Source organism: Salvelinus fontinalis, chromosome 12 (genome assembly GCF_029448725.1).
Source record: "Salvelinus fontinalis isolate EN_2023a chromosome 12, ASM2944872v1, whole genome shotgun sequence".
NCBI lineage: Eukaryota > Metazoa > Chordata > Actinopteri > Salmoniformes > Salmonidae > Salvelinus > Salvelinus fontinalis.
Window position 1 is genome coordinate 8,473,736 of NC_074676.1, and position 144,179 is coordinate 8,617,914.

Consider the following 144,179-nt stretch of genomic DNA (forward strand, 5'->3'; position numbering starts at 1 on the left):
TTTGTGTTTATGGAAATGTTTTGTAGCATTTGTCTTGTCCCGTTTCAACATAAGTACATTTGATGATGTTCCATTAGCTAGAGCTAGCCAAAAGTTAATGTTAGCTAGGTAGCTAGCTCACTAACTTTGGCTATTATTTTTGTCTCAATCACACTAGACCTGAATCAAACAATGAAACCAGCAGCTAGAAGGGCCATTGGTCATATTAGATTGTGTAGAAAGTCAGGAAATTAGCTTTAGATGCCCCCAAAAATGGGAGGGCCCCAAGACCCCCCCGCCAAGTTGTCCCCCCCACTTCTGAAACCAAAGTTGCGCCCCTGTTAATAATACAGTCTGCAGTGCAGGATGATGATATGTAAGATGACAAACACATGCATCTCCTCCTATCTGCAGCTGCGCCTATTATCAGTAACCTCTAATATAAATATTTAAATCTACTGCTCGGACAATACAATCTTCACTAGAGGCAATTCGTCTCCTAAAAGATTTCATTTGCATGGGGAGAGGGACCATGCATCATCACGTCATTTCTGAAACCAAATATGAATCAATTGTGAGGAGGCCTGAATTGTCCCAAAGCTGGCAGGCTGTTGTATATACATACAGCAAGGCCATAGACTTAAACTGTGATGTACATATTCACCCCTATAGTAAGGATAAAAGTCACAAGATAATTCAGCTTTGGCATCAAAATTCATTATTAAGGGGCAAGACCTGCCCTTATCACTCTGTAGCACAGTCAGAGCCTATCTGCTGTGGACATCATGCGCCACACCGCTCCATTCAGCCAGTTGACCTTGACTGGCCATGCACCTGCTATTTAACCACAACCCTATATGGCTTCTGTGAATGGGAGCAGATAATACGTAGACTACACTAATACACTGTTAATGGTATTCATTGAACAGAAACATCAAATGTATACTATTATTAAAGATCATATATATTATTGAACTTTCCTTCATTTGACTTCATTTGTCAGTGTTCTTTTCAACGTTGCTTAGTATTGCCATTAGAGGCCTTTCGTTACTGTGCTGACATCATGACACAATTACACTGTCCAGAATAGTAGTGTTACACTGTTTGAGTCCCAAATGGCACCCTATTCCCTATATTGCGCACTACTTTTGACCAGTGCCTAGAGGATATTGAAGGGCCCATAGGGCTCTGCTCAAAAGAAGTGCACTATATAGGGAATAGGGTACCATTTGGGACTTAACCACTGACTGTACAGCAGCTAGATTGTGATGCATGCAATGGGTGCAATCACACGCGCACGCACGCACGCACGCACGCACGCACGCACGCACGCACGCACGCACGCACGCACGCACACACACACACACACACACACACACACACACACACACACACACACACACAAATTCACTTATCTGTGTATTATTGTAGTGAAAAGTTTAGTATTTGGACCCATATTCCTAGCACACAATGATTACATCAAGTTTGTGACTCTACAAATTGGATGCATTTGCTATTTGTTCTGGTTGTGTTTCAGATTATTTTGTGCCCAATAGAAATAATGTATTGTGTCATGTTGGTGTCACTTTTATTGTAAATAAAAATATAATACTAAATACTTCTACAATAATGTCAATCCTACCATGATCATGGATAGTACTGACTGAATCTGAATGAGTGACAAAATTACAGACACACAAATATCATACCCCCAAGACATGCTAACCTCTCACCATTACAATAACAGGGGAGGTTAGCATTTTTTTTATGTTGACACGTGCGTCTGTAACTTTCTCCCTCATCAATATTCACGATTCATTCAGGACTATTCATAATCAAACACAAGCAGCAAATGCATCCAACTAGTTTGAAGACTTACAAGCATGATGTAATCATTGCATACTAGGAATATAGAACCAGATACTAAACGTTTAATATTTTAATACACATATAAGTGAATTTGTCCCAATACTTTCGGTCCCCTAAAAGGGGGGAATATGTACAAAAAGTGCTGTAATTTCTAGATGGTTCACCCGATATGGATGGAAATACCCTCAAACCCTCAAACCTGCACTTTAACCCAATATTCATTGTATCATTTCAAATACAAAGTATTGGAGTACAGTGCCAAAATAATAATACAAAATGCTTCTCTGTCGCAGTAACTACAGAGGGTACTGTATACCCTCCTCTGCTCTGACTGATACTAAGCATTATATGACCATGAAATCAGCACGCTGCCCGCCTGGCACACGCTGGCACGCCATTGTTCAGAAATTATGTCTCAGGGCAGCTGGTTGATATGATAATCGAGAGTAACTGATGAACCATTGTTTGTGTTTCTGTGTGTGGTGTGTGACTCAGCACTACAAGAACAGATACACTAAATATAGATCTTACTACCACTGAACCATATTTGCATTTCATCCCCTTCAATTTCTCCTAGGGAATAGATGCTAAAATGTGTAATACTGTACTTTACAATGGTGTGCATTAGTAATCATTTCAACAAGCATACCAACCAGCATCCCACTGCTGGTGTATCTCTGAAGATAAGCAGGGTTGGTTCTGGTCAGTCCTTGGATGGGAGACCAGACACTGCAGGAAGTGGTGTCGGAGGGCCAGTCACTCTTTCCTCTGGTGTATAAACAATATCCCAATGTCCCAGGGCAGTGATTGGGGACATTGTTCTGTTTTGGGAGCCGTCTTTCGGATGGGACATTAAACAGGTGTCCTGAATCTCTGTGGTCACTAAAGATCCCATGGCACTTATCGTAAGAGTAGGGGTGTTAACCCTGGTGTCCTGGCTAAATTCCCAATCTGGTCCTCATACAATCGTGGCCACCTAATCATCCCCAGCTGCTAATTGTCCCATTCATCCCCCTGTAACTATTGCCCAGGTCTTTGTTGTAAATGAGAATGTGTTCTCAGTCAACTTACCGTGTAAAATAAATACGAGCAATGGGTCTGTGTTATTTTGTTGTTGTAAGCAGCCACTTCTATAATAGACACAACAGACAAATCTATAGGGGGAGAGATTCTGAGCACTAATTTACTTCAAGGGTGAAAATCAACATGAAAATATAAGGTTGAGAGTGTTGTCACTGTGACACACGAGCAAAGCAGCGCAAGAAAATCTAATTTTGTAGCAAGGTGGCAGGTGCGTTTTAAGTACCAAAAGTATCGGACTTGATTTGAAGAGATCGGAGGGGCTTGAGGAACATATGAAATGCTTTTATCCAATGCAGACATGGACATGGAATGATGACAATTAGTTAGAAAGAAAAATTCCACCTGAGTATAGGACGCAATAGTAGAGTGGAAGCAAAAACAGAACAATGCCATTTATCACCAGCCAATAATGTCTTAGCATCGCTCTTCAGGAAGCACAGTTAGGACCATCGACTACTCTTCTCCAACACACTCTGTTCTGGGTAGTCTTCTCCAGCTCACTTCACTCCGTGCCAGTTAATTACGGGTTAGCTGACGATGTCACGAAAAAGATGCGCTCTTCAAAGGTGTACTTCAAAAGTGCTAATTGTGCAACTTTATTTAATGTTTTCAATAAACATTGGAGACGAAATATAGTTTACATGTTGTAAACAATATAAGCCAACCCAGTCTGTTTCGCCCCATAGTTGCGCACAAGTCGGTTTTGTTGCTAAACAACCAACCCGTCTATAAGCTTCCACTTTCAGGTGTTTCTTGGGCACCCTCTTTTCCATGTCCCCTGTGTTTCAAGTTCAGTCTCGACTAGGTTTGGACATTTTGGGGAATATTCAGAGGTGGAAACTTTCTGTGGGATTTAACGGGAATATATGGGAATTAACGGGAATATATGCCAATTAATTATTAATACCATTTAAATGTAGATGTTTTTGTCAGGACCCGGTGTGAGAAACAGTCACTAATAATCGTCAGAACCCAGAAGATGAGGCAGACACAGCAGTACTAGAGCTGGTGGTTTAATTAAAGAACAAAATCTTCAGGCAAAGAATCTCAATCCACAATGTCCAAACATAAAGCCAAGAAGCACAAAATGGATATCCTCCAAAATACAAAGAAACTCCACAAAGTGGAAAAAAACAGCAGGGAAAAACAAACCTCAAAAGACTACTCAGAAATACACAAGAACTAAACCAGAGAACCTCTGGAAAATCCAATAAGAGAATAATATGTTCAGAACAAGGCTTGGGCTGGGGCTGGGTGCTAACATACAAACACTGAGCAAGGAACTGAGGAACACACAGGGTTTAAATACTAACAAGGGAACGACACACAGGTGCAAACAATAATTAGAGCAAGGAAAAAACAAAAGGTACAAAAAAGGTGCAATGGGGACATCTAGTGACCAAAACCTGAACAGTCCTGGCCAAAACCTGACAGAATCCCCCTCCTAGGAACGGCTCCTGACGTTCCTACCAGCCTTCTCAGGGTGGAGGGTCCTGAACTGACAAATGAGGTCAGGGTCCAGTATGTCCTTGGCAGGAACCCAGGAGCGCGCCTCGGGACCGTAGCCTTCCCAGTCCACCAGATACTGCCAGGACCGCTGCACCCGGCGAGAATCCAGTATCCGGTGGACGGTATAAGCCGACTGGCCACCGATGACACGGGGCGGAGGGGGAGGTCTGCCTGCCGGGATAAGGGGAGAAAAAACAACAGGTTTTAATAAAGAAATGTGAAATGTTGGATTGATCTTAAGGGATCTGGATAAGTGCAGGCGAAAAGTAACGGGATTGACTCTCCTGGCAATCTTAAAGGGACCGATGAATCTCTGGGACAGCTTGCGAGACTCCACCCGTAGCGGTAAGTTCTTTGTTGAGAGCCATACTCTCTGGCCGGGGTACAGGTTAGGACCGGGACGGCGACGTCTGTTGGCTTGTCGTTGGTACTGCTGTGAGGAACGCAGAAGATTAAGACGTGCCTTCTTCCACGTTAGCCGACAGCGTCTGATGAACCTCGAGGCTGAAGGCACTCTGACTTCTGCCTCCTGGTCCGGGAACAATAGAGGAGCATAGCCAAACTGACACTCATGCGGGGATATACCAGTGGAGGAGGAGCACAAGGTATTGTGCGCGTACTCGGCCCAAACAATGAAGGATGACCATGTGGACGGGTTGTTGGAAACCATACATCTGAGGGTGGTTTCCAGCTCCTGATTCATCCTCTCAGTTTGGCCGTTGGACTCTGGATGGTACCCTGAAGATAAACTGGCCGTGGCCCCTATGAGTTGGCAGAAGGCCTTCCAAAACCTTGAGGCGAACTGGGGACCTCTGTCGGAAACCATATCTTGCGGAATGCCAAAGACTCGGAACTCAGCTGTTTCCTTGGCAGAAGGTAATTTGGTCAAGGGAACAAACCTGGCCGCCTTAGAAAACCTGTCGATGATGACTAGGATCGTAGTATTACCATGGGACAGAGGAAGGCCAGTAATAAAGTCCAACGAGATATGAGACCAGGGTCGGTGGGGAATAGATAAAGGGTGAAGGAGTCCTTGAGGGCGGAGGTGAGAAGATTTGCCCTGGCAGGACACGGAACAGGCCTTGACGAAAGTAGCAACGTCTTCTTTTATGGTGGGCCACCAGAACTTACGCTGGATGAACTCCAAGGTGCGACCTACGCCCGGGTGACAGGTAAGGCGAGAGGAGTGCCCCCACAGAAGGACTTGGGACCTTGCTGCCTTGGGAACAAACAACCGATTGGCAGGACCTCCTCCAGGGCCCGGTTCGATGGCTTGAGCTTGTTTCACGGTATCCTCCACTTGCCACGAGATCGGAGCCACGATCTTAGCGGCAGGAAGGACAGTCATGTCAGTATCTTCTCGAATGGCAGGAGAGTAGATTCGTGACAAGGCGTCCGGTTTGAGATTCTTCGACCCGGGTCTATAGGTGAGGATAAACTGAAATCGGCTGAAGAAAAGAGACCATCGAGCTTGTCTGGAGTTCAACCGCTTCGCCTGCTGGATATACTCCAGATTTTTGTGGTCCGTAAGCACTTGAAACGGTTGAGAAGCCCCCTCGAGCCAGTGTCTCCATTCCTTCAATGCCATCTTAACCGCTAGGAGTTCACGATCCCCCACATCATAATTCCTCTCGGCCGGGGTAAGCCGGTGAGAGAAGAAGGCGCAAGGATGAAGCTTCTTGTCTTCACCCCTCTGAGACAGGACAGCTCCAACACCAACCTCTGATGCGTCTACCTCCACCACAAAAGGTTCATCCGCCGTTGGTAGTGTCAGGATGGGAGCAGAGAGGATGCGCTGCTTGAGTCCTTGGAAGGCCGTCTCAGCTTCTCTTCCCCACAGAAACCTTGTGTTGCCACCCTTGGTTACAGCTGAGAGAGGGGCTGCCACCGAGCTGAAGTTCTTGATGAACTTGCGGTAAAAGTTGGTGAAGCCCAGGAAACGCTGAACTTCCTTAACGGACTTGGGGGTGGGCCAATCCGCTACCGCCCCTACCTTCTTGGGGTCCATCTGGACTCGACCGGGTTCTACTATAAATCCCAGGAATTGTACTCGAGAGGAATGGAATTCACACTTTTCCGGCTTAACGTACAAATGGCTGTCTAGGAGGCGTTTGAGCACTTGTCTGACATGCTTAGTGTGTTCTTGAAGGGAGCTCGAAAAGATGAGGATGTCATCCAAGTAAACAAACACGAAGATGTTAAGCATATCCCTAAGCACATCGCTTATGAGCGCTTGGAACACAGCCGGGGCGTTGGTCAGGCCGAAGGGCATCACCGAGTATTCGTAGTGACCAGTAGGCGTGTTGAAAGCGGTCTTCCACTCGTCCCCGGGTTTGATCCGCACAAGATGGTATGCGTTCCGCAGGTCAAGCTTAGTGAAGACAACTGCTTCCTGGAGCAGCTCAAAGGCTGTGGCCATAAGGGGTAGCGGGTAGCGGTTACGGACGGTTATGGCATTGAGTCCCCGGTAGTCGATGCAAGGTCGTAATCCACCGTCTTTCTTGGCCACAAAGAAAAACCCTGCTCCCGCCGGCGAGGTAGATGGACGCACGAGGCCTGCTGCCAGAGCGTCCTTGATGTAAAAAGATCCGACCCCTGGGAGGGCAGGTCCCTGGAAACAGGTCGATGGTGCAATCGTAAGGTCTATGGGGTGGTAGTTTGGTGGCCCTCTGTTTGCTAAATACCGGTTTGAGGTCATGGTAACACTCGGGAACTCGGGACAGGTCGATGGATTCTAGAGACTCGGGAGGGGAACTCGGGAAGATACAAGTGGCTTGGCACGTAGGACCCCACTGCTTGATAGTGCCCACAGACCAGTCGATGTGAGGGTTATGGCTGTGAAGCCAGGGGTAACCAAGGACGAGAGGGAACTCGGAACAGGAGATCAGATGAAAGTTCATCACTTCCTGGTGTTGGGAAACTGAAAGTCGCAAGGGGGTAGTGGCACGAGTGACAAGTCCAGATCCCAAAGGGCTTCTATCCAACGTAGTAACCCTTATGGGGTCACTTAGAGGTTCAGAAGGAACGCCATTCTCCTTCGCCCAGACCCCATCCATGAAGTTACCTGCGGCTCCAGAGTCAACCAAGGCTTGAAGAGGAAACTCGTGGTCGTCCCAGGAAAGGGTAACTGGAATGAGCAGGCGGGAGTTGGATGGATGGGAGGAGGTTATGTTTCCCGTTACAGTCCTCCCAGGCCTGCACGGGAGAGTGCGTTTCCCTGGAGCCCGGGACACGTGGAGCGGAAATGGCCCGGTTTGCCGCAATATAGACAGCATCGCTCCCTCATCCGGCGGTCTCTCTCAGCCTGGGAGATGCGTCCAACTTGCATGGGTTCTGGTGGAGCCAGCGAGGATAAAGGTGGAGACTCGGAGCTGGAACCGATAGGAGCTAGGGTGAGAGGTCTACGGTTGAGTTCTCTCTCTCTCAGACGCTGGTCTATGCGCGAAGCCAACTTGATAAGGGACTCGAGGTTGTCCGGTGGTTCCCGAGTGGCCAGTTCATCTTGGATGGTGTCAGAAACCCTTCAAAAAACACACTGTGAGCGCCTCGTCGTTCCAGCCACTTGCTGCTGCCACAGTGCGGAACTGGATGGCATAGTCCGTCACGCTGCGCCGACCTTGGCGGAGAGTCAGGAGCTGTTTGGCTGAGTCAGGGCCGTTGGTAGGACCTTGAAACACTCGCTTGAATTCTTCAGCAAAGGTAGAGTAGCTGGCACAGCAGGGACTTTGGGCATCCCACACAGCAGTAGCCCAGGCTAGGGCTTTTTCCGACAGCAGGGTGATGATATATGCTATCTTGGACCGGTCGGTGGGAAATGACGATGGTTGTAGCTCAAAGGAGAGAGAACATTGGGTGAAAAACCCCTTACAAACACTCGGATCACCTGAGAACCGTTGGGGAGGCGGCAGACGAGGTTCAGCCAGGGAGTTAACTGCCAGGGGCACTTGAATCTGATGAACTGGAGCAGAAGCGGTTGCCGGGGAAAGTCGATCAGAAATCTGCTTTATGGAAGTCAGCATCTCTGACAGAAGTTGAGAATGTCTAGCCATTAAGGCCTCTTGCTGAACCAGAGCAGCTTCGTGGCGTTGGACAGTCCCCTCGTGGTGGGACAGGATGGAATAAAAATCCTGGGTACTGGCTGCCTCTGGGTTCATTATAAAGGCTCAGTGTTTCTGTCAGGACCCGGTGCGAGAAACAGTCACTAATAATCGTCAGAACCCAGAAGATGAGGCAGACACAGCAGTACTAGAGCTGGTGGTTTAATTAAAGAACAAAATCTTCAGGCAAAGAATCTCAATCCACAATGTCCAAACATAAAGCCAAGAAGCACAAAATGGATATCCTCCAAAATACAAAGAAACTCCACAAAGTGGAAAAAAAACAGCAGGGAAAAACAAACCTCAAAAGACTACTCAGAAATACACAAGAACTAAACCAGAGAACCTCTGGAAAATCCAATAAGAGAATCATATGTTCAGAACAAGGCTGGGGCTGGGTGCTAACATACAAACACTGAGCAAGGAACTGAGGAACACACAGGGTTTAAATACTAACAAGGGAACGACACACAGGTGCAAACAATAATTAGAGCAAGGAAAAACAAAAGGTACAAAAAAGGTGCAATGGGGACATCTAGTGACCAAAACCTGAACAGTCCTGGCCAAAACCTGACAGTTTTTGCATTGGATATATTTACCATATCATATGGAGACAGAAACATAAACCTTTTACCTTATCATAAGTAGACATAATTGCAAATGATTAAATCCTTCCAATAGCAATTTTAAAAACTATTTAGTTATGAATTGAACTTTAATTAAATGAGTTGACTCTTCACATGGGATGATTTCACTGAACAAAAAAAAAAAGGGAATATTGAATGATCCATCACATCTCCCAAAAACGTTTTCAACATACATTTGTAAAATGATAGTCTAGAAACTAAAGCTTTGGTTGTCTTCCTCTCAGGCTTCCATGTCTTCTCCCTGGACCTCCTCAATGTCCACTTCTTGAACATCAGACTCTAAGGCCTCATCTTCACTGTCACTTTCCACTTTCCTTGTTGAGGATGGCTCGTTGTCAGATTCAAAAAGCCTCAAATTTGCCCGGATGACCACCAATTTTTCAACCCATTTATTAGTCAGCCTTTTCGTGCTTTGGTGTGCTCTGAGGCGGCTGTTGTTGGTGGGATTTGGAGGATGATGGAGGCAACAGGGGAAAGAGCCTCAGATCCACAAAGTCCCTTCCACCAGGTGGCTGATGAGATCTGTTGGCACGACTGCCATATTGCATCTCCATCCCAAAGCCTTTGCTTGGAAGTGTACTTCGCCAGACTGCCAAGAACCTTGCCCTCATCCAGGCCAAGGTGGCGAGACACAGTAGTGATGACACCATAGGCCTTGTTGATCTCTGCACACGAGAGATGATGCTCTTGCCAGCATACTTGGGGTCCAACATGTACGCTGCGGCGTGTATGGGCTTCATGCAGAAGTCTTCACGCTCTTTGATGAACTGCATTTTCCTCTGCTTGGAGCAACAGTGAAGTGGGCAGGGCAGTACGGATTTCTTCTCTTACATCTGCAAGCAGAGACTGAACATCAGACAGGATGGCATTGTCTCCCTCAATCCGTGCAATGGCTACTGCTATAGGTTTCAGGAGTTTCAGGTTGGTTACCACTCTCTCTCCCAAAATACATCATCCAGGAGGATCCTCTTGATTGGGCTGTCCATATCGGCAGACTGTGATATGGCCATTTCTTGGAGAGACTTCCCCTCCAGGAGACTGCCAAACATGATGACAACACCACCCCAACAGGTGTTGCTGGGCTTCAATGTGGTGCTCTTATTCTTCTGACTTTGCTTGGTGAGGTAGATTGCTGCTGTAACTTGATGACACACCTAATCATTTCCTTGGCTCTCGTGTAGACTGTATCCATTGTTTTCAGTGCCATGATGTCCTTGAGGAGCAGATTCAGTGCATGAGCAGCACAGCCAAACGGTGTGATGTGAGGGTAGGACTCCTCCACTTTAGACCAAGCAGCCTTCATGTTCGCAGCACTGTTTGTCACCAGTGCAAATACCTTCTGTGGTCCAAGGTCATTGATGACTGCCTTCAGCTCATCTGCAATGTAGAGACCCGTGTGTCTGTTGTCCCTTGTGTCTGTGCTCTTGTAGAATACTGGTTGAGGGGTGGAGATGATGTAGTTAAATATTCCTTGCCCATGAACATTTGACCACCCATCAGAGATGATTGCTTTCTCTATGATTTGCTTGACCTTCACCTGAGCTCTGTTGAACTCTGCATCCAGAAAATGAGTAGATAAAGCATGTCTGGTTGGAGGGGTGTATGCTGGGCGAAGAACATTCAGAAATCTCTTCCAATACACTTTGCCTGTGAGCATCAGAGCTGAACCAGTTGCATACACAGCTCGAGCAAGACATTAATTAACATTTCTCTGTCTACGTTCCTCCATTGAGTAAAACAACTTTGAGGAGGACCATGAGCTGTTTCTATTGATGAGATGTCTGATTCATCATTTTCACCTTGAATAGAAGTAAAGGGACTTTTGTCAGAGGCTGCTTGTTGTGAGCGCTGAGGGAACTTTATGCACTTGGCCAGATGATTCTGCATCTTTGTCGCATTCTTCACATATGATTTGGCACAGTATTTGCAAATGTACACAGCTTTTCCTTCTACATTAGCTGCAGTGAAATGTCTCCACACATCAGATAGTGCCCGTGGCATTTTCCTGTAAAGATTGTAAAAAAAAAGAAATGTAAAAAAAAAAAAAAAAAAAAAAATTTCATGTACAGATAAATAGTTAAGCAGTTAGATTAAAAAACTCCTTTGTAAGATACATGTTTTAAAATGAAACATGTATGGAAACAGGTTCAAGCAAGCTAAAACCCACATGATGGCAAAAACTAACTAGCAGAAATTGTTAACAAGTTAGAAATGATTTAAACACACTTTGCTGTAGGCTACTATTTACTAGTTGACAAAAAATCATGTATGTCATATAAAATATATTCACCCCACCAAGTATTGTAATTAAAACTTACAAGAAATCATGAAGTCCTTGGCTCAGACAGTGTAGTAGTGTGGGCTCAATAGCATCTCATTAGTGTGCGAGATCTTGAGAATCAGCTGTACACGTGATTGAAGAGTGCACCGTGCATGCAGAGGGTTGTAATTCCATTGAATTGGGGATAGTTTAATTAACATATCCCACAAGACCTAGAATTTCCTTATGTGTATCCCACCAAAAAACTTCACTGTTATAAGCTAACTTTTTTGATGAATTTTAGCAAAATTGCCCAAATTACAAGGCTTAACTTTACCGGAAAGTTTCCGACCCTTTGCAACCCTAGTCTTGACAGCCTAAAGTAGAGGCAAATAAAAACAGTACTAATTTAATAAAACATTTGACATTGTTCTCAGTACATCACTGGGTTCTCAGTACATTGCGCAGATAGGAACAAATAACCTTCCTGGAAGAAGAAAGGTGGAGGTGTATGTTTCATGATTAACTACTCATGGTGTGATTGTGATAACGTACAGAAACTCAAGCTCTTTTGTTCACCCCACAATCAAATGCCGACTGCATTACCTCCTGAGAGAATTCTCTTCGGTCATTGTCACAGCCGTGTACAGTGCATTCGGAAAGTATTCAGACCCCTTGACTTTTTCCTTTTTCCCCTTGACTTTTTTTGTTAAGTTACAGCCTTTTCCTTATCAATCTACACACAATACCCCATAATAACAAAGCAAAAACAGTGAAATTTTTGCAAACAGAAATACCTTATTTATATAAGTATTCAGACCCTTTGCTGTAAGACTCAAAATTGACCTCAAGTGCATCCTGTTTCCATTGATCATCCTTGAGATGTTTCTTCAACTCCACCTGTGGTAAATTCAATTGATTGGACATGATTTGGAAAGGCACACACCTGTCTATATAAGGCCCCACAGTTGACAGTGCATGTCAGAGCAAAAACCAAGCCATGAGGTCGAAGGAATTGTCCGTAGAGCTCAGAGACAGGATTGTGTCAAAGCACAGATCTGGGAAGGGTACCAAAAAAATGTCTGCAGCATTGAAGATACCAAAGAACACAGTGGCCTCCATCATTCTTAAATGGCAGAAGTTTGGAACCACCAAGACTCTTCGGGGGAGAAAGGTCTTGGTCAGGGAGGTGACCAAAAACCTGATGGTCACTCTGACAGAGCTCCAGAGTTATTTTGCGGAGATGGGAGGACCTCCAGAAGAACAATCATCTATGCGGCACTCCAACAATCAATCATTTATGGTAGAGTGGCCAGATGGAAGCCACTCCTCAGTAAAAGGCACATGACAGCCCGCTTGGAGCTTGCCAAAAGGCACCTAAAGATTCTCAGACCATGAGAAACAATATTCTCTGGTCTGATGAAACCAAGATTGAACTCTTTGGCCTGAATGCCAAGTGTCACATCTGGAGGAAACCTGGCACCATCCCTACGGTGAAGCATGGTGATGGAAGCATCATGCTGTGGGGATGTTTTTCAGCGGCAGGGACTGGGAGACTCACTTCCAAAACTCTAGACGAATATTACTCTTCCATCTAGGATGGCTAAAAGGCCCTCCCCCACCCTACCTTCGGTAAATCAGATCACGACTCCATTCGGACCCTCCTTTCCTATAGGCAGATACTCAAACAAGAAGTACCAGTGCTAAGGTCTATTACATGGCTGGTCTGACCAATCGAAATCCAAGCTTCGAGATTGTCTTGATCATGTGGACTGGGATGTGTTCCCAGTATGTTCTGAGAATAACATTGACATATACATTGACACGGCGACTGGGTTCATCAGGACGTGTATAGGGGATGTAGGGGACGTGTAAAGGGGAAAACCAGCCACGTCATGGACACCGACGTCCTGCTCCCAGGCAAGCTAAAAACCTTCTTCGCCGCTTTGAGGATAACTCAGGCCACTCCCAAGGACTGAGAGCTTTCGTTCTCCATGGCCGACGTGAATAAGACAGTTAAGTGCGTTAATCCTTACAGGGCTGCCGGCCCAGATGGCATCCCTAGTCGCGTCCTCAGAGCGCAGACAAGCAGGCTGGAGTATTTATGGACATATTTAATATCTCCCTATCCCAGTCTACTGTTCCCCCACTTTCTTTCAGATGTCCACCATTGTTCCTGTAAACCAAGAAAGCGAAGGTAACTGAACTAAATGACTATCGCCCCGTAGCACGCACTTCTGTCATCATGAAGTGCTTAAAGAGGCTAGTTAAGGATCATATCACCTCCACCTTACCCAACACCCTAGACCCACTGCAATTGGTATACCGCCCCAATAGATCCACAGATGATGCAATTGCACTGCACACTGCCCTATCAGATCTGGACAAGAGGAATACCTATGTAAGAATGCTGTTCATTTTTACAGCTCAGTCTCAGCCCTTGGTCTGAACCCCGCCCTGTGCAACTGGGTCCTGGACTTCCTGACGGGAGGCTACCAGGTGGTGAAGGTAGGCAACAACACCTCCACTACGCTGATCCTCAACACAAGGCCCCTCAAGGGTGCATGCTCAGCCGCCTCCTGTTCACCCTGTTCACCCATGACTTTGTGGCCACGCACGCCTCAAACCCAATCATCAAGTTTGCAGATGACACAACAGTGGTAGGCCTGATTGCCAACAATGACGAGACAGCCTACAGGGAGGAGGTGAGGGCGCTGGCGGAGTGGTGCCAGGAAATTAACCACTCCCTCATCCTCAACAAAATGAAGGAGCTGATCGTGGACGTCAGGAGACAGCCGAGGAAGCACGTCCCTATCCACATCGATGGAGCTGCAAGTTCCTCGGCGTACACATCACTGACAATCTGAAATGGTTCAACCACAGGCGCCTAAGAACCTCACAAACTTTTATAGATGCACCATAGAGAGCATCCTGTCGGGCTGTATCACCGCCTGGTACGGCAACTGCACAGTCTGCAACCGCAGGACTCTTCAGAGGGTGGTACCGTCTGGCCAATGCATCACCGGGGCACACTGCCTGCCCTCCAGGACATCTACAGCACCCGGTGTCACAAGAAGGCCAAGAAGATCATCAAGGACCTCAGCCACTACCACCCGGTTACTCAACTCTGCACCTTAGAGGCTGCTGTGCTATGTACATAGACAGGGAACACTGGTCACTTTAATAATGTTCACATATGGTTTTACCCATTTCATTAGTGATTGTCATCAGGGGTGTCATACACGCCAACCATCTGAAGGGACACAAAGTACGTGAGGATGGCTCGGGGGAACAGAGGTATGCATTTCTATGCATACCTCTGTCTATTTCCTGACTTGTGGTTCTTTTTTTAAAGATTTTCAAAAATCTGGGTAAAAGACTGAAAGGAATGTTAGTTATTGCTTGCTTTTCATTTAACCTTTCCAGCAGGCATGCTAGCTAAGATAGACAAGCTAGCTACTCTAACTTGATTGATAGACTGAAATGGCTTCTTGGTGGCGAGTTATAAGGTTGGGAGATAGGTTCCCAATCTGGGCTCGCTCAAGCCAGTGGCTAGTAGTATTACAGGGGAAAATATATGTATATGTAAACAGGAAAAATCTTAGAGCGTACGTGCCCCTGTGCCCCCTATGGGCATGACGCCTCTCATTGTCATTGACTAACATAACAAGAGGAAAACTGCTGAGGCACTAACCCATTTAGAAATTTTACCTTGTATATTCTGCTAACTCTCAACAGTTAGTTGAGACCCCAACTGACTTCTAGTGGTCGGAGGCCCGACGTGAAAGCGGATAGACAGAGGCAGCACTGCGCACACACACAACAGGAAAAGCCTCTACTTCACAACTTCCCAGATCCTGCAGAGCTACACTCAATGTCAAAAGCTGGAAAATTGATAGATTTGGATCTGGATTGAGCAGCAGCATAAAGGTAGAGAAAAAAAACACAGCGCGTACTCATTTAATCAATAATTACATGGTTTATACAGTTCACCTTTTGAGTAGGGGCAATTCTCTGAAAACATTCACACTTTCTCAGGAATACATTTAATAAACCATGCGAATTAAAACATACCAAAGAAGAAGCAAAAATCACAAGCAAAAAGTGCAGCCCAGGAGACTTTAAGCTCTTTTTCCCCCCATCAAACACATCCACCACGGTGCCTCTGGACTGCATCACTTCCTATGCACAGGCATTTTCTCAAACAGAGAGAGCATTGTTAAATGCAATACAGGTGACCACTTAAATAGTCCATTATCGAATTACATTTTAATTGGAGGAAATTAGTCACACCTGTGACATCGCCTTTGTCACGTTTTTGTTGTATAAACAAAGATGGGGGATAAATGAAGATGTCTTACTCAGGCTATTTACTAGGCTGTTTACCATTGAAAAAAACAGTCACAGTTCCAGTCTGCTTAAGCCAGGGGTGGCTCTCCCATACACACCAATGCGATAGCAGCTAGGTCTAGTCTGCTTAGTTCAGGGGTGTCAAACTCATTCCATGGAAGGCCTAGTGTTTGCGGGCTTGACTTTTTCCTTTCTTTTAAGACCTAGACAACTAGGTGAGGGGAGTTCTTTACTAATTAGTGACCTTAATTCATCAAACAAGAACAAGGGAGGAGTGAAAACCCGCAGATATTCGGCCTTCCATGTAATGAGTTTGACATGTGGCTAAGGTCATTGACTGTATATGAAGCTGAAAAAACATGAGGAAATGGGATATCTCGCTCTGGTGTAAATGCCTTACAGTTGTATGTCTTCCATTTCCTAATAATTGCTCCCACAGCTGATTTCTTCAAACCAAGCTGCTTATCTATTGCAGATTCAGTCTTCCCAGCCTGGTGTAGGTCTACAATTTTGTTTCTGGTGTCCTTTGACAGCTCTTTGGTCTTGGCCATAGTGGAGTTTGGAGTGTGACTGTTTGAGGTTGTGGACAGGTGTCTTTTAGACTGATAACAAGTTCAAACAGGTGCCATTAATACAGGTAACGAGTGAAGGACAGAGGAGCCTCTTAAAGAAGAAGTTACAGGTCTGTGAGAGCCAGAAATCTTGCTTGTTTGTAGGTGACCAAATACTTATTTTCCAAATTGCAAATAAATTCATTAAAAATCCTACAATGTGATTTTCTGGATTTTTTTTTCTCATTTTGTCTGTCATAGTTGAAGTGTACCTATGATGAAAATTACAGGCCTCTCTCATCTTTCTAAGTGGGAGAACTTGCACAATTGGTGGCTAACTAAATACTTTTTTGCCCCACTGTACCTCATCCCTATATATTTGTTTTTGTTTTTCTGCTCTTTTGCACACCAGTATTTCTACTTGCACATCCTCATCTGCACATCTATCACTCCAGTGGTAATTGCTCAATTGTAATTACTTCGCCACTATGGCCTATTTATTGCCTTACCTCCTTACTTCACTTGCACACACTGTATACAGAATTTTCTATTGTGTTATTGACTGTACTTTTGTTTATCCCATGTCTAACTCTGTGTTGTTTTTGTCGCACTGCTTTGCTTTATCTTGACCAGGTCGCAGTTGTAAATGAGAACTTGTTCTCAGCTGGCCTACCTGGTTAAATAAAGGTGAACTAAAAAATAAAAACTGTACAGTCATGGCTAGATGGAATACATCTTATGTCAAAGTAATGTCAAAACTTGCATGTTCGAGTCACGGCATGGAGAATGTTTGCATTTGACTTAACCCTAGCCCTTTTCATAACTTTACCCGTATTCTCCTAACCTGCTGACCGTAGCTGTATACCATGTAGTCAAAACCCTACTGTCTCTTTTGAAATCAAATTGCAAGCTTACATCTATAAAGTTCTCAAGTTTAATTTTATGGCTGATGAAAAAAATCTGACAGTTGGTTATCTCTGTTTATATTGTTTTACTATGTTTGGGTTATCGTAACCTTGACATGCTTCCGTTCAAGAGCACAAACGGGTTGTTTTACGTTCTGTGCCATTGAAGTTAAAAGATGGTACATTGCTTATGACCTGGCCAGGGTCCTGCTGAAAGCTGCCACAACCCTGGCTATTCTTTCCAGCGGTGGTCAGAATGGCCCCCATACAAATCGAATGCTTTGTAGAGAAAATGCTTATTGCTAGGATCTGATTACAGATCATTGGCTCATGATATTGCTAGACAAAAGCAGTAGCACCATAAGACACGTAAAAACATTGGCATATGTAAATGTGGAGACTGTTGAATACCTAATTGAAAAGTAACAACAAAGACAAATTCACATAAGCACAATCCCTGTCATCCTGTATACTTCTCACACATATTAGAAGTCTACAATTACATACAATACAGTATGGCCAATTTGGCATGGGCCACTAAACTATTGTGTTGACATAGGTATTTACAAAGTACAACATCACTGTCATTCTTGCAGCACCATCTAGTGGTGAAAATATAACTTACTAAAAATCATAAACATAACTCTTCTGATGACACTTTGAGGTCCACAGAGGTTGCCTTTAAAAAGGTGAATGAAAACAATTGTATGACTCCTAAATATATATTTTTATTTCCAAGGATGTTTTTTTTTTACCAGCTAGACAAGTTAAACAAAGACATGTACATGTATAGCTTAAATGAATCGATTCAAAACAGAATCTCACAATAAAATTCAGAAACATTGTGCACGATAAAATAATATGCTTTCTTTTTTTTCCTAAGTTGGTGATTAACAAAACGATAACATACAATTGTGACTAACACAAATATCAAATAGATTGGATACTAAAATGATTACCTTAATTAATGGTAGCTACATAATTAATTAATGGTAGCTACATGAGACTGAAAATACATATTGTTGTCAGTGATTCTACTACTCGTCATTGTTAAGGGAAAGTTATAGTTGCTTGCTAACATATCTAAAGTTAAAAAAGTAGCATAAATATCTGACCGATTTCACACAAATATAAACGACAAATAAGAGCATAAAATGAAGTATATATAAAAAAAAAAATGTTTTTCTGACTTTGGAAAAGAAACCCGGGACACTTGAAGACATCATGTCATCTTCTCTGGTATTACAAAAGCTTCAAAAATACTTATTTTTGAAACAGTGTACAAAGTATTAAGAACATGGTCATTGTCAAGTGCTTTCTCTTCTGGCTCAAAAAAAAAAAAAAAAAAGCTCATTATATAAACTTCTGACATATAAAATCCAAAATACATTTCTACATAACAGACGATGTAATGATGCATTTTGTCTCCAGAATAATCTCAAAACACTGAAAGGCATTCATGCATAGTATATTGAACAGCTAAATTGCAGGCATGAGCAAGTTAGTAACATTATTTATTAGAATAGACTTTAAAATGCATGTGATTTTGAAGCATACTCCACCATATATGCACATTTGCAAAGCACCACAACACTGACAGTCCATTCTGTATTTGCTGTGTATTTAGACAAAATACATTCCCTTGACTCTGGATATGTGTAGAAATATATAGATGGGTTAGCTGATATCACGAAAATGTCTGTGTGTTGTTGTGATTCTGGAAGGCCAGATAGCAACAATGACAAGAAGCTGCCATGTGGGGAATCGTAGGTGGCTTGTATCAGCTACTTTTATTTTGTTCTTGATGTCTTGTTTTGAGGTGTTTTGACTGCTATCACATCTATGGCTAAAATTGACTAGCTAGGTAACCAACAACTAACAATGTATTTGAGAGACAACAAGTTCGCATTGTGCAAATGTATAGTTGAAGTCAGAAGTTTACATACACCTTAGCCAAATACATTTAAACCCAGTTTTTCATCATTCCTGACATTTAACCCTAAAAATGATGTCTTAGGTCAGTTAGGATCACCACTTTATTTTAAGAATGTGAAATGTCAGAATAATCGTAGAGAAAATTATTTATTTCAGCTTTTATTTCTTTCATCACATTCGCAGTTGGCCAGAAGTTTACATACACTCAATTAGTATTTGGTAGCATTGCCTTTACATTGTTTAACTTGGGTCAAAGGTTTTGGGTAGCCTTCCACAATAAGTTGGGTGAATTTTGGCCCATTCCGCCTGGAGGAGCTGGTGTAACTGAGTCAGGTTTGTAGGCCTCCTTGCTCGCACACGCTTTTTCAGTTCTGCCCACACATTTTCTATAGGATTGAGGTCAGGGCTCGGTGATGGCCACTCCAATACCTTGACTTTGTCGTTCTTAAGCCATTTTGCCTCAACTTTGGAAGTATGCTTGGGGTCATTGTCCATTTGGAAGACCCATTTGTGACCCAAGCGTTAACTTCCTGACTGATGTCTTGAGATGTTGCTTCAATATATATACATCATTTTTCTGCCTCATGATGCCATCTATTTTGTGCAAAAGCACCCCCACAGCATGATGCTGCCACCCCCGTCCTTCACGGTTGGGATGGTGATCTTTGGATTGCAAGCCTCCCCCTTTTTCCTCCAAACATAACAATGGTCATTATGGCCAAACAGTTCTATTTTTGATTCGTCAGACCAGAAGACATTTCTCCAAAAAGTATGATATTTGTTCCCATGTGCAGTTGCAAACCTTGGTCTTTTTTTTATGGCAGTTTTGGAGCAGTGGCCTCTTCCATGCTGAGCGGCCTTTCAGGTTATGTCAATATAGATCTCGTTTTACTGTGGATATAGATACTTTTGTACCTGTTTCCTCCAGCATCTTCACAAGGTCTTTTGCTGCTGTTCTGGGATTGATTTAGCACTTTTCGCACCAAAGTACATTCATCTCAAGGAGACAGAACGCGTCTCCTTCCTGAGCGGTATGACGGCTGCGTGGTCCCATGGTGTTTATACTTGCGTACTATTGTTTGTACAGATGAACGTGGTACCTTCAGGCAATTGGAAATTACTCCCAAGGATGAACCAGACTTGTAGAGGTCTACAATTTATTTTCTGAGGTCTTGGCTGATTTCTTTTGATTTTCCCATGATGTCAAGCAAAGAGGCACTGAGTTTGAAGGTAGGCCTTGAAATACATCCACAGGTACACCTCCAATTGACTCAAATGATGTCAATTAGCCTATCAGAAGCTTCTAAAGCCATGACATAATTTTCTGGAATTTTGCAAGCTGTTTAAAGGCACAGTCAACTTAGTTTATGTAAACTTCTGACTCACTGGAATTGTAATACAGTGAATTATAAGTGAAATAATCTGTCTGTAAACAATTGTTGGAAAAATGACTTGTGTCATGCACAAAGTAGATGTCCTAACCGACTTGCCAAAACTATAGTTTGTTAACAAGAAATTTGTGGAGTGGTTGAAAAACAAGTTCTAATGACTCCAACCTAATTGTATGTAAACTTCCGACTTCAACTGTATATATGTTTTCAATAAACATTGGAGACGAAATATAGTTGACATGTCAACAATTAAGCCAACCCATTCTGTTTAGCACCATAATCGCGCACGCATCGGTTTTGTTGCTAAAACAACCAGCTAGTCTTATTGCCATGGTGATAAAATAATTGAGCCGCTCATCACAATCTGGCCATGGACAGAAGTATGGTACTTTCTAGACACAAATCATAAGAACTACCAACCACCGACCATGAACACTAACAACTGAACCTTCCTCCTAACCTTACGCCTGTCCTTACCCCTAAATGAAAATCAAATATATACTCATAAATGTTGATATTTATTATATTGCCAAAATGTTCCTTTCTATCATGACCATCTAGTGTTCTGAAGGGGTTGTGTCCTGCCTCAGTGGGAGGAGCTACGGTCGTTGGCCACGTCCTGTAATCTGCGGAGCAGGGCCGTCTGGTTGTCCAGACACACCCTCTTGGGCGATGGCTCCTCCTCAAGCTGCATGCTGCGCTTCTTGGTGGGCGTCTCCCCGGTGCGGATCATACTGTTGATCTCCGCCAGGCGCTGCACAGACAGAGGTAGAAATCAGAGACACAGGTCAGGGAGGGTTCATCATCATCACACGTCAGTATGATTAAACTAATCAATGAGTCACTGGCAGGGTTTGAAAAGTACTGTGCTGAATCAACGTTAACCAGCATACATTGTGTGCATGAGTACTGTATGTGTATGTACTTGTGACTCACGTTGGATGGGCTGCTGCAGATGTAGTATAAGATCTTGTCCCGTGCGGTAATGGAGGGGGTGGGGGGGCTTCCAGTAGTCTTGTGGGGGGAGATGTAGATCGAGTGGTTGTGGGACAGGAGGACCCTGCGAGGGGAGCTGGTCCTCAGGGAGGGGTACGGGCACAGGGGAGGAGACTGCACCTGTCACAAAAACATTATAAGAGCATAGGCAGATACCTCTTCAAAACATACATTAAATTTGTTAATGTCATTTTCCTCTCCCTCCCTTACTCTCTACCTCTATCCTCTCTTGCTTTTAACCAATAGGTTTGCAGAATAGAGTTAAGTTTGTAAAGATACTAGCAAGAGCAGTCTGCGGGATTCTCTTTTCTTCTAAGTTTCTAAACAAAACTCATACTGTTTCTCCTCTTTCGATCTCTCCCTTTCCTATCTTTCTCTCTTTTCCTCCCTTGCACCCCCCACCCACTCCCTCCCTCTCTCACTCACTCACTCACCCCTGCAGAGGGCGAGCTGGGCGAGTAGCGGAGGGCAAAGTGACGCATCTGTTTGATGTAGACCCGGTTGTAGAAGTGTATGAGGTCTCCTCGCTCCTCCTCCCCCACCACTCCCCCCTCCTTATCCTGCTCCTGGGAGGGAGGGAGGGATGAGGAGGTGGAGGGGGCCAGGGTGGGGGTGGATGGGATGCTGCCAGGCTGCGGGGCAGGTAGGGTGCTGGTGGAACACATGGGCACTGGGCTGCTGTCTCCACTCCCTGAAGGGGGTAAAGAGAGAGGGAGAGGGAAAATAGACAGAGGAAGGGGAGAAGAGGTCCAGGAAATAGTTTGTGTCTCAACATGTAACCCAGATCTAACACAATGTGTGTGTGTGTGTTCTTACCCTGCTTCTGGCTGTTGTCTGTGGGAGAACTCTGTGTGTTTCCCACACTGCTTCCCGAGAGACGTTTCTTCTTCCCAGAGATCAACACACTCCTGTAGACCTGGTAAATAAAATCACACACAACCAGTGGTTCCAGGGCTACTGGAAAACGTGTGGTGAGGTGTAATTTGCACTTTTCAATCACTTTTGATTCAGTTTAATACATCGACGCAAAGCATTAAAGAAAGAGGAAAAGTGCTGTTTTTGGACCGATTTGCCTCATGATTTGTAAATTTGCACACAATTGATCTGTCCTTCACATCAGAGTGCTGCTGTAGGCTCTTTGCGTGTCTTGACCAATCAGATTCATGGAAGTCGCAGGTCACGCGGGCCGGGAACAACACTCAAGGCGATCGCTCCACTTTCCTCCGGTATTTATTTAGCAAGCATCACTCCTGACAGACACAAGCAAAAACTCTTACATAAATGTAGCAGCCTATACACCTAAACATTAGCGATCTTACACGCTGTATTACATAGAAAGGAGACAATTTTTCAGTCTAATCAACTGTAGGCTACTAACAACAGCAGCTGCATAGACCCCTTTCTGTTTTTGCAAACATTCCAGCATGAGGGCGATGTGCGCAAGATGGTGGCAGAACAAGGGGGAGTTCTAATAGAACGGCAGCAAAAGAAGCCTCTTATTTACATGTTGATTATGAGTGCATTTCACACTACTTTTGGATCATAATTGGATTTTAAGGCTTGAATGAATGTCCTGCCTAATATAATATTTGTGTCATGATTGTAAATCAACTGCATTATGCTTTAAAAAAAAAAAACACTTCAACCAGTAAAATGGCTCTTTGGCTAGCTTTTGCTTAAGCATATATCAATGAGCATTAGCATTCTAGCTAACAACTGCTGCATCCAAACTAGTCATTTTGCAAAGAGCACAACCAACTATAATCTTAGCGACTGTTCAAGCAAGAATCAAAACATCATTGTGTAAGTGTATGAGAAGTAATAAAAACTTAAATCTCGGCTATGTTGAATGGGCACAGATGGTGATGGCTTTCTTACTGCCACCAAGAGTCGCGCGCAGGAGTTTGTGACGTTAGTGTGTCGTGTACTGGAAAAGAGTCTATAGCCTAGCCTACTATGACAGACTGAGAACATTTCTTACTTGTCCTACAGTTGCATAGGGCAGGACTTTACGATGCAAACCTGCATAAAGCAAGCTCAGCACTGAGTTTTATTTTCCAATCATGTTGTTTTCACTGTGTCTGCATATAAGAACCCCTCTATTAAGGTCACATACCACCCCTACCATGTCACAACAACTGTTGGCTCAAACGCATTAAGAAGGAAAGAAATTCCACAAATTAACTTTTAACAAGGCACACCTGTTAATTGAAATGCAATCCAGGTGACTACCTCATGATGCCGGTTGAGAGAATGCCAAGAGTGTGCAAAGCTGTCATCAAGGCAAAGGGTGGCTACTTTGAAGAATCTCATATATTTAGATTTTTTTTATAACTTTTTTGGTTACTACATGATTCCATATGTGTTATTTAATAGTTTGATGTCTTCACTAAATATTAAAAATAAAGAAAAACACTTCAAATCAAATCCCATGTTATTGTCACATGCTCCAAATAAAACCTTAACGTGAAATACTTACTTGCAATCCCTTAACCAATAATACAGTTCAAGAGTTAAGAAAATATTTACTAAATAAACTAAAGTAAGAAAATATTTACTAAATAAACTAAAGTAAGAAAATATTTACTAAATAAACTAAAGTAAAAAGAAAAAGTAACACAATAAAATAACGAGGCTATATACAGGGGGTACCGGTACCGAGTCAATGTGCGGGGGAATAGGTTAGTCAAGTTATTTTGTACATGTAGGTAGGGGTAAAGAGACTATGCATAGATAATAAACAGCGAGTAGCAGCAGTGTAAAAACAAAGGGAGGGGGGCGTGTCAATGTAAATAGTCCAGGTGGCCTTTTGATTAATTGTTCAGAAGTCTAATGGCTTGGGGAAGAAGCTGTAAAGGAGCCTTTTGGTCCTATACTTGGCGCTCCGGTACCGCTTGCCGTGCGGTAGCAGAGAGAATTGGCTATGACTTAGGTGACTGGAGTCTTTGACCATTTTTTGGGCCTTCATCTGACACTGCCTAGTATAGAGGTCCTGGATTGTAGGAAGCTTGGCCCCAGTGATCTATCGGGCCATAGGCACTAGCCTCTGTAGTGCCCTATGGTCAGATGCAGAGCAGATGCCATACCAGATGGTGATGCAACCGGTCAGGATGCTCGATGGTGCAGCTGTAGAAATTTTGGAGGATCTGGGGACCCATGCCAAATCTTTTCAGTCTCCTGAAGGGTAAAAGGTGTTCTCGTGCCCTCTTCACCTTTGGACCATGATAGTTCATTGGTGATGTGGACACCAAGGAACTTGAAACTCTCGACCCGCTCCACTACAGCCCCATCGATGATAACGGGGGCTTGTTCGGCCCGCCTTTTCCTGTTTCCTTTTCCAGCTCCTTTGTCTTGATCACATTGAGGGAGAGGTTGTTGTCCTGGCAGTGTGTCTCAGACCTCCCCCTATAGGCTGTCTCATCATTGTCGGTGATCAGGTGACCACTGTTGTGTCGTCAGCAAACTTAATGATGGTGTTGGAGTCGTGTTTGGCCATGCAGTCGTGGTGGAACAGGGAGTACAGGAGGGGACTTAGTACACACCCCTGAGGGGCCCCAGTGTTGAGGATCAGCGTGGCAGATGTGTTGTTGTCTACCCTTACCACCTGTGGGCGGACCGTCAGGAAGTCAAAGATCCAGTTGCAGAGGGAGGTGATTAGTCCCATGTTCCTTAGCTTAGTGATGAGCTTTGTGGGCACTATGGTGTTGAACGCTGATCTATAGTCAATGAACAGCATTCTCACATAGGTGTTTGTTTTGTCCAGGTGGGAAAGGGCAGTGTGGAATGCGATTGAGATGGCCTTATCTGTGGATCTGTTGGGGTGATATGCGAATTGGAGTGGGTCTAGGGTTTCCAGGATGATGGTGTTGATGTGAGCCATGACCAGCCTTTCAAAGCACTTCATGGCCAACGCTTCCTTCAGCACATGGACTATAGTGATCTGCTTGAAACATGTAGGTATTACAGACTCAGTCAGGGAGAGATTGAAAATGTCAGACACTTGCTAGTTGGTCCGCGCATGTTTTGAGTACTCGTCCTATAAATCCGTCTGGCCCTGCGGCTTTGTGAATGTTGACCTATTTAAACGTCGTGCTCTCATCGACTACCGAGAGCGTGATCACACAGTTGTCCGGAACGGCTGGTGCTCTCATGCATGCTGCAGTGTTGCCTGCCTCAAAGCGAGCTAAAAAGGCATTTAGCTCATCTGGTAGACTTCTGTCACTGGGCAGCTCGTGGCTGGGTTTCCCTTTGTAGTCTATAATAGTTTTCAAGCCCTGCCACATCCGACGAGCGTCAGAGCCGGTGAAGCAGTATTGAATGTATTGACGCTTTGCCTGTTTGATAGTTCGTCTGAGGGCGTAGCGGGATTTCTTATAAGCGTCCGGATTAGTTTCCCGTTCCTTGTCTGAGGGCATAGCGGGATTAGTGTCCCGCCCTAGCCTTTAGCTCGAAGCGGATGTTGCCTGTAATCCATGGCTTCTGGTTAGGATATGTACGTACGGTCACTGTTGGGACGACGTTGTCGATGCACTTATTGATGAAGCCGGTGACATAGGTGGTATACTCCTCAATGCCAATGGATGAATCCCGGGAAGATATTCCAATCTGTGCTAGCAGTCCTGTAGCGTAGCATCCGCGTCATCTGACCACTTCCGTATTGAGAGAGTCACTGGTACTTCCTGCTTTAGTTTTTGTTTGTAAGCAGGAATCAGGAGGATAGAATTATGTTCAGATTTGCCAAAAGGAGGGCGAGGGAGAGCTTTGTATGCGTCTCTGTGTGTGGAGTAAAGGTGGTTTAGAGTTTTTTCCCCCTCTGGTTGCACGTGACATGCTGGTAGAAATTTGGTTAAATGGATAAGTTTACCTGCATTAAAGTCCCCGGCCACTAGGAGCGCATGTTTGCTTAAGGCCTTATATAGCTCGTTGAGTACAGTCTTAGTGCCAGCATCGGTTTGTGGTGATAAATAGACGGCTATGAATAATATAGATGAGAACTCTCTTGCTAGTGTGGTCTACCGCTTATCATGAGGTACTCTACTTCAGGCGTGCAATACCTTGAGACTTCTTTAATATTAGAAATCGCACACAAACTGTTATTTACAAATAGAAACACACCCCTGCCCGTCGTCTTACCAGACGTAGCTTCTCAGTTCTGCCGATGTTAAGAATACCCAGCCAGCTCTATAGTGTCCGTGTCGTCGTTCAGCCACAACTCGGTGAAACATAAGATATTACAGTTTATGTCCCGTTGGTAGGATATTCTTAAATCGTAGATCATCCATTCTATTTTCCAGTGATTGCACGTTGGCCAATAGTACAGACGGTAGTGGAAGTTTACTCACTTGCCTACAAATTCTCAGAAGGCAGCCTGACCTCCGCCCCCTTTTTCACCATCTTTTCTTCACGCAAATGTCGGGGATAAGGGTCTTGTCTCGAGAAAGCAGTATATCCTTCGCGTCGGACTCATTAAAGAAAACATCTTTGTCCAGTTCGAGGTGAGTAATCGCTGTTCTGAGATCCAGAAGCTCTTTTCGGTCATAGAAGACGGTAGCAGCAACATTATGTCCAAAATAATAAAAAATAAAAAAGTTACAAACTAGACGGAAAAAAACTACAAAATAGCACAGTTAGTTAGGAGCCCGTAAAACGGCAGCCATTCCCTCCGGCGTCATTATTTGTCGGAGGGGATGAATGAGTAGGTGTGTCCAAAATGTTGACTGGCACTGTATATACACACACATATACACACACACATACGTGTGTGTGCACTGTACATCATTGCATAAGGCCCTACTAACAGTACTCACGCTGCTGCTGGCCTGGGGCTGAGAGCGGTAGCACTTCATGATGTTCTGGAAGGACTTGTCCTCTTTGGTCACCTGCACAAGAGTAGAAACACATACTACACACACTTCCTGCGACCTTACGCACCCACAGTCTATACACACCATGCACGCACGCACATCCATATCCCCCTTCCCACAGAAACATCCCAATCCGTCCAGGATTTTGCGATTCTGCGCAATTTACCACATATTTGCGAGGGCTTGCAAATTTGACCAATCGCCACACTATTACCACATAAAACAGTCAAATCATCGCAATATTATCGCATATAACTGTCGGATCACTCCACTGAAAAAGAGGGCTCGCAATTCTAACCAATCACCACACTTTTACCGCATAAATGGTTCAATCAAGCAATACGTCAACAAATGTTTCCCTCGTCAGTGCATTTTCGTGACAAAAATGACAAAATCCTTTCAAATTGCCGCAGCAAAATCAAGTTTTTTGGCCCGCAACGATCACAAAAAAATCTCAACGAAATCCTGGAGGGACTGACACCCCCCCCCACACACACACTCTAACCCTACCTTGGTCATGACGTAGACTGCACACATGAGGAGCTGGTCTAGGTGTCGGTCCATCATGAGCTCTGTGCATTGCACCAGGGAATACTCAAAACACGTCCAGATCTTCCTCCTCAGCTCACTAGAGATGTCCAGCTTGGCACACAAGTCTCTCAGACGCACACTGGCCATGTGGTATACCTGTTGGTGGTACAGAGCAGGCACAAAATAGTACCAGGGTTTAAGTCTTTAAACTCAAGCAAAAATCCATAATTTATGGTATGAAATAATACAGTTGTCAGGTTTTTAAAAAGGTAGAGTTGAAACTGGCCACATATGGCCCAGAGGGCAGAAACAGAATACTAGGATGGATTTAAACTATACTGAACAAACATTTTAAACGCAACATGCAACAATTTCAGAGATTTTACTGAGTTACAGTTCACATAAGGAAATCAGTCAGTGGAAATAAATTAACTGGGCCCTAATATATGGATTTCACATGACTGGGAAGGGGTGCAGCTATGGGTGGGCCTGGGAGGGGATAGGCCCACCCACTTGGGAGCCAGGCCCAGCCAATCAGAATAAGTTTTAACCCACAAAAGGGATTTATTACAGACAGAAATACTCCTCAGTATCATCAGCTGTCTACGATCCTGCAGGTGAAGAAGCCGGACGTAGAGGTCCTGGGCTGGCGTGGTTACATGTGGTCTGCAGTTGTGAGGCCGGTTGGACGTACTGCCAAATTCTCTAAAACAATGTTGGAGGCGGCTTATGGTAGAGAAATTAACATTACATTTTCTGGCAGCTCTGGTGGACATTCCTGCAGTCAGCATGCCAATTGCACGCTCCCTCAAAACTTGAGACATCTGTGGCATTGTGTTGTGACAAAACTGCACATTTTAAAGTGGCCTTTTATTGTCCCCAGCACAAGGTGCACATGTGTAACGATCATGCTGTTTAATCAGCATCTTGATATGCCACACCTGTCAGGTGAATAGATTATCTTGGCAAAGAAGAAATGCTCACTAACAGGGATTTAAACAAATTTGTGCACAACATTTGAGAGAAATAAGCTTTCTGTGTGTATGGAACATTTCTGGGACCTTCTTTTCCAGCTCTTGAAACATGAGACCCAACACTTTACATGTTGCGTTTATATTTTTGTTCAGTATACTTCCTCCCTATCCAAAAGATGAGATGAGTTAGATTTGTAACGTGCCTGAACTATCCCTTTAAATTCAGTGACCGATGGAGATTATGTTTGTGTGCCCTTACCTTGCGGAAGAACAGCGAGAGGGAACCTTTTTTCTGAGGCTTGTTACTGGACGGGACCTGGGCTGCCAGCTTCTTGATTGGTTTACTGGTGGCGGGGCTGCCTTGTGGGGCAGGACTGTTCAGGGTGGTGGTGGTCTGTGGTTGGCTGGTCAAAGTGCCAGTCAGGGACTGGGCAGACAGGGGCTGGAGCATGGCCGTGCCTTGTCCCGTCACACTCACCTGGACAGGGATGAAGGTGATGCCTCCGTTCTCATTGGCTATTCCTGCAGAGGTCAGAAGGCATGAGAGTTCTCATTAATAACCTGCATCAGTCAGAAACCCCACTATACAATGCATATAGGAGTATACAGTATAATTTGGCAGTAAGGGCAAAGGTGTACAAAAAAACATAATGTCATACTGTACAGTAATGAATCTGCAAACGTCACCTTGCACAGGTATGGTGACCGTCTGTCCATTGTTAGCGGTAACCGTGGCCGTTGCCATAGTGACCACTGTCTGTCCGGCAGGGATGGTGGTGGTGACGATGGCCTGGGAGGTCCTGACGGTGGCAGTAGTGGTGCTGGTGGAGGAGGGGTCCGATGAGGTGTCGAAGGAAGCGTCCACAAACAGCCGTCTCCTGGCCGAGCCCGTGGGGGGGGAGCTGTAGCGGTCCAACAGGGTGGTGGGAGAGGGAGAAACACCTGGGGGCAAAGTGGGGAGAGGAGAGGGGGAGGGAGGGAGGGAGGAGATAACCAACTGACTACAACCCATTGACTGACTATTTGAATGAGTTATTGCACAACTGACAGACAAATTGACCTCCTGACGAGCTAACAAGCTAAATGACTAACCTTTCCCACCACTGTTGGTGCTTAGGTCAGTGCCATGGATGTTAGGGATGAGAGGGGCGCTGCCAGCACTGCTGTCCCCGTTCCCATCCTCCAGGTGCTGCGGTGGCATCACCTGAACATCAATGAGAAAGATTGTTATTTTGTTCTGATTTCAGTCCAGTCCATATTTTTCAAGACATTGAATTCAGAGTTACTTTGGGGCCACATGATTCAGTATGTGTGTGAGAAGTGAAACTTGGCACCATTTTCTTAGCTGTGCATGTGATGAGTAGGGTGGGGATAAGGAGGGGTGCTGTGGATGTCCTACTTCTTGGCAAGCTGGTGGCTGGTTCTTGGCCTCCCTGACGCTGTCCCACAGCGGGGATCCCCCCCTCCAGGCCAGGCTCTCCAGGACCTGTTCCTCCACCTGGTTCAGATGCTTCACTACCTCCCTGAACAAGCCCTGCTCTGCCCGTACCAGCACCTCAATCACCTGAGATAGATTACACAGATATGCATGAGCGCACGCACGGAAGCACACATGCACAAACGCACACAGACAAAAGGGGAGAAAGTTACATACTGTCAGGTCACACACACTCATGATTAACACACACACACACTCATGACTAGGACAATCACACATACAAACACGTAATACAGATAGAAATACAAGCATGTACCTTGTAGAAGTGGTATGCGGGGAGCTGGAAGATGTGTATGACTCGTGGGAAGTCCCCTGGGGGTCGGTAGGAGAAGATGACAATCTCTAGACAGCAGGCCAGCAGAGAGCGCTGGAACACATCCTGCTCCAGAATACCCTAAGGATACAACAGAACAAAAGGTTTATTGCTCATCCACCATAGAGAACAAATTATTTTCCATATTTTTACAAGCAAGACTGGCAGAGATGAAAGTGTCATAACATGCAATATCGCAACGTAGAGCACAATTAAACATATACGGTGTACAAAACATTAGGAACACCTTCCAAATATTGAGTTGCACCCCGTTTTGCTTTGAGAACAGCCTCAATTCGTATGGGTATGGACTCTACAAGGTGTCGAAAGCGCTCCACAGGGATGCTGGTCCATGTTGGCTCCAATGCTTCCCACAGTTGTGTCAAGTTGGCTGGTTGTGCTTTGGGTGGTGGACCATTCATGATACACTCGGGAAACTGTTGAGCATGAAAAACTCAGCAGTGTTGCAGTTCTTGACATACTCATACCGGTGCGCCTGGCACCTACTACTATACCCCATCCAAGGGCACTTAAATATTTTGTCTTGCTCATTCCCCCTCTGAATGGCACACATACACAATCCATGTCTCAATTGTCTCAAGGCTTAAAAATCATTCTTTTACCCATCTCCTCATCTACACTGAATGAAGTGGATTTAACAGGTGACATCAATAAGGGATCATAGCTTTCCCCTGGATTCAACTGGTCAGTATGTCATGGAAAGAGCAGGTGTTCCCAATGTTTTGTACACTCAGTGTATATGTGAACTGAAAATACAATACCGTAACTTGGACCTTTGCATAAATCATGCTTTGACGTCAATGGGAAATGTGTGTAAAATTTCTAGTTAGCTACAGCAAACTGAGCTGAGCTAGCAGGGCAGCACAGCGCAGGTGAGACTCACAGAGAGGTCCGTGTCGCCCAGTCTCTCCTTCTCCTGGTCAATGACGGCCTCCAGGGTTTTATAGTAGAGCGCCTCCGCCAGGCGGAAGTACTTCACTGCAATGTCTTTCCCCAGTCCTGCGTTCTCCTCCCCTTTGCCCTCAAAGTGCTGACAAAAGACCTGGCACATGTCCTTCAGCCTAGTGGAGATTGTCTCACTTGGGTCTCTGGCACACGCCCTGGAACAAGACAGACACAGTTACTGATAAATCACCCTCCAAACTCATACTTACACCCCAAAACTGTTATAACACCTTTCACGGCTCAAATACTAACAACCTGAAATGAAAATGGACAACTGAACTCTTCCGTGTGGTAACAATATAAGAATGGGTGAGTATTTGAAAAGGTAAAGCCTATCCAATACATAAAACACTAAATAATAACAATCTGTATGTGGTTCACACACACACACAGAATGTGGAATCTGACTGGCCATCCAAGTGGCCCCCCAGAGATTTTGAGTTAGGTTGTCTCTGAATATATTGATAATTTTGACAAAGATGCACACCTTCAGCAAGACTCATCAATCTCACCGGAGAAAGAATACAATACGTGCAGGGGCAAACAGTGCCCCTCTGTCTTTGTATGTGTAGCCCATGTATCTGATGCCATCTGGCCAAAAAGAGTATGACATGCCACATTATTTTTGACCAGACAGCATCAGATACGTGGGCTACAGATACTAAGATAGAGGGGCGCTGTTTGCCTCGCTCGGATGCTTTCTCTGTTGAATTAGACTCAGCCTCTTGCAAATCGAAGGAAAATTATGAAACATGGATAGACACAAATGAGAAATCACATTAGAAAAAGTTAATTTCTTTTTTTATTGTAACATTTTTGGGGGAAGCCTGGCTTCCCTTGGCATCCATGAATACACACCACTTTATAGGCCGAATGTCATTACACTGATGGTGTTTGTAATAGGATGTCCCTTTCCATTCAAGTGGTGGGTGCACAGTGCACTGTTCGGATGCTAGACTTATTTTGGAGTAGACGAACGTGCACAGGTAACCTACATTTTGAAGAGATTTGTTAGACAATCAGGGGAAAACATCCTGACTGGTTGTGTTCATGACACATTAAAAGGTAACACATTTGTACAGTTAAATTACATGTCTTTACCATGAAATCCATCAAAAACAAAGTGCACACTGTTAAAAAAAATAGAGACCCCCTAAATGTCACGGTATAATAAGCACTTTGGATGCCACTTTCAAGAGAATTTACTACTGTATGCTAATACCCTTATATAAAATCACAACCTTGAATGCAAACACTGTAACAAGGCTTTTGGTTTAATTGATTTAGGATTTATTGAACAGGGAAATGTACCAAACCTAAGCTGAAGCATTTAATGCGTTGAACCATCAGAATTATATAAAGGGAGAAAAAAAATCCACCGTGCTTCGATTAAGGTTAAAAATGTTTTGGCCCCACAAAACTGGGTCTGTGCTCCACCTTGGCCACCCCATTAAAAATGTTCTGGGCCACTGGTGTGGTTGTGTGCAGCTTAGAATACATGTTAGTATTTGTATTGTGTGCAATACCTCAGTAAGTCTGTGAGTCTGCCACTGGGGCGGTGTTTGAGTCCTGTGAGCAGGCTGTGGAGTCGGCCAACACTCTGCATGGCTGTAGATACCGGCGTGCCCAGACAGTTGTCCTGGACATACTTAAGACCCGTCAGAGGAGTAGACACCTTCAAGGCTGAGGCCTACAGGACACACAAAGGGGACATGGCAAAGGGATTACTGTACATTTGCATTGAATTCAAACTCAAAGACGTGCATGTGCGTTTGTGTGTTACAGTAATCATAATAACAGCAGCACATTTCATACATAACAAGCAATAATGTATAATAATAGTATAATAATGTGTGTGTGTGTGTGTGTGTGTGTGTGTGTGTGTGTGTGTGTGTGTGTGTGTGTGTGTGTGTGTGTGTGTGTGTGTGTGTGTGTGCGTCTTACAGTCAGACTGCTGTAGAGTCTGTATGCAGAGGCGTCCTGGTTCTTTACTCCCACACAGAGACAGGGGCCTGGTGTGCCAAGGTCTTCATTGGCCCCCTCTCCCAGGAAGATCCTCTCATCCAGACCCCCTGTGGCTAGAACATGCTCCTCGTACACACGTCCCATGGATGCACTAGACACACACACACACACACACACACAAATACACTGAGTATACCAAACATTAGGAACACCTTGACCCTCAGCCTAAATTAGTCTCAATTGTCTCAATGCTTAAAAATCATTCTTTAACCTATCTCCCCTTCATCTACACTAATTGAAGTGGATTTAACACATGACACCAATAAGGGATCATGGCTTTCACCTGGTCAGTCTATGTCATGGAAAGAGCAGGTGTTCTTAAATGGTTTGTACACTCAGTGTATATGAGTAATGAATATTACTCAAAAGACTATCAATATCTGCTCTGTGAAGAGAGACAAGATAAGGATTGACTTACAAACTGTCTCCAAAATTCATAGGATCGAAAAAGCCAGTCAAGCTATCTTCTTTCCCTTTGAGAATCTGTTGATGACACAGAAAATACATGATGAGACAAGGCAGACAAGTAGATTGTGTAGGACTGATGTGTGAGTGTGTGTGTGTAGGACTGAGGTAGGTGTGTGTGTGTGTGTGTGTGTGTGTAGGACTGAGGTGTGTGTGTTTGTGTGTGTGTGTGCCAAACCTTCTTATGGAAGAGCCTCTTAATGAACGGTTTCCAGAAGTGTTCCTTGACCCCCTTTGCCTCCAGCACCAGGCCATCATGCAGTTCACACAGCTGTTCTATGAAGCAGTAAGGCCCTGCAGTAGGCTTGTAGTCCTTACTGTTGAAGTCCTCAGGAAGGCCTGTAGATCAGACGAGACATAGCAGCTTCCTGCATTAGATGCAAGTGATGAGGTATTACAGTAACTATGCAGTAACACGGAAAAGGACCACAGAGATTGAACATACTCTACGTACGGATCATGTGAGTAACCACACATGTATGCATGCATGCCTGCACACACATACACATGCACGGATACTGGTTGGATACTATCAATTTTGCTATCTATAGGAAGATAGGGAGGGTATATACAGTGCATTCGGAAAGTATTCAGACCCCTTGACTTTTTCCACATTTTGTTACGTTACAGCCTTATTCTAAAATAGATTACATTGCCCCCTCCCCTCATAAATCTAAACAGAATAACCCATAATGACAAAGCAAAAACAGTTTTTTTGCCATTTTTTCAAATGTATTAAAAATGTTAAACTGAAATATCAGATTTACATGAGTTTTCAGACCCTTTACTCAGCACTTTGTTGAAGCTTGGCACACTTGTATTTTGGGAGTTTCTCCCATTCTTCTCTGCAGATCCTCTATAGCTCTGTCAGGTTGGATGGGGAGCATTGCTGCATAGCTATTTTCAGGTCTCTCCAGAGATGTTCGATCGGGTTCAAGGTCCGGGCTCTGGCTGGGCCACTCACGGACATTTAGAGACTTGTCCTGAAGCCACTCCTGTGTTGTCTTGGCTGTGTGCTTAGGGTTGTTGTCTTGTTAGAAGATGAACCTTCGCCCCAGTCTGAGGTCCTGAGCGCTTTGGAGCAGGTTTTCATCAAGGATCTCTCTGTACTTTGCTCTGTTCATCTTTCCCTTGATCCTGACTAGTCTCCCAGTTCCTGCCGCTGAAAAACTTCCCCACAGCATGATGCTGCCACCACCATGCTTCACTGTAGGGATGGTGGCAGGTTTCTTCCAAACGTGACGTTTGGCATTCAGGCCAAAGATTTCAATCTTGGTTTCATCAAACCAGAGCATATTTTTTCTCATGGTCTGAGTCCTTTTAAGTGCCCTTTGGCAAACTCCAAGCGGGCTGTCATGTGCCTTTTACTGAGGAGTGGCTTCTGTCTGGCCACTCTCCCATAAAGGCCTGATTGGTGGAGCGCTGCAGTGATGGCTGTCCTTCTAGGAGGTTCTCCCATCTCCACAGATGAACTCTGGAGCTCTGCCAGAGTGACCATCGGGTTCTAGGTCACCTCCCTGACCAAGGCCCTTCTCCCCCGATTTCGCAGTTTGGCCAGGTGGCCAGCTCTAGAAAGAGTGTTGGTGGTTCCAAATTTCTTCCATTTAAGAATGATAGAGGCCACTGTGTTCTTGGGAACGTTCAATGCTGCAGAAATGTTTTGGTACCCTTCCCAGATCTGTGCCGAGACACAATCCTGTCTAGGAACTCTACGGACAATTCCTTCGACCTTATGGCTTGGTTATTGCTCTGACATGTACTGTCAACTGTGGGACCTTATATAAACAGGTGTGCCTTTCCAAATCATGTCCAATCAATTGAATTTACCACAGGTGGACTCCAATCAAGTTGTAGAAACTTCTTAATGATGATCAATAAAAAAAGGATGAACCTGAGCTCATTTTCTAGTCTCATAGCAAAGGGTCTGAATGCTTACATAAATAAGATATTTTAAAAAATTAAAATAATAATGTACAAAAAATTCTAAAAAATGATTATGTCATTATGGGGTACTGCGTGTAGATTGATAACGTAACAAAATGTGGAAAAAGTCAAGGGGTAGGAATACTTTCCGAATGTACCGTATGCATAGGGGGTGAGAGATGGGAGGATAGGGAGGGGATATAGGTTTGGGCCGGGAGGTCACCTTTGAAGTTGGGGTTGAGCAGCTCCTTCCTGGTGTTACACAGTAGAGCGTTGGAGAAAACCAGGTCCAGAGCACACAGCAGCAGGTGGTATGAGTTCACCAGGTCATCACTGATCATAGGGAAGTTTCCTGGCAGGGGAGGGAAAGAGAAAAGACATTGAAATAATCATAATAATAATAATAATAAGTAGGATTTTACACTGCTTTTCTAAGACACAAAGATAGTTTGACACAATGATCTGGTCCTAACAATAAAGCTTGTTGAATTGAATTGATCTGAAAGATAGAGCAGAGTAGTGCTGGTAGCCTCAAACCTCGATTGTGATTATTTCAACTACTTCCAAAGAACAATGGATATCACAGTATACTTACCAAAGTCACCTTTCACCTAATTCAATTAACAAACACGAGTAAAATCAAATCAAATTCAGTGTAGTATGTGTGAGGACACTCTTAGAAAAAAGGATTCCAAAAGAGTTCTTCGGTATTCCCCATAGAAGAACCCTTTTTTGGTTCCAGGCAGAACCCTTTTTGGTTCAGGTAGAACTCTTTTGGGTTCCATGTAGAACCCTCTGGGGAAAGAGTTCTACATGGAACCCACTAGGGCTCTACCTGGAACCAAAAGGGTTTTACCTGGAACCAAAATTATTTCTTCAAAGGGTTTTCCTATGGGGACAGCCGAAGAACCCTTTAAGGTTCTAGATAGCACCTTTTCTTCTAGGAGTGTAGAGTCTAGTGAGTGTGCATAGAGCCAGTGCAAGGAAGTCAGTGCAAAATAATTAAGATAAATAAATAAATAATAAAGAGGGTCAATGTAAATTGTCTGGGTGTCCATTTGATTAACTGTTCAGCAGTCTTATGGCTTGGGGGTAGAAGCTGTTCAGGAGCCTTTTGGTCACAGACTTGGTGCTCCGGTACCGCTTGACGTGTGGTAGTAAAGGGAACAGTCTATGACTCGGGTGGCTGGAGTCTTTGACAAGTTTTAGGGCCTTCCTCTGATACCGCCTGGTATTGAGGTCATGGATGGCAGGAAGTTTGGCCCCAGTGATATACTGGGCCGTACGCACTACCCTCTGTATCAACTTGCGGTCAGATGCCGAGCAGTTGCCATACCAACCAGTGATGCAACCTACCACTGCTGTGTCGCCGGCAAACTTAATGATGGTGTTGGAGCCGTGCGCGGCCACGCAGTCGTGTGTGAACAGGGAGCACAGGAGGGGACTGATCTGGTTGTGTGTGTGTGTGCGTGCGTGTCTTTTGAGTTCTTATTAAGGATTAAGGAGATATAAAAATGACATGTATTTGCCCTGGCCTCTGTTCTCCTGCTGATGCCAACAACTCAGTGCAGGCCTTGGCATGCCAAGTGCCCAATGTAGAGTAGCTAGCCCTTGTCACTTATACTTTGTGAGTAACCAAGTAGTGATCACTTCACATAGCCTTCAAACTAGCCTTTTCTCAGGACCCCACTGATCCCTAGTCCTTTCCCCTCTGTCCTCCCCCTCTTTTCCAGTCTTTTGCCATGAACGAAACAGAAGTACTCACCTTTAGCGTTGACAAACAGAATCCAGCAGAAGTTGAAGACTTCAGCGACAGTGCAGGGATGGCGTCTAAATCAGAATAAGTCAGCGGTCAGTCTGGTCAAGGAGACTGACCGCTGTGCTCAGAGATCTCACAATCTGGCTGGCACCAGGATAGAAGCAATTCCATTTGTACATTCTAGCCATTTAGCAGATGATCTTAACCAGAGCAACTTACAGTAGTGAGTGCACACATCTACTTGGCTTTGTTCAAGAGCGGTCAAACTACTGTAGAAAATAGTGAGATGTCAGAACTGCATAGCGAGCTACAGTATCAACAACAAACTCACCTCTGTTTGCGGCTCCTGTGGACTCTGGGTGGGTCGTCAGAGGGCGCCTTAAAGATGGCTTTGAATATGGGGATGTATTTCTTGAAGATGACAGCAGAAATTGTGAAATTCCTCTCCAGTTTCTCCGTGCTCTGGCAAAAGTCTTGGGGCAGACTTGCCATGTCCTGCCATTTTTTCATCTTGTTAAAGAACTCAATGAGGCTGCAATCAGAAACAGGGCAACTGTTTGAGAATTGACAGTATTTTCCAGTTCAATAAATGATATATTACATAGGACAGTTATGTTGTTAGTGGATGTGTGGTTCCTTGTTAAGCATTACACAAATAACTATGTTGGAATCAGAATCCAAGAACTAAGCAAGAAACCATATGGACTGTTATGCAAATCTATGGAGGACTTTGTGTGAAAGTCCTTTAGTAAGTTATATATGAAGTGGGGCAGTTTTAGAGCCAGTTTCCTGGACACAGATTAAGCCTAGTCCTAGACTAAGAGGCCCGTTCAATGTATAATTTCCATTGAACATACATTATTAGTCTAGGATTAGGCTTAATCTGTATCCGGGAAACCGGACCATAGGGACTAGTGCCTGGGCATACGCACCTTTGTTCTGAACAGCTGAGGATCCTGGTCAGAGAGACATAGTTTCCCTCCGCGGTGCCCTTACCCACCGTTGGTATGGCTGTCCTGCAGGCCACATAGAGAGCACAGGCTAACCAGTGTAGCTCACTGCCCTGTAACAAAAGGGGATGAGAAAGAGAGAGAGCGGGGGAGAGAGAGAGTGTTACTTTTTCTGTCCCAGGCTCTATCTCACTATTAAGGATACCAGTTAGAGCTGGTGGGGCCAGAGAGGAGATATGTTAGAAATTCTCCCCTCTAGTGGTTTCTTCTGTTATCCCTATTCCTAATTTTCTGTCAAACCACCTCCAAATAAACATTTACATTTACATTTAAGTCATTTAGCAGACGCTCTTATCCAGAGCGACTTACAAATTGGTGCATTCACCACCATACACAGATACAGCAGATGGCTATCCCTTATGAGGAAAGGTTTGTGAATAAGGCACATGCACAATGCAGACGTTATTAGAACAACCCTGATATCCATAACTATACCATATTTTAAAAGATCAAGTAAGTTGGATCATTCAGTGTTATGACCAAAGAGCAGCGCCCCCTTTTCTAGACCAGGGTTTGCCAACTTAGGGGGTGCCCCATATGGGGCGGCAATGTTCCGTTGGGAGGTGCGGGACCTTCCTTGATTTGAGGAGTAATTTTTTATTTGTTTTTATACTGAACTAAAAACAATTAATAAATCTGCGATGCTTTAGGCTAAAACCAAGAGGTAAAATGACAGAGGAAGACTTGACTCTAATGCACATGGGGGAATAAAGTTTGTCTCAATGACATTCAGAAGCAGAGCAACAACCTTCTGAAGTCAAGGAGTCAAAGAAATGGTCAGAGAGACATAGTTTCTTTTGCATGGGAAGCAATCTTATACAATGTGTGACTCTGTCGCTATCAATTGATCTATTCACTTTATGTAAAAGAGAATATGCATCATTAAATTGAGGGTTCATATAAATGATCTTAATAAACATATTTGGTTGCGGAATAACATTTGGGGAAATAGGGTCTCGAGTTTATTTTCAGTATGCATTATTATTATTATTATCATTAAAGGGCCTACCTACATAAAGAGCCTACCTAAAATATGTCATGATGTCTTGTTAAACTATGTAGTTTGCAGGAAATTAGCTTCAAAAACATTTTCCTTGGTCCCTCAAATAAATTAAATAAATCAAGCTGGTGGTGTATTTAGTATAAGCTATCTCAATAAACAACATTTTGTAGTGACATTTTTTAAATGTGAAAAAGGGCGCCCTGGAGAAAAAAGGTTGGGAACCCCTGACCCCAGTTAACCTTGTCCTTTTCTAAAACATGAGATTGGTCCGCCTCTAAATCTGACACAGACCGGTAAATTCAGACCGGTAAACTCCTCCCCTTTCCACAGAAAAATATCACAAATAATGGAGTTTTATATCAAATATTTATGTAAAACTACAAACGTTATTCAAGCTGCGTCTTTAAATATGAAATGAGACGACGTAAAATGTCGGTCGTGAAAGGTAGAGGCAATGCTACTCTTCAAGTGAAGCCTGCGGTAAAACGGTTGCCAAAATGGCTAAATGTATATTACTGTACAATATACAAAGCAAAACATATTTACCTCTAATGTGTAATTTTTGCTTATGTTTTCGTAGCTCTTCCATGCTTCGTTGCTCGCCTCCTCGTCCATATTCAAAGCTCGACAGAGATCTTCAAACCCCTGTCTTGTTTTCTGTAAAAAGTCTTCCTCCTCGTTCATTTTGACTGTTCCAACGGGTACACAGCAAATAGATTCGGGTCCAAATTACAACGCAGTTGCAAAGCAGAGTCGACTCAAGCGCGGTTTGTTACAACGTACATATAAACAATGTTACTATTCGTATTGTGCGATCCAATATACAGTGGGTGCTATACAGTGTAGCCATTTAAATGTCCTTTGAGTGAAAGCTACTATCTCGCGTAGCAGATTACGCAAAAGACTTGCGTAGAGTACATGAGCGATAGAAAACGTGACATTGTTGACGGTATTTGCTTGGTGAATACGATATCAACCGTACTGGAGGTTTCCGCCCACAAAAAATGCGTTTCCAACCTTTAATGGATGAATACCAGTCATTCAATAAAATAATACTTCCGGCTGATTATATCATTCATACCAGTTTGATGTGATATTTTTTTATCATTCATGCAATGTTCAACAACGTAAACCAAATCACTGGCGATTTTAGCATGTAAATCTTGGTGGCGCAAAAATATATATTTTTAGATGCATGCCAGCAAAGCCATTACACCACAGAACACTAAACAATACATGCATTGCCCTATAACGGTGACAAACGGTACCCACAGACTGTTAGGCCCTACATAAAGCTGTCCCAACGGCAGAGTCCCATCAGCAGTCCCAACTCCTTACCACTGCTACACCTGGCTATCAGCGGAGCCTTGTCTGGCAGCGAAACAGTTCCTTCAGCCTAATTTAATGCCCTTAAAAAAAACATAGCTGATATGGCTGACTTGCTTAAACAAATGTGGTTTCTACTGACAATTGAGATGTAGAAAATATGGCATAAGGAGACGAGGCAATGCATAATTTCGATTAAGACATTAATGAGCGAGCTAGTACGGACATAGTAAATATAACTATTTGTTGAGCACTTTTAAAACAAACAGTGACAGAATTCAGAACATGGAACATTCTTACAGTATTCTTCCTGTACACCAAGTCAGAACCGTAGGATAAATAAAGGGGCCATATAAGCAGACAATGAAAGCTCTTACAATATTCAATGATTACATTTCTCTAAAACAGGCTATAGGCTACATGTGCACCACCAAGTCAGAACAGTAGGCAAAATTAGCAGGGGAAAAGGGACCAAATTATTAGGGTGAAGTTTACATACACCTTAGCCAAATACATTTAAACTCAGTTTTTCACAATTCCTGACATTTAATCCGAGTACAAATTCTCTGTTTTAGGTCAGTTAGGATCAGCACTTTATTTTAAGAATATGAAATGTCAGAATAATAGTAGAGAGAATTATTTATTTCAGGTTTTATTTCTTTCATCACATTCCCAGTGGGTCAGAAGTTAACATACATTAAATTAGTATTTGGTAGCATTGCCTTTAAATTGTTTAACTTGGGTCAAACGTGTCGGGTAACCTTCCACAAGCTTCGCACAATAAGTGAATTTTGGCCCTTTCCTCCTGACAGAGCTGGTGTAACTGAGTCAGGTTTGTAGGCCTCCTTGCTCGCACATGCTTTTTCAGGTTTGCCCACAAATTGTCTACGGGACTGAGGTCAGGGCTCGGTGATGGCCACTCCAATACCTTGACATTGTTGCCCTTAAAACATTTTGCCACAACTTTGGAAGTATGCTTGGGGTCATTGTCCATTTGGAAGACCCATTTGCAACCAAGCTTTAACTTCCTGACTGATGTCTTGAGATGTTGCTTCAATATATCCACATCATTTTCCTACCTCATAATGCCATCTATTTTGTGAAGCACCCCCACAACATGATGCTGCCACCCCCGTGCTTCAAGGTTGGGATGGTGTTCTTCGGCTTGCAAGCCTCCCCCTTTTTCCTTCAAACATAACGATGGTCATTATGGCCAAACAGTTATATTTTTGATTCGTCAGACCAGAAGACATTTCTCCAAAAAGTATGATATTTGTCCCCATGTGCAGTTGCAAACCGTAGTCTGGCTTTTTATGGCGGTTATGGAGCAGCGGCTTCTTCCTTGCTGAGCGGCCTTTCGGTTGCGGCTTTCGGGTTATGTCGATATAGAACTCGTTTTACTGTGGATATAGATACTTTTGTACCTGTTTCCTCCAGCATCTTCACAAGGTCCTTTGCTGTTGTTCTCGGATTGATTTGCACTTTTCGTACCAAAGTATGTTCATCTCTAGGAGACAGAACGCGTCTCCTTCCTAAAAGGTATGACGGCTGCGTGGTCCCATGGTGTTTATACTTGCGTACTATTGTTTGTACAGATGAACGTGGTACCTTCAGGCAATTGGAAATTGCTCCCATGGATGAATCAGACTTTTTTTCTGAGGTCTTGGCTGATTTCTTTTGATTTTCCCATGATGTCAAGCAAAGAGGCACTGAGTTTGAAGGTAGGCCTTGAAATACATCCACAGGTACACACCTCCAATTGACTCAAATTATATCAATTAGCCTATCAGAAGCTTCTGACATAATTTCTGACATTATTTTCTGGAATTTTCCAAGCTGTTTAAAGGCACAGTCAACTTAGTGTATGTAAACTTCTGACCCACTGGAATTGTGATACATTGAATTATAAGTGAAATAGTCTGTCTGTAAACAATTGTTGGAAAAATTACTTGTGTCATGCACAAAGTATATGTCCTAACCGACTTGCCAAAACTATAGTTTGTTAACAATACATTTGTGGATTTGTTGGAAAACGAGTTTTAATGACTCCAACCTAAGTGTATGTAAACTTCCTACTTCAACTGTATCTCCCTGACATATTACATAATTTATGCAGCTTCATACAATGCATTTTTGGACTCACCTTGTTGTGTTGTGCTCACTTGAACAGGAAGGTGGCGCGGCAGACCTTCGTGGACACATTTTGTCACCAAACTTTGTCATAAGTCTGGCATTCTCTGGATTTATGGTGCTTTCATGACAACTGTGAACTCGGAAAAGAACAAGGTCGAATCGTGATGACGTCAGTGATCGTCAGGTCGGAGGTATTAGGTACATTTCATATTAACAAATGCAAATGGTCTAATTCAAAACCTAACTTAAATGAATTTAAACAATATGGCACTACTTGAACTAAAATTAAAAACAAAAAGGCTATTCAACTTGTATTTTTTATTTTACCTTTATTTAACTAGGCAAGTCAGTTGAGAACAAATTCTTATTTTCAATGACGGCCTAGGAACAGTGGGATAACTGCCTCGTTCAAAACCACAGATTTTGTTGTTGTCAGCTCGGGGATTCGATCTTGCAGCCTTTCAGTTACTAGTCCAACACTCTAACCACTAGGCTGCCTGCCGTATTATTAATGATTATGGGATTTCTAAACAAACACAATGAATCCTCTTGTAGCGATATGTTTCTTTTGTTGCACAGAATTGAACCTAAATTGTTTAAAAATAGCATCTTATTTCTTTGGCAACTCCTTGTTGAAAAACATGCCAGTGCACACAGCACTGCCCCTAAGATTAGATACATATGCAATCAGTGGCATGGGAAAGGACAATCATTGATTGCATTTTCTACACAGTGGATGCATATTATTACTTTTTAAAATAGTCTCAGATGAGATGCATCAAATCAGCACTAGATGGTACTGTAGTGTAAGTCAACATCCCTTTCATAACCACAAAATACTTTTTCTGGTTTTGGATACCATTCTTCTATGGTGTAATCAACACTTAATTCACTTACAACTACAAGCATTGAGCAGAAGGTTAGGATTTTGCTTATAGGACTATGATCCTCTTTTCAAAGGGCTTCATTAACACACAAATTAGTGGACACTCAATTGCCTTGACCTCTGGGGCAGATATTTAATATGTCACAGGAAATTGAGCAAATGTTATCAGAGCCAGTGAACCCTGCAATATTAAATCCTGCCAAATACTTTACATGCCAAAAGGATGTTTACAAATAGAGGTTGTTCTGGCAATCATTAAAACTAAACAAATGAAGGACAGGAATCAATACAAGAAAATAAGGAAATGTAGAAACTAAACTCTTTATTATTCTAACACAGGTAAAAATAAGATATTTCTCAATGCTTTGGACATTCTATAACTCTACTGAACACCCTCATTGCAGATATAAAATATATTTTTGAGGTACACAATTTCACAGTCCGTACATTACTCCTGGTTCGTGCTAATGTGCTAATTATCCAATTATAACCAGAGCCAATGTCACAAGGCAGTATAAATACACAGTTTTTTTACTAACACAATTTCACACCATTGACATGGAGTGCCATACTGCCTCATAAAATAATCCCTTTCAACTATAAAAATATATAAATAAAATACATTACCTAAATACAGTATCATTTGCAAATGACTAATTTGCATACATAACAGTATCAGAACATAGAAAAGTGTGTCCATAGACCATATTAGCCATTACACATTCCAAGTTTTACTTCTTGTAGCTCCCGGAATAAATAAGTGAAGTGATGAATGCTTGTGTAAACAGCAGTAAAATGTATTTCTAGCAGTTGGCTGGTGGGAGGAGCTATAGGAGGACAGGCTCACTGTAGATGCTGGAATTGAATGAAATCAAATATATGGGAACCACAAGTTTGACTCCGTTCCATCCCATCCATTATAATGAGCCCGTCCTCCTATAGCGCCGCCCACCAGCCTCCACTGATTTCTAGTGTTACAGCTGTGATTTGGTGAACCATTTTTATGTGATGAGTAACCTTGTCTGAGACCAGAAGACTTGTGCTAGCTAATGCCTAGGCTTTAACTCAGTGAGCTAACGCAGTCTTGTGGCGTGCAAGGCTAAACACCCAAGTCGTTCACACTATTAAAATGTCCGTTGAGAGTTAACCCTCTGCCTTTTGTTCCAGTGAGGAGAGGGGCGTGTAGTCATGGTCTGCGTCCTCCATGATAGACTGTAGTGCCTCCAGTCCCTCTACAGACACACACAGACTGCCCACCACTACACTGCTGTCCTGCACATCCACAACTACACACTCAGAAAGAGAGACAAAGGTGGAGAGGGAGAGGAAGTAAAAGTAAAATAGAAGGAGCGAAAGAGAGAGTGACAGAGAGAGAGATGCACACATAAAAAGAGAGGGTCGGTGGTGAGAAAACACACAAATGTTTTACTTCCTGTTGCAGAAGTTGACATAAAGACACAGTTTTCTACACAATATACATACACAATACTCACTGTTCAGGCTGGTCTCAATCATGTCTTGCTGTTGCTCCAGGATATCAGGGATCCTGAAGAAGGCCACGCCTACATCTTCACACTCTTTCTCCTGCTCCTCCTCCTCCGGTGGCTCGCTCACCACCGTGAACCTGATCCTGGCCAATCACAACACACCAGAGGTCAGACAGGACCAATCACAGCAGGTTAGTGGTCAGGCAAGGTTCATATGTAATCTCTAGAACGGTGTGTACATTTCTAGATCTACAGACTGTAATTTCTAGAACCGTTCAGTCTAGAACAGTCCTGTCCTCTGCCTCATCTTCTTGCCTTCCATGACCAGCGACACCATAGAGAAGCACATAACTCATCACTCTCTGGTCTAATCATTTAGGCTATTTCCTAGCTGACAGTAATGTTGCGTAATGTTAAAGGGAAATCTCAGCTACGCCTCCTTTCTTACTACCAGCATTCATGCGCATGCATGTACAAACACACACACACTCTTAAAAACTTCCTATGGCTGAGATCCCGTTAACGGGATCGACTTGACAACAGCCAGTGAAAGTGCAGGGCGCCAAATTCAAACAGAAATCTCATAATTAAAATTCCTCAAACATACAAGTATTTTACACCATTTTAAAGATAAACTTGTAGTTAATCCCACCACAGTGTCCGATTTCAAAAAGGCTTTACGACGAAAGCACACCATCTGATTATGTTAGGTCAGTACCTAGTCACAGAAAAACACAGCCATTTGTCCAGCCAAAGAGAGGAGTCACAAAAAGCAGGAAGAGTTAAAATGAATCACTAACCTTTGATGATCTTCATCAGATGACACTCATAGGACTTCATGTTACACAATACATGTATGTTTTGTTCGATAAAGTTCATATTTATATCTTAGTTTACATTGGCGCGTTATGTTCAGTAATGTTTTGCCTCAAACATCTGGTGATTTTGCAGAGAGCCACATCAATTTACAGAAATACTCATAATAAACATTGATAAAAGATACAAGTATTACACATGGAACTTTAGATAAACTTCTCCTTAATGCAACCGCTGTGTCAGATTTCAAAAAAGCTTTATGGAAAAAGCACACCATGAAATAATCTGAGTACAGCGCTCAGAGACCAAAACAAGCCATACAGATACCCGCCATGTTGTGGAGTCAACAGAAGTCAGAAATAGCATTATAAATATTCACTTATCTTTGATGATCTTCATCAGATTGCACTCCCAGGAATCCCAGTTCCACAATAAATGTTTGTTTTGTTCGATAACGTCCATAATTTATTTCCAAATACCTCCTTTTTGTTCGCGCGTTTAGTTCCAAAATCCAAATTGATGATGTGCAGGTCAGACAAAGTCAAAAAAATCCATTACAGTTCGTAGAAACATATCAAACGATGTATAGAATCAATCTTTTTTTAACATAAATCTTCAATAAGGTTTCAACCGGAGAATTCCTTTGTTTGTAGAAATGCGATGGAACGCAGCTAACTCTCACAGGGGCGTGCCTGAGTGAGCTCGTGGCACTCTGCCAGACACCTGACTCAATCATCTCTTATTCCCTCATCCTTCACAGTAGAAGCATCAAACAAGGTTCTAAAGACTGTTGACATCTAGTGGAAGCATTAGGAAGTGCAATATGACCCCATAGACACTGTATATTGGATAGGCAAACCTACAAACCTCAGATTTCCCACTTTCTGGTTGGATTTCTTCTCAGGTTTTTGCCTGCCATATGAGTTCTGTTATACTCACAGACATCATTCAAACAGTTTTAGAAACTTCAGAGTGTTTTCTATCCAAATATTCTAATAATATGCATATCTTAGCTTCTGGGCCTGAGTAGCAGGCAGTTTACTCTGGGCACCTTATTCATCCAAGCTACTCAATACTGCCCCCAGCCATAAGAAGTTTTAACAACCTTTTTCTTACCTTTCCATTTGGGGGTTGCGTCCCTCTAGTACCCCCCTTAGAATCTCCCGTCTGGACTTGTTGTTCTCCATGTCCACATGAATCACTGTCAGGAGAAACAAGGCATGGCTTACTGAATCACATCTGACACTCCAAGTACACACACATACAGACTCAATGGAGGAAACATTTCAGAGTTGCTCCATCAAGCCTGTCAGTTTCTCTTTAGCTTGATGTGTTGCAGAAGGAAGCAAGGGGGGGGTTATACTGAGCAATAGAGTAGGAGAGGATTCATAAGTGTTGCTGTGAGCGTGTGCGTGTGTACACTGCATGCGTGTTTTGAAAGAAACTGGGGAGAATGATAACAGTTGACATGACATCAAGCTAATCTGTAGCTGAAATCCTACACTGGTAAGGGCTCAGTAAGACTGACAGTGTACATTGTATGAGTATTTGTTTGTGTATGTATGTATGTATGTATGTATGTATGTATGTATGTATGTATGTATGTATGTATGTATGTATGTATGTATGTATGTATGTATGTATGTATGTATGTATGTATGTATATGTGTGTGTGTGTGTGTTTGAGAGAGTATATGTGTGTGTGTGTGTGTGTCAGTGGAGGCTGCTGAGGGGAGGACGACTCATAATAATGTCTGGAACGGAGCTAATGGAACGGCATCAAACACATGGTTTCCAGTAAGCCATGCACTGTTTCTCCTGACAGTGATTCATAATAATGTCTGGAACAGCATCAAACACATGGTTTTTAATACCAATCCACCCATTCCGCTCCACTCATTACCACAAATCCGTCCTCCCCAATTAAGGTGCCACCAACCTCCTGTGGTGTGTGTGTGTGTGTGTGTTCAGCATTTGTGAGTGTATTAGTGTGTGTAGGCGCTCTCTGGTATCCCTTACCATTGCTATAGTTGTAGTGGTTGGTCTTACCCGGTGAGGGTTTGGGCAGGGACAGTGGCGTCTCTTCAGAGGGCATGTCCAACAGGGAGTACTCTACAAACAACCTGACCACACTACCGTCTGCTGCTGCCCGCGACTCAGGCCTCAGGCTCAGAGACACGATCTCCACACGCACGCGCTCAGAAGGCTGCAGAGACAAACAGGACACTGTCACGTAATAAGACTCGGTGACATAACGCCACTGGAATAAACAAGGGTGGATCATCATTCAGGCTTTACCCACGGTGGGATTTTGGAAAGTCTATTGGCTAATATTCATGCTGTGGATCCCATTTACTAGGCTGAGGGGTCTATAGGAACACACAGTAGAATCTTAACCTACCAGGGCAGTAATGACTGAAGAATTCCAGATAGTCAATTACTGGAGATAATTTCTTATACCTCCTATGTTTGGAAGGGTCAGACATAATTGTACTGAAACAAACTACTAAAATAATGAGTCATCTAAAATAGCTAAGTCAATTGTACATTTACTTTAAAATAACATCCTTAGCAGATGTGAGGGGAATATGTAAGTAACTCACTTGCAGAACAATCTTTTTTTCTATCCATCAACAATAATAATGCAGCTAATATTGAACTGGATATCATATCTGTACAGTTCAAATCCACACCATTAATGATGAATGAATGCTTGTGTTTTGTGCTTTCAATAAAGAATCAATAATTCCATCTGACAAACTGGTTAAAGATGATCAATAGAAAACCTTGGCACAGTAAATATACTTACAGCACTAGTGGTTTGTCCAAACAATGGGGGTTGGCAACATAAGCAATACAAATAACTTAAAGCAAACTAGACTTGTTGGGTAAAACTTTTACTTGGATGCTGCTGTTAAATTCCCATGATATAAACACAACAAGCCCAATAACCTTGATGCAGTACTTTCTATCCAACTGTACTGTACTCCTATCCTCTATGGACTCTGAGAGTACAAGGCAAACAGGCTGGGTTCTATCCTCTATCCCTGGTTCACCCACCTTCCGTCCCATGGAGGACTGGCCAGGAACAATGCAGTCATCACTGTCTGAGAGGATAGATTCACTCTGTTCCTCGTCCTCTGCCACAGGGGCCTCCTCCAAGTCTGGGGGAGGGGGGAGAGAGGGATAAAGAGAGGGGGAGAGAAGGAGAAAAAAAGATTCAGTCATAACCAAGAAGAGCATTTCAGGCTTGATGTGTTGCAGAAGGAAGCAAGGGGGGGGGTTATACTGAGCAATAGAGTAGGAGAGGATTCATAAGTGTTGCTGTGAGCGTGTGCGTGTGTACACTGCATGCGTGTTTTGAAAGAAACTGGGGAGAATGATAACAGTTGACATGACATCACCTATTCTTATTGGCATTGACGTGTTGACAGCAAGTTTCATTGATGCAGGCTGAGTGATATGTACCACTGCTGAACATTGAAGGGGGGGGTCTCTCCCGTACTACTCAAGGTCAGCATTAACATTGATGGGCTCAGCTATCCCCAGCCTGAAGACTATTGGCAGCAGAACTCAAATATTTATGGGTTTCTGGTGAAGAAACATGTCAACAAACAATAACATGGACTGTTTGCACTTGAAAGAGAATACAATAGTAAGTATTTGTTTCCTACGGATCCATAGGGGATTTGGTCCCGTGGGGCTCAGTTGGTAGAGCACGGCGCTTGCAACGGCAGGGTTGCAGGTTTGATTCCCACGGGGGACCAGGACAAAAATGCATGCACTGGATAAGAGCATCTGCTAAATGACTAAAATGTAAATGTACATTTGGCTATTAAGGCTGAAGAGCCAGGGCTGACCTGCAGCCCTAACCCTATCCTAACTCAGACTAAAAAGTAGGTACTGTACACTAAAGTCATACTTAAGAGAGTTACAGTACAGGTTTGGGTTTTGTTTGTAAATTAGGCCTTGCTGGAAAATGATTCAGATTGATGCAAGAAGTAGAAAAATTGGTTGCAAATCTAAACAAATCTTAACAGAGTGTAGCAGCTGCACTCCAAAACACAAGACAGGGAGAGCAGGGAAAACAAACATATCCTTCCCAATTCCGATAGGACCTTGATACAAATTATTAGCATTATCATTGGACCAAGGAAACAGGTTGTTGATGTCAGTGAGGTGCTTACCTTCCATCTGTTCGAGAATCTCCTCGGAAATGTCTGATTCGTCTGAGGTAGACTGAGAGCTGGCTACGATCACTTGTCCCTCAGAGAAGTGAGACTCTTCCTCATCATCCTCTTCCTCTGTGGTGCTCTGAGGAGGCTCTGGTGCTACCTCTGACCCTGTGACCACCTGTGGAGCACATCACCGTTCTATGCATGTATCCCTTGCATAATCTCACAGTAGATAGTAACTCTAAATAAAGCTTAAATCATCACATTGAATTGCCTCATTACAGGTCCAGTGAACAGCTGAAGTCGGAAGTTTACATACCCTTAGGTTGGAGTCATTAAAACTCGTTTTTCAACTACTCCACAAATGTATTGTTAACAAACTACAGTTTTGGCAATTTGGTTAGGACATCTACTTTGCGCATGACACAAGTAATTTTTCCAACAATTGTTTACAGACAGATTACTTCACTTATAATTCACTGTATCACAATTCCAGTGGGTCAGAAGGTTACATACACTAAATTGACTGTGCCTTTAAACAGCTTGGAAAATTCCAGAAAATTAGGTCATGGCTTTAGAAGCTTCTGATAAATTATGTCAATTAGACTGAGTCAATTGGAGGTGTACCTGTGGATGTATTTCAAGGCCTACATTCAAACTCAGTGCCTCTTTGCTTGACATCATGGGAAAATCAAATAAAAACAGCCAAGACCTCATAAAAAAAATTGAAGACCTCCACAAGTCTGGTTCATCCTTGGGAGCAATTTCCAAACGCCTGAAGGTACTACGTTCATCTGTACAAACAATAGTACTCAAGTATAAACACCATGGGACCATGCAACCGTGGAAGGGGGAGACGCGTTCTGTCTCCTAGAGATGAACGTACTTGTGTGAAAAGTGCAAATCAATCCCAGAACAACAGCAAAGGACCTTGTGAAGATGCTGGAGGAAACAGGTACAAAAGTATCTATATCCACAGTAAAACAAGTCCTATATCGACATAACCTGAAAGGCCGCTCAGCAAGGAAGAAGCCGCTGCTCCACAACCACCAGAAAAAGCCAGACTACGGTTTGCAACTGCACATGGGGACAAAGAATGTACTTTTTGGAGAAATGTCCTCTGGTCTGATGAATCAAAAATAGAACTGTTTGGCTTAACGACCATCGTTATGTTTGGAGGAAAAAGGGAGATGCTTGCAAGCAGAAGAACACCATCCCAACCTTGAAGCACGGGGGTGGCAGCATCATGTTGTGGGGGTGCTTTGCTGCAGGAGGGACTGGTGCACTTCACAAAATAAATGGTATCATGAGGTAGGAAAATTATGTGGATATATTGAAGCAACATCTCAAGACATCAGTCAGGAAGTTAAAGCTTGGTCGCAAATGGGTCTTCCAAATGGACAATGACCCCAAGCATACTTCCAAAGTTGTGGCAAAATGGCTTAAGGACAACAAAGTCAAGGTATTGGAGTGGCCATCACAAAGCCCTGACCTCAATCCTATAGAATATTTGTGGGCAGAACTGAAAAAGCGTGTGCGAGCAAGGAGGCCTACAAACCTGACTCAGTTACACCAGCTCTGTCAGGAGGAATGGGACAAAATTCACCCAACCTATTGTGGGAAGCTTGTGGAATGCTACCCGAAACATTTGACCCAGGTTAAACAATTTAAAGGCAATGCTACCAAATACTAATTGAGTGTATGTAAACTTCTGACCCACTGGGAATGTGATGAAAGAAATAAAAGCTGAAATAAATAATTCTCTCTACTATTACTCTGACATTTCACATTCTTAAAATAAAGTGGTAATCCTAACTGACCTAAAACAGGTCATTTTTACTAGGATTAAATGTCAGGAGCTGTGAAAAACTGAGTTTAAATGTATTTGGCTAAGGTGTATGTAAACTTACGACTTCAACTGTATATACACACACACAAGCTAAAATTACAACTATAACATGAAGCAAAATAACCCCATAGTCACCAAACTAGAGGTCGACCGATTAATCGGAATGGCCGATTAATTAGGGCCGATTTCAAGTTTTCATAATCGGAAATCGGTAATTTTGGATGCCGATTTTGCAGATTTTATTTATACCTTTATTTAACTAGGCAAGTCAGTTAAGAACACATTCTTATTTTCAATGACGGCCTAGGAACGGTGGGTTAACTGCCTTGTTCAGGGGTAGAACGACATATTTTTACCTTGTCAGCTCAGGGATTCAATCTTGCAACCTTACGGTTAACTAGTCCAATGCTCTAACCACCTGCCTCACGAGGAGCCCGCCTGTTACGCGAATGCAGTAAGAAGCCAAGGTAAGTTGCTAGCTAGCATTAAACTTATCTTATAAAAAACAATCAATCAATAATAATCACTAGTTAAAACTACACATGGTTGATGATATTACTAGTTTATCTAGCGTGTCCTGCGTTGCATATAATCGATGCAGTGCGCATTCGCGAAAAAGGACTGTCGTTGCTCCAACGTGTACCTAACCATAAACATCAATGCCTTTCTTAAAATCAATACACAGAAGTATATATTTTTAAACCTGCATATTTAGCTAAAAGAAATCCAGGTTAGCAAGCAATATTAACCAGGTAAAATTGTGTCACTTCTCTTGCGTTCATTGCACGCAGAGTCAGGGTATATGCAACAGTTTGGGCCGCCTGGCTCATTGCGAACTAATTTGCCAGAATTTTACGCAATTATGACATAACATTGAAGGTTGTGCAATGTAACAGGAATATTTAGACTTATGGATGCCACCCGTTAGATAAAATACGGAACGGTTCCGTATTTCACTGAAAGAATAAATGTTTTGTTTTTGAGATGATATTTTCTGGATTTGACCATATTAATGACCTAAGGCTCGTATTTCTGTGTGTTATTATGTTATAATTAAGTCTATGATTTGATAGAGCAGTCTGACTGAGCGGTGGTGGGCAGCAGCAGGCTTGTAAACTCATTCAAACAGCACTTTCATGCGTTTGCCAGCAGCTATTGCGCTGTTTATGACTTCAAGCCTATCAACTCCCGAGATTAGGCTGGTGTAACCGATGTGAAATGGCTAGCCAGTTAGCGGGGTGCGCGCTAATAGCGTTTCAAATGTCACTCGCTCTGAGACTTGGAGTAGTTGTTCCCCTTGCTCTGCATGCGTAACGCTGCTTCGAGGGTGGCTGTTGTCGATGTGTTCCTGGTTCGAGCCCAGGTAGCGGCGAGGAGAGGAATGGAAGCTATACTGTTACACTGGCAATACTAAAGTGCCTATAAGAACATCCAATAGTCAAAGGTATATGAAATACAAACAGTATAGAGAGAAATAGTCCTGTAATAACTACAACCTAAAACTTCTTACCTGGGAATATTGAAGACTCATGTTAAAAGGAACCACCAGCTTTCATATGCTCTCATGTTCTGAGCAAGGAACTTAAACATTAGCTTTCTTACATGGCACATATTGCACTTTTACTTTCTTCTCCAACACTTTGTTTTTGCATTATTTAAACCAAAATGTTTCATTATTTGGCCTCCCGGGTGGCGCAGTGGTCTAGAGCACTGCATCGCAGTGCTAGCTGCGCCACCAGAGTCTCTGGGTTCACGCCCAGGCTCTGTCGCAGCCGGCCGCGACCGGGAGGTCCGTGGGGCGACGCACAATTGGCTTAGCGTCGTCCGGGTCCGGGTTAGGGAGGGTTTGGCAGGTAGGGATATGTGGATATTGTAAAGTGTAAAGTGGATATTGTAAAGTGGTTGTTCCACTGGATATCATAAGGTGAATGCACCAATTTGTAAGTCGCTCTGGATAAGAGCGTCTGCTAAATGACTTAAATGTAATGTAAATGTAATTATTTATTTTTGAGGCTAAATTGATTTTATTGATGTATTATATTAAGTTCAAATAAGTGTTCATTCAGTATTGTTGTAATTGTCATTATTACAAATACATTTGTTTCCTTATTTTGTGTAATTTTTTTTTATTTTTAAATCAACCGATTAATCGGTATCGGCTTTTTTGGGCCTCCAATAATCGGTATCGGCGTTGAAAAATCATAATCGGTCGACCTCTACACCAAACCCCAGAAAAGATATGTGTTTAATATAACATATAACTCAGAGACAGAGACATAAAGTACCTTTGTTAGGGGCGGTAACTTTGAGACTTCCCTTTTCTCTGTTCCAGGCAAAATAGAGGGACATGAAATATTTTCAGCTTCTTGATTTTCGGGTGCTGTGACATCCACGAATGAGACTTTTTTGCTTGCCGTTTTTTCTTTCACCAAGGTCCGTAGTCTAGGTTTTGGTAACGGTATCTCGGGAGACAAGAATCAAACACAATTTCATGACAAATCAAGAACCAAAAGGTAACTGAAACATACTGCAATCCTTTCCCATCAAATTGCCTTTCAAAAGGTACATTGTAGTAAATACTATTTATGTACTGGAAGCCACCTCAAAATCCATCAAACCATCCCAGACCAAGCTAACATTACCCTCATAGTACCTGTACTTACCTCAGATGCAGTGGAAGTAGTAGGAAGAGGAAGAAGAGCTTTGGCCCTTTTCTCTTCCTTCACCACCATCCTCAACTCCTCTTTCTTCCCCTCCTCCTCTTCCCTCTTTTCCTCCACTTCCACCTTCTTCTCCTCTACCTTTCGTGTTGCTAGCTTCACTGGTCTCTCTTTGGGTACAAACTTGGCCTGCTCAACTGTCATGGTAGAGCCAGGAGGGGGCAGGTAGGTGAACTTCCACTTCAGCGTCACATCAATATGGCCACTGGGGAGGCCGGACGGGTCAGTCAGCTCAAATGTACCTGAGATGTGGACACACAGAGGGCATGTCGATGGTTGGAGTGGCCCAACTGGTCCCACTCAAACAAAATAGATAAAATAGGCAAAACATGGAAGTAATGTACGCAGTTTGAAGAGACAGATAAAAGTATCCATACAAACACACTCAAAGTCAATAATTACCAGTATAGTTGCTCTAACTAACCACCCTGACTAACTACCAAACTAACCAGTGATGGCCTTGTCGTGGGCCAGAGACAGGAGGGGCACCCTGGCCTTGCCCAGGTACATCTCACTCTGGGTATCGTGGTCATCGAACACGTAGAGCAGCAGAGCCCCTGCCTTCAGGTAGCTGTCCAGCTCTGCCTCCATGGCCACTGGGAAGGACATGTTGTCCTCAAACTGAGGCTCGCTGCAGTCGCCCACGATGCAGGTGTCGTGGTCAGGGAAGTCATAGAACTGGTAGACCACGTAGGGGCTGGGTGGGTGGGCATGGCGGGATGCCAGGTTGCTGCAGCATCGGACGGTGACGTTGAGCTCATTCAGGTTCATGCCTCCGTCGGCTGACACTGATTGGGGGGTTAGGGTTGAGGTTGACACCTGAGGGATTATAGAAAAACAGAGTGGGGTTTGTAAGGATTTACGGGCCAAATAGGAAATAAGTATTTTAACAAAAGTTTGGTGAAATTGAAGCACCAACATTGAACCACCAAAATAGGGTAGACATTACATTTTTCTAGTTCTGTGTTGTGGTATGGTTATGAATCTTGTTTAACCCGGAACTAAAATCTCATAGAATTTGGTCAGATTAAGTTCTGGGTTCAAGCACCGGAAATACTGCTGCTGGTTATGCTATGCATCCAAAAGTATGTAGACACCTACTCGTCGAACATCTTATTCTAAAATCATGGGCATTAATATTAAGTTGGTCCCCCTTTTCCTGTTATAACAGCCTCCACTCTTCTAGAAAGGCTTTCCACTAGATGTTGGAACATTGCTGCGGGGACTGGCTTCCATTCTTTCACAAGAGCATTAGTGAGGTCAGGCACTGATGTTGGGCGATTAGGCCTGGCTCGATGGGGTTGAGGTCAAGGCTCTGTGCAGGCCAGTCAAGGTCTTCCACATCAATCTTGACAAACCATTTCTGTATGAACCTTGCTTTGTGCACAGGGGCATTGTCATGCTGAAACAGGAAAGCACAGGATTGTCTAGAATGTCATTCTATGCTGTAGCAAAGATTTCCCTTCACTGGAACTAAGGGACCTAGCCCCGAACCATGAAAAACAGCCCCAGACCATTATTCCTTCTCCACCAAACTTTCCAGTTGCCACAATGCATTGGGACAGGTAGGATTTTCCTGGCTTCCGCCAAACCTAGATTAGTCCGTAGGACTGTCAGATGGTGAAGCGTGATTCATCACTCCAGAGAACACGTTTCCACTGCACAAGAGTCCAATGGCGGTGAGCTTTACACCACTCCAGCCGACGTTTGGCATCGCACATGGTGATCTTAGGCTTATGTACGGCTGCTCGACCATGGAAACCCATTTCATGAAGCTATACCGATGAACAGATCTTGTGCTGACGTTACTTCCAGAGGCAGTTTGGAACTTGGGAGTGAGCGTTGCAACCGAGTACAGATGATTTTTAAGCACTTCAGCCCTCGGTGGTCCTGTTCTGTGAGCTTGTGTGGTCTACCACTTCGCGACTGAGTCGATATAGCGCCTAGACATTTCCACTTCACAATAACAGCACTTTCAATTGACCAGGGCTGCTCTAGCAGGGTAGAAATTTGACGAACTGACTTGTTGGAAAGGTGTCATCCTATGACGGTGCCACGTTGAAAGTCACTGAGCTCTTCAGTAAGGAAATTCTACTGCCAATGTTTGTCTATGGAGATTGCATGGCGGTGTGCTCGATTTTATACACCTGTCAGCAACGGGTGTGGCTGAAATAGCCTAGTCTTGTCATTTGAAGGGATGTCCACATACTTTTGACCATATAGTGCATGTATGGTACCATTTTTTACGTAGTCTGTCCAAGAAAGATTAGTTTGGTTACATTGTCCACTAGCTACCTGCTGTTCCGCATTGAAAGCAGAGCTGAGGTAGCCCAGGGCTTTCACTCTCTCCTTGTACAGCCGGATGGCCTGCTCCATGGGAACCCGCAGCCTCACCCAGTACTCCACAGAGCCAAACGACTGCACCTCGCCAGCCACACCTGGGGAGCAGAAAAGAGAAAGCAGAGTTATTGTAGGCACTGGATATGCAGTAGATACCTGAGAATCTGAGTTACATACCCTGGTAGAAAGAAGTCCATATTAAAACCCCTCCACTCACCAACCAGCTGTACGGTCCCATGGGCTTTGCTGTCGTTCTCCAGGAGCTGCGACAGCCTGAGCTGCCCCACAGCCACTGTCGTAAAATCCATGCCCCGGGCCAGCTGCAGCTCCAGCGTCACCGAACCCGTGTGGAGGTACTGCAGGAATAGGTCGTCCACCCTCACCACGTACTGCGACGTGAAGCCGTACGCCGGCCGGGCTCCCCTGACGACGGGTGTAGCCTGCAGCTCGAAATCGTAGAAGGCATAAGTGCAGAAGGTGGAGGGCTCGCGGTCGCTCAGTGTCTCCAGGGCGACTGGGGTGAGGGTTGCCATGCCGATGTGGATTTCCAGAAGGTTCTCTCCACGCTCTAGGTGTACGGTCTCGTCGAACTCGTCGGCCACGTCGTCGTCGGTAACCTCTGGTTTGAAAACGTGTGATTTGGTGCCATAGGCAATGTCTTTCAGTTGGGCTGCGGGGTGAACGGAGAGAGTACAGTACAGCAAGGAAATCAGTTGAAATGACAATAAAGACAAAACCAGACACGACCAAACACCACAAAACTAGACATAACAATAAAATCACCACAACACACAATAATCGTGACAGAATAAATACACACCCTCTAGTTTCTTGATCTTGGCAGCCCTCATGTCCAGCAGCTGGGCAAGGCGTTCCAACTTTAGCTCGTACTGCAGTTTGGAGTCATCCATCTTACGTGTCACCGCTTCAACTTCCGCCTGAGACACAAGAATACGATGTAACTTTAAAAAAAAAAGGTATGTCACCTTATCAAGTGAAATACTACGAATTAAGACCATTTCTAAAGTATGTGTCATGTAAGACAAATGTGCAAATGTTATGGAATATCTAGTTATTTTCCTAAGTGTAGTCCAAGTGATTCATGCTGTGTATAACCACGTACCTGGTAGTCCTTGTTGATCTTGTGCTGGACTATGAGCATGTTCCTGGTCTTCTCCAGCTCATGGATGGTCTCAGCGTGCGTGGCCTGCAGCTCCCTCATGGAGTGCTCCGTGTCGCTATGCACCTCCTCCTCCACCTGCTCCAGGAAGCCCAGCTCACCACTCCTCTGGGACTTACGCACCTGAGGGAGGGAAGAATGGTTGTCACTAGTTACCACAGCAACAAATTCATAATTTTGTCTAAACCCCACCTATTGCTATAATTTACAATGATTATAAACCTAACCTGATCCCTAACATTGACCACACTGCTAACCTTATGACTAACCTTAAATTAAAACCAAAAGAGGTACTTTTTGTTTTCATACATTTTTACAATATAGACCATTTTTACTTTACAGCTGTGGTAACTAGTGACAAACGGGAAAGGTGTTCATTTCAGTGTAAACTGTAATGCACGGTGCCCCCTTGTGGATGGGAGTATTAACATATGGTGATGCTGCATATGGTCAAAGTGGACCTTACAGTAGGGCTGCCCAACCCTCTTCCTGGAGACCTAGGGTTTTCAGTGTGGGTTTTCAGTCCAACCCTAATTTAACACACCTGATTCTACTAATTAGCTGCTCAACAAGACCTTAACTAGCTGAATCAGATATGCTAAATTAGGGTTGGACTGAAAACCTACAGGACAGTAGATCTCCAGGAAGAGGGTTGGGCAGCCCTGCCTTAGAGCATGATTTCAGGTAGAGATAAGAGACCGATCTGGCCATGTACTCTAATCGCCACCCGGCACAGCCAGAAGAGGACTGGCCACCCCTCAGAGCCTGGTTCCCCTCTAGGTTTCTTCCTAGGTTTCTGCCTTTCTAGGGAGATTTTCCTAGCCACCGTGCTTCTACACCTGCATTGCTTGCTGTTTGGGGTTTTAGGCTGTGTTTCTGTATAAGTACTTTGTGACATCTACTGATGTAAAAAGGGCTTTCTAAATACATTTGATTTGAGGTAAAATGACCAATTACCTTGATTAGCATCAGTGCCTCACTGAGCTCTGCCACATCGACCTCACTCTCCTGGAAGAGAAAAAATACGAACACACATCTATAACCACGTTGGTCGAGGTACACACATTAAAAAACACATTCACTTATATATGGAGTGAGAACCGGCTCCTGTACCTTGGTGTAAAACTTTATTCGATCCCTTATTTCATCTAACTGCTGCTTTTGTTCCAGGAACCGAAGCTGAATGTCTTCCTTATCTCGGCTCAATTTTTCGTTCATATCTAAAAGAGTAACACAATTAAAACATTTCAATGTAAAATGTTTCTGAATGGACACAAAACGTTCTGGTCGACAGTTACCTCTTTCAACCTTGATCTTGTCCAGAATCTCGTTTTTGTCTGTCAGGTCCGACTTCAGTGCCAACTCTAGCTGGGCTATCTGTAGTTTCAGCTGCTGCTCCCGCGTCCTAAATTTCTGATCCTGGCTTACATCGAAAGCACTGGGAACACAAAACCATATGTCATACTCAAAAAATGATCGTACAGAGAAGAGTTTTTCAATATAGGATTTCAACACGCAAAGCAACGTACAAACGTGGTGTCCAATCCCTCACCTGTTCACCAGTTTATCACAGTTCTCCTTCAGCAACACCCTCTCCTTCTCCAGGTCTAAGATTTGCTCCTGCAACTGTGTTTCATTAAAAAGAGGATAGTTTATTAGCCAAAGAGTTTAGCCAAGGGTTTCCCTACAATGTTATGAGATTGTTTCAATCTTATCAAATTGCTCTCGATAAGAGAGCCTGCTAAATGACTAAACCATAAGGCCCATTTACCCCAGACAGATTAAGCTTAGTCCAGGACGATAAAGCATGCTCAATGGAGAATCTCCATTGAAGGTGCTTTTTTTAGTTGAGGACTTGGCTCAATCTGGGTCTGGGAAACCAGCCCCAAATGTATCGGAAGGTTACCTCCTCTGTCCTTCTCTTTGAGAATGAGTTGGCCTGTAGTTGGCTCTCCAGGCCCAGACTCCTCAGTCGCTCGTCTTTCAGCTGGCCCATTAACTCATCCACCTTGGCCATCACAGCTTCGTGACTGGCCTTCAGGGTCCTCTGACTCTGCAATCACAACACGGTGGTCATTACCATGGTGACTGGGTTTGAATAGTATGTGATTGAAAGAACAAGATATTTGAAGTTTCCATGTCGACTATTGATTAGAATGTGCGGTGGAGACGAAAGAAATAAATGGGATTCAGAATATTTTATCAGCTCAAATATTTTCTTAAAACCTTGATCTGGTGCAGTACTAATGCCACCTGCATTTCCCAAATAATCCACACTGGACATTGCTAGAGCATTGCTAATGAACTAGTGTCTCCTGGAACTTGCAGTTGTATTTTACCTCTTGGAGTTGTAGGAATCGTCCCTCGAGCACAGTGAACGCGTTGCCCTTCTCAACAAGCTGCTTCTGCAACCTGATCATCTCCACGTTGTCCTTGATAGTAGATCTGGAGACACCACAACACAGAGGCATGGTTTTGATCACTATTCCCCATATAGTGTGTGTGTGTGTGTGTGTGTGTGTGTGTGTACGCCGTTACTGAAAAACAACTGGAGATATACAGGTACGTGAACACTACCACTTATTGCGGATGTGAATCTCCACCAAAAACAAAATCAATCAAAAGTTGAAACATATGTGCTCAATGCAGTTGATTGAGGAGTGTGTTGTTAGGATGCAGAGTAGCTACTTCTGCACGGTGTGCTACCTCTGCCCAGTGGTCTGCTGCTCTCGCAGGTGAAGGAGCGACTCCTCAAATTTTCTCTCCTTCCTCCTCAGCTGGTCCCTCAGCAGCTCTGCAGCTCTGTCCATCTCCTCTATGTGAGACCGTTGACTCTCAATCACATTCTCACTGACAAAGATTCAGATTAGTTTTATTAGAATGAATGACAAAGCTACTGTTGCTCAAGCAAAGTGAGAATGACAATAATAACAGTAAAAAATATTAAATATACAGGTAGCTGCCAAAATAATGGAACCATCTGAGTAAATGAGGGATAAGGTATGACGAGCTATATTGAAAGCAGGTGTTTCCAACACAGGTGTGGTTCCTGAGTTGTTTAAGCAATTAACATCCCATCATGCTCAGGGTTATGTATAAAATTGCTGGGCAGGCCATTATTTTGGCTACCAAGGTTATAAACCCAAAGGATGACAATGACCATATCCACAGGTCACAAGTAGTCACTGAATGGTTTGATGAAAACGATGTAAACCATATGCCATGCCCATCGAAGTTACCAGATCTCAACCCAATTGAACACTTATGGGAGATGCTGGAGCTGTGCCTGAGACAGCGTTTTCCACCACTAATAACAAAATACCAAATTATGATATCTCTCTTGGATAAATGGTGTCACATTCCTCCAATAGAGTTCCAGACACTTATAGAATCTATGCCAAGGTGCATTGACGCGGTTCTGGCTCGTGGTGGCCAACGCCCTATTAAGACATTACGTTGGTGTTTCCTTTATTTTGGCAGTTACCTGCCTCCTGGGCTTTTCACGCAGGACTGTGTCTATCTAGGGTTTACCGAGAATGGTAAGACAAAAAATATATATAACATCCAATCAGCGGCAGTCCTGTGGGCGAAAACAGCTCGCTGATGAGAGGTCGAAGGAGAATGGCAAGAATCATGCAAACTAACATGATTCCATATGTGTTACTTCATATTTTTGATGTCTTCCCTATTATTCTACAATGTAGAAAACAGTCAAAATAAAGAAAAACCCTGGAATGAGTAGGTGTGTCCAAACTTTTGACTGGTACTGTACATTGTTTTAATGTATTTATTTGTTAGGGACAGATACAATGATTCAATGTTTTAATTGTATATTTCCCTAACAGATTGGGCTATTATTAACTCTATTTCCTAAAACTCTTATAAACCATCTAATAATAACAACAAGTCAGTGTCGTAACAGTTTTACAGTGAACAAAAATATAAAACGCAACATGCAACAATTTCAAAGATTTTATTGAGTTACAGTTCATAAAAGGAAATCAGTCAATTTAAATAAATAAATTTGGCCCTAATCTATGGATTTCACATGACTGGGAATACAGATATGCATCTGTTGGTCACAGATACCTTAAGAAAAAGGGAGCGGCGTGCATCAGGAAACCAGTCAGTATCTGGTGTGACCACCATTTACCTCACGCAGCGTGACATCTCCTTCGCATAGAGTTGATCAGTTGATTGTGGCCTTTTGAATGCTGTCCCACTCCTTTTCAATGGCTGTGTGTAGTTGCTGGATATTGGCGGGAACTGGAACACGCTGCCATACACGTCGATCCAGAGCATTCCAAACATGCTCAATGGGTGACATGTCTGGTGAGTATGCAGGCCATGGAAGAACTGGGAAATGTTCAGCTTCCAGGAATTGTGTACAGATCCTTGCCACATGGGGCCGCGCATTATCATGCTGAAACATGAGGTGATTGCGGCGGATGAATGGCACGCCAAAGGGCCTCAGGATCTCGTCACGGTATCTCTGTGCATTCAAATTGCCATCGATAAAATGCAAGTGTTTGTTGTCCGTAGCTTATGCCTATCCATACCATAACCCCACCTCCACCATGGGGCAGTCTGTTCACAATGTTTAAATCTGCAAACCGCTCGCCTACACAACGCCATCTGCCCGGTACAGTTGATACCGGGATTCATCTGTGAAGAGCACAATTTTGAAGCGTGCTAGTGGCCATTGAAGGTGAGCATTTGCCCACTGAAGTCAGTTACGGCATCGATCTGCAGTCAGGTTAAGACCCTAGTGAGGACGACGAGCAAGCAGATGAGCTTCCTTGAGATGGTTTCTGGCAGTTTGTGCAGAAATTCTTTGGTCGTGCAAACCCACAGATTCATCAACTGTCTGGGTGGCTGGTCTCAGACGATCCGGCAGGTGAAAAATCCGGATGTGGAGGTCCTGAGCTGGCGTGGTTACACATGGTCTGAGGTTGTGAGGCCTGTTGGACGTACTGACAAATTCTTTAAAACGACAATAGAGGCGGCTTATGGTAGAGAATTGAACATTAAATTCTTTGACAACAGCTCTGCTGGACATTCCTGCAGTCACCATGCCAATTGCATGCTCCCACAAAACTTGAGACATCTGTGGCATTGTGTTGTGTGACAAAACTGCACATTGAGTGGCCTTTTATTGTCCCCAGTACCAGGTGCACCTGTGTAATGCTCATGCAGTTTAATCATCTTATTGATATGCCACACCTGTCAGGTAGATGGATTATCTTGGCAAAGGAGAAATGCTCAGTAACAGGAAAGTAAACAAATTTGTGCACAAAATGAGAGAAATAAGCTTTTTGTGCGTATGAAAAATGTCTGGAATCTTTTATTTCAGCACATAAACATGGGACCAACACTTTACATGTTGCCTTTATATTTTTGTTCAGTGTAGTTGAAAGCCCTCTTTTATTTAAGCAGACTTTAACATTTCTACACTACCAGGGGTCTGTCGGCCTCCTCTCCTGTGACGCCGGGACACCCTGGTTTGGTGTTGCTTGCGGACAGGGTGGCTAATCTGCTTCTTCTGGGCTTTGTGATTGATAGATAAGACTATGAATTACTTTTAGATGGTCCGGGGGTCCCTTTCATAGGGCTGGAGGGGGGCGGAGTGACATCATCATGGGATACATGATGATGCAAGAATTATTCATGACTGTATGGATTTTGAAAAGTAAAATAGTATTTTTGTCAGGATGTTTTTTTTTTTTGCTTACGTTTTTTTGGCCAACACAATGAATCATGGTAGAACTAAACAATCAGAGCTTTATTTAATGGTCATTTGGAATGTCAATTCAATGAGCATTATGGGTAAATAATACAAAACACAGCAGAATATAAAAAGTGTCCAGAAGGATGTAAGAGCCTAAAATGAAGAAAATTAGTGCAAAATTGTAGGAGATCCTCCTGCAGTGTATAGATTACCACAGCATGGGTCAAAATACCCATAAAACCTAGCGGTCAAACAGGGAAATGGTTTCAATCGTTTTTCCACCATACATTTTTCCCATAGGGGATTTTAGAAACACTTAAAATAAGGGCTGTGTTTCATGTAGGCTTACCCTGATAACCATGCACATCTCTCTAGGACAAGGTGACTTTTATCAAATGTTGGAAAAACAATTGGGACCATTGTCCTGTTTGACTGCTAGGTTTTATGACACCACTGCGGGGCTCTATTATAATTTATACAACGGGTGAGTCTATTCCTGAATGCTGATCGGTTAAAACCTATGATGTTACCTATGATGAACCTATGATGAACCTATGATGATCATAAATCTATGATGTTAAAATGCCTATTTACTCTGTTCCATCTGACTGCGCAATCCACTGTCTCATTAGCCCAGCCAAGCAATTTATAAACTTGATCTCCACTATAAAAAGCATCTAGACATTATCTCTCATTTCTTTGAGACTAACATTTAGTTTTCAACAGTGGAGATTTGTATAAACCTTGCTGTCTGTCTCTCATGTAATTTGCAACATTGTTTCAATATTCAAATTTGATCTCCATGTGTCCCATAGTAATGAACGTGTCAGGAGTCGGGACGAGACAGCCAGGCGGTGTTTCTCAGCCAGTTGAACTCGTGAATCAGCAGGCATAATTTTTATGAATATATACATAGAAATGTAAATTGAAAAAAAGTCAAACGAAATTAAGTGCAGCTGGTTTACAGTCTTTCCACCTTCAGTTTGAAGTGATTGTGTTAGCTGTGTTGTTGGCTAGCTCCTCTGAACAACAGTGCCCTGACATTTTCTATGCCAAATGAAATCATGCCTCATTAGCTCATTGTTGTGGATGTGTCCAAATAAATGTCACTAGAAAACAGCTTAAACAAATGCAAATGCAGCTACTGTTGTTATTTGGGCTGCACTTTTTGATGTGACTGTAAGTTAGCCATAGTTGGCTAGCTAGCAAGCAAGGGATAAGAATTTTGCCAGCCAGTATGGCAATGGAACATTTAGAACGAACGACTGTATCTATAGATACAGAACAAATAGACTGAACGACTGGGTCTGGCAACCGAACTGATAGAACGAACGACTAGCCGGCTTGGGTAGCAACCCTAGATTTGTGTGGGGACTATATATTGTGGAAGGATGAAATAGTATTAATAAATTCATCAAAATAACATTTTTTATGAAAATGTCAATAATTATTTGAATATGTTGGTAAAAGTGAAAATGCCCCCGAAGCCAGTTTTTAGAATATATTGCTATGGTTTGCCGGCCCTAGACTTCGTCTCGACCCTAACAACACCTGTGCCAATATATCCTCTAAACACCGGCTTCTTGCGCATTATCACTTAAATAGATATAATCAAATATATTAATAAAATGAATTTCAAAAATACAAACGAGAGGGAAGGGGAGAGAGAGATGGAGAGAGACAGAAAAAGACTGAGTGAAAGAGAGACAGATAGATCGAGAGGGATGATAGAGAGAGAAAGAGAAAAAGAGAGAGAGCATTGCAATCATGGAGGGGATGTTGCTAATATGGTGCAAAAAGTACAGTCGCCCACAGTCTAGCTAGCTGATAAAAACAGTACATACAGGTTGCGGATCTCAGCTCTGGCGTCGTCCAGCAAACTGTGTCCGTATCTGGGCAGCAGACCCTGAGGGGCCCTGCCACTCATCTCTACCTCCACACTTCTAGGGCCTGGAAGACACAAACAGACACAAAAGTTAAGGCTAACAGAAAACTCCCTCCAAAATTTGAAAATGAGGGTAAAGCCATATTGCTTTTCTATTCAATCTAGGCCTAGGGAGTAAAGACTGGGAGTTCATTTGGGATTCAGTGTCAGAGTATAAAAGAGCTGCAGTAAAATGTCAAAGGTCACCTCTGGGGGCAGCAGGGGGTAGCTGAGCCAGGCTGAACGTGTCGTCCCTCAGTTTCCGCAGGCCTGTATTGACTCGTGATTGGACATGGCCATAGGGGGTGGGCCGTTTGCTCTGCGTCTGCAGCTGCTGTTTGGCGGCCAACAGGCGCTGCTTCAGGCCCTCATTCTGCATCTGCAGCTCCTGGACCTAGAATTGAATTACACTCTATTTTGGGTTGCAAATAAAGAAAACGTACATCGACAAGATGCGCATTTGAAATCCCAGAGGGTGACACATAAAAGCATTCATGAAAACACTGGCAATGTCCCAAATGGCACCCTATTCCCTACACTACTTTCGACCAGAGCCCTTGTAAAAACTAGTGCACTATATAGGGAATAAGGGTGCAATTTTGGACGCATACACTTATTTCCAAAGTGGTCCACCTTCTCCTGCAGCTCTTCCATCATCTCCTCCAGCTCCACGTCCCGGCCCCCTGGATGCACCCCACCTGCAGCCACTTGTTCCACACGCCGACGGTCCTTCACCAAGCGCACCAGCTTGGTGGCCATCCTGCGAAAAGCCAAGAGAAGTTGGAAGTTCAATAGAATGGGAGCAGAGGTAAGGGTCAGAAATCCACATGAAGAGTTGTTGAACTCTAAGGTTTGATACTGTAGGGGTATGCATTGATGTTGAAACCTTGGCTAAATGTGTGTGCGTGTGTTGCGTGTGTGTGTGCATACATCCAGGTGCAGTTCCCACCTCTTGATTTTGTCCTCCTGTTTGTGTGTGTGTTGTTTGAGGAGCAGGTTTTCCTCATGGAGCCGTAGGAACCTGTCCTCCAGCTCCTCCCTGCTCACCCGCAAGATTGCCTGCCTCGCCCGGGCATTCTGGGCTACCAGCATCTCTGCAAACAGAACCAGGAAGTTACCACCAGTTTAGTCCCAATTGTTAAGGTCCATAGGGTAGAGTAAAGTAAACTAGAGTCAAGTAATGGCATTAATAACCTGATAATCCCACTCCAACCTTAGTGAGGTTTAGGGTGATGTCTTTAACGGGCACATCTGCTGCAGTCTCGTCAGCAAACGTTGACATGGTTCAATCTGGAAACAAAAGGTTGAGACATTACAGCTATTTATCAATGAAAGACAAGTAACAGGACACAGCCTCCTGTGGCTTGTTTTAGCTAGGAAGGTCAGATGAAAACCATGCAACTAACTAGTACTAACTAGTTGCTATCAATGTCTAGAATAGGCGTACATCTTATTATTGTTCTACTACCTTAGCTAAATGTGTCTTTCTAGGTCAAAATAGCTCACAAATAAGCTAACTAGGTTCGTTTGGCTACATACGTACAAAAACAAGCGGCTCGTCTGAAGCCAAGTCTCAATGAACTAGCTAACGTACGTTTTAGAGTGGAAAAGCAAGCTAACAAGTTAGCTATCGTCCAGTTTAAAAGTGTCTATCCAATAGTAAAGCATGCATGCATAATGTTTACAATTAACTATTAATTTCCTACACATTTGTTACCGTTTCACATAAACACTTCACTCCTCAGCGACTGTTGCTAACAAACAATCGACTTCCCGTTCCCATGTGCGCATGCGTTTCAAAAGAATCATGGGATACGTAGTTTCAGGAGAAGAGCAGTAGTCAGAAAAGACTGAGCATTCCATAATATTATGTACAGTGAGTCAGTATCTAAAAGGTATTTGGTGCAGTAACCTACTTTGCAATGCTGATAGGCATTATTTCAGTAAATGTTCCTATGCACTGTGTCTTTTACACTGTCTCTTTTCATGACCATGTTGACAAGCCTTAATCTAGCCCAAGATGGAGTTTACTGTTAGCCTTAAGGTCCAAGGACCAAAACAGCCAAATACTCCATCTAAACGTGAATCGATTCTCAATTGCGATGCGGCTATAGAAACATAAAGATCCTAGACTTTCATATCACATCAAAATAATCTCACAAATACAAAATATTAAATTACTGTACACTGTTTTAACCGGCTTTATCATACAGTTGCAGCCGAGAGTATTTTTCAGTGACGCCACGTTTCTGGCGATGGGGTTCCAGCTGCTGCGACATCATCTCAGAGTAGTCATCCCTCGGGGTCTCTATGCTGCCACCTACTGCTATGTCCTCAGTACAGCGCATCTCTCGGGAAAAGTGTAGGTTTCGAAAGGAGTGGACGTTTCAAAATGAACCATATGGAGAAGTGAGTTTCTAGGGAGTTTTTCCTAGCCACCGTGCTTCTACACCTGCATTACTAGCTGTTTGGGGTTTTAGGCTGGGTTTCTGTACAGCACTTCGAGATATTAGCTGATGTACGAAGGGCTATATAAAATAAACTTGATTGATTGATTGAAGTGGGGGTTTCGACACGTTTCACTCAATATGTCGTTTGGGTTATCGGACATTAGTAATGGTCTGCAGAGATGACAGTGAGGCATTTCAGTTATCCAAAAAAAATATATTCACTGACTAAGCTGTTTCTTTAAATGTTACCTACAGGTAGTATGTATGTAACATTACATTTCTCGTAAATGCTAGCCAACGTTACATTTACGTAATTTAACAGACGTACAGTGGTGAGTGCATACATTTGAATACTTTTTTCATAATTGGTCCCTCGTGGGAATCGAACTCCCCAACACTGGCGCCATGCGCCTCCAAAATACTCTATCACCTGAGCTACACAGGACTAGCTACCTTAAAAACTAATTGGGCCATTAATGTATTATTTATTATTGAATAATAATAATTGAAATACCAAGTCATGGCAGTGCTAGTAGTTCTGGAATTCCATCGCTTCCACGTCTTATATGGTTCTTTCTAAATGCTCTCACCTATCGAAACCCCCACTTTTCCTGAGAGATGCACTGCACTGAGAGATGACATATCAGTAGGTGGCAGCATAGAGACCCTGAGGGATGACTACTCTGAGAGATGATGGCGCAGCTCGACCCTATTGGGGCTTCCATTACACACAGGTGTTCGCAGCATGCTAGATAGCAAATGGCGAAAGTTCATAAAGATGGCGGCCCCCATGTGCATACAACAAATGCCTCGTTTGCGAAGTTCGCTGTATTGTACATTGCTCTCAGTTTTTTTGTATAGGCATTAGCACAGTATACATGATCCCAATTCTAGGTCCAAGAAGGCGGTAATTTGAAAAAACGAAAAAGTAGATCATACGGATTTAATGTCACATTGAACCATGTTGCTTGCCGTAGTTTAAGAACGCTGTGGGTATTGTTAAAAAAATTATGTAATATCTGAATTCCTCTATCTGTATGCATGTTCACCATTAGCACAGGTGGTCCCTCTATCTTACGTCTTTCTTCCCTAAACACGCGCTGTAACATGGAGATATGGCCATGTGGGGACAGTAACCCTATACCCTATAAAGGTGTGTATCAATTTAACTTTTTATTTTATATTATTTTTTCTCGCTGATATGAAAGATAAGGTCCTTATGCTTCCAAAACCGTATCATAAGTGATGTGTGTTAATGTTCAGACCGAGTGTCGGGGCTTAACAAAACTCCCCTGTACAGAAAACAACTTCGCACAATGACTTATTTGTAACGTAATGGAACTGAGAGTCATGATCCAGGGCTAGCCTTTACCGTGATACCTGCAATGCAAAATCAAATAAGTGTATTGGTCGTATACACAGTTTAGCAGATGTTATAGCGGGTGCAGCGAAATGCTTGACTTACTAGCTCCTAACAATGCAGTAAAATGCAATTAAGGTCACAGTTATGAAAACTTAGGACACTAAAGAGGCCTTTCTGCTGACTCTGAAAAACACCAAAAGAAAGATGCCCAGGGTCCCTGCTCATCTGCGTGAACGTGCCTTAGGCATGCTGCAAGGAGGCATGAGGACTACAGATGTGGCCAAGGCAATAAATTGCAATGTCCGTACTGTGAGACGCCTAAGACAGCGCTACAGGACAGACAGCTGATTGTCCTCGCAGTGGCAGACCATGTGTAACAACTAGAGGTCGACTGATTAATCGGCATGGCTTACAATCGGTAATCTGCATTTTTTGGACACTGATTATGGCATTGTACTCCACAAGGAGAATGCGTGGCAGGCTGACCACCTGTTACGCGAGTGCAGCAAGGAGCCAAGGTAAGTTGCTAGCTAGCATTAAACTTATCTTATAAAAAACAATCAATCTTAACATAATCGCTAGTTTAACTACAAATGGTTGATGATATTACTAGTTTAACTAACTTGTCCTGCGTTGCAAATAATCAATGCGGTGCCTGTTAATTTATCATTGAATCACAGCCTACTTCGCCAAACAGGTGATGATTTAACAAGCGCATTCGCGAAAATAGCACCGTCGTTGCACCAATGTGTACCTAACCATAAACATCAACGCCTTTCTTAAAATCAATACACAAGTATATTTTTTTAAACCTGCATATTTAGTTAAAAGAAATTCATGTTATCAGGCAATATTAACTAGGGAAATTGTGTCACTTCCCTTGCGTTTAGTGCAAGCAAAGTAAGGGTATATGCAGAAGTTTGGGCCGCCTGGCTCATTGCAAGCTGTGTGAAGACCATTTCTTCCTAACAAAGACCGTAAGTAATTTGCCATAATTATGACAATACATTGAAGGTTATGCAATGTGCAGCAATATTTAGACTTATGGATGCCACCAGTTAGATAAAATATGGAACGGTTCCGTATTTCACTGAAAGAATAAACGTTTTGTTTTCTAAATGATAGTTTCCGGATTTGACCATATTAATGTCCTAAGGCTCGTATTTCTGTGTGTTTATTATATTATAATTACATCTATGATATGATATTTGATAGAGCAGTCTGACTGAGCGGTGGTTGGCAGCAGCACGCTTGTAAGCATTCATTCAAACAGCACTTTCCTGCGTTTGCCAGCAGCTCTTCGCAATGCTTGAAGCACAGCGCTGTTTATGACTTCAAGCCTATCAACTCCCGAGATTAGGCTGGCAATACTATAGTGCCTATAAGGACATCCAATAGTCAAAGGTATATGAAATACAAATGGTATAGAGAGAAATAGTCCTATAATTGCTATAATAACTACCGGGAATATTAAAGACTCATGTTAAAAGGAACCACCAGCTTTCATATGTTCTCATGTTCTGAGCAAGGAATTAAACGTTAGCTTTTTTACATGGCACGTATTGCACTTTTACTTTCTTCTCCAACACTGTGTTTTTGCATTATTTAAACCAAATTGAACATGTTTCATTATTTATTTGAGACTAAATGGATTTTTATTTATGTATTATATTAAGTTAAAATAAAAGTGTTCATTCAGTATTGTTGCAATTGTCATTATTACAAATATATATATAAAAATCGTCCGATTAATCGGTATCGGCTTTTTTTGGTCCTCCAATAATCAGTATTGGCGTTGAAAAATCATAATCGGTCAACCTCTAGTAACAACACCTGCACAGGATCGGTACATCCGAACATCACACCTGCGGGCAAGGTACAGGATGGCAACAACAACTGCCCGAGTTACACCAGGAACGCACAATCCCTCCATCAGTGCTCAGACTGTCCGCAATAGGCTGAGAGAGGCTGGACTGAGGGCTTGTAGGCCTGTTGTAATGCAGGTCCTCACCAGACATGGGCACAAACCCACCGTCGCTGGGCTAGACAGGACTGGCAAAAAAGTGCTCTTCACTGACGAGTCACGGCTTTGTCTCACCAGGGGTGATGGTCGGATTCATGTTTATCGTTGAAGGAATGAGCGTTACACGACGCCTTTTCTCTGGAGCAGGATCGATTTGGAGGTGGAGGGTCCGTCATGGTCTGGGCGGTGTGTCACAGCATCATCGGACTGAGCTTGTTGTCATTGCAGGCAATCTCAACGCTGTGTGTTACAGGGAATACATCCTCCTCCCTCACGTGGTACCCTTCCTGCAGGCTCATACTGACATGACCCTCCAGCATGACAATGCCACCAGCCATACTGCTCATTCTGTGTGTGATTTCCTGCAAGACAGGAATGTCAGTGTTCTGCCATAGCCAGCGAAGATCCCGTATCTCAATCCCATTGAGCACGTTTGGGACCTGTTGGATCGGAGGGTGAGGGCTAGGGCCATTCTCCCCAGAAATGTCCGGGAACTTGCAGGTGCCTTGGTGGAAGAGTGGGGTAACTTCTCACAGCAAGAACGGGCAAATCTGGTGCAGTCCATGAAGAGGAGATGCACTGCAGTACTTAATGCAGCTGGTGACCACACCAGATACTGACTGTAACTTTTGATTTTTACCCCCCCACCCTCAGTTTATGTCTCAGTTGTTACATGTTGAGTTTGCTGAAAATAAACGCAGTTGACAGTGAGAGGACTTTTCTTTTTTTGCTGAGTTTATTAGAATGAGCTATGCCGAGAACACAGTATATAAATACACAGTGTGAAAAACAGTCTAAAAGAAATGGAAAGTGTCCAGTGTTTAATTGTCCGTACTGCATTAAGAACTAATTTCTCTTTCAATTGCTGTCCAACCTGTATTTTTTTTGTCAAGTTTATAAATAGTTTTCGATAAGAAAAGGTGCCTTTACAAGATGGCGCCGGACAGATTGCTTGACGTTATGGACACTATTCTCATTGTATAAGCACGATTTGTGCCGCTAAATATGCACATTTTCGAACAAACTCTATGTGCATTGTGTAATATGATGTTACAGGACTGTCATCTGAAGAATTCTGAGAAGGTTAGTGAAACAATTCATATATTTTGGTGGTTTATACGTTATAGCTATTTTTGCCTTGAATCAATGCTGTTGTTATGTTTGCTATTGTGCTAAGCTAATATAACGCTATATTGTGTTTTCGCTGTAAAACACTTGATAAATCGGAAATATTGTCTGGAATCACAAGATGCCTGTCTTTCAATTGCTGTACACTATGTATTTTTCAGAAATGTTTTATGATGAGTATTTAGTTATTTGGCGTTGGTGTCTGTAATTTTTCTGTCTGCTTTCGGTGCAATTTCTGACTGTAGCTGCAATGTAAACTATGATTTATACCTGAAATATGCACATTTTTCTAACAAAACAAATGCTATACAATAAATATGTTATCAGACTGTCATCTGATGAAGTTGTTTCTTGGTTAGTGGCTGTTTATATCTTTATTTGGTCGAATTTGTGATAGCTACTGATGTAGTAAAAAACTGATGGAGTAAAAATAGTGGTGTCTTTTGCTAACGTGGTTAGCTAATAGATTTACATATTGTGTCTTCCCTGTAAAACATTTTAAAAATTGGACATGTTGGCTTGATTCACAAGATGTGTACCTTTCATCTGGTGTCTTGGACTTGTTAATGTGTGAAAGTTAAATATAAGTGTCATAAGTGTACCGACGTCGGGCTTGCACGCCAAACAGGTTAATGTCTCTGTGTACATGGGACAGCAGCGTTGGCTGTGTTTGTGAGTATGTTTGTGTGTTGTGAGTATGGGCACATGCGTGTATGTGAGTGCAGGAGTCTGCATGTGTATGAGGTGTGTGTGAACTTGTGTGTGTCTGGGAGTTTGTGTGCAAGAAAGTCTCTAAGGTGCAGGACAGTACCGGGCAGGTAGCCGGCTAGTGATGGCTGTTCAACAATCTAATGGCCTGGGCCCAGTTTTTAAAAAGTTATCTATCTGTATTTCGTAAATCAGATAGGGTTAATGCATAGAAATAGAATCAATAGAACGGACGAATCATTGAATTGAATGGGGACGCCAGTTCTAGTCATTGTATTTCTATGCATTTAATCCTATCCGATAGCCGAAATAGTTCATCCGGATAGATAACTTTTAAAAAACTGGACCCTGGTAATATCACATTTTATTTGTCACATACACATGGTTAGCAGATGTTAATGCGAGTGTAGCGAAATGCTTGTGCTTCTAGTTCCGACCATGCAGTAATATCTAACAAGTTATCTAACCTAACAATTTCACAACAACTACCTTATACACAAGTGTAAAGGAATGAATAAGAATATGTACATAAAATTATATGAATGAGTGATGGCCGAACGGTAAGATACAGTAGATGGTATAGAGTACAGTATATATATATGAGATGAGTAATGTAGGGTATGAAAACATTATATGAAGTGGCATTGTTTAAAGTGGCTAGTGATACATTACATCAAGATGGCAAGATGCAGTAGATGGTATAGCGTACAGTTTATACATATGAGATGAGTAATGTAGGGTATGTAAACATTATATAATATAAAGTGGCTAGTGATAAATTGATTACATACATTTTTCCATTATTAAAGTGGCTGGAGTTGAGTCAGTATGTTGGCAGCAGCCACTCAATGTTAGTGATGGCTGTTTAACCTGTCTAGGATCAGCGTGGCGCTAGCGGCACACCCCCCCCCCCCCACTGAAAAACCAGTGCCGCGAAATTCAAAAAATATATTTTTTTTAAATATTTAACTTTCACACATTAAAGTCCAATACAGCTAATGAAAGACACAGATCTTGTGAATCCAGTCAACATTTCCGATTTTTAAAATGTTTTACAGGGAAGACACAATATGTAAAGATGTACATCTATTACCTATAAACACATTAGCATAATCCACCATCTTTTATTTGTCCACCAACACCAGTAGCCATCACCAATTCGGCTAAACTAAGATATTTATAGCCCCTAACCAACAAAAAAACTCATTAGATGACAGTCTGATAACATATTTATGGTATGGGATAGGTTTTGTTAGAAAAAAGTGCATATTTCAGGTAGATGGCATAGTTTACAATTGCACCCACCGTCACAAATGGACTAGAATAATTACAATGAGCAACGTGTTTACCTAACTACTAATCATCAAACATTTCGTAAAAATACACAGCATACACGAATCGAAAGACACAGATCCTGTGAATACAGACAATATTTCAGATTTTCTAAGTGTCTTACAGCGAAAACACAATAAATCGTTATATTAGCTTAGCACATAGCAATTAGCAGCCCAGCATTGATTCTAGCCAAAGTGAGCGATAAAAGTCAACATCGCCAAAAGATATTAATTTTTTCACTAACCTTCTCAGAATTCTTCCGATGACACTCCTGTAACATCACATTACAACATGCATATACAGTTTGATCGAAAATGTTTATATTTAGCCACCAAAATCATGGTTAGACAATGTGAAATGTAGACAAGCTGGTAAAGAAAAAGTCCTTGCGCCACTTAGACAGTGATCTACTCTTATACATAAATACTCATAAACGTGACTAAAAAATATAGGGTGGACAGGGATTGATAGACAATTTAATTCTTAATACAATTGCGTTATTACATTTTTTAATTTATCCTTACTTTTCAATACAGTTTGCGCCAAGCGAAGCTACGTCAAAAAACATGGCGTCCTAAGCCACTAAAATGTTTCGACAGAAACACGATTTATCATAATAAAAATGTCCTACCTTGAGCTGTTCTTCCATCAGTATCTTGGGCAAAGGATCCTTTCTTGGGAGAAATCGTCTTTTGGTGGAAAGCTGTCCTCTTGCCATGTGGAAATGTCAACTGCGTTCGGGATGAACTGAAAAGCGTGCCCAACTTTTCACATCGTTGCAAAAATAAATGTCCCAAAATCGCACTAAACGGATATAAATTGCTATAAAACGCTTTAAATTAACTACCTTATGATGTTTTTAACTCCTATAACGAGTGAAAAGATGACCGGAGAAATATAACAGGCTAAACTAACGCTTGGAACAGGTGCGCGCCGGTGTCCTCTAGGCTCATGACGCAGCTCCAAAAGAATGACTAGCTTCAGGGTTTTTTCATTTGTAGGGCCTGTGAACGCGCAATCGACCCCATTGGAATCGTCATCACGTAAAGGCATCCAGGGGAAGACGTAAGAAGTGTCCGTATAGTCATAGCAATGACAGTGCCCTTTTAACTGACTTCAGAAGAGTGGCCAACATTTCTCAAATCTGACTCCATGTCAGGGAAATTGCTGTAGAATGGGCTCTGTTCCACTTAGAGACAAAATTTCAACTCCTATAGAAACTATAGACTGTTTTCTATCCAATAATAATAATAATATGCATATTGTACGATCAAGGATTTTGTGGGAAGCCATTTAAAAAATTAGCCAAATTAGCATAAATAGTCTAAACAGCGCCCCCATCCCCAACAGGTTATCAGTCTGATGGCCTTGAGATAGAAGCTGTTTTTCAGTCTCTCGGTCCCTGCTTTGATGCATCTGTACTGACCTCGCCTTCTGGATGATAGCAGGGTGAACAGGCAGTGGCTCGGGTGGTTGTTGTCCTTGATGATCTTTTTGGCCTTCCTGTGACATCGGGTGGTGTAGGTGTCCTGGAGGGCAGGTAGTTTGCCCCCGGTGATGCGTTGTGCAGACCTCACTACCCTCTGGAGAGCCTTACGGTTGTGGGCGGAGCAGTTGCCATACCAGGCGGTGATACAGCCCGACAGGATGCTCTCGATTGTGCATCTGTAAAGGTTTGTGAGTGTTTTTGGTGACAAGCCGAATTTCTTCAGCCTCCTGAGGTTGAAGAGGCGCTGCTGCACCTTCTTCACCTCGCTGTCTGTGTGGGTGGACCATTTCAGTTTGTCCATGATGTGTACGCCGAGGAACTTAAAACTTTCCACCCTCTCTACTATTGTCCCGTTGATGTGGATAGGGGGCTGCTCCCTCTGCTGTTTCCTGAAGTCCACGATCATCTCCTTTGTTTTGTTGACATTGAGTGTGAGGTTATTTTCCTGACACCACACTCCGAGGGCCCTCACCTCCTCCCTGTAGGCCGTCTCATCGTTGTTGGTAATCAAGACTACCACTGTAGTGTCGTCTGCAAACTTGATGATTGAATTGGAGGCGTACATGGCCACGCAGTCGTGGGTGAACAGGGAGTACAGCAGAGGGCTGAGAACGCACCCTTGTGGGGTCCCAGTGTTGAGGATCAGCAGGGTGGAGATGTTGTTACCTACCCTCACCACCTGGGGGCGGCCCGTCAGGAAGTCCAGGACCCAGGTTCACAGAGCGGGGTCGAGACCCAGGGTCTCAAGCTTGATGACGAGTTTGGAGGGTACTATGGTGTTAAATGCTGAGCTGTAGTCGATGAACAGCATTCTTACATTCCTCTTGTCCAGATGGGTTAGGGCAGTGTGATTGCGATTGCGTCGTCTGTGGACCTATTGGGGCAGTAAGCAAATTGGAGTGGGTCTAGGGTGTCAGGTAGGGTGGAGGCAATATGGTCCTTGACTAGTCTCTTAAAGCACTTCATGATGACGGAAGTGAGTTCTACGGGGCGGTAGTCATTTAGCTCAGTTACCTTAGCTTTCTTGGGAACAGGAACAACGGTGGCTTTCTTGAAGCATGTGGAAACAGCAGACTGGGATAAGGATTGATTGAATATGTCCGTAAACATACCAGCCAGCTGGTCTGCGCATGCCCTGAGGACGCTGCTGGGGATGCCGTCTGGGCCTGCAGCCTTGCGAGGGTTAACACGTTTAAATGTTTTACTCACGTTGGCTGCAGTGAAGGAGAACCCGCAGGTTTTGGTAGCGGGCCGTGTCAGTGGCACTATATTGTCCTCAAAGCGAGCAAAGAGGTTGTTTAGTCTGTCTGGGAGCAAGACATCGTGGTCTGCGACAGGGCTGGTTTTTCTTTTGTAGTCCGTGATTGACTGTAGACCCTGCCACATACCTCTCGTGTCTGAGCCGTTGAATTGCGACTCTACATTGTATCTATACTGACGCTTAGCTTGTTTGATTACCTTGCGGAGGGAATAGCTACACTGTTTGTATTCGGTCATGTTTCCGGTCACCTTGCCCTAATTAAAAGCAGTGGTTCGCACTTTCAGTTTCGTGCGACTGCTGCAATCAATCCACGGTTTCTGGTTGGGGAATGTTTTAATAGAAGCTGTGGGTACAACATCACCGATGCACTTGCTAATAAACTCGCTCACCGAATCAGCGTATTCATCAATGTTGTTGTTCAACGCTATGCGGAACATATCCCAGTCCACGTGATCGAAGCAATCTTGAAGCGTGGAATTAGATTGGTCGGACCAGCGTTGAACAGACCTGAGTTCGGGTGCTTCCTGTTTTAGTTTCTGGAGGGCCTTATATGCGTCGCTGTTTCTCAGTCTCTCTGTCCAGGATCTGATGCACCTGTACCGTCTGTCTGCTAGATGGTAGCACAGTGAACAGACTTTGACTGAAGTCCTTAACGTGGGCAGGCAGCGAGCCCCCGATGGTGCGTTGGGCTGATGGCACTGCCCTCCGAAAGAGCCAGGCGGTGATTCAGCCTGACAAAATGCCCTCAATGGTGCATCTGTAGAAGTTCATGCGGGTCTTAGTGGCCATGATGAATTTCTTCAGCTTCCTGAGGTTGAAGAGGCGCTGTTGTGCCTTCTTCCCTACGGAGTCAATGTGAAGAGACCATTTCAGGTCCTCAGTGATGTGCACGCCGAGAGACTTGAATCTTTTGACCCTTCCAACTATGTCCCTGTCTATGTGGATGGGGGAGTTTTCCCTCTTCTGTCTCCTGTAGTCAACAATCAGCACCTTGGTTTTATTGACGTTGAGGGATAGGTTATTGTCCTGGCACCACTCTATCAGGGCTCTGACCTCCTCCCTGTCGGCTGTCTCCTCATTGTTGGTGATCAGGCCTACGACTGTCATGTTGTGAGCAATCTTGATTATTGCGTCTTGCGTGGCCACGAAGTCATGGGTAAACAGGGAGTACAAGAGGGGGCTAAGCACAAACCCCTGGGGGGGCCCTATGTTGAGGATCAGCGTGGCGGAGGTGTTGTTGCATACCCTCACGGGGTCGGCCCGACAGGAAGTCCAGGAACGAGTTGCAAAGGGATGAGTTCAGACCCAGGGCCCTGAGCTTCGTGATGAGCTTGGGGGGCTCTATGGTGTTGAAAGCTGAGCTGTAGTTGATGAACAGCATTCTCACATAGATATTCCTCTTGTCCAGGTGGGATAGGGCGTTGTGTAGTGCATTGGGGATTGTGCAAGATCAGTCGTGTTTGTAGCCTACATGTTTAGGGGATTTTACAATGAAGTTAATGAATGTCCCCATTTTTTTAATACAATCCATTCTATGCTTCTTCATGTTTATCGTTCGTTTAACTTTTTTTTATCTGAAATGGAACCATTTCTTTCCCTCTGACCATCCTCTGTGAAGGGAAGTAGCAGGGCTATCACTCAGGTCCTGTTTTATGCATAATCCCAAACTTTGCATGTAGGAGTATTTGTGATCTGAGATGGAAAAAGAGCTCTGGTTTACAGTCTGGGATTTGACAGTCAAGCTGTCAGCTCTCTGCCTTTCATGAATTGGCAATGAAACTAATTTAGAAGGCTGAGATGAGAGCTGGACCGGACAGAATGAGTTCACTCTGCATGCTCCGCTCCTGGGTTGTCACGCAGAGAGTGCTGGGGCATGACAGTCTCCTCTCATGGCTGCCTCCTTAAATCCTAACCTTTGACCCCCTCCTCCGCCACCCCCCCCCCCCCCTCTCTTTATCGGAGAGTTGGAGTGGGTCAGGGTGCTTTTTTGTTTTGGCGGTCAGCAAAGGCAAGGCGTGTCTGTCTGTCAGGTCACTGTCAGAGCTGGCCTGTCGTTGAGTTCCATGATGCTTTTCTAACTTTTGTTCAACAAGCACTGCAGAACAGAACTGTCAAGCACATGATCAGACGAGCATGGAAAGGGCACTTTTTTTCACGCCTCAGTTCCCCTACCTCCCTCCCATTGTAAAAGGAGGAGATTTCCCTCCCAATGTCTCCTACCGGTCTGGTTTTATTCTGAATGAGTTTCTCCAGCTAACAATTTTAGGGAGAGAACGTTTTTGTAACGTTACCCGTAATGTTCCCCTAATGTTTTCGTGTCCAGTTTTACATTAGGGGAACATGTATCCATGATAGCAAAGACCTTCTGAGAACCTTTTTAACATGTTTTGGTGTTAAAGTGAGGAGCACATTCCCCTTAATATTCCATCAACCTCCCACCAAACATACACAGTACATGGTTACCATTTTCTCAGAATATAAGACATTAATGTTCTTGACACGCTTCATGGGAAAATTGCAAGAACATCTATGTGTATCAGTTGTCAGGATGTCGCCTGATGGTCAAAAATAAAAAAATAAAAAATATATATCCCAAAAATATTTTGTTTCATTACATATCACACCCTGTTACTGTTTCCAAGCCGACCAAGGACCTGATTGGTTAACCACTTATCCATTCACAGCTCTTTTTGCATGTTGGCAAGGTTAGGGATACTCCCACACACAGTGCTTTTAACATAGTGTTTTCAACTTGCATATTTGACACACATGATTACATTGTGCATGTTCATTCATACAGTAATTATTATTCAACATTTACTCAACCTCTTGGTTCACAGTATTCATAGCTTCTTGCCAAGTGTACATGTCTGATAATTTGAGAGGTAGTGGAAATGTGGTCATTATCTTACAGATTCCCATCTTTCAATTACAAACATTTTTTAACTAGATCAGATATGTGTGTTGCCAAATAATGCCGTTAACATATGTTGCTAAGAATGTGAGAGTAGGGCGGCTCCCCTAGTGGGTCTCAAACCCAGGCCACCAGCACCAATGACAAACAACCTAACCACTGTCCCAATAAAGGATATCTCTAGCTATAGCTACAGCTACCAACCCGTCAATCTTCTAGGCACTCCTAGTCTATCACCAAACATTTCTGTAGAAAAGCCAACGATAAAAACATGCTCTCTGTTATTATTATTATTGACTTTGCGCTTTTGGCGGAAGGTACACTTGATTCAACCCGGTGCTCCTGGTACGCAAAGTGTTCCCATTTTGAACAAAGGAGGACCAGGTGAGCTATGGCTAAATCAAGTGCGCCTACTGTGCTGGTCAAATGGATAGCTCAAATCACCGTGCCTACTGCCTAGTACAGCTTCAACGAACCTACAGCAACGTTTAATACCAGCCAATGTGAGATTTCATGACATTTAAAACCATGACCAGAGAGAAACTGTCAAAGAATACAGCAAAGAGCTGTATGTTTAAGTTTTTATTCAGCACTGTCAACACTGTTTTTATGAAACATAAAGCACGGTTCTCCCGACTCTCGCACTTGCTTTTTGACTGCGAAAGTGATCTCGACTCAGAAAAGGTTGGTGACCGCTGCTCTAGGGCATGTGCTTACGAGTCCTGTCCAGAAAAAAACTCTAAACACTCCTCCCTAGGCACATGTGTTGATCTAAAACCACTTGATAAATGTAAGCAATAGGGTGAATGCACTTTAAAGTAAATCTCAGCTCTGTTAAAGGTACACTCAGGAGTATCATTAAAACAGGTTAATATGTCACACCGACATTAGACAACTATACAGAAAGCCCTTAAATTGTTGAAATAAGTCAATCACATTAATGATGAGAGAATTGTCAAATTAACTGATATAGCTGACATGGACATGGTGGTATAGTAGGAAGATTGGTGTACAGTGAGCCAAGAGGTCGGGAGTTCAAATCCCAGGTGAGGACATGTTGAATAATAATTACTGATTAATTGAACATGCACAATGTTTTCATGCATGTCAAATATTTTAGTTAGTGTTTTCATCTTAAAAGCTACGTGTGTGTGATTATCCCTATCCTTGCCCAAAAAAAGCTATGAATGGAACAGTTGTTCACCAATCAGGGTCTTGATTGGCTCGGCAACAGTAACAAGACTTGATGTGTAATGATTATTTATTGTTTTTGCAACGTTCCAAAGAAACGTGTCTAGAACATTAATATCTTACGTTCTGAGAACATGCCAACCATGTTCTGTGTTATATTTGGTGGGACGTTGATAGAATATTCTCCTAACCCACAGAAAATGACTGTTTTTGCCACGTTCCCATGAAACGTGTCTAGAACATAAGTTCTGCGAACATGGTAACACCGTTCTGGATAAGTTCATTTTGACATTAGGGGAATAGTCTCTTGGAAACATTCCTTGCACATCACAGGAACATTTCTATGAAAACGTTAGTTAATTAAATTTCTAAATGTTTCAACTTCATATCTCCAGCACCACCCCAACATCAACATATGTGAAATGGTGTGTTTCTATGTTTTGTAGTAAAAAATCTAGGTGTTTCCAATGACATCATCAACCAATTAGTAGGCAATGCCTACTCATAATTGGTCAAAATCACAAGACGCACACCGACTACAAAACATAGAAATGTGCAATTTTCACATATGTTAATGTTGGGGTGGTGCTGGAGATTGTGAATATTCATTTAATCATGTGAATATTCATTTAATCATGCAAATTCATACATTTTTTGTAGCTAGCTCCAACATGATGGAGCTAGCGCGCCCTATTTAGTTTTTTTTACGCATACAAAGCTGTACATTTTTATGTATTCAAATGAACCCCATTTCGATGGAAACAAACACTCATTAAGAGCAGGAGGTGTGTCCAATTAGTGGGCGCGGTCAACACACTTAAGATAGAGGCTAGAATGTTTTGTCAATGCTGAGAATGGAATGTACAGTACATGTTTTTAAATGAAATTCCCACAGAATAACTTAACGTTCTTTGAACAATTTGAAAACATTCCCAATGTCAACCAAGTTGAACGTTCCTAGAACATTACCAAAATTGAAATGAAATGTAATCATGTTTGAACTCTTAGAAAACGTTCTGTTAAAGTAATGAAGTAACAAGATTTATTTTTTTGTCAAATTCCTTAAATGTGCTGAGAATGTTCCAAAGGCAAGCAACTATCCTGCAACATTCCCAGAAAGTAGTGGGAAGGTTGTATTAAAAATATCTGAATCAAGCATAAATTGGCTTTTAGAGGACAAAGATAGGGCCGAGAGACTTGGGGTTTTGGTTTAGAGAGTTGCGGCTCCCATTTTTATTTTATCCTTTCAATTATCCATCTCATTTCCATAAGTGTGTGCTAGATATAAACAGAAAACAAAACATATTTGCATCAGCATATTTTCATATCATGAACATAAGATTTGTCAAAACAATTATCAAACCCATTATTTCCATTTGTTTTTTCATAATTCTCATTATTAAATCATCATTCTCCAAAGCATATACAAAATATTCATTATTAATGTCCTTACGTGACATGTGGCAGGAACTCAAGAGTATACCACTACTGATACAACAGTGCATCATTATATGCAAATATATTCACACATGAAACCTAGTAAAATGTAAACAATATTGTGGCTACTCATGTTGGGTATTGGACGCACAGATAACAGAAATAAAAGGGAGAAATGCTGGAGAATTTCTTCAAGAGGCATGTCTTGTTTGGCACTGACCTAAAAGACAAAAGGAGCTCAGGTATTTAATAAAATAATTGGTTGCAGGTGCTCTTAGACCATAGAGCTATATAGAGGTCTACAGTGCCCAAAATCCTATATTACATGGGAACGCCATTGAGCACTGATACATTGTGATCTCAATACATTTCTATGGCTCAGACGTGCCTTCAGTTAAAGGGACAATTAACCAAAAAAGTGCAATTAAAGGGACAGGTAACTAAAAAGTTGAAGAACAATTATAGCTTTTTCTACACACACTCACAACCCCCATGTGACACTAGATGGCACTTGGTTACCAGTCTCTGAGAGGCTACAGCCCACACTCCCTCATTCACCCTCTTGGTGGCATAGCCTTTCGTTCTGTTATTGTTTCTGTTTGTTTTCATGCAGTGCAGGGCCATGGCAGCCTTATGTTACCATAGGTCACAGTGATGAATATTCATTCACCTCTGTCACAGCCCACAGTACATCTGCTAGACATGTTTTGAAGGTGTCTTCGACAACAGTTTAGTTTAAATTGGTTTCATAAAAAAAAACTGTTGGTTTCATATTAACAGAAACATATAAATAACACTTTGGTTTAGAATTATTATAGTGCTTTATTTACTTCAGTGGAGTCATTTAAAATGACTCCACCCGGCACAGCCAGAAGAGGACTGGCCACCCCCCCGAGCCTGGTTCCTCTCTATGTTTCTTCCTAGGTTTCTGTCTTTCTAGGGAGTTTTTCCAAGCCACCGTACTTCTACATCTGCATTACTTGCTGTTTGGGGTTTTAGGTTTCTGCTGATGTAAAAAAAGACTTTATAAATACATTTGATTTGAGTGTTTCGGAGAAGCTACTGCACACTAGGGAATGTTAAGTTATTCATGTCTGGCTAGAATATTCACTCATGTTACTGTGGGGTCCATAATTATTGGGAACCTTTAATAAAGATGAGCAAAAAAGACAAATACTGAGCTATATTGTATGTTAAAGAAATTAAGAAAATAAAATATTTTATACTACATTTGCTCAGAGAAAGAGATTTTGTTTAACAAGTCATAAAAAAGCTAGGTGTCCAAATTATTTGCACCCAGGGTTCTAAAGTGCGATCATATGTCATATGCGACAAAATATTTGTGGGGCAAAGAAAGGAAGGAAAAGGGGTAGCTTCTTCAGGAGGTCAATGATCATAGCAATGAATGAATGACAGATCTCTTGCGGAAACTTGACGCTCTTAAAGAGACGGTGTACAATTTTCAATGTTTTGCGTCCCAATAGAAAAATACCCAGCTAACACATAACGTTCTGAGAACCATATGTTTCTTCGAGGTTTGTGAGCATGGTTGTCATATGGTTATTTTGCAGACAACCTTCCCATAACTTTCTGGGAATGGTGCGGGATAGTTGCTTGGCTTTGGAACATTCACAGCACATTAAAGGAATACTTTCTTGGTATTTCATTACTTTAACAGAAAGTTTCCCAAAAGTTCAAACATGGTTACATTTCATATCAATTTTGGTAATGTTCTAGGAACGTTCTCCAACTGGTTTGACATTGGTAATGTTCTCATGGTTCAGAGAACATTCAGAAATAACATTCATCTGCGGGAATTTGAGCATATCGTTTCCTTATGGTTCTATTTAAAGTCATTTTCTCAAAAAAAAATTCCAAGAACATAAGGAAAGAACGCTCTTCTGTGGGAAATGTTGTACATTAGCATAACTTTCCTACAGACACACAAATATCATAGCATTTTGGGGGGGTAACTACCCCTGTTATTGTAATGATGAGAGGTTAGCGTATCTTGGGGGTATGATATTTGTGCATCTGTAACTTTCTTACTCATCCTTATTCACGATTCATTCAGAATTATCCATTATCATGGTAGCATTCATATTAATTTAGAAGTGCTTAGAAGCCTATTCTATTCTTGTTTACAATAAAAGTGACTCCAAAATGAGACAATACATTATTTACCATTCATTTCTATTGGGCACAAAATAATCTGAAACACAAATAAAACAAAGAGCAAATGCATCCAACAAACGTGTACAGTCACAAGCTTGATGAAGTCATTGCTTGCTATGAATATGGGAACAAATACTTAACTTTTTACTACTTTAATACACATAAGTGAATTTGTCCCAATACTTTTGCTCCCCTAAAATGGGGGGGACTATGTACAAAAAGTAAACGATTCACCTCAAAACAATACGTAAAATACATAAAACATTTTTGGTGTGTGTTTCATATGACGTGATTGCATTAGCAGTGGAAACATCCTATGAATGTGTATGTGTGCCAAAGAGAAGTTTGGTATCTCACATCATGTCCTATACCTCTTTGTCATTATGGTTATAATACTGTCAATGATCAGCCATTTTTGTGCCATAATGGTATTTCGGTTGTATTGTTCTAATAAGAGTAAATACACTTGGGCCATGAGAAGCTTGAGATCACTGTACTGTACTGTACTTCTCTTCATCAAATCTAGGCCTCACATTCAGAGAGAGAGGGAGAGATCCATCTTCATAGGAGGGATTTCACCTTTGCCAACCCTGCTGTTTAGACCAATGAATAGAACTTCCCCCAGACTGAAAGAACAATTAGTGGACTCTTCCATTGGGTATCACTGTGAGAGAGCAGAAGAGGTCTGCTGGCACACTCATTTTTCATGGTGGTTTTACAGAATGAACGCCATAGTGATCGAGTGGTTGGCAAAAACGTGTGGGGTGGAGTGACTGTGTGTGTGTGTGTGTGGGGGGGGGGGGGTGTATGTGGAAGGACTGCCATCGGGACTTTGTATGATTTATAGACAAGGCTGAATGGGTTGTTACAATATAAATCTGCAGCCAGGCCCCGACTGGCCTGACACCCAGTAATAGCAACTAGCTTTAAGATGAATGCCCATCTAAGTTAGCAATACATTAATTATCACTTAGTATTCCATGAGTCAAAGGAGAGCTTGTTTTTACATGCTTTACCCTGCAGTCAGTGTCCCTCCTTTTGAAGGCTGTTTTAATGAATGACTTTTATGGCGTATTACACCATGAAACTTCCTGATTATGCAGCAGCCACATAGATATACAGGGTCCGTCCAAAGGCACCCTATTCCCTTTACAGTACACTACCCTAAGAGCCTTGGTCAAAGGTAGTGCACTATTGTAGGGAATAGGGTACCATTTGAGATTTAGCCATATTCTGTGTTCTTGTTAATGACTGATTACTGGATCAGACTGTGTCCATTGCTGTGTCTGATGTGGCGTTTACACATTTGAATTAGCTTGTATATACAGTGGCTTCAGAAAGTATTCCCACCCCTTGGCTTTTTCCACATTTTGCTGTGTTACAGCCTGAATTTAAAATGGATTACATTGAGATGTTGTGTCACTGGCTTACACACAATTCCCCATAATGTCAAAGTGGAATTATGTTTTTAGACATGTTTAATAATTAATACAAATGAAAAGCTGAAATGTCTTGAGTCAATAAGTATCACGTTTTAGGGAAGACCCAGATGCAGACAGTGTCGAAGTAAGGCTTGATGCACAAAACGAACTGGCAACAGACAAACAGAGAACACAGGTATAAATACACTGGAGATAAGCACAAAGACAGGTGAAACAGATCAGGGTGTGACAGTACCCCCCCAGGGCATGGCTGTCCACCCTCTGCTGAATTGTGAATAATGATGAGTGAGAAAGTTATACGCACAAATATCCTACCCCCAAGACATGGGAGGGTGTGTATGATATTTGTGCATCTAACTTTCTTACTCATCATTATTATTAATTTATTCAGGATTGTCCGTAATCATGGTAGCATCCACATTCATGTAGAAGTGTTTAGAAACAGGTTATACAATAAAAGTGACTCCAAAATTACAATACATTATTTACCATTCATTTCTATTGGGCACAACATAATCTGAAACACAACAAAAACAAACAGCAAATGCATTCAATAAATGTGTAGAGTTACACGCTTGATGTAATCATTGCGTGCTATGAATATGGGACCAAATACTAAACTTTTGAATACTTTAATACACATATAAATTAATTTGTCCCGATACATTTGCTTCCCTAAAATGGGGGGACTATGTACAAAAAGTGCTGTAATTTCTAAGCGGTTCACCCGATATGGATGGAAATACCCTCAAATTAAAGCAGTCTGCACTTTAACCTCATAGTCATTGTTTGATTTCAAATCCAAACTTTTGAAGTGTATGTAGCCAAAAGAATAAAAAATGCTTAACTGTCCCAATAATTACGGAGGGCAGTGTATATAATTCTGATGGTCATAATGCTTCTTGACAATGTCATAAACTGCATTTTCTTAGTCCAAGTAAAGTGAAACCCGATGGTCATAATGCTTTAGACAGTGCATGGTTGTAGCTGCATCATGTTATGGGTGTGCTTGGACTAGGGAGTTTTTTAGGATAAAAATAAACAGAATAGAGCTAAGCACAGGCAAAAATCCTAGAAGAACACCAGGTTCAGTCTGCTTTCTAACAGACACTGGGAGACAAATTCACCTTTCAGCAGGACAATAACCTATAACACAAGGCCAAATATACACTGGAGTTGCTTACCACAATAACATTGAATGTTCCTGAGTGATCTAGTTACAGTGTTGACTTAAATCAGCTTGAAAATCTATGGCAAGACTTGAAATTGGTTGTTTAGAAATGATCCATTTGGGCTCCCGAGGAGCGCAGCGGTCTAAGGCACTGCATCTCAGTGCTAGAGGCGTCACTACTGGTTCGATTCAAGGCTGTATCACAACCGGCCGTGATTGGGACTCCCATAGGGCAGCGCACAATTGGCCCAGCGTTGTTAGGGTGTGGCCGGGGTAAGCTGTCATTGTAAATAAGAACTGACTTGCCTAGTAAAATAAAATAATAATAATAATTTAAACTAACTTGACAGAGCTTGAAGAATTTTTTTAAATAATTATGTGCAAATATTGTACAATCCAGGTGTGTAAAGCTCTTAGAGACATACCCAGACAACTCCCAGCTTTAATCGCTGCCAAAGGGGATTCTAACATGTATTGACTCGGGTGTGAATGTTTATGTAAATTAGGTATTTCTGTATTTCATATTCAATAAATCAACAAACATTTATAAAATCATGTTTTCACTTTGTCCTTATGGGGTATTGTGTGTAGATGGGTGAGTTTTTATTTTTTATTTAATACATTTTGAATTCAGGCTGTCAATGGGTATCAATACTTTTTGAATACTGTATTGAAGTGTATTCTTTTTGCTACAAGAGACATAACCACTAAACAATATTCACACAATTTTAGAAATGCAAAAGTTTTATATTGATATTAAAGTAATGTTAATATTTGATATTACCCAGCTAGCACATGTGGTTCCTTGGAAGGGAATTTGGTTCCTTGTGGGAATGTATGTTTTTGGTTTATGTTTTATTTATTCACACCAAAGAAGGGAAATGTTCCTTAATGTAATCCAAGGGATTTCCATCAGTTTTCAAAATTGTCTTTGAAGTACTGAAATTCCCACAGAAGTTTCTTAACATTCTCTGAATTATTTGAGAACATTCCCAATGTCAAACCAGTTGGAGAATGTTCCTAGAACATTACCAAATTGAATACAACCATGTTTTAACTTTTAGGAAACGTTCTGTTAAAGTAATGAAATACTACGTTTTTTGGCAAGTTCCTTAAATGTGCTGTAAAAGTTCCAAAGCCAAGCAACTAACCTGCACCATTCCCAGAAATTTGTGGGAAGGTTCAATCAAATGTATTTATGAAGCCCTTCTTACATCAGCTAATGTCACAAAGCGCTGTACAGAAACCCAGCCTAAATCCCAAAACAGCAGGCAATACAGGTGTAGAAGCACAGTGGCTAGGAAAATCTCTCTAGAAAGGCCGGAACCTAAGAAGAAACCTAGAAACATATGGTTCTCAGGACATTATGTGCTAGCTGGGTACTGTAAAGGATCTAATCACATATTTTCACTATTATCTGCCGATGGTGTTGTGACTGACAACATGTTCTTGGGCCTGCCTGCCTAACCAAGTTAAAAAGTGACTGTCGTGTGCATATCCAATGACTTTAATGAGAAGCTTCATTATCTGACTCTACACTCCCAAGACAGATGCGCCCAATGCAGTCATGGTAGCAGACCCAGCCTGCATACCAAATGGCATGCTTTTTCCCCTGTTCTGGTCAAAAGTAGTCCACTATATAGGTACTAGGGTGCCATTTGGGACGTAGCCTGCCCTGAACACTTATTACTGCAGGTTATTATCAGGCTGTTTAAGTGGTGAGGAGGAGTAGGAGGTTAATGTCAATGTCAATACTAATGTTAATGCACTGTGTGCTTGTCCGTCTGTTCAACGCTGCAGAGGGTTGTATATGTATTGTCAGGTGTGGAGTTGCCAGACATATGAGGCATAACTTGGAAATAACATATTTTATAACCACAAGGGCCCTCATTTGTCAGATACAACATACAAGCAAACAGTATGATATTCAGCCTTTGGTTGAGAGTTTGGTTGATAGTAATGTCTTGTTGAGATAAATATGTAATTGTGATGAGTTTTAGGATATACGCTAGAACATATATATATAGAACCATTAGATATGACAGTGTAAAGAGTTCATGTGACACTATTGTTAGGGTCTGGTTATAATCTACCAGACTCTTCCAGTTAATTTCATAGCAAGCATATTGTCTGTTCAAGGCTCCTGAGCAGGTCATAAATTATGTTGAAGGTGAACGGTGACTTGGGGAAAGAACCAGTAATAAAAATGTCATCAATCTGGCGAGGGGAGAACCAGCTGCTCTTTTTAGTGGCCACTTGTGTTGAGGAACTGGGCCGGGTGCTGGGGATCAGACCTGCTGGGGTGCTGGGGACTGGAGGGGTGGGTTTGGGGGGGAGCTATGTGGGCTAAAGGGCCTGCTGGCTTTGGGACGGATAGGGCCTGGCTATCACATTACTCAGTTGGGATGGCTGGGCCAATACTGGTTCTTCTGCTACCAGAATACACTAACATACACACTGGCGCCCACACACATCAGGGTAGGAAGTTATTCATTGAATGTAACGTCTTGTGCAGAAACTACTGGACATCATCTGGAACAGTTCACAAGAATGCCACGTTTCCATCCAAGAAAAAACTAACATTCAAGAGCACCGTAACATTTACGGAGGCATCATTTCTCATCCACCATCCAGGGTTTTCTTCCTTGTTAGTTCCTTCCTGCTGGGTGAATGACTTCTAAAGCAGGAGGACACATGACCTTTTGTGTCTAGGTCGCGCTCTTCGCTGAAAGTTGTCTCGTCCCAAAGGCCAGCGCGTTCTGGCACCTCTGACAGACGTGTAAACAGATGCAGCCGTTGTTTGCGGTGACAGGTGATTATAGCTGGCACCGGTGCCAAGGCAATTAAACCTGGGGGCTGACAGCACCATTTGGTGGGCTACCTGGCAGTTATTCCAACGTCAGTCGGAATAATTGTAGCGGCACATGTTCACCTGCTAGACTGCGGCTCTGAACATCATTAATTGAACAGAGGAACACGCCAGCCGGCTGGAAGGTAGGCTACAGTGTCATAGTGAGGCTATGTAACGCTGGCTTTGGCCCATGTGTGGTTTGATCATGTAATGAGATGAGATATCTGTTTATCGCAGACTGGATGATATTTTCCCTTTGATAATTACCCTTGTCCAGTCTGGGTGGGTTTCTATGTATTATTTATTTTGGTCCTGTACTCCATTCGACTTCGGACAGCCAGGAACACATGCATACACACATTCCCATTAGGATACGGCACATATGCCCTATGGTTATGGACACACTACTTTACATACTGACAAGGGACAAGGACAGGACAAGACGAGAGACATTCATTAAAGTTCGGTGATGTCAATCTTGTTGTCTGCCACCTGAGCGCCATAAGTGTGGTATTTCTGATCTTGGGGGGACAACAGCTTGTCAGAATCCCCGAAGACCCCAATATGCATGCATTATAGCTAAATATGCAGTTTTAGAAGGAGTCACAATGTCTTGTAATGCAGCATCTAGGTCTGTGGTTCCCAACCTTTTCTGCTTACTGTACCAACAGCTGAATTTTGCTCTACCCAGAAGACCCCTGAAGTACCCCCCCCCCCCCCCCCCCCCCATTTGCGTTTTACCAGTAAGCCTATGGTCTCATAAGTCTTCTCAATCACCCCTGTGGATAGGCCAAGTACTCCCAGTGGTCTTAGTACCCCTGGTTAGGAACCACTGATCAAGGTGCAAAGTTACCCCATTCATATCAACAACTGGAGCTACACAGCAATCATAACGAACTGATTTGCTGACGCCTGAGCTGTAGCCTATGTTGTCATCTCTGCTGTTTGCTAATGTCTGTGTGTGCCATTTCAAAGTACAGGACAGCTGACCTGTCTGTACTGCAGACTAACAGCTGCATCCCCATTTGCACATTACACCATCACGCCACCACTTAATTGACGGACCAGCTAAAGGTATTCTGCTACGTGCATCTAAATCCAATGCTTAATTCCATTGTCTGGAATTTACAATAACTGCCCATCACTCCTAAATGAATGATTGACTGTGAGGAACTTTAATGGCGAGCAGGCCGAGGTAGTATTCTTAATGTGAGAGGGGCTTGTCTGGTTTTATAAAGGCAGTTAACTGTGGATTCCAAGACAGTTCAGCTCATCCTTAGCTCAGTAAATCCTAACCAGTTAAGTGTCGGCCGGACGGTTATGCTGGCAGGCAGCTGGTCTGGAGAGCAAATGACACTATTTGCCGTCGCAGAATGTCGCACGCTGTTATTCTTTAATTATTACGGTGGGATTCAGTTGGCCTCTGCTAACAACGTTTAATCAACTGAGGTTTACAAAAGAGCAAGAGACAGAATGAAATGGAACACTGACTCTAGCACACACTCAGCCGCTGCTACTGCCTAGACTACAGACATCCTACACCACCCCCTTAACCACTCACCGCCTCTCTATTTTAAACTGCAGCTTGGGGAGGGGGGGTCCCTCTTAATTATATCCCAAGGGGGCTAGTGAATAGCTCTCTTATCCCTTCATCTCCAATCACAGTCCACTCACACTGGTTTATGGTTTTTATCAGTTGCTGTACGTCTCTGCTCCATTTTTACGCCGCCCCTGGCTGAGGGCCCGGGAAGGAGGAAGTATTGCTTGTTGTCTGTTTGTCTGACCTTGCAGGGAAGGAACATAGTGTCAGAAGGCTAGGGGATAATTAGGACTAGACTGGTGGCTCTGGAGGGAGAGCATCTTTGACGCCGTTGGGACTTGGGGCTGTCAGTTTGGTCAAGGCCAAAGACCTTTAAATATTGGTTCAAAGACACCCCTTTGTTTTTATGGGTTCTAGTATTGTTTGTCACCCATTCCCCTCAACCCTTGGATCCTTATGTCTATTTGAGCTGGAAGTCCTTTACATAGTACCTACGTCATTTTGTAGAAGAGAGAACCTGAACAAACCCCCCAGAAAAGTCTCCTGTGTGTGACTTTCAGTTAAATCTAGACAGTAGTGCGCATTCTGGGAAACGCATGTCGTTTTATCCCCCAAAATGTAATTGTGGTCACGGGTCATCATATTGGTGCTGTTGTTTATCATAGAACACATGCCAAGGTGTTAATCTCAACTATACTGAACAAAAATATAAACTCAACATGTAAATTGTTGGTCCCATGTTTCATGAGCTGAAATAAAAGATCCCAGAAATGTTCCATAAGCACAAAAAGCTTATTTCTCTAAAATGTTTTTATCCCTGTTAGTGAGCATTTCTGCTTTGCCAAGATGATCCATCCACCTGACAGGTGTGGCATATCAAGAAGCTTATTAAACAGCGTGATCATTACACAGGTGCACCTTGTGCTGGGGGACAATAAAATGTGCAGTTTTGTCACACAACACAATGCCACAGATGTCTCAAGCTTTGAGGGAGCTTGCAGTTGGCATGCTGACTGTAGGAATGTCCATGAGAGCTGTTGCCAGAGAATTGAATGTTAATTTCTCTACCATAAGCTGTCTCCAATGTCGTTTTAGAGAATTTGGCAGTACGTCCAACCGGCCTCACAACCGCAGACCACATGTAACCACGCCAGCCCAGGACCTCCGCATCCGGCTTCTTCACCTGCAGGATGGTCTGAGACGAGCCATCCAAACAGCTGATGAAACTGTGGTTTTGCACAACAGAATAATTTCTGCACAAACTGTCAGAAACTGTCTCAGGGAAACCCATCTGCGTGCTCATCGTCCTCACCAGGGTCTTGACCTGAGTGCAGTTTGGCTTTGTAACCGACTGCAGTGGGCAAATGCTCACCTTTGATGGCCACTGGCACACTGAAGAAGTGTGCTCTACATGGATGAATCCCGGTTTCAACGATACCAGGCGTCGTGTGGGCAAGCGGTTTGCTGATGTCAACGTTGTGAACAGAGTGCCCCATGGAGGTGGTGGGGTTATGGTATGTTCAGGCATAAGCTGTGGACAACAAACACAATTGCATTTCATTGATAGCAATTTGAATGCACAGAGATACCGTGGCGAGATCCAGAGGCCCATTGTCGTGCCATTCATCTGCCTTCATCACCATGTTTCAAAATGATAATGCACAGCACCATGTTGCAAGGATCTGTACACAATTCCTGGAAGCTGAAAATATCCCAGTTCTTCTATGGCCTGCATACTCACCAGACATGTCACCCATTGAGTATGTTTGGGATGCTCTGGATCGACATGTACGACAAGGAGTTCAAGTTCCCGTCAATATCCAGCAACTAAACACAGCCATTGAAGAGGAGTGGGACAACATTCCATAGGCCACAATCAACAGCCTGATCAACTCTATGCGAAGGAGATGTGTTGTGCTGCATGAGGCAAATGGTGGACACAACAGATACTGACTGATTTTCTTATCCATGCCCCTACTTTTTTTAAGGTATCTGTGACCAACAGATGCCTATGTGTATTCCCAGTCATGAAATCCATAGATTAGGGCCTAATGAACTTATTTCAATTGACTGATTTCCTTATATGAACTGTAACTCAGTAAAATCATTGAAATTGTTGCATTTTGCATTTTATATTTTTGTTCAGTGTAATACTGTTTAATTTGTCAAAGGGATTTTTGGCTAATAAATCAAATCAAAACATTTTATTTGTCACATGAGCCGAATACAACAGGTGTAGGTAGACCTTACAGTGACATGCTTACTTACAAGCCCTTAACCAACAATGCTTTAAGAAGTTTGATGAAAAAAACAACTAAAAGTGTTAAGTAAAAAATAGAAAAGTAAAACATTTAAAATAAAATAATTAAACAGCAGCAGTAAAATAACAATAGCGAGGCTATATACAGAGGGTACCGGTACAGAGTCGATGTGTGGGGGCACCGGTTAGTCGAGCTAATTGAGGTAATATGTACATGTACTGTAGGTAGAGTTAAAGTGACTGTGAATATATGATAAACGGAGAGTAGCAGCAGCGTAAAAGAGGGGTCTGGGTAGCCCTTTGATTAGCTGTTAAGGAGTCTTATGGTTTGGGGATAGAAGCTGTTCAGAAGGCTTTTGGACCTTGACTTGGCACTCCAGTAATGCTTGTCGTGCGGTAGCAGAGAGAACAGTCTATGACTAGCGTGGCTGAAGTCTTACACAGTTTTTAGGCACCGCCTCGGCTTCCGACCGCCTGACACCGCCTGGTATAGAGTTCCTGAAAGCTTGGCCCCAGTGATGTACTGGGCCATACACACTATCCTCTGTATTGCCTTGCGGTCGGAGGCCGAGCATTTGCCATACCAGGCAGTGATGCAAGCAGTCAGGATGCGCTCGATGGTGCAGCTGTAGAACCTTTTGAGGATCTGAGGACCCATGCCAAATCTTTTTAGTCTCTTGAGGGGGAATAGGCTTTGTCGTGCCCTCTTCACAACTGTCTTGATGATAGTTTGTTGGTGATGTGGACACCAAGGAACATGAAGCTCTCAACCTGCTCCACTGCAGCCCCGTCGATGGGAATGGGGGTGTGCTCGGTCCTCCTTTTCTTGTAGTCCACAATCATCTCCTTTCTCTTGATCATGTTGAGGGAGAAGTTGTTGTCCTGGCACCACACAGCTAGGTCTCTGATCTCTTCCCTATAGACTGTCTCATCGTTGTTGGTGATCAGGCCTACCACTGTTTTGTCATCGGCAATCTTGATGATGGTGTTGGAGTCGTGCCTGGCCATGCAGTCATGCGTGAACAGGGAGTACAGGAGGGGACTTGCACTCCTGAGGGGCCCCCGTGTTGAGGATCAGCGTGGTGGATGTGTTGTTACCTACCCTTAGGTGTTTAATCCCAGGGTCCTTAGCTTAGTGATGAGCTTTGAGGGTACTATGGTGTTGAACGCTGGGCTGTAGTCAATGAATAGCATTCTCACATAGGTGTTCCTTTTGTCTAGGTGGGAAAGGGCAGTGTTGAATGCAGTAGAGATTGCATCATCTGTGGATCTGTTGGGGCGGCATGCAAATTGGAGTGGGTCTAGGGTTTCTGGGATAATGGTGATGTGAGCCATGACCAGCCTTTCTAAGTTCTTCATGGCTACAGATGTGAGTTCTATGGGTCGGTGGTCATTTAGGCAGCTTACCTTAGTGTTCTTGGGCACAGGGACTATGGTGGTCTGTTTGAAACATGTTGATATTACCGACTCAGTCAGGGACAGGTTGAAAATGTCAGTGAAGACACTTGCCAGTTGGTCAGCGCGTGCTTGGAGTACACGTCCTGGTAATCCATCTGGCCCTGCTTCTTTGTGAATGTTGACCTGTTTAGTAGTCTTACTCACATCGACTACGGAGAGCGTGATCACACAGATGTCCGGAACAGCTGATGCTCTCATGCATGCTTCAGTGTTACTTGCCTCGAAGCGATCATATAAGTAATTTAGCTTTTTCTGATAGGCTTGTGTCACTGGGCAGCTCGCAGCTGTGCTTGCCTTTGCAGTCTGTAATAGTTTGCAAGCCCTGCCACATCCAATGAGCGTCAGAGCCAGTGTAGTACGATTCAGTCTTAGTCCTGTATTGACACTTTGCCTGTTAGAGTGTTCGTCGTAGGGCATAGCGGGATTTCTTGTAAGCTCTTTGAAAGCGGCAGCGTACCCTTTTAACTCAGTGCGGATGTTGCCTGTAATCCATGACTTCTGGTTGGGGTATGTACGTACGGTCACTGTGAGGATTACATCATCGATGCACTTATTGATGAAGCCCGTGACTGATGTGGTGTACTCCTCAATGCCATCAGAAGAATCCCGGAACATATTCCAGTCTGTGCTAGCAAAACAGTCCTGTAGCTTAGCATCTGCTTCATCTGACCACTTTCTAACTGACCAAGTCACTTGTGCTTTCTGCTTTAGTTTTTGCTTGTAAGCAGGAATCAGGAGGATAGAATTACGGTCACATTTGCCAAATGGAGGGTGAGGGAGAGCTTTGTACGCGCCTCTGTGTGTGGTAGAAATTAGGTAAACAGATTTTAGTTTCCCTGCATTTGAAGTCCCCGGCCGCTAGGAGCGCCGCCTCTGGATGAGCATTTTCCTGTTTGCTTATGTCCGTATACAGCTCATTGAGTGTGGTCTTAGTGCCAGCATCGGTTTGTTGTGGTATATTGACAGCTACGAAAAATATAGATGAAAACTCCCTTGGTAAATAGTGTGGTCTACAGCTTATCATTAGATAATCTACCTTAGGCGAGCAAAACCCCGAGACTTCCTTAGATTTCGTGCACCAGCTGTTGTTTACAAATATACATAGACCGACACCCCTCGTCTTACCAGATGCCGCTGTTCTATCCTGCCCGAAAAAGCTTAAAACCCACCAACTGTATGTTATTTATGTTATCTTTCAGCCACGACTCGGTGAAACATAAGATATTACTGTTTTTAATGTCCCGTTGGTAGGATATACGTGATCGTAGTTCATCTATTTTATTATCGATGGATTGTACGTTAGCCAATAGGTAAAGGTAGAGTACCCTCTCAGTGTCGAATCCTTACAAGGCACCCGAACCTTCGTCCACGATACCTCCGTCTCTTTCTCCTGCGAATGACGGGGATGAGGGCCTTGTCGGGCATCTGAAGTAAATCCTTCCTATCCGACTCATTGAAGAAAAAGCATTCCTTCTGTACGGGATGAGTAATCGCTGTCCTGATATCTTTTAGCTCTTTTCGGTCATAAGACAAAATACAAATATAGTGAAAAACATACACAATAGCACAATTGGTTATGTGATCGTAAAACGGCAGCCATCTCCTTCGGCGCCATTCTGATGCAGAATGGAAAATTAAGAGTTTGAAAATGTCTCTTGGTATTATTAGAAGAATAGAGGTTTCTCCTAACACATGTCCAGCAGAGAAAGGCAACTTTACTTGACATTGCTTTTGAATGATTCCCTCATATTCAGATTCAATCAGATATCATTGTTGGGGGTTTTGACAGTGTCTCATAAATCATGAATCAGATTAGACAATTCAGAAACTGTCACATTCTAATTTCCTCAAAAAGAAAGACAGTTTGTAATGTATCAAATAAATAATGTCCCTTTTAGTGTAAAAATAAAGTGTAAAAAAAAAAAAGTTAATCTGTGACTTTTGTATTTTTTCATTTCCAAACTATTTCATTTTAAGTGTGAGCTCTATCTCAAAAACTCTTGAAAGAAATATCACAGTTCAAACAATGCTTTTATTCCAGTCTATGGGGGATCATTGAATGTTGTTTTAAGTAGATGAGGGTAGCAATTAAAAAGAAAAACTTCAAAATAGAGACATTTACACTTTAAAATGGTTAAAACGCTCCCTGCTGAATTGTCTCCTGAATGTAAAAATACGTCAAAGAGCATATCATATTTTGAATCATACTGTAAAGGAATAGACACATGGTAAATATTTACTATGCTTTTGCTGTCAACCTGCTTTTGCCCTTCTGTCTCACCCAGCCCTCTCTTCCCTGTCACAGAGACACTGAGGTATTTCAGAATATTTAGCAGACGATGTACAGTAGGCAGCTTCTTGAGAGATGAAGCCAAACATATCTTTTCTTTCTTGCTTGGAAGTGCCAAACGTAAGAAACGAAACCAACATAAAGGAAAGTGGATTCCGTACCTGTAATTATTATCTCTTCAGTTCCAGAAGGTTACCTAACATTCTGCCCCATTGTTCCAGTAAACAAACACTTGATGTGATTATAATGGGCAGATTCCACCTCAGAGAGCTCATAATTGGTTTAAGTCCTAAATGGCACTGTATTCCCTTTAAAGTGCACTACTTTTTACCAGGGCCCATAGGGCTGTGGTCAAAAGTAATGCACTATATAGGGAATAGGTTGCCATTTAGCACAAAGCATTGATGTTTTATTTACAGTCTGCCATTATGAGGTCTGTCTCCAGGCTGTGGGTGTTAAATGGACCCAATCTCCCCCAGCCATGCCGCCAGAGCTTTAAAAACACATCAAATTAAAAGAGCTATCATTGACAGAGAGACAATAATAACCCACAGGAGAGGTCTTTAAGAGCCCATCGAGTAAAGTGGTGCAGAATAAGTGCAGTTGAAGCATGAGTGTTGCTGGTCATTAAATTGTACCTGCAGCGGACTGGGGCCATCAATGTAAACAAAATTGGTTATGGATTTAATTATGAGATGATGAGAGGCCATTGGAAGCTATGAAGCTAAATCACTTTCAGCAATAGTGAATTCTCAACAATTCAGGTGAGGGTGAAGATTCAGAAATGTTTTTCAAAATAAAACAATATTTGTAGGAGGCTTCGATAATGTCTTTTTCAGCCTGTTTACATTTAAGTGGTAGAAAATGTCTGATCACATCATGTTATTTTACAGCTTATTATTTAGATGGCTGTAATTCAGCCATTCTCAACTGGTGTTGGGTCGCAGGAGGTTTTGAATGGGTCGCGATTGTCTGAGTAAAACAAAAAATGAAACTTTTTTTATTTATTTTTTAGGAAAAATACTCCAGTCTGAACTTAAACAACTAAAACCAGCTAGAAAGTGTGTAGAAATTATAATTAACCTATATAGGCAGAGTCAAAAAGGGACAGAACGGTAGGCAGGGTCAGGGCAGGCAGGAAGGTTGGAACAGAGAAGACGAGAAAACAAGGACTTGAGAACTGGTAACACACGGAAAACACGCTGGGATGATTTGACAAGACAAACAGGAAACATGAGACAAAGGGCTGTGAGACAAAGGTTTAATCCTAGACACATGGAAAGTGGGATGTATACGGAGGGTACGGGGCAACAGAAGACAAACAGCAGAGGGGCTAAGGACTTCAGAGATGGGGAATGGATCAATAAAAAGGGGGGAAAGTTTGAGACTCTACCCTGAGGGGCAGATCACGGGTGGACAGCCATACCCTCTGCCTGGCCGATAGCGGGGAGCCGGAGGTGGTTTGTCCGCCGACAGCGGAGGACGAACATCTGGGCTTAGGGTATGCTGATCTCTTGCTCAGGGAAGAGCGGGGGCTGGTAACCCAAGGAACACTCGAAGGGCCTGTCCAGTGGCCGAGCAGGGAAAGGAGTTGCGAGCGTACTCCACCTACACAAGTTTCTGGTTCCAGGTGATGGGATTGGCAGAGACGAGGCAGCAAAGAGTAGTTTCAAGGTCCTGATTGGCTCGCTCCGATTGGCCGTAAGACTGGGGATGAAACCCGGAGAACAGGCTGGCCGATGACCCAATGATGGTGCAGAATGCCTTCCAGAACCTGGACGAGAACTGAGGACCCCGATCGGAGACCATGTTGACCGGAAGTCCATAGATCCAGAAGATGTGCTGCACCATAAGCTGGGCTGTCTCCTTGTTTGAGGGTAACTTGGGAAGGGGAATGAAATGTGCAGCTTTGGAAACCTATCCACCACAGTAAGGATGGTGGTGTTGCCACCTGACGGAAGGAGACCAGTGACAAAGTCCAGGGATATATGGGACCAGGGGTGATGAGGAACATGGAGTGGTTGAAGGAGGCCAGCCAGAGCTTGCCGCGGAGTCTTGGTCTATGTGCACACAGTGCAGGTGTCGACGAATGCAGAGACGTCCGGAACCATGGTAGGCCACAAAAAACGTTGGCAGATGAAAGCCAGGGTTTGACGGGAGTCGGATGACAGGTGAGTTTAGAGGAATGGGCCCATTCCAGGACCAGGGACGAATCTGGGACAAACATTCGGTGGTCCGGCTGGGAATGCTGCGTCTTGCGGAACCGGCTCTACCCCAGACCAGTGTATCTGCTAGACAGGAGGTAGAGAGGATGGTCTCAGGGTTAGATGGTGTAGCAACAAAACTATACAGGCAGGAGCAGCTTCACATTCTTGGACCCAGGGCGTTAGGCGATGGTATAATTGAGTGAATAACGGAGCCCAACGAGCATTATATACAGTATATATTGTGATTTCCTCCGATAATTAATGAAGGAAGGTGTCGGCCAGCATGCTAAAGCCACACTGCGGGAATCTGCCACACTGCGGGAGTAGCTTCCAGAGCCTCTCTCCCAGACACCGGGGAATGGAACACCTTCCTTACCTCCGCCACGAAATCCTCCAGACTAAGGCAAACAGTGAATTGTTGATCGCACACCGCCATAGCCCAGGCGAGCGCCCTTCCAGACATCAGCGTTATAAGATACGCTATCTTCGACCGATCCGAAGGCAACTAAGAGGGCTGTAGCTCAAAGGTGAGGGAGCACTGAGAGAGAAACACCCGGCAGGTTCCAGGATCTCCAGCATTGCGCTCCGGAGGATGTAAGCAGGGTTCTCGAGAAGCCTGGGTAGGCTGGGAAGAAGCATCGCTAGTAGCGAGGTTACTGAGCGCCCGGGAGGTTTCCGTTGTGGCTTGCTCCAGTAATGAGTTGAACATATGGTCATGGCGTTCCTCCAAGGTATGGAGCCCCTCCATAAGGTTCTGAAGTAGCTCCTCGTGTCTTCCAATGGTGGCTCCTTGCAGGGAGACAGCGTTGTGGAGCTGGTCCGAATCTGCTGGGTCAGTCATGGCCAGTTTGTACTATCACAACTCAGGATATGACCCAGATGCAGATACAGGAGGTGGATAGTTCGGCTCAGAATATTTATTATAACAAAGGGGCAGGCAAAAGGGCAGGCAGAGGTTCGTAATCCAAGGCAGAGTCAAAAGGGGACAGAATGGCAGGCAGGCTCAGGACAGGCAGAAAGTTCAAAACCGGGAAGACTAGAAAACAAGAACTTGAGAACTGGTAACACGGGGAAAACGTGCTGTGATGACTTGTCGAGACAAGACGAACTGGCATCAGACAGACAGAAAACACAGGTATAAATACACAGGGGATAATGGGGAAAATAGGAGACACCTGGTGGGGGGCGGAGACGAGCACAAGACAGTTGAAATAGATCAGGGTGTGACAAATATATTATTAGCGGCGCTATTTAGTGGATTTGGTTGATTTTGTGGTCGCAAACCAGTGAGCTTAACATTCTACATCAAGAATATGTGCAAAATTGAATGATTTCCGATGTTGTTCCCTTGTCATATAATTGGTACATTCACTATCAATATAGCATTTAAAAACAGAATAATTCAGATTGCATTTTGGCAACAACAAAAAACACGATGCAAATATTGGATTGCAACTGAGACAACCTGGTTCAATTTGGGTCTCGAGGCAAAACCAATTGAAAACCACTGCTGTAATTAGATTGTCACTGACCTCTTTTTTTTGCAAACGGTCATTTACTACTATAATCAGGTCTCAGCAGAAAACTTCCTTCACACTCCTTAAACTTCAGCTGCCCTCTAAATTGCTGTTGACACTGTGGAGAAACGTCTGATATCAATGCGTAATGGATTCTGAAGACAAACTACATGGTTGAAAGACCATGTAATCTCCCCTTAATTAATTAAAGCACACAGGGCTTTCCAACCCCATCTACTCCTGGCCATGCCGAACCAGCTGCCACTAAATGGCTTCACTTGCACTGCTGTCAAGTGGAAAAGATTGAGCTCCTCATGCTCAGGAAGGTGCTTAGGCAGATGCTGGTGTGTGTGTGTGTGTGTGTGTGTGTGTGTGTGTGTGTGTGTGTGTGTGTGTGTGTGTGTGTGTGTGTGTGTGTGTGTGTGTGTGTGTGTGTGTGTGTGCGCGCTAACAACATGAGTCCTCAGAAACATCTGCACATTCAGTGAGTTAATTATCCGCACCAGTACCCCAGTCCATCAGCAATTTCCTACGCACACAAACACACACCTATATGCACACAGAGACACATTTGCAAGCGTGTGTTTGTAGAAACATTCTCTCTATACAACACACATACATTACAGTACATATCATACATAAAAAAACATTCTACAAAATTAATAACAAAATCAAAAACAGAACTGGTGTTACCTGTCATGACAATACCATTCGTTTTTAGTATTTTATATTCAACGACCATGCACCTTTGCTCAAGAACATTAGGCCTAATCTTAAACCGAATAGACAAAAATCATCTTATTTTTTATGACACAAATCCCTGCTCTGAATTTAACTCGTAATTAAATGAAAAATTACTGAGGCTTTACTCGGGTTTTGATAAGAGCCATCAGTTTGGAGTTGCTTTGGCTATTGATTTGATTAAGGAGCTTATACATTGTTTTGCACTTGCCTGCACACACAGTAATCAGGCTGATTGGGATCTCACTCTCTCTGGCAGCAGAGCGGCTGCTTACCACATGTAACAACCAAACCACTCTGAGCTATGCGAGGAGGAGGCTATCCGAATCAATTGGGCTATTTATTTTAAACTCTGAGCAGAAATCTTTATTTCCACACCCAATAAATATTAGATTCCAGTATGTGTGCCTGAAGAGAGTGACACAAAGACATCCAGATGTGTTTAAATATAGGTGCAAATGAAAGGGGACAAAAAAATCCATTGTATGGTTTCACATATATAGTCAATTACAGTGAATATCAAGAATCATCTACAAAGCATCTACAAACACAATACCACTATGTAGACCTATTCACTGTTTACAAACCCATTTTAAACGTCATGGAAAATGACAAATGACACTTGGGGGGAGTTTTGTGCCTCTTGAAGCAGACAAATGCAAACAATCCAAACACACCCACTACATAAATGAATGATGAAAATCTGGATGAAATTTGCACATATTTGCTCAGTTCCGTAGTAGCCTAAAGGTTGGGGCTGTAGATTGCCCTGGGCCAGAGCCAACACTAAGGAGATCACTTCGGTGGGTGACTGAGTGAAGAATAATGTGGGTATAATTCTCATTCGAGGAAAAGAGGATATCTAAAGCGTATATAGCCTATATAATGTGGATATCATTCTCCTTTAAGAGTCCCACCCTGCCCTCCGAGACAGCTTTATGCACCTCTGTTATGAAAACAGCTATAGAGCTCACTGCTCAATCCTGCTCATGATTGACAATTATAGCTGTATAATTCTCCCCCCGGCCCGTCATCCCCTCATCTGCTCCTTCACTCTCTCGGCCGGTGACAGCCACCTCAGATAGCGGCAGATAAATATGTCATAAATCACAGCGGTCGGGGCTTTAAGGTTCTCCGGGGAGTAATCTCCCACGGCTTCCAGGGCTACTATTCATCATCAGATTGAGAGTCACTCACGGTCTCTTTACTGGCTCTGACAGAGGGACCGTGAAGAGGCATGGACTCGAAGCCAGAGCAAACAGCGGGAACAAAGCATACTCTGTCCGGTGCCAATAACCCAGCATTAAAGATGAGATTGCCTTGGTTTGCTTTTCTCTCTATCTCTCCCTCTCTCTCCATCCTCGATTCCTTCTCTTTCCTCTCGGAGATAACTCGATTTGATGTCAACATTTCCCTTTTTTCCTCCCAGCATCCAAGCGATTGTTGTGTCAGCTGTCGTTAGCCTCTTGAGTTATTTAACACCCTTCAACGGACGCTTTTCCCGCCGTCAGTTTTGTTAGCGTCGGCTAGCTTGACAGTTGCAAAGTTAATTAGCTTGTCTAATGAGAATCCGGTGTTTAGCTGGACATGACGTTTGAGGTGTGTCAGAAGAGCAAACAAACAAATCAACTATTTAATTAGCAGAATGTGACAGCTTATTTTTACCTTCCCTCTCTCTCTCTCTCTCAAAATGAGCTGAGCCCACATTGTGTTTGTTTTGAGGCTATAATGAACTACAGTATACATCCAGGACCATTTCTTCTCTATCTGGAGGGAATAACAGACCACATGGGATTCTGTCTTTACTTGCCACTTATTAGTGCCAATAGAAATGAAATCACAGTTAGTTGCCTGTGGATGTAGGGCTTAAAACACACACATGAATCATTTATCTGTGTAATAGCCCTGTGACGCGCTCCCCTCCTCCTGTTACCCGAACCAAAACGCTTCAGTCGATTTGAAGCCAGATAATGATCAATGGAGTGTGAAGACTCTGTGCCTTGTGAGTGTGCCAGTCCTGATTTATATTTACACTGTCTTCCCCAATGTAGTCAGTTCCTGTCCCAGTAGCGTTAATAATAACTATGGTGGAGCCGGAGCACAGGCCTCCATATTACCTCATCACCAGACAGTTGACAGCTGAGAAAAGGCTGCTTTCAGTAATTAGACTTGTGCTGTGACAGAAGCTGAGCACTGCAACCATATCATATTAACATCTAGGGTACGCTGAATTGGTTGTACAATATCTGTGTATAGTGTACATGCTCTCATATAGGCCTATAAGCCTAATCATTGTCTGATCGACCACTATCCACAAGCTTATGAACTGCATCATGGCAATGGATACCCATGATATTCCAAGAGTTAATACTTTCTTTATACTCTTTTGATTCATTGAGTCACTGTTTCACTTGATCAAAGGCAAATTTGTCTATACTGTACCTATACCTGTGTCGAGCCTTCGATATAGCCATCATGGGTATTATCTGATCCTGCTGGTCATGAACGTCTTTAATACCCCGTACGGTCGATGTCCACGCCCTGCGGAAATCGAATGAACATAATAAAGTCCCCATAGAAATCAGTCAGTTAAAGCTAGAGATATCTGTTTGCATTGGATGTGTCTCAATCCACTGCATCCACCGATTGTCGCACTTTCGCATCTGTGGTGAAAGGTGACAGAGCTGGAGCGTGTTTGTCTGACCATGAGACATCCCGAAAATCGGTCTTCTCACAAAATCGTCTGAACGGTTTGGCCTACAAAACTATTATGACCATTCTATGGAAAGGAACACAGTGGTGGTCTCATGAACACGATGGTGTTCTCTGTTTTGCTCTACTGTACAACCCCACAAGTGTCAAGGGACTCGTCTGAATGTCCCCCGGTACCAGTTGAAAAGATTTATGGAAGTACAGTTGAAGTCGGAAGTTTACATACACCTTAGCAAAATACATTTAAACTCAGTTTTTCACAATTTCTGACATTTAATCCTAGTAAAAATTCACTGTCTTAGGTCAGTTAGGATCACCACTTTATTTTAAGAATGTGAAATGTCAGAATAATAGTAGAGAGATGTCACGCCCTGACCTTAAAGAGCTTTTTATGTCTCTATTTTGGGTTTGGTCAGGGTGTGATTTGGGTGGGCATTCTATGTTCTATTTTCTATGTTTGTGTATTTCTTTGCTTTGGCCGGGTATGGTTCTCAATCAGGGACAGCTGTCTATCGTTGTCTCTGATTGGGAACCATACTTAGGTAGCCCTTTCCCTCCTTTCTGTGTGGGAAGTTGTCTTTGTTTGTGGTACTATAGCCCTTAAGCTTCACGGTCGTTTTGTATAGTTTATTGCTTTGTTGGCGTCATTTTAAAAAGGGAAAATGTACGCTTACCACGCTGCGCTTTGGTCCAGTTCTTTCGACGGCCGTGTCAAGAGAATGATTTATTTCAGCTTTTATTTCATCACATTCCCAGTGGGTCAGAAGTTTACATACACTCAATTAGTATTTGGTAGCGTTGACTTTACATTGTTTAACTTGGGTCAAACGTTTCGGGTAGCCTTCCACAAGCTTCCCACAATAAGTTTGGTGAAGTTTGGCCCATTCCTCCTGACAGAACTGGTGTAACTGAGTCAGGTTTGTAGGCCTCCTTGCTTGCACACACTTTTTCAGTTCTGCCCACAAATGTTCTAGAAGATTGAGATAAGGGCTTTGTGATGGCCACTCCAATACCTTGACTTTGTTGTCCTTAAGCCATTTTGCCACAACTTTGGAAGTATGTTTGGGGTCATTGTCCATTTGGAAGACCCATTTTTGACCAAGCTTTAACTTCCTGACTGATGTCTTGAGATGTTGCTTCAATATATCCACATAATTTTCCTACCTCATGATGCCATCTATTATGTGAAGTGCACCAGTCTCTCCTGCAGCCAAGCACCCCCACAACATGATGCTGCCAAGGTTGGGATGGTGTTCTTCGGCTTGCAAGCCTCCCCCTTTTTCCTCCAAACATAACGATGGTCATTATGGCCAAACAGTTCTATTTTTGTGTCATCAGACCAGAGGACATTTCTCCAAAAAGTACGATCTTTGTCCCCATGTGCAGTTGCAAATCGTAGTCTGGCTTTTATATAGCGGTTTTGGAGTAGTGGCTTCTTCCTTGCTGAGCGGCCTTTCAGGTTATGTTGATATAGGACTCGTTTTACTGTGGATATAGATACTTTTGTACCTGTTTCTTCCAGCATCTTCACAAGGTCCTTTGCTGTTGTTCTGGGAAAGTACATCTCTTGGAGACAGAACGCGTCTCCTTCCTGAGCGGCATGACGGCTGCGTGGTACCTTGGTGTTTATACTTGCGTATTATTGTTTGTACAGATGATCTTGGTACCTTCAGGCGTCTGGAAATTGCTCCCAAGGATGAACCAGACTTGTGGAGGTCTATAATTATTTTTCTGAGGTCTTGGCTGATTTCTTTTGATTTTCCCATGATGTCAAGCAAAGAGGCACTGGGTTTGAAGGTAGGCCTTGAAATACATCCACATGTACATCTCCAATTGACTCAAATGATGTCAATTAGCCTATCAGAAGCTTCTAAAGCAATGACATCATTTTCTGGAATTTTCCAAGCTGTTTAAAGGCACAGTCAACTTAGTGTATGTAAACTTCTGACCCACTGGAATTGTGATACAGTGAGTTCTAAGTGAAATAATCTGTCTGTAAACAATTGTTGGAAAAATGACTTGTGTCATGCACAAAGTAGAAGTCCTAACCGACTTGCCAAAACCATAGTTTGTTAACTTCCGACTTCAACTGTATATTATCCATGTCCTTGTTCAGCCAGGACTCCATGAAACATAGGATATTACAGTCCTTCAGGTCCCATTGATCTCGAATGGAGCTCATCCAGTTTATTTTCCAGTGATTGTACGTTTACCAATTGAACGGAGAGTAGAAGCGGTTTATGAATTTGCCGATGCAGTTTTGTCAGGGTGCCTGCACGTCGGCCTCTCTTACGCTGCCTTTTTCTTTTCCGTGTCCCGGGGATTACGGCCTGGTTATGTCCTGTACCTCCGACTCGTTGAAGTAGAAATCTCCATCCAAATCGAAGGTAGTGATCACTGTTCTGATGTCCAGAAGCTCTTTTCTGTCATAGGAAACGATTGCGGAACAATTATGTACAATCGGTGCAAAAAACACACAAAATAGCAGAATATCAGCATGTTAAATGTGCAACCAGAGGGAAAACAACCTCTAGACCACCTTTACTCCACACACTGAGACGCGTACAAACTCTCCATTTGGCAAATCTGACCATAATTCTATCCTCCTGATTCCTGCTTACAATCAAAAATTAAAGCAGGAAGCACCAGTGACTCGGTCAATAAAAAAAGTGGTCAGGTAAAGCAGATGCTAAGCTATAGGACTGTTCTGCTAGGACGGACTGGGATATGTTCCGGGATTTTTCCGATGGCATTGAGGTACACCTCATCAGTCACTAGCTTCATCAATAAGTGCATCAATGACGTCGTCCCCACAGTGACTGTACGTACATACCCCAACCAGAAGCCATCGATTACAGGCAACATCTGCACCAAGCTAAAGGGTAGAGCTAAGATCGAATCGTACTACACCGGCTCTGACGCTCGTCGAATGTGGCTATTACAGACTACAAAGTGAAGCACAGCCGAGAGCTACCCAGTGACACGAGCCTACCAGACAATCTAAATTACTTCTATGCTCACTTCGAGAAAAGTAACACTAAAACCTGCATGAGAGCATCAGCTGTTCCGGACGACTGTGTGATCACGCTCTCCACAGCCGATGTGAGTAAGACCTTTAAACAGGTCAACATTCACAAGGCCACAGGGCCAGACGGATTACCAGGACGTGTACTAAAAAGCATGCGCTGACCAACTGGCAAGTGTCTTCACTGACGTTTTCAACCTCTCCCTGTCTGAGTCTGAAATACCAACATGTTTTAAGCAGACCACCATAGTCCCTGTGCCCAAGAACACTAAGGTAACCTGCCTAAATTACTACCGACCCGTAGCAGTCAGGTTTGTAGCCATGAAGTGCTTTGAAAGGCTGGTCATGGCTCACATCAACACCATTATCCCAGAAACCCTAGACCAACTCCAATTTGCATACCTCCCCACAGATAGTGCAAAATCTATATTGCACTCCACGCTGCCCTTTCACACCTGGACAAAAAGAACACCTATGTGAGAATGCTATTCATTGACTACAGCTCAGCGTAGTGCTCTCAAAGCTCATCACTAAGCTAAGGACCCTGGGACTAAACCCCTTCCTCTGCAACTGGATGCTGGACTTCCTGACGGGTCGCCCCCAGGTGGTAAGGGTAGGTAACAACACATCCGCCACGCTGATCCTCAACACAGGGGCCCCTCAGATGTGCGTGCTCAGTCCCCTCCTGTACTCCCTGTTCACTCATGACTGCACGGCCAAGCACGACTCCAACACCATCATTAAGTTTGCAGATGACACAACAATGGTAGGCTTGATCACCGACAACGACGAGACAGCCTATCGGGAGGAGGTCAGAGACCTGACCGTGTGGTGCCAGGACAACAACTTCTCCCTCAATGTGATCAAGACAAAGGTGATGATTGTGGTCTACAGGAAAAGGAGCCCTCATTCTCATCGACGGGGCTGTAGTGGAGCAGGTTGAATGCTTCAAGTTCCTTGGCGTCCACTTCACCAACAAACTAACATGGTTCAAGCACACCAAGACAGTCGTGAAGAGGGCACGACAAAACCGATTCCCCCTCAGGATACTGGAAACATTTGGCATGGGTCCTTAGATCCTCAAAAGGTTCTACTGCTGCACCATTGAGAGCATCCTGACAGGTTTAATCACTGCCTGGTATGGCAACTGCTTGGCTTCTGACCACAAGGCACTACAGAGGGTAGTGCGTGCTGCCCTTTACATCACTGGGGCCAAGCTTCCTGTCATCCAGGACCTCTATACCAGGCGGTGTCAGAGGAAGGCCCTAAAAATTGTCAAAGACTCCAGCCTCCCTAGTCATAGACTGTTCTCTCTGCTACCGCACGGCAAGTGGTACCGGAGCACCAACTCTAGGTCCAAGAGGCTTCTAAACAGCTTCTACCCCCAAGCCATAAGACTCCTGAACATCTAATCAAATGGCTACCCCAAACTATTTGTATTGCTCCCCCCCCCTTTTACGCTGCTGCTACTCTCTGTTATTATCTATGCATAGTCACTTTAATATCTCTACCTACATGTACATATTACCTCAATTACCTCGACTAACCGGTGCCCCCGCACATTGACTCTGTACCAGTACCCCCTGTATTTAGCCTCGCTATTGTTATTTTACTGCTGCTCTTTAAATATTTGTTACATTTATTTCTTACTTTTTATAGGTATTTTTCTTGAAACTGCATTGTTGGTTAAGGGATTGTAAGTTTCAAGGTCTACTACACCTGTTGTATTTGGCGCATGTGACAAATAAACATTTATTTGATTTGAATTGGTCAGGAGCCCATAAAACGACTGCTATGCAATGCAGTGCCATTCTTATTAAAGGGGCTTTATAAAATAAATGTGAATTTGACTGAAATGTGATATTATGCCAGTGTTGAAGTTAGCAATGGGAAGGATTCGTTAAGTTGAATGATAAAGCATTAAACCTGCAATCCATATATAAACTTTCCGGTCATCTTCGTTTCCAGTCTTGTTTCCAGACTTCCAGTCCAGACGATGAATCATCTTTGGATTACATTAGGTAGTTGAACTATTAGCCATTTACGAGTGTACACCCTTCTTACTTTGAGCAGTTTGCACTCTTACCTTTATCAGCTTGCCCCATTCCAACACTCTTGAATCCCTCCCCCTTCCATCAATAAATCATTGGAGGAGATGCCTTACTTTGTCAGGCACCATTCATATCGCCTCTGCCAGGAAGTGATAACTGCTCCCATCTCTCGCCCAGCCATGGAGATTTATAGGGCTCCGATAAGCAACAAGCTAGCCATCATTCTCATCAGCCAAATGGAGCCGTGCTTCCTGGCTTTCATGCATTTATGCTTATTGTGTTTGTGTGTTTTACCCCAAGAGGCCTGGGGTCCTGCCAAAGAGGGCCGGAGACACAGTCTGTGTCATTACTTTCTATTAGATAAAGAAATAAATGTGCCACAAAGGGATTGGGCTGCGTTGAAGAGAAAGTGAAGGGAAATGCTGTCTTTCGAGAGCTCCTTCAGTACTGTTCACTCTGCTAGTCTGTTTCATGTTGGTTTGTTTTATGTGGGAGCTTCCGTTGTTTTGTTTTCCATTTCCTCATTATTTTGTCAACTTTTTTAATCATATCTGCTATGGTGGCTGTCCCCCCCCCCCCCCCCCAAGCTGTGGTCACCTATGGTACATTTCTCCGTCTTCACACAGCAATGAAAATGAAAGCACTTTAACTGTGCACACAGTGGTCACTGTTTTGTTCCGTTTCGGCTGTGTCAGACATTACACAGAAGTAATCGTTGTGGTCACATAATACCATAAATATAACAACATTATCGCTGTTGGCTTTGATCACATATTGTTTGTGGTAATGCCTACTGTTTGTGGTCTGGTCACACATACTACAGTATATCAATCAGAACTGTAACCCCAGCTTATAGCAGCCATATTTAAAGGCTGCTGTGTTAATAGCCATTTGTTATCCCTCCACCCAGATGCCTATGAGTCTCCTGTGAGCCCTACTGGCCCTGTTAATGGAGCGGTGGCTAATGTCCCATGAAGGAACGTTATGGCACCACAGTGATCATCACAGCGTTATATACATTTAAACATATATGTAATGATGGGAGTCAAAACCCTTCCTCGTCCTCAATCATTATGATTTCATACAACCGGAGTAATAAGTAATAGCCCCCCCCTCTCTTCCTCTCTCTCTCGTTATGATGAATTAGGCTGTGCATGATGTTGCTCATGCTGGCAGCTCAATGAGAAATGAGGTAGAGTCGCTCTGCGTTGGTTTAGCAGTAAATCTGAGTTATGTTCGCTCAACTGTATGCAGTGAGGAAATGTGATATGAAGACCTTACTAATTATCATAATTTTATGCTGTGGTTGCAGACCAGTTTCTGAATATTTGTTACTCTTAAAGCCCCACTCCTTAATTCAAGACTCAATGGGTAAGGAATAATTAACTTAAATGACCAAAAAGGGCTGTAAAAATCACTGAGTCGGGCTTTAACAATATGTCTTGTTGGAGCCATAGTATAATATAGTATTGGCTTAATGAGACATGGTTATATAGAGTCAAGGTCAGGGAGCTATGCCAAAGGCTGCATACCTTGCTAAGATTCTGATTTTAGATATGACAATGAGGCTGATTGCAATGCATTTCCATACTATGGTTTTTCTCTCTATTATGTTACTCTTTCACCTCTGGCAAATTTCTGATTCATTTTTGCCAAACAATGAATAAATTGCCAGGCTGATTCAGTTATCAGTACAACACGGCCCCACAAACAAAAGATGCTCTTTGAATGTGTTGATTTTCTGGTCTGAGGGAAGCTAATTAAAAACAAACAAATTCCCCTGATGTTATCTTATCAAAATGTGTTTCTGTGACTGTGAAAATGAGTTAAGACACTAACTAGTGTGTTGTTCTGATGGGGAGCAAAATTATTATTATCTTAATTGGAGCACCAATTATTAGAGCATGACTTACACCTACACTACTATACCACTGTTTAATATGTTTAAAAAAATATATAAATAGGTTTAATTCCTCATCACAGCAGAGACATAGATTTAAATATCTTAATCATTATGGTATCGGTGACCAGCTGGTTACAAATATCATTCAAAACACAATAGTTACTTTCTACCGTTCTCAGACTCCTCGCACTGTCTCAATGTGGCCTGATCTTCTCCACAAAACTGCCCAAAAGTTAGCTAAATTTGATCAAAAGAGTATTCCTCTGATAAACATATGTTTTCCTCCAACAACAACTATTCATCAGATGCTAATTTTATTAGACAGGCTCTTCAAAAGGGAATCCAAATGAAAGGAACACATCATGCTTTTGATTCCTTTGGAAAGAAGCACGTTTAGCTGTCAGCATAATTTGAAGACAACAGAGCAGCGATGGATGATTAGGACATTGTTTTCTACTTCCCAAATGAGCCCCTATTCCCTTTTTATAGTGCCCTATTTTTGACCAGGGCCCACAGGACTCTCGTCAAATGTAGTGCACTACAATGTGAATAGGGGTGCCATTTGGGACATACACTTTCTTTCCCTGCAGTGTGAGCATAATGGCTGTTCAGAAACACCTTGTTGGTTCTTTCTGTTCTTAAAACCACTAATGATGACAAGGTGCTGAGGTCACTGAACTTAAAAGCTCAGGATATCTCAAAGCCAGGCTTCATATGTTTGACATAATACAGCACAGTATAGACTCATTTAATAAATTCCCTACAAATACATGTAGTTGATGCTGCCTGGTAATGGATGGTACAATCATCATGACAGTGTTACCCCTCGAATTTGACTGAGTGTAAACCCGGGTCTATTGCATGCCACAGGACTGTGTTAGCCCACTGAGCTAAAGCCTGGGTATTGTCTTGAGGAGCTAATACAACTCTTCAGGTCTTAGGTAAGGTTGCTCATTACATAATTACAGACGTAAAAAAATACCAGATTTAGCTATAGATAAAACGACAAAGCCTAAACAATGAGCGCTTTAAACAAAGCTTGATAAAGACAACAGAGACCCTATGGCATCTACAGTATAGCTAAGCCAACATAGCCAGTGGGTCTCTGTGTTTTGCGTGACAAGTTTGATTGCATACCCCACATGTACTTCAGGCAACCTATAGAGACTGTACATTCTAAACAAAGGTTTGAAAGATTCAGGATTTTTCATCAGTACACTCCGGACATTAAACTAATAATCCCAGCTATCAGAATTAAACATATTTTCATCAAGCAATATAATGAGAGTAAATGTAAAACCTTTTTTTTAATGAATTGAATCTGTTTGATCTCATCCTCCATTTTAAAGTATGCATTCTTCTATTAATACAATCGACATTGTTTCATGTGGCATATCAAGAAAGATGCCACAAATTCAGCTTTTCTGAAAACAGGATAATAAAACTCTTGGGAATTTTTGGGGCAATTACAATCACATTTTTTGAGAGAACCAACCATAAACGACATTAGATATGCATGTTCTGGTGATCACATGATGCAATCCTATCTATTATGTTTTGGCTCCCTTGAGAGAAAGTCTCAGTTTCATTTAAGTAATCATCTGATTTAAAGCTGTCAATTGAGATTTCAGACACAATACTGTATCACACGCAGGCACGCACATACAGTACACGCGCGCGCACACACGTTTTACATGGTCTATGTTCTTTCAACCTCTTAAAAACGCAACCTCGGGCCGTCATTGTAAAAGAGAACGTGACTACATTCATTTACGCTTACATGTGCTTTCTTATTTATATAATTTTACCCCTTACAAGATAACAACACCTTTGTCATTTCGTTTCCTATCCACCCTCGTATCAGTAACTAACAGACATTGATTTATCGGTAAAGTCACTTTGCACAGCAAGTGACTCATTACAGGCTGCAGTGTCGGTGTACTACACAGGAATGGGCATTGCAACAAGATGGACATTTATGTACCATAACGGACCTATGCCTGATCAATATTGGAATTCGAGGGAGAACTCGGAACTCCAGTCTGAGGCAAATTAGAATGCCAGCCAGCTCAACATCTCTTCTTGTCAAGATGTGAAAAAGCTGTTTCAGTTGAGATCAGTGTGGGTGGAATATTTGTATTCCTGTTATAGCTTTCCTCATTCAATCTCCCTGATTCCATTAGGGCATGTGTTCCCATCCAGATGTTTGTGTTTATGTGCGGCATCCAATTGCCAATCCCCCACCTCCTCCCACAGTAAATCCAGATAAATATTTTCTGATGCATCTGCAGCTACATCATTACTCAATTGGTGAGCAGGGGTTAAGGCACCACGTTTGGGGTAAGGGAAGGGTAGGTATGGGCTTGTGCGATTTTTTTTCAATCCCATAATGCTATACTGTACAACAAGCCTTTAGGATTTCAGATGTTTGTCTTGTCTTCAAGCTGTATTGATCCTCTTAGTGAGATTAATCCTGACCACGAGGACCAACCGCCACCTCCATTACCTGTTCCCGTCTGAGTGGAAGAGTTGTAATGCCAAGACGATTTAAAGGAAGTCTGTATGCCCTGTATGAACAACTCATTTACACTAAAAATTCATATTTTTGTGAATAATTGTTTTTGAGTCACGTAATCTGTGCAAACAATAAGAATCACAACGACTGCATATGTTGAAAAGAGGTTTATAGTGTTTGCTTGACAATAAAACAATTAGGTCTCTAGACTTTTGAATTACTGAAGTAGTTTCCATCAAGGTACTGCAATTGCACCAAGGCTTTGTGTCCTGACTTATCCTGGATCTACAACTCCCTCTCAGACATGAAGACTCATAGTCCCATCAGAGCTTCACAGCCAGTTAACTCTCAGTAATGTCTCTCCACTGTGCTCACCAGACCAGAGCACATCAGAGCAGGGCTGCTTCCCAAATGGCACCCTTTTCCCTATTTAGTTTGTTATTTTTGACCAGGGCAAATAGGGCTCAAAAGTAGTGCACTATATAGAAAATAGGATGCTCATTTGGGATGAACCCCAGAAAAGATGGCTCTGCTCCAGGCTGCACTCTATTCTCCACCACAGATTACCCAAGTGAAACGTTTAAGACACTATATACACTATATATACAAAAGCATGTGGACACCCCTTCAAATTAGTGGATTTGGGGTATTTCAGCCACACCCTTTGCTGACAGGTGTATAAAATCGAGCACACAACCATGCTAACTCCATAGACAGATATTATCAGTAGAATGGCCTTACTGAAGCGCTCAATGACTTTCAACGTGGCAGCTTCATAGGCTGTCAGTTTGTCAAATTTCTGCCTTGCTAGAGATGCCCCGGTCAACTGTAAGTACTGTTATTGTGAAGTGGAAACATCTCGGGGGAACAACGGCTCAGAGGCGAAGTGGTAGGCCACACAAGCTCACGGAACGGGACCGCCGAGCGAAAAAATAGTCTGTCCTAGGTTGCAACACTCACTACTGAGTTCTAAACTGCCTCTGGAAGCAACGTCAACACAAGAACTGTTCGTCGGAAGCTTCATGAAATGGGTTTCCATGGCCGAGCAGCCGCATACAAGCCTAAGTTCACTATGTGCGATGCCAAACATTGGCTGGAGTAGTGTAAAGCACGCTGCCATTGGACTCTGGAGCAGTGGAAACACGTTCTCTGGAGTGATGAATCACGCTTCACCATCTGGCAGTCCGGCGGATGAATCTGGGTTTGGCAGATGCCAGGAGAACGCTACCTGCCCCAATGCAGAGTGCCAACGGTAAAGTTTGGTGGAGGAGAAATAATGGCCTGAGGCTGTTTTTCATGGTTCGGACTAGCCTCTTAGTTCCAGTGAAGGGAAATCTTAACGTTACAGCAGACAGTGACGTTCTAGACGATTCTGTGCTTTCAACTTTGTGGCAACAGTTTGGGGAAGGCCCTTTCCTGTTTCAGCATGACAATGCTCTTGTGCACAAAGTGAGGTTGAGATCGGTGTGGAAGAACTTGACTGGCCTGCACAGAGCCCTGACCTCAACCCCATCAGACACCTTTGGGATGAATTGGAACACTGACTGCGAGCCATGCCTTATCGCTCAACATCAGTGCCGACCTCACTAATGCTCTTGTGGCTGAATGGAAGCAAGTCCCCGCAGCAATGTTCCAACATGTAGTGGAAAGCCTTCCCAGAAGAGTGCAGGCTGTTATAGCAGCAAAGGGGGATCCAACTCCATATTAATGCCCATGATTTTGGAATTAACTGTTTGACGGTCATGTAGTGTACCATTAAAGCAGCATTTAACAACAAGCCAACATATTGAGCCCTTACTGCAAAAAACTAAATGTATAACTGTTGACATTCTGAGTTATAGGTTACTTTAACTAAATTCTTAGTTTGCTCATCTTACTGTCTTTTGTTGTCTGGCCAAGTTGGGATAAGTAGCCAGTTCAACCATGCATAATGATAACAAAGTACATGAAGCAGCCCTGGCCTGATGATCTACTGTGTTGATAAATCTCACCATCCAATTACAAGATGTAATAATTTTGCACTCAAGTTGGTAATGAGGTCTAATATCGGTCCATGTGGTAATTCCCCTCCGGATGCTAGGCTTGATCAGATGTTGAGAGCTTTGTGATTAGACTGGCACAAAATCATTATTTGCTGTTCAAATAGAAATTGAAGTTGGTGGGAAGTCAATTTGGTTACGCTCTGTGAAGCGTAGACAAGAAATGAATGATTTAATTACAGTTGTAAGCTCTTTGGATGAGACTTCAATTGAGCTGAGTGGTTCCCCAGCCTCTTGTGGTGCCTGTGAAATGCAGGCGGGTACGCCAAGCTCTTGACATCCGTTTAGGATGATAGGGATGCCTGATGCTTCTGATGAAGGGGAAATTGTTGTCTTGTGATAAAGTCACAAATGATACTGAAAATAAGGTTAGATATTTATTCAATATTAGGGAATCCTGATTTGTAATTTCTTTCTATAAACAAGTGAAAAATCAACCTAACTTTTAACAAACGTCTTCAGATCTTAGTGCTTAAAACAGTGAGTCTTGTATTTGCCATTAAAAGTGACTGATTATTGCTTTTACATGTACACTCCCTACATATTTATTTGGACAGTGAAGCTGACTCCAGCATTTTGGATTTGAGATGAAATGGTTGATATGAGGCGACTGTTTAGATTGTCACCTTTTATTGACGGTATTATCATACATCAGTTTTACCATTTAGAAATTAAAGCACTTTATGTATCTAGTCCCCCCCATTTGAAGGTGTCATAAGTATTTGGACAAATTCACTTATAGCGTATTAAATGTAGTAACAATTTTGTATTTAGTCCCATATTCCTAGCACGCATTGACTACGTCGAGCTTGTGACTCAATGCACTTGTTGGATGCATTTGCAGTTTGTTTTTGTTGTGTTTCGTATTATGTTGTGTCCAAAAGACAAGAATGGTAAATAATACCATGACTACTGATAATCATGAATGAATCGTGAATAAGGATGAGTGAGAAAGTTACAGAGGCATAAATATTATACCCTCACTCATCCTTTTTCACGATTATTGTGATTTTTTACTCAAACCACCCGCAGGCCAAATTGAATGGTCTCGTGCGCCGTATGTTTGACACCCCTGATTTAGACAGAGAGATAGTGGCTGCATCCCAAATTGCACCTATGGGTCCTGGTCAAATGTAGTTCACTGTAGAGAATAGGGTGCCATTTGGGAAGCGGTTACAGTGTAACATATGAGGTAGATCAGTCTGTGATCACGTGACGCAAAACACAGCACCATATGACGCAAAATGCATCATATCGGCTGTATTTCTGTATTTTGAAAGTTTTATATTATATAAGTTTTAAACTTGATTACAGACATGCAAAACATTTCGGGACTATATAAACAGTGGACTAATGAAACACGCAATATATAGTTTTTTGGGTGGAGTTTTCATTTAAGCAAATAAGATGAATTCCTGGTGTATGTACGTACAGATGAAAGATTTTGATGACAATCATTCCAACAACAGAAACCGAGCAGTCATCCAGCTTTCGGAAATTAACCTGCCGACATTTTACCAAGCCTTAGCCAGATTGGGCAAGCTAAGTATAATGGGAGCCGTGATTGTTTTCCCATCATTGGAATAAGCTGTCTGATTTTTTTCCCTGTCACCTCTCATAAATGTTAAAGCTGGCTGTGAGTGTGTTTGTGGGAGTCCAGTGTAGCTCTGACTGGCTCTGGATCATTACAACATTCTGCTGCTCTGGGTGCAAAGGGTGGAAAGACTGAAAACAGTCTTTTTACCCCAAAACATTTGACAATACAGATAGCTACTGACAACAAGCACTTCATTGAACTGGTACACTATTGTACAGACTACTTATTTTTGAAATGCTAAGCTCAGGGTCCTTCTTCATACCCAAGGCCTATGGTTAAAACACTGTGACGATGTTTTGAAGGGAGTTAAATGGATGGACATTTTATATCAATCCAAACTGACAAACATGAAGATGTATTTTGTTGATGTAGGTCTTATCACATGTGAACAGTAATACGGTGATATACACCTTTGCATGATAAGTGTGAAAAGTTTTCCCATTTTTATCACAAAACAGTGCAAGCCTCCCCACCTTACAGTACCTTTCTCTCAGATAGAAGTACAGTAGATCGTCCGTTTTTTTCTATCAACTACAAACCGTGTTATGGATATAAAGCCAGCACATCAAAGTCTGCATTTCACCAATGACCTTTAAATGTCTGCCAGGTACATTTTTTGAACCATGCCCAAATGGTCTCTCATAGCAACAATGGGATTCAAATGTAGGCTAAATGATAGTCGGGATACCCTAAGCAGGCATAACAACAGAACCAACTAACATGGTTGCTTACACCATTATTAGCATAAAAAGCCTGCCACAGCTCCTAATAGTGAGGCCTAAATAACAGAAGCAGCTCTATTACAGCCTGGAGGCCTCTGCTTTTCTTTCTGGCCAAGATGAGGAGATTAGTGTGACACGGTGTGTTAGTTACACTAAATGCTATCTACTGTATATATCTGTGATGCTAAGGCGTTGATTCATCTTTGGGACACAAGAGAAATGAGCCTTAAAAAATATCAAATGTGTTCAATTTCTCTCTCGCTCTCTGGCACATGTAAACGCACACATACACACACAGACGCCGTATTTTTTTGTTAGAGTGATGCGGGTGTCCTCAATCTGAAGTGGCTTTGTGTTTCAGTTGTCGCCAGAGGGTTCTGTTCGTGGCCTGGAGTTCCCAGTCTCTTTCTTGAGGTTCGTTTTCAGGGTACCTTTGTATTTTTTCTTAAGCGTCTTTCTCCCCTCTGCCAGTTGCCTGTACAGTAGCTGTTTTCGTAGCCTTGAGTCGGGCGTGCGCCTTGCATACACAGTATCCCGTGCTTCTACACCTGCATTACTAGCTGTTTGGGGTTTTAGGCTGGGTTTCTGTACAGCACTTCGAGATATTAGCTGATGTACGAAGGGCTATATAAAATAAAATTGATTGATTGATTGATCCCTTGTTCAACTTACACATTTCCTTTTCTCAGTGCCAGGAAACTCAACAGTCTAGTCACTCTGTGGCAAACATAAAAGCTAATTTCTTCAACCAGAAAGATACAAATATTATATCCATAATATCTCAGTGAACATAATACAATTTTACGGGGTCTTTTATGGTTGGTGGACACTAAACGATTTTCGCCCCGATTTAGGTGTCCCAGACAAGTTTGTGAGATCGGAGACCAAAAACGAAACTCATGTAACGTGAATGGGTCAGAGACGCAATCTGAGGGCTACCGATCCCGTCTTTTATCCGTCATGACATTTTCAAACATTATTGGCACAAAATCTGCACTTCTCTTGCAGTGTGAGATGTGCATCGGAAAATTTTGAGAACTGTGATCAGCAATAGCCAATGAGACCTCGCCAAAAAAGAAGCCAGTGAGGAGATGACGTATCGCATCACCCAGAATGTGTAGACTCTCGAGCAGCGCTGTGACTACCAATAGTATACGTTTGTATTTGCCTTTAACCAAAGTGTCAAATTGTTACAGCTCTGAAGTTCACAAGCAATGTTATTCAATTCAAAATGTATTTGCTAGATATTTCAACTCTGTATGGCAAGCGTGAATGTTGGACTGAAAACGTTTGAGGCAGCTTTGAGCCACAGATCATTCTACACTCTTGGAAAATAGGGTTCCAGAAGGGTTCTTCGGCTGTCCCCATAGAAGAGAACCCTTTTTGGTTCCACCTAGAACCCATTTGGGTTCCGTGTAGAACCCTCTGAAAGTCGTGTAGTGTAGGCCTGGCATTAGAGTAATGTTCATCTTGGTTGAAGAGACTATTTTGGTTCAGATCAGTAGCCGATTACAGTAAGAGAAACATAGTCAAGAAAGACTAAAAGGTAGACTCTGCATTATGACGTTGCCACAAGCAGCACCACCGATATTGTGATGCAAGACTTTACTCTCACACAGTTGTCATGACGTTGGCCCGGGGGTAGGTTTATGACAGTCATAAATACCTCTTTCCCCCCTTTTCTCTCTCCCTACTATAACTGATGTGACATAAGAAAACCCATTGGTTAACATAGAGATTCTGAGAACATCAGAAGTTGAGGGGGGAAATGAACTATATTCTGGTAATCCGACCAACTGAACATATGCGGTGGTACTTAAGGTACATTATGTCAGTTCGGTTGCCCTCTGACACATTCTCATCAATGATAGACTTAAACTCTACTGTGGAAAGTCTAAACGTCAGAGGTATCGGATTCACATGGAATTGTTGTTTAATTCAAATGTTTGAATATGAAATTATTTGTGAAAGAGATTAAATGTAATTTTAGCTTCCAAATGAGAGATTTGGGATTTTCATAAGTTTGGCTTCTGCTCAACCAGGGGCCCGCCCCTGTGAAGAGAAATGGGTTATAAACTTTTCAGACACACCCCTCTCCCTCCACTATAAAAGCCATTGACAAAAATATAACTTCCTGTTCCTTGTACATTTAGGATGACGATCCGATGTCAGAATGGTTCAGATAATAACTACAGAACTAAGCCAACATCAGCATTTACTTTGGTTGCAAATGGTATGAACTTTGAACTCGTATTCACTACAGAAGTGATACCTCCTAGCCGTTGAGTTAGCAACAGCTGCTACAAACGTAGGCTAGGAAGGACAGTCAGAGTATCCCGTCTACTACACACGACGTTACTCCAACGTATCAAGTGACCACCAGAGACATTCTTCAAAGGACAGAGGACTCGGGTTGGCGATACGGCCTTCCATCTACCACCAACCTCCTGAAGCGCAGCTCAGAGTAAATATTTATTGCATTTTCCTTCTTCAAATGGGCGGTAATTTAGAATGCATAAGATACTGTATTTACGATAGCACAGTTTGCCTATGTTCCAGTCTCCCGCTCTTTCACTAAAACCCAGCCCCCCCCCTTTCCTTTGTGTAACAAGCTGTCATATCTATTCTGCCCGCTAGGGACGTTTCTTTATGACGGCACTTTGTGATCAAGTTATGATTTAATTGTGTATGTGTGTTTCTGTGTGATTAGTTAGGTATTTAGTAAATAAATAATTAAACCCAATTTTGTATTGCTGATTCAACTTGTTAGCCAGGATTCTTGCAGATAACCAAGGATTTACCACTTTCAGATGAGACTGAATAAAATGACGATTAATGTGACTGCTATGGATGTAAAATATTACTAAATCTTTAAGAGGTTATTCGAAAGATAACAGCTCTATAAATATTATTTCGTGGTGTCCCTCTCTAGTTAATTAACATTTACATGATTAGTTCAATCAGGTAATATTAATTACGGAGAAATTATTTTATAGAATAGCATGTCATAGCAATTAATCTGGCATAGTCAAAGACACGACACAGTCATATGGAGTATCTGCGCATATGCACAGGTTCACTTCATACTGCTACAACATGGTAGCTATGAGACCAAAATAGCTGAGACGTTTAACCTTGTACTTCAACGCTCTTAGTTGTTGTGGAAATTAACCGTCTTTGTGTTTACATTGTGCATGCAATGTCATCTTGCTTACCTTTAATTTTGGCAACCCAGAACCACTTCCTGTTCATCTTTACACTTCTGTCCACAAGAGATTAAGGGTGAGTTCTAGACCGACTAGGTAAGGCACCTGCGTAGTTATCCCCCCCATGCATGCTGCCTGCCTCACCTGGGACAACTTAACAGACACCTGTTTTTCTACAGTCAAAATATTATTTTTATTTTTTTTATTTTTTAACCTTTATTTAACTAGGCAAGTCAGTTAAGAACAAATTCTTATTTACAGTTACGGCCTACCAAAAGGCAAAAGGCCTCCTGCGGGGACAGGGGATGGGATTAACAATAAAAAAATAGGACAAAACACACATCAAAACAAGACACCACTGAAAAGAGGAGCGACCCAGGGATGTGTGTGCTTCGGATAACTTTAACAGAATGTGACTGGCAGAACGGGTGTTGTATGTGGAGGATGAGCACTGCTGTAGGTATCTCAGATAGGGAGGAGTGAGGCCTAATAGGGTTTTATAAATAAAAAGTGGGTCAACCAGTGGGTCAACCAGTGGGTATACAGAGATGACCAGTTTACAGAGGAGTATAGAGTGCAGTGATGTGTCCTATAAGGGGCATTGGTGGCAAATCTGATGGCTGAATTATAAAGAACATCTAGCCCCTCGAGAGTACCCTTATACCTGCCGATCTATAAATTACGTCACTGTAATCTAGCATGGGTAGGATGGTCATCTGTATCAGGGTTAGTTTGGCAGCTGGGGTGAAAGAGGAGTGATTACGATAGAGGAAATCAAGTCTAGATTTAACCTTAGCCTGCAGCTTTGATATGTGCGCAGAGAAGGACAGTGTACCGTCTAGCCATACTCCCAAGTACTTGTATGAGGTGACTACCTCAAGCTCTAAACCCTCAGAGGTAGTAATCACACCCATGGGGAGAGGGGCATTCTTCTTACCAAACCACATGCCCTTTGTTTTTGAGGTGTTCAGTACAATATTAAGGTTAGAGAAAGCTTGTTGGACACAAAATCCAGGGAGGGGCCATCTGAGTATAAGACTGTATCATCTGCATATAAATGGATGAGAGAGCTTCCTGAGCTTTGTGGTTGATGTAAATTGAGAAGAGGGTGGGGTCTAGGATCGAGCCTTGGGGTACTCCCTTGGTGACAGGCAGTAGTTGAGACAGCAGATATTCTGACTTTATACACTGCACTCTTTGAATGAGGTAGTTAGCAAGGTCAAATACCCCTCAGAGACACTAATACTCTTTAGCCGGCCCAAAAGAATAGAATGGTTTACCGTATCAAAAGCTTTGGCCAAGTCAATAAAAATAGCAGCACAACATTGCTTAGAATCAAGGCCAATGGTGACATCATTTAGGACCTTTTAAGGTTGCAGTGACACATCCATAACCTGAGCGGAAACCAGATTGCATACCAGAGAGAATACAATAGACACCAAGAAAGCCTGTCAGTTGATTATTGACTAGTTTTCCCAACAGTTTTGATGGCAAAATAGAAATTGGCCTATAACAGTTAGGATCAGCTTGATCTCCCCCTTTAAAGGACGCACCGTGGCTGCCTTCCAAGCGATGGGAACCTCCCCAGAGAGGAGAGACAGGTTAAAAAGGTCAGAGTTAGGCTTGGCGATGATTGGTGCTACAACCTTAAAGGATCTAAACCATCTGACCCAGATGTTTTTGGGGGATCAGGTTTAAGGAGCTGTTGACAACCAAAGAAACCATTTACTGCGGTTGTTTAATATAGCAGTCAACTATTTCCTGTAGTCTCAAAATGATTAAAGATTTTGTTTAATGTAATAAAGTGTATTTTCTCTTTCAAAATGGAGCACACTTTGTTAATAACATGTATTAAATCAAATTAAATAATGTAATTCAAGTAAGTTTACTCACCCACATAAGTATTAAAAACAAAGTTAAGTCAGAAGTAGAAGTTTTTTTTAAGCTTTATTTAACTAGGCAAGTCAGTTAAGAAAAAATTGTTATTTACAATGACAGCCTAGGAACAGTGGGTTAACTGCCTTGTTCAGGGGCAGAACAACAGATTTGTATCTTGTCAGCTCAGGGATTTGACCTAGCAACCTTTTGGTTACTGGCCCGACACTCTAACCACTAGGCTAGCTGCCCCCGCAACCTTTGCTTTACAAGAGAATCATGCATGATTGAAAGAGCTGTTTTGGCTTGTAGTAATTTAGTACCTGCCTGTATTTCCTTAAACCTTTATTTTAGCAATACATGTAATTGATATTAATAATATTTCATAACATATGGTTTTGGTCAGTAGGTGCCCAACATAGCAAAAGGTGGTGATGTGTTGGACACAGTCACTCATATATCGAGGTCTATAGAGCCTGTCTGCATTCCTGATTTCTGTAACCGTTAGCTTACCTGTGTAATATTGACATAAACTCAGAAACACTTGTTCCTGGTCCTGATTTATCAATTGCTGTGCTGATTAATGGACAGTTTTATCTCTGTCAAATGAATATGTAGCTTAAAGTTTGTATTTGTATTTCTTTTTGCAGTAAAAATGGGGAAGCTACATCAAATCACATTTTATTGGTCACATACACGTGATTAGCAGATGTTATTGCAGGTGTAGCGAAATGCTTGTGCTTCTAGCTTCGACAGTGCAGTAATATCTAACAAGTAATATCTAACAAATTACACAACATATACCCAATACACACAAATCTAAGTAGGAATGAATGAATTAAGACTATATACATATGGACGAGCGATGTCAGAGCGGAACGGACTGAGATACAGTAGAATACTAGAGAAAACAGTATATAAACTCAGCAAAAAAAGAAACGTCCTCTCACTGTCAACTGCGTTTATTTTCAGCAAACTTAACATGTGTACATATTTGTATGAACATAACAAGATTCAACAACTGAGACAAAAACTGAACAAGTTCCACAGACATATGACTAACAGAAATGGAATAATGTGTCCCTGAACAAAGGGGGGGGGGGGGGGGGGGGGCAAAATCAAAAGTAACAGTCAGAATCTGGTGTGGCCACCAGCTGCATTAAGTACTGCAGTGCACCTCCTCCTCATGGACTGCACCAGATTTGCCAGTTCTTGCTGTGAGATGTTACCCCACTCTTCCACCAAGGCACCTGCAAGTTTGTGGACATTTCTGGGGGGAATGGCTCTAGCCCTCACCCTCCAATCCAACAGGTCCCAAACGTGCTCAATGGGATTGAGATCCGGGCTCCTCGCTGGCCATGGCAGAACACTGACATTCCTGTCTTGCAGGAAATCACACACAGAGCAAGCAGTATGGCTGGTAGCATTGTCATACTGGAGGGTCATGTTTTTTTATCATAAATCTTCAATAATATTCCAACCGGACTATTCCATTGTCATTAGAAAGGAAAGAGATGTCTTTCAGCTTGACCACTTGCTGAAACAGCTCTTATTCGATCCCCATTCACAATACAAGCCTGAAACAACTTCTAAAGACTGTTGACATCTACTGGAAGCCTTAGGATGTGCAATCTGACCCCACAGACACAGGATATTGGATAGGCAATCACTTAAAAAAACTACAAACCTCAGATTTCCCACTTCTTGGTTGGATTTGTCTCAGGTTTTTGCCTGCAATATGAGTTCTGAAGATGTTTTTTTTTTTTTTACCGATAGCCAGGGGCACACTTCAACACTCAGACATAATTGACAAACGAAGCGTGTGTTTTAGTGAGTCCGCCAGATCAGAGGCCGTATGGATGACCGTGGGTGTTCTCTTGATATGTGCATGAATTGAACAATTTCTTGTCCTGCTAAGAATTCAAATTGTAATGAGTACTTTTGGTGTCAGGGAAAATGTATGGAGTAAAAAGTACATTATGTTCTTTAGGAATGTAGTGAAGCAAAACATATATATAAATAGTAAAGTACAGATACCAAAACAAAATACTTAATATCTTAAGAATCTGATCCTTTAAAAAAAATGTTGCCTAAAATGACATACCCAAATCAAACTGCCTGTAGCTCAGGACCTGAAGCAAGGATATACATATTCTTGATACCATTTGAAAGAAAATACTTTGTAGTTTGTGGAAATGTGAAGTTAATGTAGGAGAATTTAACACATTAGGTATGGGAAAAGATAATACAAAGAAAAAACATATATATTATTTTTTTTCATCTTTGAAATGCCAGAGAAAGTTCACAATGTATTATTTAGGCACAATTTAGATTTTGGCCACTAGTTGGCAGCAGTGAATGTGCAAAGTTTTAGACTGATCCAATGAACCATTGCAATTCTGTTCAAAATGTTGTATCAAGTCTCCCCAAATGTGCCTAATTGGTTTATTGATAATAAAAAATAAAAATAAATCATAAGTTCATAACTGTGCACTATCCTCAAACAATAACATGTCATTCTTTCACTGTAATAGCTACTGTAAATTGGACAACACAGTTAGATTAACAAGAATTTAAGCTTTCTGCCCGTATGAGATATGTCTATGTCCTGGGAATTTTTCTTGTTACTTACAACCTCATGCTAATCACATTAGCGCACGTTAGCTCAACCGTCCTGCGGGGGGGACACTGAGTGTTTTTACTTTACATGACTGTCCAAGTGTAGGCTACAGAGAAAAGCTGTTTGGTCCTCAATCGACTCACGAATAGGAAGACATTTGCAGCAGGTGTTTCTGATTAATAAACATTGCTATGCTGTTGGCTGGTAACATTTAATTAAACCCAGCCCTGAAATGAAACATAGACTGAAAATTATTTGCAAGTCATCTCTTAGGAAAAGGCACATTAGACTCACGGAAACATCCAAAATCAAACATTCGGATTTCGCACTTCAACCCCAAATATATTATACTTTGACTGAAACAATTACTTATTGACTTACAGTGCATTCGGAAAGTATTCAGACCCTTTCACTTTTTCCAGATTTTGTTACGTAACAGTCTTATTCAAAAATGTATTAAATTGTTTATTTTCCTCATTATCTACACACAATAACCTATAATGACAAAGCAAAAACAGGTTTGTAGAATTGTTTTGAAGTTTACACTACCGTTCAAAAGAATGGGGTCACTTTCCTTGTTTTTGAAAGAAAAGCACATTTTTTGTCCATTTAAAATAACATCAAATTGATCAGAAATACAGTGTAGACATTGTTAATGTTGTAAATGACTATTGTAGCTGGAAACGGCAGATTTGGAATATCTACATAGGCGTACAGAGGCCCATTATCAGCAACCATCACTCCTGTGTTCCAATGGCACATTGTGTTAGCTAATCCAAGTTTATCATTTTAAAAGGCTTATGATCATTAGAAAACCCTTTTGCAATTATGTTAGCACAGCTGAAAACTGTTGTTCTGATTAAAGAAGCAATAAAACTGGCCTTCTATATGCTAGTTGAGTATCTGGAGCATCAGCATTTGTGGGTTCGATGACAGGCTCAAAATGGCCTATAAGGTTCTATCTCCACAGAGGAACTCTGGAGCTCTGTCAGCGTGACCATCGGGTTCTTGGTCACCTCCCTGACCAAGGCATTTCTCCCGCGATTGCTCAGTTTGGCCTGGCGGCCAGCTCAAGGAAGAGTCTTGGTGGTTCTAAACTCCTTCCACTTAAGAATGATGGAGGCCACTGTTCTTGGGAACCTTCAATGCTGCCGAAATGTTTTTGTACCCTTCCCCAGATCTGGCCTCGACACAATCGTGTCTCGGAGCTCTACAGATAATTCCTTCAACCTCATGGCTTGGTTTTTGCTCTGACATGCACTGTCAACTGTAAGACCTTATTTAATCTGGTGTGTGCCTTTCCAAATCATGTCCAATCAATTGAATTTACCACAGGTGGACTCAAATCAAGATGTAGAAACATCTCAAGGATGATCAATTGAAACAGGATGGACCTTAATTTCTAGTCTCATAGCAAAGGGTCTGAATACTTATGTAAATCATGTTTACATGTCTTATTTTTTGTCAATTTGCCAAAATTTCCAAAACCTGTTTTCACTGTTGTCATTATGGAGTATTGTGTGTGTATATTGATGAGGAAAAAATGCAATGTAATCCATGTCATACTAAGGCTGTAATGTAACAAAATGTGGAAAAGGGGAAGAGGTGGATTTCTACAGGTGTGGGTGTTTAAAAAGGTCGTGAAGTACAATACTTCATTCAAAACTTTAAGTTAAATGACTGACAGAAAAAGTCCACTCTGAGGAAGACATCAGCTTGACATCGAAAAGTCAGTCACCTGTTCACATCCTGTACAATGGTGAGCTAAAATAAATTAATCTCTGCTGCTTTTTTTGGAGTGCCCCATCTCCTTTCTACCTTGAATTAGTCCTTTTGGAAGTTTTTCTTGGTAAGCCTCTCATAATTTTTCTCATTGTTGTATCACACCCCTCCTTTATTTGCTACTCCATTACAGTAACGAGAATATTTTTAATTTGTTACTTCCAGCCCTACATCTGACTACAAGTAGAGGACAAAGACATTTTTATTTATTTTTTATTTTTTTATTTCACCTTTATTTAACCAGGTAGGCAAGTTGAGAACACGTTCTCATTTACAATTGCGACCTGGCCAAGATAAAGCAAAGCAGTTCGACACATACAACAACACATAGTTACACATGGAGTAAAACAAACATACAGTCAATAATACAGTGAAAAATAAGTCTATATACAATGTGAACAAGTGAGGTGAGATAAGGGAGGTGAAGGCAAACAAAATATATATATAAATAAATAAAAATATAAAAAAGGCCATGGTGGCGAAGTAAATACAATATAGCAATTAAAAACACTGGAATGGTTGGTTTGCAGTGGAAGAATGTGCAAAGTAGAGATAGAAATATTGGGGTGCAAAGGAGCAAAAGAAATAAATAAATACAGTAGGTAAAGAGGTAGTTGTTTGGGCTAAATTATAGATGGGCTATGTACAGGTGCAGTAATCTATGAGCTGCTCTGACAGCTGGTGCTTAAAGCTAGTGAGGGAGATAAGTGTTTCCAGTTTCAGAGATTTTTGTAGTTCGTTCCAGTCATTGGCAGCAGAGAACTGGAAGGAGAGGCGGCCAAAGGAAGAATTGGTTTTGAGGGTGACCAGAGAGATATACCTGCTGGAGCGCGTGCTACAGGTAGGTGGGGCGCAACGGCTCCAAATGTATGGGAGAAAAGCATAACACTTCTTTGCATCCTCAAAAAAACAGGTGAGAAAAGAGGAGGATACTAAGGAGAGGAGCGTAACGAGCAACAACCGAACGTGAGACTTCCCTGATATGCATCAACATTCTGTCTTATAACACCAGAGTGGGGACACTGCATACTGATTTACCATAACCTGGCACAGACATATGAGTGTAAAAATCTATAGTAAAGAAATGTGTTAACAAATATTGATATAATGAGAGTTGTCAAAGTTCTACAGCATAACAGGTCTCTCCAGGATCACAGCTCCAGCTGTATATAATATATAAACAGCAAAAAGGCAGTAACTGCTCATTTGGTCAAAATGAGTTAATGTCATTTTTTGCTACATTAAATACATGCTTAATCAGGTGGACAAGTATCCTGCCTCTATTCTATTGTGTTTTGGAGAAAATGGGGGTCATGTTAGCAGTAACTGCATAAAGCTACTGTGAAACCAAGGTAAATACAAGCCATATTTCTCAGTTCCACGCTATGAGCAGTTACTGCCTTTTTGCTTGGTAGGGCAGAATGTACTACTAACAAAAACAAATGCCTGTGGCGTTGCATTTATTTTTAATTTGTCCAAAACAGTAGACCATCATGTTGAGCAACACAGTGCAGCTCTTGTCCTGTCCTTAAGCTTCATCACAGCTGAGAAAGGGAATTTACATTGTCCAACAACTCAACAAAAACACTATTGGAGGCGATGTGAACATCAACGTCTCTGTACCAGCTCAGAAGAAAGGTGAGTACATTATTATGGCTGTACTGATCCCAGGAATTAATCAATTTACCTTCAGCACTTAGTGAAACTATCATGTAGTTGGACAATACCACAAACATACATCTAAATATGTCCACGTCTACCAGTGGAGTTATTAGAATTAGAAACATTATTTTACAAGTCCATTGGGTTGTTGAAAAATGTCACATTTCTGTGAAGCTGAGCTCCCTCTGATTCTCAAAGCCTCTATAGGCTTACAATATTGTACAGCAAGCATCACTGTCTATCTTTTGCTTTCAATAGGACACATCCTAGGCCCCAGAAAGCAGTACCATACAAGGCTAAGGTGCCAGACGTTATTCCTATGACAGGAAAAATCTTAACAGAATCCCAAGATCTTAGATCTTATGAAGAGTAGTACATGTTCATGTGTCCTTTAAAGCTAGAATCCTTAGTTGCTACATCTATTTTTGGACTTATAAATTAATTGTTTACATATTCTTGAAAAACATAACTCATAAATGCCTCATGAGCTTAGTTCAACTGTCGTGTCCATTCATAACCCCGAATATAAGCTTGTTTTACTCCAATGTTTGTAAACAATTGAAATATAAAGAAACACTTTAGGCCTATAGCCTCAAAACATGGTTACAACTATAATTTAGAAATCATTGATGGTCAGTCCTTGCATCTAAAGCTCTGTGTATGGATTTTAAAGTGGTTACATTTTTCCATGCCCATCCCTCAGCTTTTTACCAAAACAGTCTGAGTGACCGCTCTGTTATTATTTCAACTTAGGATTCTCGCGATAAGCAGTCAGGTTTACATCTCCAGAGATTATAAGTGAAATATCATTCTAAATTAGTTGTTTGCTATCTGTTGTCATTGTCAAACGTCTAATGTCTGTTTCTCACTCAATTCAAATTCAATTTAAGGGGCTTTATTGGCATGGGAAACACATGTTTACATTGGCAAAGCAAGTGAAATAGATAATAAACAAAAGTGAAGTAAACAATAAAAAATGAACAGTAAACATTACACTCACAAAAGTTCCAAAATAATAAAGATATTTCAAATGTCATATTATGTCTATATACAGTGTTGTAATGATGTGCAAATAGTTAAAGTACAAAAGGGAAAATAAATAAGCATAAATATAGGTTGCATTTACAATGGTGTTTGTTCTTCACTGGTTGCCCTTTTCTTGTGGCAACAGGTCACGAATCTTGCTGCTGTGATTGCACACTGTGGTATTTCACCCAATAGATATAGGAGTTTATCAAAATTGGAGTCGTTTTCAAATTCTTTGTGGGTCTGTGTAATGTGAGGGAAATATATCTCTCTAAAATGGTCATACATTTGGCAGGAGGTTAGGAAGTCTCTCTCTCTATGCAGTGGGTGGAGGGGTAGGGTGTGCAGCATGTTTGCATGAACCAAAGGACCCTGTCTCTGTCACCTTTGACCACACAGAGTCTGTAGACAATGCCTGCCTATAGTGTCGAGCCAAGAAGCCAGACTCCCTGGGTTATTTGTTCAAATATTTTAGCTGGGCTTGATTGAGTTTGCCTGGTGCAATTAAACGAAAGGAATAATTCCAAATGTTCAAAGTATTTGAAAAAAATAATATTTCAAAGTATTATGTTGAGGAAAATACATTTCATTTGAACCTACAGGACTATGATCTATTTGCTTGATTCACATTTCATCCTGTAACGTAACTAAGTTGTGTTTTGGTTGTACTCTATCCTTTGCAGTGCATGATGTCATACAGAGAGTTAAAGAGGAACATACATCTTGTCTGAAGGAGTAGTTTGGATATGAAGGCACATCAACAAGAGTTCTACATTACAAAGGGAGAGAGTAATGGGCTTAATAAAGAACATGAGGTGTGACAGATCGAGGATAAATCCAGAAGAAAAACATCAACAGACACCCCGATCAACTGCAATGACATCTTCAAATACGGAGAAGGAAACACATTAGAACTGTAATAACGAAGGGCATCGCTGGTATTGGGAAAACATTTCCAGTGCAAGAAAGTTCATTTTCGACTGAGCCGAAGAAAAAGCCAACAAGGATTTTGTCGATTTCATATCTGTGCTGAATTTGATCGAAGATGATAAGTCTTTCTGAACTTCTTTCACCCTGCACCTGAATGGATAGGAGATTTACAGAAATGTAATGATCTGTTCATCTTATCGAAGGAAATCAGATTTCCTCTGTGTAACGTCTGCTTCCAACTCACACCTTCAAACACGTAGATCCCCTGAACACAGCTCGCTTTCCAGCTCACACTCGCAAACACATAGATCCCCTGAACGCAGCTCACTCTCCAGATCCCAATCACCTGAATTCTAATCCCCTGTTCACACACCTGTATGTCATTATCGCACAGTATTTAGTTCAGTACTTTGCACCCCATCACTGTGAGGTATTGTTTGTTTTCTGACACGTCTTTCAGGGCGCTTTTGCTCCCGTGATTTACTCCTCCCGTGTATGATTGTTTTTGCCTGCCTCACTAACGACGCCTTTTTACCTATTCCCTGCCTGTACTTCAGTTTATCGGATTTCCTGTTATCAACCTATTGCCTGATCTCCCGGACTACGTTACTAGCCTTTTCCTTGGCTGTACTGTTGCCCTTTTGGACCCCCTGTGTATGACCTTCTGCCTGTCCCTGGACCCAGCTACCTGCCTCCTCCTGTGGTCCTTTGCAATAAACACCTGCTGCGCCCTGCGCTTGAAACCAGCTCTCCCTTGTTCGTGTTCATTACACTCTGCTTATGTCTGGGTAACATCCCTACCGGCTGCTGCCAATCGTATCCCATGTACATTGTATTCGGAAAGTATTCAGATCGCTTGACTTTTCCCACATTTTGATATGTTACAGCCTTATTCTAAAATTGATTAAATAAAAACAATCCTCATAAATCTACATACAATACCCCATAATAACAAAGTGAAAACAGGTTTTTAGAATTTTTTTGCAACTGTATAAAAAAAGAAATACCTTATTTACATAAGTATTCAGACCCTTTGCTATGAGACTCAAAATTGAGCTCAGGTGCATCCTGTTTCCATTGATCATACTTGAGATGTTTCTACAACTTGATTGGAGTACACCTGTGGTAAAGTCAATTGATTGGACATGATTTGGAAAGGCACCTGTCTATATAAGGTCCCACAGTTGATAGTGCATGTCAGAGCAAAGACCAAGCCATGAGGTCGAAGGAATTGTCTGTAGAGCTCCAAGAGCTCCTATTGTGTCGGCACAGATCTGGGGAAGGTTACCAAAAACCTTTTGCAGCATTGAAGGTCCCCAAGAACACAGTGGCCGCCATCATTCTTAAATGGAAGAAGTTTGGAACCACCAAGACTCTTCCTAGAGCTGCCTGCCAGGACAAACTGAGCAATCGGGGGAGAAGGGTCTTGGTCAGGGAGGTGACCAAGAACCTGAAGGTCACTTTGACAGAGCTCCAGAGTTCCTCTGTGGAGATGGGAGAACCTTCCAGAAGGACAACCATCTCTGCAGCACTCCACCAATCAGGCCTTTATGGTATAGTGGCCGGACGGAAACCTCTACTCAGTAAAAGGCACATGACAGCCCGCTTGGAGTTTGCCAAAATGATCCTAAAGGACTCTCAGACCGTGATAAATAAGATTGTCTGGTCTGATGGAACCAAGATTGAACTCTTTGGCCTGAATGCCAAGCGTCACGTCTGGAGGAAACCTGGCACCATCCATACAGGGAAGCATGGTGGTGGCAGCATCATGCTGTGGGGATGTTTTTCAGTGGCGGGGACTGGGAGACTAGTCAGGATCGAGGGAAAGATGAATGGAGCATGGTACAAAGAGATCCTTGATGAAAACCTGCTCCAAAGTGCTCAGGACCTCAGACTGGGGCGATGTTTCACCTTCCACCAGGACAACAACCCTAAACACATAGCCAAAACAACACAGGAGTGGCTTCGGGACAAGTCTCTGAATGTCCTTGAGTGGCCCAACCAGAGCCAGGACTTGGACCAGATCGAACATCTCTGGTGAGACCTGAAAATAGCTGTGCAGCGACGCTCCCTATCCAACCTGACAGAGCTTGAGAGGATCTGCAGAGAAGAATGGGAGTAACTCCCCAAATACAGGGTTCCAATCTTGTAGCGTCATACCCAAGAAGACTTGAGGCTGTAATTGCTGCGAAAGGTGCTTCAACAAAGTAGTGAGTAAAGGGTCTGAATACTTATGTAAATTTGATATATCAGTTGTAGTTTTTTTTATTTATAAAAAAAATAGCAAACATTTCTAAACCTGTTTTTGCTTTGTCATTATGGGGTACTGGATGTAGATTAATGAAAAAAGAAATATGAATGTGTTTTATATTAAGGCTGTAACGTAAGAAAATTGAAAAAGTCAAGGGTCTGAATGCACTGTAAATGCATCAACCAAATCACAGCTCTACTTAAGTAGTATAATCAATTTTGTTATAGTTATATACAAATATTTCCATTTCATTTTTATATTTTTTTTGTTTTAGTATTCGGGGGAGAAAGCATGTGTAACGGGCTTCCTCCTTCTTCTCATCCGAAGAGGAGTAGCAAGGATTTGACCAAAGTGCAGCGGGTTGTGAATACATAATGATTTATTGAAGCAAACGACGAAACACGAAAACAAACACTTGGAAGGATTACAAACTAACAAAACAACGTAGACTGACCTGAACGTAAGAACTTACATGTAACACAAAGAACGCACGAACAGGGAAAACAGACTACACAAAAACCGAACGAACAAACATACCGAAACAGTCCCGTGTGGGGCAACATAAACAGACACAGAAGACAACCACCCACAACAAACAATGTAAACAACCTATGACTCTCAATCAGAGGAAACGCCAAACACCTGCCTCTAATTGAGAGCCATCCCAGGCAACCCATTAACCCAACATAGAAAACACATAACATAGACTACCCACCCAAAACTCACGCCCTGACCAATTAAACACATACCAAACAACAGAAAACAGGTCAGGAACGTGACAGCATGAGTGGGAGGATAGGAGCAATTTGTGTCATATAGTTTTTTTGGGGTGTTAATTGTAAACTTTTTCGCCCATGTTTACACTAGTCTTTTAAGTTTAGTACAGAGTTCCAACGGGGTTATTTTCGGAGGGCTAGAGTTGTACCAAGAACTGTTTTGATCAGAAGAACGCTTTTTTGAAGACAAGGGTTCTACATAGAACCATATCTAATATTTCCCAGCATGCTCTATTGCAGGGAGATTTTCAGAATTGTTTATTTTACTGTAATTTCTGTGTTTTTGCATGTACACTGCTTGTTTGATTAATTTCATGCTACACAAAGATAAATAAAACCATTTTCAAAACTGTTGAATTTATTGCACCAATTACTGCGATGGTTATTCCAGTTTAGATGATTAAGGTAGTCTCACTATTCAATCTTCCCTACACTGGCAGTAATTCTGAATGCGGGTTGCAGGTGAATAACAATTCCACTTGTTGGCTAGATTCCAATAGGAAATACACATCACCTTGCAAGACAGCATTATGTGACTTACAGGCCTTATGTGGCCTATAAACCAAATTAGCAATTACATTTTATGTTGACCAAATTCGACACTTGACCTCCATACAAAATATCCCCACTCCCTTTGCTTCTCGCTGTATTTTTGCTCAGACAGATTTTGATGCGGATTCAAGCCTCTCGCTTCGCCCCTTCCTCTCGGTAGTATTCCAGTTTCAACTGTTTCTGCCTGCGGTTACGAAACCCCTACCTGTCCCAGACCTGCTGTTTTCAACTCTTAATGATCGGCTATGAAAAGCCAACTGAGATTTATTCCTGATTATTATTTGACCATGCTTGTCATTTATGAACATTTTGAAAATCTTGGCTCTCTCTAATTTTCTCCTTCTCTCTTTCTCTCGGAGGACCTGAGCCCTAGGACCATACATCGGGACTACCGGCCGTGGTGACTCCTTGCTGCCCCCAGTCCGCCTGGCCTTGCTGCTATTCCAGTTTCAACTCTTCTGCCTGCGGTTATGGAACCCCTACCTGTCCCAGACCTGCTGTTTTCAACTCTTAATGATCGGCTATGAAAAGCCAACTGAGATTTATTCCTGATTATTATTTGACCATGCTTGTCATTTATGAACATTTTGAAAATCTTGGCTCTCTCTAATTTTCTCCTTCTCTCTTTCTTTCTCTCGGAGGACCTGGGCCCTAGGACCATGCGTCGGGACTGCCGCCCGTGGTGACTCCTTGCTGTCCCCAGTCCGCCTGGCCTTGCTGCTATTCCAGTTTCAGCTGTTCTGCCTGCGGTTATGGAACCGCCACCTGTCCCAGACCTGTTGTTTTTCAACTCTTAATGATCAGCTATGAAAAGCCAACTGAAAATTATTCATGATTATTATTTGACCATGCTTGTCACTTATGAACATTTTTGAACATCTTGGCATAGTTCTGTTATAATCTCCACCCGGCACAGCCAGAAGAGGACTGGCCACCCCTCATAGCCTGGTTCCTCTCTAGGTTTCTTCCTAGGTTTTGGCCTTTCTAGGGAGTTTTTCCTAGCCACCGTGCTTCTACACCTGCATTCTAGCTGTTTGGGGTTTTAGGCTGGGTTTCTGTACAGCACTTCGAGATATTATCTGATGTACGAAGGGCTATATAAAATAAAATTGATTGATTGATTGATGGTAGTAATTCACCAGCTAAAAAAATGCTGGCCACATTTACCCACCAGCTTCAGTAGCTTGAAAACCTCATTCGGTTGCCCAAAGTTGAGAAAAAAAACTAAAACAGAACATAATTCATGATGGTTTTATTTTATTTCAGTTAGTTTTGGAGTCAAATAGATTAGTTTCAGTATAGTTTTCATTTTATCAATTGGGTTTGTTCATATTTTTTTCATGATTCGTTTTCGTTTTAGTGTCAGTTTTAGTTTACTATAATAACCTTGGTGCACAGAAATCTTCAAAGCAGAATCTGTGTTGTATAAAAAGGTGCTTTGTGCATCTGACCATTCAAGATTTTTTTGCTTTCCTTCACATGCTTCACTATCCTTGAAGAAGAGCCTGTCGATCTTCCCTTGCATGAGTTGATGGAGATTAATATGTATGACTCTGTGGAGAGAAAGAATGGACAGTTCGACCTGTTCCTTTGGATCCTTGTTGGCATCTCACTGGAGCCTGTTCAGATACTTCTAAGAGGCCTACTGCCACAGACAGAGGATAGCTCAGAGACTGTAGAGGAAATCAAGACATACCTTAACGAGATGGATTTAATAGACGTCTCCCCTGAAAGGAGCCTCAATCTTTTCCTCTGCTTGACTGAAGTGAAAGACGATTCCCTACATGAAGACATTCTGAGGTGCCCGAGGTCAGAAAATCAGACAGAAACGGGACTCTCACATGTTCACTGTTCAGCGCTGGCCTATGTGCTACTAACGTCAGACAAGGTGCTTGGTGAGTTCTACCTGATAAGATACAAAACATCAAGAAAGGGGATATTTTTTACATATTCCAGCTGTGAGGAACTGCAGAAAGGCAATGTATTAATGTGAAATTCACACTGTGCAAAATAACAACTGTTTGAATCGTGTCCAATTTCACTTCTACCGAATGTTAATGTAGGTGATTTTCTTAGATGTGTTTAATGTACCTCCATGGCCTTGAGGGTAGCTGTGTGTCCACACTTTACCCCGCTATCCCCACACTTTACCCCGCTATCCCCACATTTTACCCCGCTATCCCCACACTTTACCCCGCTATCCCCACACTTTACCCCGCTATCCCCACACTTTACCCCACTATTCCCACACTATACCCACACTTTACCCCACTATCACCACACTTTACCCCACTATACCCACACTTTACCCCACTATCACCACATTTTACCCCGCTATACCCACACTTTACCCCGCTATACCCACACTTTACCCCACACTTTACCCCACTATCCCCAAACTTTACCCCACTATCCCCACAATTTACCCCACTATCCCCACAATTTACCCCACTATACCCACACTTTCCCCCACTATACCCACACTTTACCCCACTATCCCCACACTTTACCCCGCTATACCCACACTTTACCCCGCTATACCCACACTTTACCCCACTATCCCCACACTTTACCCCACTATCCCCAAACTTTACCCCACTATCCCCACAATTTACCCCACTATCCCCACAATTTACCCCACTATACCCACACTTTCCCCCACTATACCCACACTTTACCCCACTATCCCCACAATTTACCCCGCTATCCCCACACTTTACCCCGCTATCCCCACACATTACCCCACTATACCCACACTTTACCCCACTAACCCCACACTTTACCCCACTAACCCCACACTTTACCCCACTACACCCACACTTTACCCCACTATCCCCACACTTTACCCACACCTGTCTGACGAAATCAAATCAAAAAGTATGTGGGTGTTTGCATGTAAACCTAATCCTCACGTGAATCGTATTTCCAATGCTTCTACAGAGTCACTGGTGTTTGGCATGGCAATTGGATTGGTGAAACTGTGGCCTCTGCTCTCCTCTTAGGGAACTCTCCCCTGAGAGAGCTTGAGCTTAGAAACAAAGACCTGGTGGATTCCGGATGGAAACTACACTGATGGACTGTTGAGGCCACACTGTAAACCGGAGGCTCTGAGGTCAGTACATTCATATAACAGATAAACACAAATGTTATGTCAACAGGAGGGCCTTCAGTGGGTCATCAAATGATGAAGAGCACATTATTGAGATAAAGCTCACCCTTCTGCTGATATACTTTCATATTTTTACTACCATGGTGGTGACATAACAATTTATATGCTAATTCTGCCTACATAGAATTGGCATACACATGACTTTGCACTTGGATTGATGGTAACCATGTATTTTGTAACCATTGATATTCAAATTATTTTCCCTACCTTTATAGTCAGTCTGGTGATGGACTCTCAGCTGATGGACATGCATCTCTGGCCTCTGCTCTTAAACCAGTGAGCCCCCACCTGAGAGAGCTGGACCTGAGTGGCACTGCAGGATTCTTTGAAAGAAGTACTCTCTGCAGGACTGTGGAGTCCACACTGTAAACTAGAGACACTGAGGTCAGTGTTTTTGCTCTCACTTTGGTGTGTACAGTAATAGCATAAACCACGTATTCCCTCTTATAATACTTACATATTAAAACGAGGTCAAACTGACAAATAAATGAAGTGTTTTGATGTTTTTAATGGATTATTTGCATTGTTGTCCCTCCCAACCCCATTTTTACGCTGCTGCTGCTCTCTGTTTATTATGTATGCATAGTCACTTTACCTCTACCTACATGTACAGTACATATTACCTCAATTACCTAGACTAACCTAAGTTACCTAGACTAACCTCAATTACCTAGACTAGCCTCACTACTGTTATTTTGTTGCTCTTTAACTATTTTCTTATTTTTATTTATAAATACTTTAACACTTATTTTTCTTAAAACTGCTTTGTTGGTTAAGGGCTTGTAAATAAGCATTTCACTGTAAGGTCTACCTACACCTGTTGTATTCGGCACATGTGATGAATACGATTTGATTTGATTTGAACTGTGAAGTGCTAGGCTCAACTCTTAACTTGAACTCCAAGAGAGCTGAACCTGAGTTACAGTTACCTGAAGGATTCAGGAGTGGAGTTACTTTGTGCTGGACTGAAAAGCCCACGCTGTAAATTGGATACATTTAGGTCAGTAATGGATTTTTTTTCAAAATGTTGAATTTAATAACTAGGGCTGTCAAAATTTTACACGTTAAAAACACGTTAACTCATGACATGTTTATTGCTGTTTTGTTACACTCATCATCAGGTTGCTACAACCTAGCCTACGAATGAAAGTTTACAACGTAGGTGCACAGGTCGAGAGACAATATTTGAGTAATCAAGGTGACAGACATTGACATATTCAATACCGCCCTGCACACTCTTGCCTGCATCTAGCTAATCTAGGGTGTAATCATTAGTTTAACAGTTGCAAACGAGTGTTTCTATTGGACAAATTCAGGTATGTTTTTCCCCCGTTCAATTTGCTTCCGTTTAAGAAAAGTTTTTTAACAGAATCGACGGAATGAATACACTCCTGATCACACGCAAACACAGTTCACTTTCATAGCAGCAACATACAAACAGCATGATCATTTTGCTCATTGTATAATACCTTCTCACATCTACCCGCTCTCCTCCTCTCACCATTTCCCTCCGCTTGTGGACTTCAGTGCACAACACATCAGTTGTCTGTGACCAGGCGAAAAAACCTTTCCAAGCCAAACCTTCATATCATAACCGCTAACCACTACACAGAGCCTACAGCATTGTCAACATTATTAGCTAACGCCATAGTCAACATAGCTACTAGAAATAACGCGTTAGTAAACCTACTCCAATCATGCAGTACAGTGTACAGTCACCAAGCAGTTTAGCAGTTACACGTGTGTGTGTGTGTGTGTGTGTGTGTGTGTGTGTGTGTGTGTGTGTGTGTGTGTGTGTGTGTGTGTGTGTGTGTGTGTGTGTGTGTGTGTGTGTGTGTGTGTGTGTGTGTGTGTGTGTGTGTGCGTGCTGAACTTCAAGAACATTGATAAGACGGAGTAGGCCTAATTAAACATTGGGAGCATTAAGAGCTGTATGTAACAGTGACTGTTGTGTTGTTTATGGTGAAAATGCTATTAAATCATTTTGATGTAGATTATTGTGTTTCCATCCCTTACAATCAAAGCATAGTATGAATTTAACTCAATGCACTGCTTTTTAAATGGACAAATCATTATTTGGGGCCAGTTTTTTTGAAAATTCCAAAATTATGATAAATTGCAATTAATCGTGATTAACTAATGCCATTAACTCTTAATTGTTTTAACTGTTTGACAGCCATAGTAATGACCTGAATTATCTATATTACCTTATCTATTTTAATATGTTTATTTCTGGTTTAGGCTATATCAGAGGTAATGGCTTCAGCTCTCTGGTCAAACTCATCCTGTCTAAAAGAACTGGACCTGAGTAACAATGACCTACAAGATTCTGGAGTGAAGCTGCTCTCTGCTGGACTGAAGAATACACGCTGTACACTTGAGAACCTAAGGTCAGTATTGATACAGATGCTCACACTGTAAGTGACTGAAGCAAGAGTTTTGCCAAATAATCCCATCCCGTGACCTTTCTGCACAGTCTGTCATTCTGTAGGGTCACAGAGGAAGGCTGTACTTATCAGGCTTCAGCTGTTATGTTACACTCATCCCATCTGAAAGAGCTAGACCTGAGCTACAATCACCCAGGAGACAAAGGAGTGAAGCTGCTGTCTTCTAAACCTTGAGAAACTGAAGTAGGTGTAGTTGATGGGAAAATATATGCAGTATATTATGACGTGGGCGTTCACGACTCTCTCTGTCTGGATCATAATGAAGAGTGCTGGGTGAAGTTGGAGCTACTGAGGAAGTGTAAGGATATCTTTTTTTGAATTTTGAGCTGTCACATCAAGAATAGCCTATGAGTAGCCGTGGAGCTGTGGATTTAATGTTGCTGGTTGTGGCTGTGGATTTGACTTGTTTGATGACTGAAATTTGCAATGGACCTCTGTCAAATTGGACATTTTGTGTTTTTCCTACCCCGTCCCCTACGTTGGTGTAGTGGAGGGTAAATGCAAGTGAACACAATTGACCCAACTTTTGTGGGAAAAATGCCTTAAAAGTATAGGGAGCGTAACTTTTTTCACCGCGACCGGTGCTCAGAGTTTAACTACCGTTTTGCCACTACATCACTGCTCCCCTACCTTTGTTAATGGTCCCAAATAAATACTTGAAGGGAATTTCTTGTGTGATTGATATCACACTTCCAGATTAACTTTACTCACATCCTCGTCTTGCCAATGAGTGCACAGGGCCCAAATCTTAACTGGAGATCCCTTGACTTTTGTGTAAATAATGCATTGGGAGAATTGTGCAAAAACTCTGGTAGTCCACAGGCTTTACTCACATGTAGGCCTACAAACCGACAAAGTAGCAATGCATGTAAAGCGAATTCTCAACTCTACAGCACGAATGCTGAACACTAGCCTCAAGCTAAGTACATGGAGAGCACAGTAGGACACTGATGACAACTTTATTGAATCTCAGCCTTCCTCAATACAGCTAATTGTCAGTCTAATTCTTCACACAGACCATAAATCCATGTGGTTATTGGGGTTCCTGAGTGGGTTAGTATTGAAACCTGCCCCTGTTTTTTGTAATTACTTCTTCACTAATGGACACACACACACTTATATGAACCCCTGTGTTGAACAAGCCAGTGATCCACACTGACTCTACACCAGGATGCCTACGGTATAACCCTGCCAAGTTGCCGACGGCTACAAATAGATTGAGACCCCTGGTGAAGGCATTGTTTTGGGACCTCTGCTGTTCCTGGAGGAGGGGTGAGTGAGGACAGAGTGCAGCTAGGAGGGAGGTATCGGTGTCATACGTACTCACTCTATACCCACTATTGAAACTGCAATCTTTCCACAACCTTCATTTGAACCAAAATGTGACACTATGGATGAAAGTGTGAATATGCATTTGCTTGTTCTGATAGTATAGATAAGGAGGATAGTGGGAGGCTGCTGCATTGCAGGAGAGAGACCAGACGAGCACAGTGGCTGCTATGTCATTGTGGATTTGCTGTGGCGATCTGCGTGGGCCCTATCATTTGCGTGCGATTTGTCACTCTCAACAGTGAAGTTTTATCCATGTGAAAATGTCAAAGATTTACATAGCAGCACGGAGGAGCTCACTCACACAGAGATGCATTAAGTCACCAGTCTCCATCAGCCTGCATCTAATGCAATAGAACTGTGACAACAAACCATGGGAGGATTTGAATAATAATAATAAAGAGGAGAAGGCTGCCACACGGCCGGGAGTGTCAAACCAATAACAAGGTCACTCCACCAAGAGAAGGCTCTCAAGTCTTTCCAATATCAGTGTTCCAATTCCAATTAACATATAAGTCAAGCCACATCCAATACATATGATAATGGAAGCATACATTTGAGGTCACCAGCAA

General features: G+C 42.6%; 2 protein-coding genes across 4 annotated transcripts; both read right to left on the reverse strand.

Annotated features, from left to right (window-relative positions):
• Positions 1–17,953: 17,953 nt before the first annotated feature.
• Positions 17,954–41,303, reverse strand: LOC129866732 (retinoblastoma-like protein 2). Of its 2 annotated transcripts, none has more exons than XM_055939568.1 (21): positions 40,450–41,303; positions 38,823–38,953; positions 38,222–38,422; positions 37,897–37,961; positions 36,355–36,483; positions 34,387–34,547; positions 34,162–34,226; positions 33,663–33,834; positions 33,245–33,408; positions 31,657–31,873; positions 30,696–30,833; positions 30,341–30,505; positions 30,034–30,145; positions 29,629–29,883; positions 29,201–29,463; positions 27,947–28,123; positions 27,380–27,451; positions 22,389–22,488; positions 22,007–22,263; positions 21,513–21,686; positions 17,954–21,330 (listed from the first exon to the last, which is right to left on the reverse strand). In XM_055939568.1, the coding sequence occupies exons 1-21, from the start codon at positions 40,585–40,587 to the stop codon at positions 21,163–21,165; spliced, it is 3,324 nt and encodes a 1,107-aa protein (XP_055795543.1). In that variant the 5' UTR covers positions 40,588–41,303; the 3' UTR covers positions 17,954–21,162. The 2 variants fall into 2 exon arrangements, with proteins under 2 accessions (XP_055795543.1, XP_055795542.1); XM_055939567.1 differs by having other exon boundaries at positions 21,513–21,692.
• A 3,242-nt stretch (positions 41,304–44,545) lies between these two features.
• Positions 44,546–68,257, reverse strand: LOC129866734 (protein fantom-like). Of its 2 annotated transcripts, none has more exons than XM_055939569.1 (26): positions 68,185–68,257; positions 67,662–67,757; positions 67,417–67,561; positions 67,101–67,227; positions 66,675–66,861; positions 66,388–66,493; positions 61,522–61,665; positions 61,155–61,260; positions 60,722–60,868; positions 60,368–60,441; positions 60,114–60,253; positions 59,929–60,035; positions 59,773–59,823; positions 58,759–58,938; positions 58,456–58,573; positions 57,853–58,305; positions 57,591–57,733; positions 55,745–56,114; positions 55,239–55,537; positions 54,861–55,037; positions 50,739–50,904; positions 49,612–49,715; positions 48,571–48,757; positions 47,668–47,752; positions 45,742–45,878; positions 44,546–45,534 (listed from the first exon to the last, which is right to left on the reverse strand). In XM_055939569.1, the coding sequence occupies exons 2-26, from the start codon at positions 67,747–67,749 to the stop codon at positions 45,392–45,394; spliced, it is 3,984 nt and encodes a 1,327-aa protein (XP_055795544.1). In that variant the 5' UTR covers positions 67,750–67,757; positions 68,185–68,257; the 3' UTR covers positions 44,546–45,391. The 2 variants fall into 2 exon arrangements, with proteins under 2 accessions (XP_055795544.1, XP_055795545.1); XM_055939570.1 differs by having other exon boundaries at positions 44,546–45,541.
• Positions 68,258–144,179: the final 75,922 nt, after the last annotated feature.

What these genes read in the sequence shown, in the direction of transcription:
- LOC129866732 (XM_055939567.1), bottom strand. Translation starts at nt 40,587, where the DNA reads ATGAACGAGGAGGAAGACTTTTTACAGAAAACAAGACAGGGGTTTGAA. An exon ending in AGACAACAGCCAGAAGCAGG is followed by an intron (nt 22,264 to 22,388) that starts GTAAGAACACAC and finishes TACCCCCTTCAG; the next exon opens with GGAGTGGAGACAGCAGCCCA. An exon ending in TCTGCAGCAGCCCATCCAAC is followed by an intron (nt 21,331 to 21,512) that starts GTGAGTCACAAG and finishes CTGTCTGTGCAG; the next exon opens with CGCCTGGCGGAGATCAACAG.
- LOC129866734 (XM_055939569.1), bottom strand. Translation starts at nt 67,749, where the DNA reads ATGTCAACGTTTGCTGACGAGACTGCAGCAGATGTGCCCGTTAAAGAC. An exon ending in TGGGACCGTACAGCTGGTTG is followed by an intron (nt 57,734 to 57,852) that starts GTGAGTGGAGGG and finishes TCTGCTCCCCAG; the next exon opens with GTGTGGCTGGCGAGGTGCAG. An exon ending in CCACGACAAGGCCATCACTG is followed by an intron (nt 55,538 to 55,744) that starts GTTAGTTTGGTA and finishes TCCACATCTCAG; the next exon opens with GTACATTTGAGCTGACTGAC.